General features: G+C 38.5%; 3 protein-coding genes across 3 annotated transcripts; 2 read left to right on the top strand and 1 right to left on the bottom strand.

Moving 5' to 3' along the window:
• Nucleotides 1-3,446: 3,446 nt before the first annotated feature.
• LOC139711119 (allatostatin-A receptor-like) lies at nucleotides 3,447-4,487 on the top strand. Its single transcript, XM_071623034.1, has one exon. The coding sequence runs from the start codon at nucleotides 3,447-3,449 to the stop codon at nucleotides 4,485-4,487; it is 1,041 nt and encodes a 346-aa protein (XP_071479135.1).
• Nucleotides 4,488-9,444: 4,957 nt separating this feature from the next.
• On the top strand, nucleotides 9,445-44,516 carry LOC139711118 (uncharacterized). Its single transcript, XM_071623033.1, has 17 exons — nucleotides 9,445-9,635; nucleotides 11,635-11,746; nucleotides 12,406-12,468; nucleotides 13,551-13,736; nucleotides 23,876-23,906; nucleotides 24,750-24,890; nucleotides 30,237-30,281; nucleotides 30,787-30,929; nucleotides 31,997-32,030; nucleotides 32,849-32,992; nucleotides 35,313-35,514; nucleotides 39,414-39,439; nucleotides 39,764-39,881; nucleotides 40,625-40,747; nucleotides 41,932-41,985; nucleotides 42,471-42,572; nucleotides 43,474-44,516. Exons 1-17 carry the CDS (start codon nucleotides 9,541-9,543, stop codon nucleotides 43,664-43,666), a joined length of 1,812 nt encoding a protein of 603 aa, XP_071479134.1. The 5' UTR covers nucleotides 9,445-9,540; the 3' UTR covers nucleotides 43,667-44,516.
• A 6,051-nt stretch (nucleotides 44,517-50,567) lies between these two features.
• On the bottom strand, nucleotides 50,568-102,702 carry LOC139711114 (uncharacterized). The gene is made up of 18 exons (XM_071623030.1): nucleotides 102,405-102,702; nucleotides 90,130-90,244; nucleotides 71,696-71,821; nucleotides 70,195-70,259; nucleotides 69,715-69,849; nucleotides 65,028-65,079; nucleotides 63,905-64,059; nucleotides 61,813-61,965; nucleotides 61,178-61,285; nucleotides 58,963-59,130; nucleotides 56,791-57,002; nucleotides 56,113-56,221; nucleotides 54,975-55,854; nucleotides 54,105-54,352; nucleotides 52,941-53,028; nucleotides 52,134-52,422; nucleotides 51,453-51,510; nucleotides 50,568-50,705 (listed from the first exon to the last, which is right to left on the bottom strand). The coding sequence occupies exons 1-18, from the start codon at nucleotides 102,654-102,656 to the stop codon at nucleotides 50,568-50,570; spliced, it is 3,351 nt and encodes a 1,116-aa protein (XP_071479131.1). The 5' UTR covers nucleotides 102,657-102,702.
• Nucleotides 102,703-109,031: the final 6,329 nt, after the last annotated feature.

Raw genomic sequence — 109,031 nt, 5'->3', positions numbered from 1 at the left:
GAACAAAGAAAAGGAAAGGGGAAAAAGAGCAAAGCATTTGAGAACAGCGAGAGAGAGAGAGAGAGAGAGATGACGAATTAAAAAGGAGAGAAAAGCAATAGATGTTTGGTGAAGAGTAGAAAGAAGCAGATGAGAGAAAATATGAAGTGAGGAAAAGGAAAGGAAAAAAGTGCAAGGCACTTTAGAACAGGAAGAGAGAGAGATGAAAAGATAAAAAGGAGATAAAGACAATGAATAGAAAGATGTTTGATAAAGAGGAGGAGAGACCGGAAAAAAAAGGAAGAGAGGAAAAAAGAAAAGGAGAGAAAAAAAGAATAAGACACTTAAGAACAGAAAGAGAAAGATGAAGAGAAAAAGGAGAGAGGTAATAGAAATGTGTTTGGTAAAGAGGAGAAAGAGAGAGGGGGAAAAAAAAGATGAAGTGAGGAACAAAGAAAAAGAAAGGAAAAAAAGACCAAAGCACTTGAGAACAGGAAGAGAGAGAGAGATGATGGGATAAAAAGTAGAGAAAAGCAGTAGAAAGGCATTTGGTAAAGAGGAGGAGGGAGAGAGAGAGAAAAAAAAAGATGAAGTGAGAATCAAAGAAAGGGAGATGAAAAAGGGGCGAGACACTTGAGAACAGAAAGAGAAACATATAAAAAAGGGAGAGGAAAGCCATCGTATGGTGGTCGATAAAGAGGGGGAGAAAAAGAAAGGGATCAAGTGAGGGACAGAGATATGGAGAGGAAAGAGGAGCAAGATAATTGAGTAGGAAAAGAGAGACATAGGAGAAAGAAGAAGAGGAGAGAGAAAGAGAAGGAAGGAATAGCATAGAATTTAAAGGGGATGGCTAGTAACTGATCAGTGGGAATCAGCTGGAATGCTGGGGGATAATTGTTCCAATCCTTGTGGGATTCAATTAAGAGTACATTATATATCTATTGTTGTGTGAAAATTATTTGCTTCAGAATGGTTTCATATTCAAGTAATGTGCAGTTAATCGTTAACCATCGCCCCGTCACTGTACAGGCATGCTAACCTGGAAACATTAAACTGCACATTACTTGAATATGAGACCATTCTGAAGCAAATGATTTTCACACTTCAATAAGATATATAATGTACTCTTAAATGAATCCCACAAGGATTGGAACAATCATCCCCCAGCATTCCCACTGATTCCCACTGATGATCAGTTACTAGCCATCCCCTTTAACAATGACCTAGAGGAGATGAAAGAGAGAGTGAAGAGAGAAAGACACTACTAGGGAGAGAGAGAGATAGAGTTGGACAGAGATAGAAAGGGAGAGGAGTGAGAAACAAAAGAAAAGTGAATGATGAAAAGAAGGTCCAAATGAAAGAGATCAGGAGAGATGGAGTGATCAAAGTAGAATCAGTGATACAGGTCACGTTCATGTATGCAAATTAATAATGCGTCAGTTCTTTTATACATGCAAGCTGTTTCCTTTGGATCTATAGGAACATAATGTGTGCGTGTGAGCGTGTGTGTATTTTTAATCCATTTTTAGCATGGGGTGTAACAAAATACCTCATATTGTGGGTGAAAAGAAAAAATCCCAATGAAATTACGTTGCGCAACAAATATTTTATGAGACAAAAAAATACAACAAAAACAGACACATACATAGATGATGCAAGTTTCCCATTGTATTCAATATTCGTGTGGAAGAGATATTCATAAGACATGAATACACAAAGAGTTTGGGCGAGGATAAGACATCGAGGCCAAAATATCATACAGTATAACTGTTGATATACAGTAAACCTCACGAAAATCAAGAATCCCGTTAGACGACGCAATTATAGATTTACCGTTTTTATGGGAAGTTATGGAAGAAGCTCGTCACCGTGTCCAGATTTACTTGACTGCAAAAAAATAGTCGTGGAATAAATGGAACCATGTTTATTTTCACTAAACTCAGACAAACAAAGATGTTACAACATTTCAGAGTTTTAGGATTATTTTTTGATCGGGTGATGTTCGTTATTCCGACGGTTCATAGGCCTTGTATATCCAAAACTGAAATAAGGTTCGTTTTCCTGAAGGTTTGTAATTAGAAAAATGAAATAAGATTCATTATTCAGCAGGTTCATTAATACGAAAATGAAAAGAATGCACGTTTCAGATTAACTAGGGACTTTAACTTAAACGTCGATTATAATTTTCTTTTTTTTTTCCATTTTCGTATTAACGAACGCGGAATGACAAACCTTCCAAATAATGAAGTGTAACCTTCTTTTTTTTTCAACAAAGCGTGGGTGTTGGACACAATCACGTATATTTGGAGAATATTTATTGACTTCCCGGCCTTATGATTCTGGTATAGGTTTGTATGATATAATACAAGTAGATACTAAAAGCATGTAATATAATGACTTCTCAAGATAATAACTGTACAAGAAATTAATATCTGATCTGCGTTTTCATTTTTCGTTGTCGTTGATCGATGATGTTGCTAATGAACCTGAAACATGTGAAATATAAAAACATCTTTCAAACACGCTACGGCAATGTTATACATTATCGAACGGTGAGGGGAAAATGTCAATATAATGTAAATGTCAATGTAATGTAATGTATTATCAACGCAGGGCTCCCTTGTAAAGCAGGCCTTTGTGGCACTGAATGGGACTACCCTGCTTTTAAAGAAGACTTTATAAATAAAATAAATAAAATCGAACGGTGAGGGGAAAATGTCAATAGGCTATTTTACGTTAAAAGGTATGTCAATTAAAACTCTCATGCAAAAAAAAACAAAACAAAAAACAAAAAACATATTTCATAGTGAAGTGTCCCTTGACATTTAAGTAGACGAAACCGAAGGAAGGCATGAAAGATATTTAGCACAATATTTCACTCGCCGTCCCTCCCCCCTTGGAATAAAAGAATACTTCCAAATTTCAAGCACTTGAACCAAGGACTCACGTTGACCCTGTTTTCCCTCTTTCACTCCCTCTCTCTCCCCCTCTCCCCCTCTCTCTCTCTTTCTCATGTTTAATTCATTCTTTAAGTGCAGTGATTCCAATTCATGCATTCTAATGAACAAAATATGAAAAGTTCTTGTAACATGACGATGATCGAAGACAGGCCACGTGATCGACAGTAATTGAGACTCAAACTGACACTGTAAATTACGTAGCACGATCCACTCGTTTTGCTCTGACAAGCCCAACATTGGACGTTTAATAGTGATGGCAAATCTTTCCCGCCGATAATGAAATTACCATGGTATTCAAAAATTGATTGGCTGTCACTGCTGCGGCAGTGCCGATGCGGATCGCAAGGCAATCTCGGTATCAGTCACTTGTGCAAATATCGTGCCCTTGTCACTCTCACTTCCAAGTTGGCTCGTTCCATATTTCATGCCCGCCCGATAATTACATATTGCACTACATCTTTTTCCACCACATTCAGTTGAAAGACAGTGGTGGTATCTGTGGAAGAGATGGCGACCATCGCCCCTTTTGAACCATCAGCATCACTTCAAAATTCTCTGTATGAATGTTTGGTGCTCCTCCTGAACATCCCTACCATTGTCCTTGCGGCATTCGGTAACGCCCTTGTAATGGTTTCCGTATGCGTCGAGCCTTCCCTTAGGGAGGCGAACTACCGCATCCTCACCAGCCTGTCCCTGGCCGATCTCCTCTTTGCCGTACTTGCTGCCCCGCTCGATCTGTACAGCAAAGTCAGACTGCACCGAGACTCCTGCGCAAATCCCGAAACGTACTTAACCGTCTGGAGTTACGTTTTTGCAGGGGTGTCTTTCCTGCATCTGGCGCTTGTTACGACCGACCGATACCTTGCCATCACCAGGCCCCTGTGCTACATCTCCATGGTAACTCCCGCGAGACAGTTCGTCGTGATGTCCCTGGTGTGGCTGGCAGGGCTGGTCTACGGTATCTCGGCGGGCGTCACTTTGAGCGTGATGAAATATGATAACACAACGTTAGCGTCTCATCAGTGTTTGGAAGGCCTTGTTAACTCCGCTTCCAATCAGGGAGGACAGTTTTTCGTATTCACTGGCTCCTTCATCATCGGGGTTGGCGTTTTCCTGATCGCGTTAAACTGTCACATCCTCCGGGTGGCTGTAATGCAGGCACAGCGCGACATGAGGCGGCGGCTGATGATGAACGAAATTTTAGGCCCCCGGGGGCGGCGGCCTGGCCACCTTGCGCCGAACGCGGATACCAGTACCCGCCACGTGAGGGCAGTTCGAATCATTATTTCCTTGATAGCGGCGTTTTGTCTGAGCTGGTATCCGACTGCCATCCGCTTCTTCGTAAGTTCCCTGGTCGACGTCAAACCCGCGACTGACCAGATCCTACAAGAGGTCAGCTACGTATCGTTGAAGATTAGCCCGCTGGTGAACCCCTTGATTTACTGCTTGAGAGACAGAAACTTCAAAAGCACTTTCTGCAAACTCTTCCCGCCCTTTAAAAGATGTTTCAGGACAACAACGGTTCACGTTCAGCCGGAAGGTGGCTGATATGCATATTTAAGGATACTACAATAATCCCTCTGTTATAGCAACAAAGGCAACGATCCGTTTATTTACCGTGAATCTGACTCAATATCAATCCAGGCTAGCCGTTATTTTGTCCAAAGCAAATGGAGAAAAATTCGTCTGGTGTTACGCAGCAAACTATATCTTTACGTTTTCTTTCATGATATCGATTGCACTTTTATTCTTGAGGTCCTGTTAACATTCGTTTGTTTGTTGGTGTTTTTTTTTTTGAAAAAATAAATCGTATTAAGTGTAACAACATGGTAGGCCTACATTCTTTTCTTCATTTCTTTCCATCAAACGTGCATGAATTAAAACGTGTATTATGTAATAAATATCTTCATTATATACTGTATATGTGAGGATTGCCATGGCTTATCTGAGTCTCTTTTTTTTATACTTGCATTTTTTTTCGTGATTGTGTTGTACGTATTAGGCAAGAGACAAAAAAAAAAAACAACAACGCAAAGTTTTGAGGTACACTGTATTTGCAGTACATTCCTGCTACATATTGTTGGCTTCATGTCATCGTCGGGACCGATCGAGGGATAGTTGATAGCGGATAAATGGAATGGCGCAGAGTGGCTGTTGATAGCCTAAGTTGTGCGTGCAAGTGGGCAGAGAAAATGATGACTGACCAATCTTTTCGCTTCTTCTTGAGAACTATTTAATAACAAGATAGAGATGTTCGTCATGCAACATGTTTCACTAAAGAACTAATTGCTGGACAATCATTAGACAAATTTGAAGCCACTACAACCATAATCACTGCCATCATAGTAGATGATAGTAATATAATAATGATAATAAGGTTTACCCAGGGTAGCCTCTTCAGTGTTGTCACTGCTCTACCCATGGACCTAATACAAGGGCATTCATCGTATCGTTAATTAATTCTTGCACTTGTACATCTCAAAAGCGCCACAAAGACATTTTTAACATGCTTCACTGCTTTGATCCCATCATCGTCACCGCCAGCAAGCCGGGAGAAGAACAAGACGGAGATTCGAGAAATCTAAAACTATATGCGCAGAAAAAAATAACTTACAAAAATCAAGTAAAGTGAATGTGCAGTTGTGGTGTATGTTAGGAAATCATGCCTCAAACAATTTCGCTTGGGAGAAGCAGGCAGTTTTTAAAAGAAAGCTAACATTTTGGCAGAATGATTGTCATTTGTGATCTCAATAATTCACTTTTCCGCAGCTTATTCCAGAGCGAAAACGGATGGTAATGGTAGAGAATAGGTAGGCCTATATCTTGCCACTGGATTAGGCAAGGTCTTGTACATGTGCGTGTGCGAAAATGTGCGAATCAGCAATTACCCATCTTTTGACACAAAATTTGTCATGTTCTCATGTTTTGCTGCTCCTCATCATCTGTATTTATTCAAAGACATTTCCGTCTGAAAAAGGCACATCAGTGAAACGAGACTGAAATGAGGGAAACGATTCTTTTGTTAGTGTCGATACATGATCACATAATCGTCATTGTCCAGACACCTGAATGTACTCACACAGCATTAAGATGCACATAATCAGGTGGCGGTGGTGATGATGAGATCAAAGAAAGACATCCGTTCATATCGTCTATGTCACTGTATGTGTAGTAGGTCCTAGGTCCTAGGTCTACCAGAGGGCCTGCCACTATTTTTACCCTAGCGTTGTCAGGTACCCATTTATACACCTGGGTTGAGAGGGACATGGTGGGTAAAACATCTTGTCCAAGTACGTAAGCGCTGGTGGGGGGGGGGGGGGGGGGATTCGAACTCGGGTCCTCGATCGGGAGTCGAGGTTATCCACTATGCCACAGCGCCCCCAACCGATAAACTTATTTGTCGTCAAGATAATCATTACAAAATGACCGGCACGCCTAATGAGCTGAGCACACGATTTTATATGTGTTTACAAGATGTTCTAAGTTCGAACTAGGTCCTATATACTTCATGTCAATTAATGATCCCAGAGAAAACGAGTTAACTCTTTGAATTATAAGCTGCCAAAGAACTCACACAACACATGACCAAAGATCCAGAGTCAGTGAGCTTATGCAGTTATGATCTTGATATTATGAATATAACAATTTTGTGATATGGAAGTCGTGGTGGAAAGATTACTATAGTATAGTAGAGATTTCGTGTATCATCAATCATGAATGATACTGCTGTCTCATATAAGTAAACCTAGTATGTAAACCTAGTTCATTGTAGTATGCTGATAACAATAGGAAGTGACTACTTTTGAAGAAAAAAATCACGAAATGTGCAAATTATACATAATGTTTATTTACTCGTACGTGTACGTCTAGTTTTGTCTTCAAGCTACTTTTGTCAAATACACAGCATGCGAAATTGTGGCTCTTCTAGTAAATAAAATGGCGTGTGTTCCCTGACGCCATGTTTTATATCAGCAAAGCATTGACCGTATTTTATGGTCTTTAAGCCGACGCAACTTTTCTTATACTTTTATTTCTTATACTTTCTTATACTTTTATTGTCGTTTCTTGTGGGATTCTTCTTATTACAATAAACAACAAAGGAATTCAAGACGAACTAAGATTAAAAGTTAAAAGAATAGAATATGTGCAGACTCGAAGAACTGCCATAATTAGGACCTATGAAAGCATCGCTTAGCACACTCAAAGGACTGCTTTGAACCACGTCAAAGCAGACATATTATACACGCATGATGCATCGACTAAATCGCGTTGACTACTTATACAGATTGATAGATGGATCTGTAGTTTGATACTATCTTTGGGAAGTAATGTATACCTCTGCACACGGACGCAGACCATGCAGGCAAGTTTAATCGTCTATCAACTAGCTTTCAGCAGATAACGTTATTCTGCCTTTTCGTGCTTGTCTGGCGTAGTCAAATTGCCCATAATGTGTTTGACGTACAATTAATACCCTAGGTCAACATTTCACTGCATACACTTTGGGTTGAATCAGCAGTGGGTGCACTTGTGTGACATGACCTATTGTGTAGTCGATCATATCTCTTCAACATAATTTTGTTGAAGTCGCTTCTCCTATTTTTTTCTTTTACTTTTTGGATTTTGGGATATATCAAGTCCTTCAAAAAGCTACATTTGCTGTGATTTGTCCATGTATCTTTTTATCATTACGATTTTACTATAATGTATAATGTTCGTGCAAAGTAGGTTGGTCATACTTTTTTTTTGGGGGGGGGGGTTGTAGATTTACACAAAGAAAACTGTACACGGCGGGATTTTTGGCCACACACTTCAGAACGATGTGTTTGTTTGTTTGTTTTTGTTGTTGTTGTTGTTGTTGATGATGTTCTAAGAGGATTCTATTCTTCAATTCTAAGAGGACCCAGTTTATGTGATGAAAATTGGTTTTGAAATGGCTGAGTGGTCCCAATAAAGGAATACTTTGTTTCGCTTGTTTTGTGGCTATCTCAGACAATGTCAAAGCCAATTTTCACCAAACAAACTTTTAGTTTCTCTTATCCATAGAATTGTATGATCGTGGGTGGTTTCTATAATCATCTAAAAAAAAGTTAAAACCTGAATCCAATCTCAACCAAAACTATACCATCCTTTCAACCCTCTTTGTGCCAATGGCTCAAATGTGCTCAACATTCACACACAAACTTATATGGGCTATAGGTAACATAATGTGGCGCACAGGGAGTTAATGAATCTTACCAGTTCCACATTAATGTAGCATGCCTAGTCTTTCATTAGTTTAGGATTTAGGATATGCAGTAAAATTCAAAGTTGCCAATTTCTTAAGAAAAGTTGATGATCTTTGCATGGGGGGGGGGGGGCAACATGATTCACATCTATACGTTTAAGAAGCGCAAAATATCATATATAGGTCCAATTGAGGTATATATATATATATATATATATATATATATATATACTACAAAAGGACACACGGAGGAACATAAACTTATCATATTTTATTACTAATACATTGCCAGTAAAAGATAAATAGTATTCATATGAAGATCGGTTCGAGAACGTTCTAAAATCAAACACTTTGTGTGTGATAGTATGATTAATTTGTTTATTTTGTCGTTGTATTTTTGTTATATTTTATAACATATATATATGTATATATATATATATATATAAACATTATAATGTAATTAATGTAACACACATGTGATTATATAATTGGATGTATCAGATTCGTCGCTTATAGTGAGGGGTTATTTTTGTCTCTTGTTTTTTACTTTGTCGTTTGTTTTCCTTGTCTTTTCTGATGGATGAAGAACAAAATGAAATGGACCCTCCTCCCCCCCCCAAAAAAAAAGGAGGCAATACAATTGATTGTTGAGATAGAAAATGGGCTTATAGCTGCATGCTGTACCCTATAATATCGAGATCTACAGTATATTGCAATTTGTGTGCTAAGAAAGTAATTCTTTCATAGTATATTCTTTCAGAGATACCAGATTCTTTTGACTTATTCCATGACTTTCGATACTAGAGAATCTATAGTCCTATAAGGCCTACAGGAACACAATGCAATATAAGGGAAAACAAACAACATTGAAGAAGCGCAGAAGCAGGCTTAAAACACAGCTTCAAAGCTTGTGTGTGTGTGTTTGTTTTTGGGGTTTTTGTTTGTTTTTTTTTTGGGTGGGGTGGGGTCTTGCTTAATTTGGTTTACTTTTGGCTTGACTTCGCCACAAACCCAAGCCCTTGATTAACAATAGACGTATGACATGATTTTTCCTTAGTTTTTAACGTCTTAATTAATGTTTTAACCATTTCTCGGAGCTGGAGCTGTCATGGTTATTTTTAGAACAAGGTCGTAGGTACTACTACATGTGTATGTGATGATCGTGTGTGATCGTGTATTCAGTCTTTTGTATCTCTCGTGCAGTACAGTCGTGGTCGGTGGGTGTACGGTACGCGACGGTACATTTACGTACTCGATCGACTCAGATCCCTCATCAGTGCAGTAGTTGTTGTGGAGTGGAATTTAACGCGAAAGCGTAGACGGGAATTGTGAAGATCACGTTTTTGCATCATATTTTGACTTCGCATTTGAAATATGGCAACGCTTCAAGCTGGCGGTGCACCTCCATGGGCTTCTATGCCAATGCCAGCAGGCTGGGAGGCTAAATATGATCCCAACCTTGGTAGATAGTAAGTATAAACATCTGCGGAGATCGAGAGAGGTGTGGTCTACTTTTGATATTGTAGTCCCATACCATTGATTTACTGTTTGTTTATTAACACTTAACTGTTAGCTGTGGATATTCAAAAGAAATGGATGTTGATGAACTAACATGCAAATAACACTTATCAAGATATAAGAAAACAAATAACACATATTGTATACCATAGAATAAGATAAATTGTTGTATGATTTCTTCAAGTAGCAGCAATATTGGGCAGTTTTATTCTCACATGGATCTAACCAGCTACCAGTGGCGTATATTTATAAAAGAGAGTCTGGACAAGTGCTAAATTGGACGCCAAGTTGTTTCCCTGCGTATTACGCGATGGAGGGTTGGCATGAAGGATAGTAGAGGAAGATAGGAAGGCACGTGATGATAATGGAAACAAAACAAAATGGCTACCCTACATGACAATGCAAAAGAGAGCTAAGTACAAACTCAGTACACCTAGAAACATTCATTTCCAAAGGTAGTGATATTTTTATTATCTTAAAAACATTTAAAAATTATAGTCGTAGCTTTTTTTTGATAAAGGGGATTATTTTGAAGAACAAGATTGTAAAGTAAGGATTAAATTTTATTTCGTGGAGGTAAAAATTTGGCAACAACATGATCTAAAAACAAAGACGCTTGATAAACAACAACTTCAAAGACAGCGCGTCTCAGGTGATGTGCGTGATACGCTCGAGGACCACGCGCTGTCCATTTGTTTCGTCCAGGATTAGTGTGCACTGTCCTGTCTTTTCACTTAAGCATCTTTCGTTAGCGTGTACACTTGGACGTGATTATGAAAGCAAGCAAAATATGGGGTAGTGAACGATGGGCACTGCGTATGAGCACACTTTGGTAATGACATGGCTCCACGAAGTTCACGGGACCAGTTTTAACCAATCGCAGGCTTCAAAACTCATAACCTCATATTAAAGCTGAAAACCGAGATGGCCAGACTCTCTTTATATGGCACTGGATCAGTAGTCATGATAGTGATTCTAGACTGTCTAGAGTCTAGTAGAATAGGTCTAAAATAGATCTCCAGGTTTATAATTCACTGTCTTTAGAATTACTCAATACAAGGGTAAATTTTATCCTCCTTTACTCGTCTACCCCAATGGGCCAAACTGTATAGTATGCCTACTGTACTAATAGATCTAAATTCATTAAATTACTGTAAAACGAGAAAATTTCGCGTGCATTTTAATTTCGCGAATTTCGCGAGCGCCAAAATTCGCGAAATTAAAATGCACGCGAAAGTTTTTGTCTACACTACATGCATTGAATGCCAGTGGCAATTCGCGAAAATTTCATGCCGCGAAAAAGGCTGTCAGCTCCAATTTGCGAAAATTTCATGCCGCGAATATATCATGTTTTACAGTAATACAAAAGGTATGCAAAAGAAAGTAGCAACTAGTGTTAGGAAAGGGAGACAAATCTCAATCTCATGTTCAGTTTGTTGTCTGTTTTTTTTTTTTCAGAATGGGGGACACTGATGTGAAGAATGCCACACAATGAAAGTAATCTCCATTAATGTGAAGTGATGCACCCAACATAGAACACTATCCATGAATTAGCTACTGATAAGAATATTGAAAAAAAAAATGTGTATTTTATCTAACTGTATAGAGTAAAATACCCAATATGCGGCAGGGTGCCTATTTCTGGCAGGGGCACCTTCATTCATGAATCAATAAAACAGCTAATGAAAATCATGTGTGCGTAGTCCCACTTTAGAACACAAGCAGGAGTTTCTCGCAAGTGTGTGGTAAGTGACACCTGATTGGGCCTTTTCATCAATGAATGAAATGGCCCTTGCCGCAGATAGGCACCCTGCACAAAGCCTGCCACAAACATGGTATTTTACCCAGTAGTGAAGGACTAAACTGAGTATGTTAGTACTGCATACTTACATGTTGCTTCATCCTTAACCTTATAACATGATGTGATATCTTGTATTATTGCCTCTGTAGCTTTTACATCAATCATTACACAAGAAGTACTCAATGGACAGATCCTCGTCAGCAAGTGTACCAAGCCCAGCAAGCATCGCCAAGAATGCAGCCATCACCCAGAATGCCACGTGTAATTATAGTTCCTTCATCAAAGCCGTACAATTCTACATCTGTCTACTAATTCCTCCTCAGTAACAATCATAACAAAAAGATAGAAATTTCCACCGTCTCAAATCTTCCAATGACTTCATGATTGTGGTCTCTTACACTTGATATGTTCTAAGAGGCTGAGCATGACATTACGAGCAAAAAACAACAACAACAAACAAACAAACAAACAAACTGAATTTTGAAATTTGTATTGAGGTTTGAACTTGATAAAAATTCATGTGCAGATGTAAAAATAGGTAATCAGTGAAAAGAATTTTTTACCTTCCAAAAGAAAATATAGTGGACCACCACACAAATCTCCTGCCATAAATATGGGATTTAAAAAGCAGAGTATAATTTAGAAATTGAGAGGGATAGCCTTAGGAAGGAGAGAATTTTTGAATGTTGCCATTGTTGTTTTTCATTACTTGCACTTTAGGCTCAAAAGAGTGCTATTCTAAATGATTGTCACATACAGTAGTGATGGTTCCATTAATATGCCTGTTACCAACTGATGTTTTTGCATATTCTTGAATTCTTTTTATCTTTGTTCCATTAGACATCAAGCAGAAGTATTTATTTATTTCAAAGTGCATAATTGATAGTATATTTGTGTGACTTTTTTTTTCATTTTTCAAGGCGGAGCAGATTCCCATGCAGCCAATCATCAAGCCCAAGTGCAAAGTGTGCAAATCAATTGATGTAAGTGGTCATCATCTCGTATGATAGTAATTTATTATTATGACATTGACTTCTATGAGGGTTTCTATACAGTTTTAGTAATTTGCGTATAGTAGCAGATTGGCAAATATTTTTCCAGATATGGCCCAAGTATGTTTATCTTTTGCTAATTGAACTGCGAAAATAAATGTTGAAATCAGTAATGTGTTTAGATGTGGAAGTATAAAACTTGTTTAACAGTTGTTTTGTTTTTAAAAGACAAAGAGAACCAATTGAAAGTGAGCAAATATTTTGACATACGTAAATTGTAGGTGCCACTAAATTCCCATTACATTTTCTGATTCAAGTGATACTTCGTAACATCAACCGTAATTCATGTGATCCTGTCACAGTGGAAAAGCACATATATGCAAGCCATACATAGAGCTCTAAGTGAATTACCATGGAAACCTAGAAGAACAAACTGGAGTAGACTGTTTAGTATGAAGACTGAAATCAAATATCAACATTATTTGTCAACTGAGGAGCGGCAAGATGAGAATACAACTGCTGTTAAAGATATTGACGGAGCCGACATGGCTGAGCGGTTAAGACCATGTACCTTGATAAGATGATGGGCTTCAATCCACAGTATGAGGTTTGAGTTCCAGCCTGGTGGTAGTGCCCTTTGACAGGGCTGCAGACTAACCCATTTTTTTCAACTGGTCCGACCTGTCTGTCGGACCAAAAAGTACCCAGTTTATCCATGTTTTTCTGGTCTATTCCCGAAAAAGTTACTGGTCCGACAATGATTTTTACTGGTCAAGAACTGTCAGCCCAGTGCTAGTGTGCCGCATTGCCTTTGGCAAGACACTTTAATGCTCTTGTGTACTAGCTGTGCATGTAAACGAACTCACTTATTTCTCTCATAAAGAGCGGGATGAATTTACGGTGCAGTAGTCTAACACTAACAAAACTGACTGATATCTACAATAATCTGAGGACGCAGATTACCCTCAAAGATGATTAATTGGGAAGTTTAGAGGATATTTGCCTGAATAGTTGTGTAAATTATAAGTACACGAACACCCCGTCACCTGACCTGAAAACATCTCGTTCGACAGGTGCCATCATCAGGCCAAACCTGTCCGTCATGCAAGGTGGCCCAGCAGCAGCGGGAGGCAGCCGTCGCGCGGGCGAGGGAGGAGATGGAGGAGGAGAAACGTAGGCAGGAGCAGCAGGCCAAGCTGGAGAAGGAGCGGGAGCGTCGCCGCGTCCAGTCTGCCAAGCGGAGGGAGGAACAGACGCAGGTAAAACAGCCTCCTTCCCTAGTCCTTGTGATTTATTTTCATAGTAGCAGCCTCCTTACCTCAGGCTTTTCCCACTTGTCATGAAGCGACATCATAAGGTGTCGTTATCCTTTTAGAAAAGATGTGATTACAGCAAAAATATTGCTTCCCTTTTTCTCTTGTTTTTTTTTTTCTCTCATTGTCTTGTGTCAGTAGGTATGCCAAAGTGTTTGTTGAAGTGGTTTCTGTTAGAAATGATTTTCATAAGCTTGCAGTACCAGTATTTCACTTCTTGATCTAACTGGTTTCTAAATTGTTCAAAGTAAATATCAAACTGGGAATTTCACATGTACACACACAAATATGATTCCAAATCTGTATATACATGTAAAAGATTTGTGTGCTTATGTATTTTTAAATATGTACATTTATACCCAAGATATTATTGTCTTGTAATAGAGTTCCCTTATCCTTTCAAACATTTGAGTTAGTCGTGCCTATTCATTCGTTTTCATTACTGTTAATTACTTTTCTAGTACAAAAGGGTAAGAGCATAGATGTCTATTGCATGTGTGCCATGGAGTTATTTTTCAAACAATGAGTGCTGAATGTGATGTCACTACAGCTCTGTTATGCAGCATGCATGGTTGTCATAAGAAATAGTGTTTGTGGGTTCAGATTTAATTAGCACTGTAACATGGTTTCAGTGCTTTCCTATCAAATTCCCTAGGGCTAACGCAGTACTTACTAATTGACATTGATGATATGTTGTGTCGTAAAATGTCAGTTGATTAAGAAATTAGTGTGTTTAACTTGTTAAATTGCTATTAAAAGTATCCAAGATTCAGAGCAATTTGATGGTGTTCTGTGTAGTTGTGGAGTTTGATTCTAATTGCACTGTTGAAGCTCTTGTTGGTAAACGAAGTCTTCACTGTAGCTTTAACAGGACGCACATTGTAAATGTGATTTGTTATTATTATCATTATTACTACTACTACTACTGCTAGCAGTATTTCTGTCATTATTATTGTTACTACTGTCATTGTCATTATCATCATTATTGAAAGTGCAAGTGTATAGTAAAAACACATATCCAGTCATTCTATGAAGAATGTCGTTAAGTTTTCTCCACAATATGCTAGTTGAGATTATGTAGAAAACTGCTGCAGACTTGTGTTGTACCTGTACAGATGCTTTGAAATGCAAAATCTTGTATGCGCAGAAATGTTTGTAAAATGGAAGTTTGCCTACTGTGTTGAAAGTGACCTTCCATTAACGCATTTGAAAAAATGTTCAATATTATCATTATGTAGTAAAACTAGTTTATGATAAAAATGTCTCCTTGTTAGGCTGCTGATCATTAAGTCATAGCAAAGCATTTGACATCATGTTATATCACCAAGAGTTTCTTTGTTTACCTTTCCCATAGAATGCATCTGGTACAATGTCGATGCAGGCGAAACTAGAGTGTAAGTGAATTCTTGATGGGATGTTAACCCTTTGACCCCTTGTGATGTCCCCATCATCCTTGTCCCATCCGATCCCATTCTAGTGGTCAGTGGTCTTGTTGCCAACCTTGAGAACTCCATCCGTGTCCCCTTGCATGCAATGTGCCGTTGAAGGAGCTAGTGCTTCAATCAGCAGCCTTGCAAATGAGTGCATGTGTCGCTTAAAGCTGAAAGATATATGTGTATGGTCTAGGCTGCAAAAAAACCAACAACAAACAAACAAATGAAAAAAAAACACTGTTTCAGATTAAAGCTGTATTACATCTAACAGGGAGACTTCCTTCTGAGAAGTGGCTAATTCTTCTTTTTTTTTTTTGGGGGGGGGGACCCCATGACCTTTTGTCTGCATGTTAGCTTTCTGCAATGAGTCAGATTGTATACTTTATGTATTTTTTTATTTAATATTGTTTGGTGTATCTTGTAGAACCCAACATTCACAAGCATTGGATGGCTGCTATGTCATTATCATGTTAAAGTGGCAAAGTGTAGAAACAGATGAATATCAGATGCTTTTACTGCAGCATATTCCAAGACCCCAGATTTTATAAAACCTTGTGATGCATGAGACAGTTATTTGCTTTTTCTTTGTTTGAACGTACCATAGATAACTAAGAGCAGATGTACATTCAAGAGGTACAAAGAAATGCAATCATGAATATGCCTTAAAATATGGGACTCTGAGAATGTGTAACTCTGCACTAATGATGCAGCTTGTGAAAAGGTTGTTATGATGTATGGTGCATGTGTGCATCAGTATCTTTATAGTTTGCATGGCTTTCCCTCTGAATGATGACAGATTCAATATAAGCCAGTTTGTAATTAGCTCATGTGTACGTTGGCTATAAAGTACAGTTGACCTTTCTTTTTTCTGAGTTGGTTTGGCACTTCACTCATTTTCAAAGCGACATACACATGTAATGAGTAAACTTGCCCGACGTAACAATTCTTGGAATTCATGTTGACACAAAGAATGATCTTGCATAGACAAGGTGACTAGAATGGTCCATTGATCAACCCTCAGAAAGCAACAATTTCATTGTTGCATTGAATACATTAACAAACTTTCTTTGTGTGTTTGTTAATATTGCCAAATACCAGGCTTCTGTAAAGGTGAATGTGCTGGCAAGCACCATTTATATATAAGAATTGCATGGATATTCATTTTAAGACAGATGCTTATCTCAGTAAATTTGATAACCAACATGCCTGTTGGTACACATGTACAAATGACATTTTTTTTTTTTTTTTCTGTTCATATGCAAAGTAGAACTACAAACTTGCTTATTGTCTCCCATGTAAGTTTCATTGTAAACCAAGTGTTGATAATACCATGTACATGTAAGCTGTGGGGAAAATAATAGAATGTACTGTGGTACATTTTGTGTTACAGGACTCTGGAAAGAATACAAATAAACACAGAGGTGTTTTGCAACTTTGAGTTATGATATTTTATATGGTCAATTCCTCACGTGCTACACGTTTTTCAAATTGCCTTACATGACATCAATATGATTTTAGATGTTATCTAAAAATTTGCAGCTTACTTTTTCTGAAAGATTTCAACATTTTCTTAGCTCAGTAATTGATCTCATGGTTCATTTATTTCACTTAAATAAACTGTAATTTCCAACATAAATTCAGTATGTTGTTTCTTAGGAGTTGTAGCAAAACTACAATCTCTTTTCTTTTCCCCCCTTTTTTTGGCATATATAAATTATGTTGCTTCTTTCTTCATTGAGTGAGTATTTCATCATGGATTGTGTATGCAGACATGACCTAATTTCACAAAGAAATATTCAAGAAAAACTGCTCATTGTAATGATAAATGAATGAATCATATCATTTCACCAGATGAATATTCATTTCCGATGGAAATCAAACTTATGAGAAAACCCCGCCAAAAAACAAAACAAAAAACACCAAACCAACAGCAAACAAATGGAAGACTGTGTGCTTACTTTGACTACACTTCTTTGTCACTACCTTTGTTAAAACATTTTTCATTAAAAAAAACAACAAAAGTGAAGAGGGACATGGTTGCAATGTTTCCCGACACGGAGCTCACCCTCATCGAGATGCTGCTCGAGTCATGCCAGTGGGACAAGGAGACAACGAAGGAGGCGCTGCTCGCCCTGGGAGAGACCATGATTGTACTGTTCGAGAAGGTAAGCAGTACAGGTACCCCAGGTATTCGCTGCATGCATTCGTTGTCCTGTCGGGTCACACAGCACGGAGATCTGCAGAGGTTTACGTTTGCTGGTGCGGGAGAGGCAACTGGCTCTTGGGTGTCGGATGCAAATTCAGCACACGTAGCCTGCCTCTGCATGTCCTGGGCATAGAAAGTTCTTTTGATAGCAACTCTTGCTGGAAATAAATGTCCAGTGTCATGGTAATGACAAAAATCATGCTTCCTGACAGGCTTTTGCTACAAGTACAAATGTAGTTGCTATTCTAGTAAAGAGTCGTTATCCCAACTATCTTTTATGAAATGTGTCCCAGGTGTTGACTGTACATGTCTGATGTTACATTTTTGGGGTAACTGCATGGTTATTAATAGTAAAGCTAGACTGATAGTCTTTTGTTGTCCCTCATAATGTGTAACTTTGATTTATTACTATAACTTTATAACAATAAAGTTGGAAAGTCTAGTACAAGATTTTATGTAAATGTGGATTGTATTGTGTCTGAATTCATGTACATGTGTGTATATGTTCGTGTAGTGTATGCAATAGACTTTGACTGTAAACAGTAAAAAAAAAGTTGTCAGTAAACAATATTTTTTATGCCTCCGCAACGAAGTGGCCGGAGGCATTATGTTTTCGGGTCGTCCGTCCGTCCGTCCGTACGTCCGTCCGTACGTCCGTCTGTACGTCCGTCCGTCCGTCCGTCCCGTTTTGTTTTTGTCGATATCTCAAGAACCGTGTGGTGGTTTTACATCAAACTTGGTATGAGGGTATATCCTTGGGGGATAATACTTTGTGTGGATTTTAGGGTCACAGGGTCAAAGGTCAAAGGTCACAGGTTATTTTGTGAAAAAAATTTTGAAATTTCATGTTTTTCTCCATATCTCGCAAATGGTTCAAGGTATCTTCATGGAACTTGGTATATATGCTTGTACCGATGGGCAGTGATTATCTAGAGAAGTTGGGGGTCATGGGTCAAAGGTCAGGGGGTCAAAGGTCAAGGTCAACTTCTCAAAATATCACTACTTTCCTTATATTTATGCAATGAATGAAGGTTTTTTTTTTTAACTTGATGTATATATGTATTACCCAATATATATTCTGTGGGAGGTTTCTTGCCAAAAGGTCAAAGGTCAAAAGGTCAAAGGTCAAGTGAAAGTGCAGAATTGCACTTTTTCCTCCATATCTCAAAAGTAACTCAAGGTATCATCATGAAACTTACATATTTATGCATGTTCAACCTAACAGTGATTCTCTTTGGAACTGTGAGGTCAAAGGTCAAAGGCCAGGTTTAGATAATGCTATTTTCCCATTTGATACTGAAATTATACTTTTTCTCAATACCTTGAAAAATTACTCAATGCATAGACTTATAAAAGGGTCAGAAGTCAAGTAAAAATCATCAGTTCCCCAAATACCTGCACTCTGACATTTTAATCATTCATCCAATTGAACCTAGTTCTAGGAAAGTGAACATTCAGCACATTTGTGTCAAACCTGTCATTTTAATATTTTGCCAATTGTTTGAAACTGTCATCACACATTGTCAAGACATTGTACTACAGACCTATTAGGAGAACCATGCATTATGGCGGAGGCATATCAGTCGCCGTAGCGATATATCTAGTTATCATTTTCACCTGGGTTCGTCAATACTGATGAAATGGTTTGTGGAATTCAATATGCATTTCATAATTTTGAAATCAGTAGCCGTGATTTGTGTGTCATGGTATTGGAGAAGAGTAGGGCCAGCTTCAATAGCTTCTTATTAATGTAAAGTTGTTAAGACATGGTCAATAGCACAATCAGGGTATGCAATTGTGTAACAGGGCAAAAATGAAAAAACTTGGTGAAAATGCTTTTTTTGTTGTTTGTTGTAGCTGAGTGTTCAAATTTTCATTTCATGTAAAGAAAGAGTCAAAATTTTGCATTAAACTGCGCATAAATTAGTATTTAAATTAGGGGTTTCGAATTACATTGAAATGACTAATATATTGGAAAAATTCATTTAAAAAAAGGAGAATGTTTTTTTCATCTGATATTGCTGTTAGATATTCCTGATAAATATCCCTTTCATTCACCACCAGCACATAGCCATGACATATCACAAAATATGAATGAATTTCATATTTTCACTTCTCGAAATGGATGATCAATTTTGTAGGCATTATTTTGAATTCAAATAAAACCACTTTTACATATTTTATCATATTTCACTTTTGCCAAAGAGTGAAGAGGCGAAACTTTCAGGAATAGGTAACAGACATATAGTGGCCATTATTACAAATTTTTATGAAATTAGGGCTGGTACTTTGGAAGATATTATATTTTTCATCAAAAAATTATCTGTACAGTTTGACCTTGAATGTGCGCACAGTGTTTGGATCAATTCTCATATTTGTAAACACAGATAGAAGAATGAATGTGAGATTTATGATGACATGAGTTGATATCCAAGCTGTGACACTCAAACAATGACATATTAAGCCAAAATACTATGTTTTTGCTTATGATATCTGTAGAAATTGAACAAGCATTGAAATATGAACACTGAACACTTATCATATGACCTTCATGCAGTATAACATGGGCGTGTATCGCACTTTTTTATGCTCAGCAATTTGTAAAAATATAAAAAAATAAGTTTCTATTGCTCAAATTTGCTAAAATTTTCACACAATAGATTTCTACATATGTACAATTCATGGTTAAAAAAACAAGGATATTCAATAAGGGGAAAAGATTCTTTAAAGTAGTCAAATTAGGATATACCTCACTGAAAATACTGAAAAACGGCTGCACTTATTTTACTCAGCATTTGAAAATGGCTCAAAACTCAAAACTGGCTGAACATTTATTGGCAAACAGCGCACCATATTGTAGTGTGTCTTCAGTACTTTCAGGAAAAGCAGAAAAATAAGCTGTTTCTCCATGTATAGCTGTACAGCATGGGTTAAAAGGTCACAATGTCACAAAAATAAGCCAGCATTACACTCCTACCAGGATGGGACTTCAGACCTTATAACTTTCTCCAGCTGAAAGAACCACTGTTTTTTATTGCATGCAAGCAATGTCAGGAAAAAATCCATTAATTTGATACCAAACACATAGGGGTAGACTTAAAATATGGACCTCAAATCTCGATTTTACGTAAGTTGTAAAACGCTTTTTTTGACGCATTACGTGGGTTTTGGGGGACTTTTTGGTAATTAATCTGTAATAATTAACAGTAAATGAGAAGAAATTAGCTATTGTCTTACCACATGTGATTACTGATGTCTTAGCATGCTGCATGTGAATTTTTAAGTCAGTTGGTGCATTCTTTTAGAAGTTACAATTTTTTAAAGTGAGAAAGTCATGATTGCATACCCTGATTGTGCTTATCACCACATGTGTATTAGATGTCGTCAGAGAAGAATACTTGTGTGAGGAATGTCATATGATTTTGGCTGAATGGACAATAAATATCGTTCACTGCTAACCCTGTTGCAAAACTATTAATCCCTACACTGCTTTTGCCACTCAGAATTCAGTTACACATTATTACCCACGCCGATGAAAATCGGCAGGGGGTTATGTAAAGGGTTCCGTATGTTTGTTTGTTTGTTTGTTTGTTTGTTTGTTTGTTTTTTTGTTTGTTTGTTTGTTTGTTTGTTTGTTTGTTTGTTTGTTTGTGTACAAGATAACAAGAGAACGGGTAAACGGATTTGCACGAAATGTTCAGGGGATGTTTGGATAATGGCAGGAAAGAATCGATTAGATTTTGGTGACAATCGGTTGACCCTTGCAAATTCTGTGTGACCTTGAAGTTTTGACCCTATGGTATAGTGACCACTCCGAAAATTTCCCGTTTCTCACTTTGCGATTTTCCGCTACCATACGAAAACCTAAACTCCCAAACGATCCGACTTCGCTGCTCAAATGTTCGTAAGAATTCCGAAATTTACGTTTAGGCCTGTTTGAGGGACTATGTCCTTCTAGATTTATGAAAGTTCGTTCTCCGTCGTCATAAACTGGCCCGTATTTTGATGATTTTTCAAATTAACATTGATTATTTTTTTCGTTGGAGGAGCATTTGCTCGGTCGCAGTCACACTGCACGATATGCGCGCTCAATGTCAATGCGTGTGCAAGGCCGCTGAAAATGCATCGCGCTCTACACTGTTGGTGCAAAATTGCATCGGGGACGTTGCGGCGCTCGTTGGTGACCGCATACTGGTGCAGTAGACATTTGCATTCAACCCATGCATTGAATAATTCCCGTAGACACTAATCATAGGGGTAATTGCCTAGGGGGTACGTAAATTTTGTTTTTCTTTTGCACTTTTGTGGATACCATCAAAGATCGTACACTCATACGACCTTTGATATCATCACACTCTCGGCTTGCTATAATCAAAATATCAGAAAACGGCGTATTTCTCGATTTTTACCGTTTTTCGGCGACCCGTCGCGTAGACAATACTCTTAAAACTGGACTTAATTCGCGCGCGCTTGAAAAGTTCCGATTCTGCACTTGACGGTGGAATTTGGGATTTTCGATGGATTTTGGGAGGAGACTAAAGGACTTTTCTGTTGTGAATGAGTGTTACCGTATGTGAAATGATGTGATTTGCGTGTGATGTGACTGTAGAACCAAAGATCGTACACTGAAGTGTACGATCTTTGGTAGAACTCACTGGCTGGTGATAAAGCACACTGGCAATTAAGTGACCGAATTCTGGTAGATGACCGAATGCACATTATGTTTACCCCGACTGTGTACTTAAGGCGTGGGTCTGCCGCCTTTGACGGCCCCTATCTAGTTTTCTTCTGTGTCTATAAGTTCAGTGCATGCAAGTTATATCATTGTATGAAAATCAGCAGAGTGTTATAGGTGTCCTTGGAGTTTACGAGGTACAGTTGTATCATAGGGTACTTATCAAATTAATGCTCATGACTTGTGTGCTTCGAGTATGATTTTGCTAGTTGTCTTTAGTTGGGTTGAACATTATGAGCTTAATTCAACAGTCTGAAGTTTGCTTGTTCGTATGATGCTGGAACTTATTTTTGTATTCATGTTGATTATATTTCTTAACTATGTACAATAATTTTAATGATTAGTTTAACTGTGTTTTATTGTTTGATTAATGATTCCTGATACATCAATACTTAATTACATTGTACACTGGTGATGAAAAAATATACTAAAATGAAAAGAAATGTGATTTTTGGGGTGTGTGGAAACTATGTTTTTGATTTTCCTTTCATTGTGAAGCAGCGTTCGTACTGAGCCTGTGCTGTAATATCACTTTTATTTCTTTCTGTAAGTATGTGTATTCAAGTGAGGGACCATTGCTGTTATAATCTGATATGTATACTGTATGTGTATATCTTTTCTGTGTGATACTCGCATTATGCACTATGTATGCATTTGGTCATACCACTTTGCGCACCTTGGCATATTTACTTTGCACTGTGGTGCTGCAGATGGGTTTTACAAATAAATGTTTAGGCCCATGTGTGATAACCAAACTGCATACAGAGCAGCCACTGGCATCATTAGTAGTGCGATATGAAGAAGATGAAAATAATAGTGCGTACTTGAGAAATCATATGCAATAATAATGTCATCTATTTCTTTCTTTTATGAAAATTTGTAATATCTATTGTATGATCATACTTATTATTTTAAAGTATATATATTGCAGGTTGTTCAGCTCACTTTTATTTCTGCTTTCCATAGTCAGTACAATATATCAAAATTCAACAAACTGTCAGCATAATTAGAGGCAAAATCAATACATTTTATGTATTATGTACACTATTTTTACCTTTAAGAAAAAGTTGAAGGTAAAGATATAAAGCAGGCAGGGCAGAAAATTCGAGGTAAATGTAAATGGGTGTAAAGCAGACAGAAATGAAAATAACACAAAAAGGACCACTCTTTAGAAGACTCTGTTTCCCAATACATTGTTCTATTTTTCTCTCAAAAAACAGTACAGGTCCCTTTTTGGCTCTGATTTCTGTGAAATTAACATATTATGAGCCTAAAAGGTAAAGTTAAATTTGTCAAGGTCTCCCTAGAACTAGCCCAAGTTGTGCATATGTGTAAGTTAGCAGGCTATATGATTTTTTATGCCGCTGCCACGAAGTGGTGCCGGAGGCATTATTTTTTATAATTTAAAGTCACGTCCTTGTTTGTGTGTATGATAGTATAATAAATTTCTGATAAACTCTGTTTGATACGTAAGCACAGTGCTTGACTTCATCAACTAATTTGGAATGGAGTAATTTGGAAATTTTGAGGAATTAGAAAGAAAATGGGGTGAGGTGGAACAGGTGTAAGAAGCAAGTAATCTTAGATGGATTGACTCTTCTGACTCAGAAGTAACTTGACTGAAATCTTCATGAGTTGTCGTTGATATTTCATAATTTTTGTGCGACGGTTGTTTGAGTGTTTTTGTTCTCTCATTTTTGTTTCTGTCCAGGTTCGCCTGTCAGATTCCAAGAAAGCCCATGGTGAGTTGGGGAGATTTCAGACCAATGTTTGATGAAATAGAAACAAATTACAAAAGGTTGTCATTATTGAGATGTTGAAAAACCAAATGCACATCGTCAGTGTATATATTACTTCTCCTTCCTCATGTAGTCCAGCAGGAAGAGATGAAGTGCTCTATTTGAGAAAATGAAAGACCAAATATTTCCTTTGTGATTCATTTTCTTCCCTCCATATTTTCAACTGGATTGAAGCAATTGCTTACATGGTAATTTTGATCAGTGTTGAAGTGATTTCTGTTTTCTTATAAGTGTTGCCTACTTACAGGGGAATGAAACCCAAATATACATAACTCTGTACATGTACATTGGATTGAGTGAATGCAGTATTGAGTAATGTTACTTGAACAAATCAGTGAAAGTTTGAGGAAAATGGGGCTATCTGTTAAAATGTTACGAATTTTTAAAGTTCTGATGCTGCCATTGCTGGATGAGAAGATTACAACAATTTGTGACATCTGAAATTTCCCCAGTATTTTCTTTATATCATTTTCCATACATGACACCCCGAAGTGTCATCTTTGCATCCAGCATTGGTGGCACTAAAACTTTAAAAACTCATAACTTTTATACAGATTGATGTCTAATTGTCCTCAAACTGTCACTGATGTGTTCCACTAATATTGCTGCATTCATTCAATCCACATGTACAGTATATTTGGGTTTCATTTCCTTTAATGCACACTCATGAATTATCTAGGGTGTGGCCCCTATATCGTGGAATAAGTTTGGTCACACCTGACCTCCCCCCCCCCCATACCTTAAAACAACACAAACAAAAACAAAAGAAATGAATGGTCATTTCAGTTTATGGGAAGGTGAAGAAAGCGGTCCCAGAGGCCACCGATGAGATGCTCTACCAGGCACTCGATGCCACCAATTATGATGAGGCACAATCCGTCGAGATGCTGAAGATGATGGTGATGGGAAAGACTCCGCCCGGAGCTCGTGAGAGATTTCAAATTTTTCTCCCTGCCACAGTCTGCCTCAGTACTGCTGTAGAGCGAGGAAGAGCATGTGTTGCAAATCTTTCAAAGCGTGTAATAGCTGTCTAACTTCTTCATCTTTCAGCTTGCTTGAGGAATACATTATATTCTTGTCAATACCTCAATACGTCCATCCTGTGCTATATAGTGTGTGTAAGCCACACATCTGTGGATTTGGTAAAACTTTATATTTGAGCAAGGTGGCTGGGACTTTCCCTATCTTTATGTGTCCTTCCCTTTGTACAATTGAAAACTTCTTATTGGTTACCTGATTTTCATTTAGCATTTTTGTTCCTTTTTCATACCATAACAAAGCATGTAGTATCATCCTACTTCAGAAACTCTTGCATGCTTCAATAGGAGGGGATGGATAGTAGAAACAAATGCAGTAACATTTATGCCTCTGCCTCTCGGAATACTACATGTGCATTCTGTTGCTGCACACTGGACCCTGGGGTACCGTTATACCAGGGAGGTGTGACAGAGATGGAGTGGCAACTCTTCGTAATTCATGCAAACACATGTTTGAGTTCAAGGCATTACAATGGGATGTCTAGCATTCCACTGCGCTTTGAAGTCATGCTCAGCACCGCTCTAGTTGTAAGACGAAGTTCGGAGACGAAGAACGCATTTTACCTTTCGTTGAATTACAAGCTTTATTTCAGCGTAAAATTCTAAATGAAATACTTGAATTGATTTAGAATAGTTTAGGAAAGAATTCAGTATTATAAACATGTATTTCTAGTTTCTTCGTAATGCGCAAATCGAAATGAAATTAAAATTAGGCCCTCTAAAAAACCTAATATTTTTCTATAATGCGCACATTTCTGCATGTTAGTTTTCTATCGGTTAATCTGGGATATTTTGATCTTTCAAGTAAAGTACTCCGCTAAAGCGTGTTCCGGCGTGCTTTTAAACTATTTGCTGTTAAAATTGTCAGTTTTACACTGCATTTTGATTTGCTGCACCAATTCAAGGTAAACAAATTCGTTGTTGCCATCACATTGAAAGAGAGAGCGAATTGCAGTAGGGGCAAGTATTTTTAGATGTGAGAGCACTAGTCCTGATTATTGATGCTCTCTTTTGTCAAAGCACATGGGTAACACCTGTAGTTGAACGCATAACTTCTCGGCGGTGCCGCGCATGACTTCAAAGGAGAGCAGTAGTTGTCTCTCCTTCTCTAGCACCTCCCTGGTTATTCCACCGGTTATGCCATTTTGTACAGGTGTAGCACCATCTCTTGTTCGTAGGATTTATGGTTCCACAAATTTAGCGATCAGCAATAACTATCCCAGTGCCAATTCAGCACTGCCATGATCATGTATAACGTAATAAGATAATCTATTGCAGTGATGATAATAATACTTTTCATTGAGGGAATACAGGGCCGTCACCAGCTTTTTTCAAGGAGGGGTTCATTTATGCGTATATTTCTGGTTCCACTTCCAGATTTCATCAGCTAACCCCCCCACCAAAAAAAAAAAGATGGGGCCTTCAGCGCAACTTTCTGATTCCACTTCCGGGGTTCTTCAGTTAAGTTACAGGGTTTTGCAAAGGAAGTGCACAAGGGACTGCAGAGGAAGTGCAGAATATTACTGTGTTTAATGAGAAAATTTGACACTTCAAATTCCATTTTTTCCAGAATGAACAGAATCTTATTTCCTCTAGACATTGGGAGATCCATTTCCATGATTGTAAAGTAATTCATAGAGTTTCGCTGACATTTATTGCTGCAAAATTGTGTGTAAACCACTAATGAATTTAATGCTTTTACACATTTTGGGGTAAATATTGATTATTCAACAAAATGGAAGATTTCTATCTTGTACCTCGTGCTACCAAAAACCCTATCATTTATCAATGAAATAGATTGAACAAAATGTGACCAGTGATAAAGGCAATGAGAAACTGAATTCTTATTGTGATGGAATATTAGCACTGGTCCCGGCATCCCTGCCACACAGGAAGTGATTGCATTTTCTCGCTGTATTCTATTTTTACGCAAGAGTGTCCGCTGACATTGAAACAGTAGAGTAGGTAATACTTGAATACAGGTCATCACGTTATGCAGATGATATTGTTGTGTTTCGATTCCGCGTCTTTGTCTGCACGCTCATTGAAGGCATGGCCGGTGGGTCGTCGCCAAGCCGATCGGCGACCAGTAGCCCAGCGCGGCAGCTGGGGGTCTCTTTCCCAGAGACCTCGTTCACGACGACTGTCACCACCTCGGAGACCGACTTGAGCAAGTGTCCCTTTAATCTTTACTACCTGGAGTGTCAACTTTGCATGCTCATTCGTCTTTCATATACTGTAAAAGTGGATGTTTTCGTGCAAGGAATTTTTTGCGCGCAAGGAATTTTTTGCGCTCAGCCGGGTAAGATGGATTTTGTGTGTTTTTAATTCCGCGGAATCCGGACGTTAACTCCTGGAACATATGGCATGCAAAAATATTTGCATGCTTGTATTTTTCGCGCTCGCGTCTGGTTGTGTGAAATGCTCGAAAATTTCCACTTTTACAGTATAACCCAGCAAATTTCACTCCCTCATGCCATTTCCAGTATTAGTTTCATAAGGTCATTTGTTATTGTTTTAATTTTTTTTATGAGAAGAGCTGCAATGCCATCAAATTTGCACAAATGGCGAAGAGATTCCAATTCTTCTACAACACCTCCCTGATAGTATCACTGTGTTGTCAATTAGTGCTGCCTACCTCTCACTCCCCACTCCCTTCCACATCCGTGTGCGTCATGTAATTGTGCAAAGTTTGTCAATTCAGCATATTTTCATGCATTTGGTTGGTTTATCAACTGTATTCAATCTTTATGCGTACTTTCAAGACAAAAGTTGTACGTGTCAGTAAAGAAGCTTTTCTCAAGTCACGCCTCACATAGCAACAACAAATGCATGCGAAGTGCACTCGAAGTACTATCAAACCAGAAATTTTTGCCTGCATGAAATTTTCACCAATTTCACAAGGAACCAAGATTCATGAAATCAAATTGCAGGGGAAAGTTATTGGCTACTGCATCATTGCATAATAAATGCCAGTGGCAATTCACAAAAATTTCATGCTGTGAACAAAAGCCATCAGTTCCAATTCGCAAAAGTTTCATGCCACAAATATTTCTGGTTTTGCAGTATTGAAATGCTTTGAGTATGTAAGGGTCCATGTGAATGGGAGAGCTTGTTGTACTACACTGTAGATCCTTCAAGGAAAATATCTGTAAATTCAAATACAACTGTACAATGTACATCATTAAACTGACCTGTTGAGGTTATGCCGTCCACATCGGAATTCAAACAAAGTTCAAAGCAAGCTCAGCAAGGTCTGTAAAATCCACAAATCTAAGTATTTGATATACCACAGGATGATTTGTAGAAACCCTCACTTAGAATGGATGTGTGTGTGTAAAGTGTGTGTGAGTTTTGTTCTCGCAACTGCATTGTACTTAATATGCACATCCCTACCAAGCAAGCACAACTCTGCGCAGGATCATGACCCAAATTTTGAAATTTGTACAGTGTGAACAGAAGAAGTGAGGCATTATTTTGCAAGATTTGGGTCACAATCCAAATTGCACAGATTGTACATTATTCTGCAAAATGATGCAAAGTTGTGCAGTGTGGATAGCGATCGGGCCTTGCTGTTTTTATTAGCTGTAGTGCACAGCGGTTTATTGCATCAGCACTGTGACGTAGTAAGCATACCTGTATTCATGTACATGTACATGTGCAGGTCAGCTCTTAGCAAATGATCGCAACCCATGTTTCAAAATTGTTTACAGTAAGACCGATAAGTCAAAAAGATGTGACTTTATCACGACCCAAATTTCACAATTTTTACAATGAGAACACAGCTACTGTTGGCAGCCCTGTTTCCAAGTGCAGTTATGCTTTGCTTGCATCAAGGTACATGTATGCTATAGTCACATTCTGCCCAAAACTTGAATTGACTTTGGAAAGAAAAGATGATATTTTAGGGACAAAAAAGGTCTGCCTCTTTAGATTATCTCTCAGATTCCTAGTCACATGTGTTCCAAAGATTTGTGCCATTGTAGACACCACATTTCCATGTGTTTTCATGGACATGAATGCATTTGTGTACAACTAGGTGTCTAAACTTGTACTGAAGTGTACCCACTACTTGCGTAATTTTTTTTTGTCCATTTTTTTTAGCATGACTCTGTGATGTATGGAACTACATGTACATGTACAGTTCACTGTAGTTGTCTGTATTAGGTCCTACATTTTAGCTGACCTGTGTTTCATGACCCTTTCATTTGTGGTTAAGGGTAGAAGACAAAGTCATTCCATCAATGTTCTCATTATTGCGTTGTTTGCCCATTTGAGTAGTATGTAATATTCAATATCAATTGATTGAGTCATTTCATAACATCAGTTGATGGAGATGCATCGTCATGCAGATTGTACTGTCTCACGCAAAAAGATTTGTCGCTCAATTTTGCGCTCAGTATTACATTTGTAACTGATTAAAGAAAACACAAGAATGGGAATGCGTAGATTGTGAATGGCAAAGAAGTAGATTGTTTCTCATACAGTTGCACTTTTGTGTTTTTTTCTCTTAAACCAATCAAGTCCATGGAGAGTTTTGCTTCAACAGTGATCACCATATCCTCAAATTGGCAGCTGTAGATTGTAGTTTGTATTCTACACTGGAAAGAAAGTAGATGGAAGTGTTTGAGTTACTTAATCTGCACAAGCTCAGAAATTTACAAAAATGTGCGCATTTGAGAGATAAACAGCGACTGTGTGTGTTCATTGATATTTTTTTCCAGATATTTTATGTTTGTCATTAACACTTGTCGCCACTGAAGAAATCCCATCTACCTTAAAAGATATTGTCATAAATGCTTTGCTGCTTCCTAAAAATAACCTTGCTGCTTTTAATACCAAAAGTGCTATATGCCACTACAGCTACCCTTTGCTTTTAGTCTGCCTACACTAGCCTACTTTTCTTGGCACCTTTATAACTGCAGATGAGATTAGATAAGAATTAATTTGTCCTTTAATTACTCTGAGTATATGGCTTGCATTTTATTTTCCTGCAGCAACGTTTAATGCTTTGTCTGCAGGTACACATTTTGATTATTGTGAAAACATACAGAAATCTGCTCACTTTCACTGCTGCTACGAGATTTTGCCTGATAAAGTCAGATTGTTTCAAGAACTTGTTTCAAGAAAATGTGGTTGGGGGCATCACAGGTAGAAGTATGAAAAAGTTTTGAATGAATAATCAATCCAGACGCTCAAGACCTGACACTTAACATTTTGTTTGATATTCCATTAGGCCAGGCTGGTGCCTCCTCTATGTCTGCAGCCAACAAGGCAAAAGGTGAGTGAACTTTCCTGTGATAATCACTCTTTTCCCTACTAATTATGCAATCAATTTCTTTTTCTACTGTATAATTTTGTTGATCAATGATCAATAAATTATGAAGAAGGTTGTTTGATATATTTCTGCATAATGATATTCTTTGAGTTGTTCTGAAATATTTTGTGCATGATGTAAAGTACAATCAGATCATTCCTTTTGATGTGGAGAGAAAAACAACAACTTAAAACACAATTGTACAAACTTGCATACATGTACATGCGCTAAATCTGAATTCATCCACATGATTATGTCAAATATATTGGAAACTTCAAGCTTTTATAGACTTTAGATAATCGTTGTCAGCCTATATATTGTAATTCGTTTTGTAACTTTTCATTGATATACTCTGTGCTATTTCATAATCGATTTTTGTAAGGCACATTAATACACTGTTCAATTCTGCAATGCATTGCATAAAAACTTACTATAATTGTGATTATTATCATTCAAACAAAAAAAATAGTGAAGAGTGAGCTGTGCGACATGTTCTCCAAGACGGATCCAGCTCTGGTTGACATGCTCCTAGAAACGTGTCAGTACGACAAGGAGAAGACCAAGCAACTCCTGCTGTCCATGGGGGAGACACTCGCCCCCAAGCAGAAAGGGGTAAGTTCCTTTTCACCTTCCCTCCCTCCCCCCCCCCCCCCCCCCCATTCACAAGTAGCTGTAGCCCCCCAGCACAAAGAGCCAAACCCCATCAAATGTTGAGAAAGGACCACAGCAGTCACAGTTTGTGATAATTCATGGGGATGCAAATGTACTTACAGAGTTTTGCTTTATAGAGGGAACTGGTTAAATCCTTTTTGGGTGGGGTGGTCATGTATGGCTAATGCACTGAATGTCTAATAAGGTGATTTCTTTACTTTTGCACTTACTTATGCTTGTGGTGATGTAACACTACTGACTCTGTTGTGAATATTAGGGAGCTTTAGATTTGTGACGCAGCCGTTTAGATGACGATTGCGTTGGCCATTCTCTCTCCCTGCATCATGTTGCAAAGTAGCCGTAGATTTCGTGAGGACGCAACCTGTAAAAAGTAAAATGGCAACCCCAATATGATCAGTTCATCAAATAGCTCTCTGCATCTATATGAGTTTGAGCGGACGCAAAAATGGCCCAGAACAGAACGTGAAAACTCAGATGACACGAGATTGAGATTTTTTTTTTTCCCCCTCTGAATGTCCGTGTCACAAAAATCTAAAGCTCCCTATTGATTGTGTGGAAATGAGATCATAACTTTGGCTATCATAACTAGCAGACTCATGAAAGAGGAGCATTTTTCTCAGGACTGGCTTTGCTGGTTTTGATGGAAATTTTGAAATTGAAGACATTTGATGTCTTATGTAGGAAAATCATACTGTGAATATAAAAGTCATGTATCAGTAAAAAGGTCTGCATTCTTTTCAGTGGTGGTGTTATGATGTTAAGACTTTAAATGTTGTTACATAAGCCCTCCTTTCTGCCTCACACACACAAACATTCAAACACTTACACGTACTTTGTATGCACACACATACATGCACACACACACACACGCACACACACACACACACACACACACACTTGATATATACTATACAGACATATGCACATGCCAGTTGTTTGAATGAATTGGATAATTTGAGCCATTGATGTATAATGTCTTTGTAATTTCTCTGTTTGCATTTGTTTAGCAATCCAAAATGTCCGAGGCAAAGAAAAAGCAAAGTGAGTATACAAGAATCTTGGAAATGTTTTCATTCCGGCACTAATGCAAAAATTGATTTTAAGACAAGAACAGTAATTTGGGTTGCAGAGTGGCAATATTGGGCAGATGCTGTTCATAGAAAGCTCAGAATTTCAGATGTTCTAGCAACAACAAATTAGCTAATAGAACTGTTTCTTCAGTGTATAAATGTGAGAAATCCAAGAAGCCACATTTCTTTGATATGGTGCTGTATTTTTTTTTTTTTTTTTTACTACTCAGTGTAATATTTCAAGAGGTAGAGTGCAAAAAAAAAATATCTTTTTCATTTCAACCCTTTGGTGTTCACATAGAATTGTTTGTTTCAGTCACAGAATTTTCAAAAACCTACTGATTGCTAAATCTGTAAGAGATTACTTAATTTTTAACATTTAAAAAGGTAAAAGTAGATATTTCTCTAAAATTTGTAGTTGTTTGTGAATCTCTCTCCAGTTTTGTGCGCACTTAATGGATGTAACCAGTTCTGTCACATCTTTCTCCATGGAAAGATATGCTGTAAAAGTTAGAGATGCCAAAATATGTAGTAAGGATGACAGGATGATAAATTCTGAGGCAAATGTTTTCCTGTGGTCCTGCTGGGCAAAGTATCAATTATAACACAGAACATTAGATCAAATAGCAATATGATGAATACAACAGCTTTGTGTCCTCGGTTCTGTCATGTGACCTGTATGTGTATTGGTGCCGATGTTCATCCTCTTTGTTCTCTATCTTCCCCTCTCCTCCTCCTCTTCCTCCTTCCACCCCCCACCCACACCCTCCTCACCACTGACTGTCGCAGTCCGAGACAAGGTCAAGAGAGCAGTGCCCAAAGCCAGTGATGCCATGATCAACCTGGCAGTGGACACCACGTCCTACAACGAGCAGCGTGCCATCGAGGTCCTGAAGATGATGATTGAGTCTGACTCCATGCCAAGCTCATCACGTAAGGGGAAAAAAATGAATACAATCTACATTTTTTTTTATAAGGATTAAGTCACTTGAAAGTCAACTTTAAAAAGTTGTGGTATTATTCTAGATTTTGTATTTTTGTTTTGACATCAAGTTTCATGTAATATTACTTGTGCAATAAAAAAAAAAAAAAAAGAAGCTAGGAATTGATTTTGCCTTGACAGAGCACAGTATAGTCTTGAATGTCCAGACTGCTTTGTCTTGAGACACAAACCTTTGGTTGGCCCAAGCACGTGTTTGTGGAAAAGTGGGTACAGTTTGAGTTTCCGTCAGCCTCTTGCATCTTGTGCATTAATGCATCTTTCTCGCATGTTTTGGGTTTGTATTTCTCTCTTAAACTGCCTATTTTAATTTCTTTTCCTTCTTTTAAATTTTCAATATGACTACCTTGTTTAATTCTTTTTCCTGATACCACGTTGTGACAAATTGCCAGACCTGAGAGTTATTGCATAGTTGAAATGCTTCAGGTGCTCATACATTGTAGGAAGTATCTGCAATCTAGTGGTAAGAGATATTGATGGTAATGGATGAAACCTTGAGAATTAGATACCCATATTTAATTACATTGGATCGTGTAGACTGACTGGAACAATCTATTCAGCTCTACTCAGCCTACTTTTATCTGCAATTTGTTTCACACACACACACACACACACACACATACACACACACACATTAGAATGTTTTGAAACAAATGGGCACTAGCCCTGCTGGTTCTCTTTCTTCAAAGACCAGTCGGATCTTACACAAACCTCCATAATACCCCCATTCCACAGAGATTTTTCTCATCGGTCGCTTGTCGGAAGCAAAATTTGTTGCTTCCAGCCACCCACCGAAGTGTATAGGATGGCAGCCTGACAAAATCGACTTGTGTTGGTCGACTATCAGATCAGTGACAGAGATTTCGCATGTGAGCCTCATCAGACAATCCTACCTCATCGAAACATCGCTCGACATGTCTGCCACTGACTGAACTTATAGTCGACCATCACATGTTCGATTTGTCAGACTGCAATCCGATACACTTCAGTTGGTGGCCGGAAGCAAAGAACTTTGCTTCTGACGAGTGACCAATGAGAAAAAATCTCTGTGGAATAGGGGTATTACAAGGACTTTTCCTGACGATTGAATGAATTGTTTGTCTGGCATGGTTTACCCACAGAGGCATGCCATGAATATGTTCACATTGTATGTTTAATAGTGATAATTGGCCTTGTACCAAGTTGTAGCACAGGATATTACTGCAATTTGCTTCGTCCAAACTTCCTGAGTTCACTCTGGTTGAAGCGACTGGAAAGGCTCGACAGAAATCCAAAACACTTTCTTTTAGATTTGACCATTAACAAGGAATTAGAAGTGCGAGATGAACTGCACAGGTACTAGCTTGAATAATGTACCATAAACACATGAGCCTTCTTATGTGGGAATTTTTCTCTCAACATGTGGATTATGGCCTTCCTGCTTGGGCATTTGTGGCTCTTTGATAGTATCAGATATTCATTTGTCATGGCATTCATGTGGGATTGCATTTATTCAGAGGGTTATAAAGCACTGCCTTAACCATGGACTTTGTAAATCTTTGCAAGGTCATAAATGCAAAGAGGATGTGGTTGAAAATCGTACCACAATGGAATAGTTTGATGAATGTACAATTGATTATATGTATTGATATCACTGATAATTGATGCATCAGCCAAAACCTTTTTGACATTGATAGTGCATTCGCCCTGCTGCCAATGCGTTGGTTGAATGACATTGTTGATGCAGTTCATAGTAATGCCCAATAGTCCCCTGCAAAATAGATATTTACTTTCCAAATATGTGGAAGGATTTATTTCTTTATTAATGATTTGTCAGTATACCATCACAGGATTGTGTGTAGAGTTATCTTTTACAAACAATTGGCTAACTTTGACAAACTTTGGGCTGTGATGTCATTTTCCAGAAAGAAATTCTGCCTTGCCCTAAAATCAATTCTAAGACATGATCTAATATGAGATTGGGTTGAATTACTGACAGTGCTCTACTTGGAATTTCACCATACATTAAAAGAGCATTTATGATATACAATAACATAGAGATTAGTTCTTTGCTGTAGTGATGTTCAACTCTTTGAGATGTTTTCTTCAACCTGGTACTCATTTTTTGGAGGGGGTAGGGGATGGGTTGTTTTTCGATACTTAGTCTTATCTTTGCCTTTCTTTTGAAATTATGGTATCATACAAGGGGTCTATGAGTTGATGACTTTACATTGTCATGTCAATGTTTTGACCGCGCAATCTCTCATTGGTCAGTTGCCCAAGCGGAGACCAGCACCTCTGGAAGGCAGATGGAGGTCACTTTCCCGGAGACCTCCTTCACTTCATCGGTCACCACGTCTGTCGCAAGCAAGTCCCTCCATGATTTGATTTCCTCAGTAGTGTGGAGGAGTAAAACCTCACAAGCTTGCTCATTTCAGCCTTTATGTGCTTGCCAATTTCATTCCTCATCTATCTAGCTGTCCTTGTTTCACTTCCGTGTTCAAATTGTTATCGTTTGTGCTCCCTGTCTAAAAAAGAGAAATCACGTTATTTGCTCTATCTTGCACATTTTTTTAAAAGATTAATTAGCAATTTTGTAAAAGTGTGTTGTTTTATCTTCTTAATTATTCTATTTGTAGTTTTGCAGTGAAAAGAAATTTTAGCATCTGGAAATTATTACCACTATCCCCTGCATCTGTTTTATGTCAGTCGTTTGTAGCTTCACACATTTTTTCCTGTTTCTGTGTGTTTGTTTTAGTTTTTACTTTGTCTGTGTTTGTTTCCGCCATTTTTGTTTTTGTGTTTTTCAGTGAATAGATATCATTCTTTACATTTTAGAGTCAGATGACACCCAAATTCTCCCTACCAGCTTCTCTACAATCAGTGTGTGCTTGAAGACTTCATATTTTGAATTGAGCCTATGTATTGATAAAATTAAAGGTTTTGTCATGCCGCTTTCATGAATAATCTACTGATAAATCCCGTAACTCATGTTTTGGGCAGGGGGAGTTGCCATAGGTCTATTTGAAATCATATAGAATGCTCACAGCAAAGTTTGCAATTGAAGCACCTTGCCAGTACTCAGCGAGCATGCTTGCATAGTTATTACTATTATTATATTATAGGCCTAATGCAATTGTAATAGCTTCCTTTGAAACGGTGGAAAAAATATCAACCACTCTGCTATAATGCCAGATGAGGAAACCATTTCCCTCAAGAAAACTAAAAATATTTATTAGTTTCAGTACCGTGCAGTCTTTATGTCAAGAACTATGTAGGTGACATCTGATTTTATTGTCTCGCCCACCGGAGGTGAAGGCGAGACTAAGGGATCCAAATGGCGTCCGTCCGTCGTCCGTCCGTCGTCCGTCACAAATGTTAAAGTTTACCTGCAAGACTCTCTTATGATGCATAACTTGGCAACTGTTACAGCAATGGCAGCCACACTTGGGTGATAGAAGCACTAGGGGTATCTTCATGTTATGGTGTTGTCAGAGGTCATGTGATGAGGTCAAAGGTCATTTGACGTCATATATTAAAGGGTATGTGCAAGACCCTCTTTTCTATGTTAAAGTTTACCTGCAAGACTCTCTTTTGACAAATAACTTCACATAAGTTGCTTGGATTACAACCTAACTTGGGTCATAGATGCACTAGGGGTACCTTCATGTTGTGGTGCTGTTGGAGGTCACAGGATAAGGTCAAAGGTCATTTGAGGTCATACGTTAAAGTTTACTTGCAAGACTCTCTTATCACTCGTAACTCGACACATGTTGCTACAATAGCAATCAAACTTGGGTGATGGATGCACTGGGGGTACCTTCATGTTATGGTGCCGTAAGAGGTCACATGATAAGGTCAAAGGTCATTTGAGGTCATACGTTAAAGCTTACTTGCAAGACTCTTATCACACATAACTCAGCACATGTTGCTACAATGGCAATCAAACTTGGGTGATGGTAGATGTCTCTTAGGAAGTTGAAGGTAACCACAAGGTCAAAGGTTACAGACAGGGGTCAACGAACTTTTAGGGCCCAATGTTAAGTTTTTAGGGTGCATTTCGATTATGGCTCACAACTTTTGATCCCTTTGTCCGTTTGTGACCAAACTTGGATGGAACATGTCCCTTGGGGAGGTGAAGGTCGTCACAAGGTCAAAGGTCACAGACAGGGGTCAACAAACTTTTAGGGCCCAATGTTATGTTTTTAGGGCGCGTTTTGATTGTGGCTCATAACTTTTGATCCCTATGTCCGTTTGTGACCAAACTTGGACGGTAGATGTCCCTTGGGGAGTTAAAGGTCATCACAAGGTCAAAGGTCACAGAAAGGGGTCAACAAATTTTTAGGGCCCAATGTTAATTTTTTATGACGCGTTTCGATTATGGCTCATTACTTTTGATCCCTTTGTCCGTTTGTGACCAAACTTGGATGGTAGATGTCCCTTAGGGTATTGAAGGTCACCACAAGGTCAAAGGTCATAAGCAGGTCAATTAACTTCTGGGAGTTATAAAAAATATTAATTCCTTGTACGTGAATGGGCGAGACACAATTTGGCGATTGCCTTGTGTTATCCAGTGAGTGGCCGCCATGGTAACAAGATTTAGAAGTTGCAATTGTCAGGTATTAAATGTCATGGGGTTATGCAGTTGGTGACATGTGAAATGAATTCATGCATGCAGGAACTACGTCAAGAACTAAAAATGATGACAGATTATGTTATTCAGCTGCTGCTATTGTAACCATTGTAATTGTCATGATGCATCATGCATATATGAGGTGAATTTATGCATGCAGATGCCCTGGCACATGAAGAATGTACATATTATGTGGCATTTACAATGTAGTCATCATTTACTCCCTTAAATCTGCATTTGTCATCAGTGTTAAGTTCTTTTCCTGGTGTTGTTGTTGTTGTTGTTTTTTTTGCATGTGTATATGTTTGCATCCAGCCTTCAAAAAAAAGCAAAAAAAAAAAAAAATATGGGACTTTATTTACCCTGAATATTAATGTGAATTCAGTGAACAGAGTAATGTTAGAAGAGCACATTAGTAAAGTTGAAGGAACAATCTGTTCCAAAGGTATGGATTTTTACAATTTTTGTCTAATCATTTTGCCATTCACTGCTGGATATAAGGCAGGACAATTTGTGATCTCAGAGCAGTCGAGTGATTTATAGAAAATATAAAGTTAATTCCACATGCATTAATTTTTTCTAGGGAAATGAAAGAGCATGTCACTTCCTCCTTTCTAAAGGATTGGAAAATATTATTATCCTTATCAATAAGTCAGTAACAACTCAAAGTAATGTGTATTATTCATTAAAGGAATTAAATCTAGTGGAATTTTCCTAATGTGGATTTATCAAAAACTACAAATTCACATGGCTTGTCCAGTCTTCCTCGAACTTCACTGAATTGTTGTGATTGTTTCTGCACTTACTGAATTCACAGAAAATACTTTGGGTAAATTCCCCTTAAAGTATTGCTTACCTTGCACAATATGTCCCTCACCCATGTATTTTGCATCTTGTTTTCATTAGTGCAGTAGTAGTAAAATCATTTTTTCAAAGTTAGTAATAATTAAAGAAAAATACTGGCATGTAAATTCTAGATCTGCATGTGATTTTTATCGATTGAATTGGTCATGATTCAGTGTTTTGCTGTGTTTTTGAAATGCCATTTTTGTATATGCATTTCTTGTCATTGTGTAAGTACTGAGGGGGAGATGAACTCCCTCTGATGCTTGCAGTGGACCACTTTGTACTTGTATACCCTTCTCCAATTTGACCTCATATTCTTTCAATAGACACCTTCATTTATTTCCAGACTGTTGTTTTTCTGCAGTCGTTGTTCATTGCACGATTAGGAATATTGTTTCATGTAGGATGCATGCTTTAAATCGCTTTAAAAGCCATATTGTCTTTATCAGCATAGAAATTTGTTTGTTCAAATTGTTCCCCTTGTGCATTATTCCTTTGTTTTAGAACAGTCTTGACTATGCATGCAAACATTTTGTAGCTGTTCCAGTTGTTTCAATTCATTTGAAAACTTGTCAGTTTTTAAGCAGTATGGTGGTTAAAGGATGGTAATTTACATTGTGTCAGTAATGATGTGAAAGATGGTGGAAGGGGGGGGGGGGCATACAGTTGTATTTTATGCCCTGAGATTTCCCCTGAACAAGTTCAATTGAGAGTGAAGATGATAAAGAACCTGTTATAAAAGCTGCTCACTGTGATGAAATTCTTGCAAGGAAAGGAAGGAAAAGACAAAACTTTCATAGAAGAGGAAGAAAGTACCTGATGTAAAAAAGTCACTATGAAAAAGGTGTCAATCTAGAGGGAAAAATCTGATGGTTGACCTGTCCTTTGTGCCACAGTTGCACTGCTGCACTCAAGGGAGGGTGTGATAAATTTAGTAGACGATGCAGTTTTCTGTCTTAAATGTTTACAGTCTACAATGTATGTGATATATTCCATAACTGTTCACTGGTACTGCATACCTGCCAAATGTCCATGACAATCTCACAGAACTCAATCTTCATCTGTTGGCAACTTTGCTACAAATCAAACAAATAAGTGACGTATAAAACACAACGAGAGTGAGCAGATATAGGTACATGTAATTCAGACTGGACACTACTCATAATTTAAGAAAAAAGATAACCACCAGTTTCATCATCGAGATTTGATTGACGTATATTTCAATGTTCTCTCATCCGTTCACCAGCCAAGAGCATTGAGGTCACTTTCCCGTCGTCGGGGACGACGAATACGACCACGACATCTGCAGCTGGGACCAGCGCCTCAACCGTGTACTCCGCTGTAGGGATCAAGATGTCCACTGCGTAAGTTTCTCACGACAGGAGAACTACTTGTAGCAGAAGTGAAATTTGAAACCCAAATAAATCATGTACAACTAATACTGTAAAGCTCGAAATTGTCATGTGTATGAGACTTTCGCGAAATTTGCAAGGAGCCAAGATTCGCAAAAGTAGAATGCACACAAAAGTGTTTTGTCTATACATTGCATTGAATGCCAGTGGGGATTTACAAAGGCTTCATGCAGCGAAAGAGGTCATCGGCTTCAATTTGTGAAAGTTTCATGCCATGAATTTTTCTGGTTTTGCAGTATACCGGAAGAGTTGAGATTTTTTGTCTTCTCCCGGCAGGAGACAATTGTAGTGCATGCACAGTGCTTACCAGAAATACGTAGGTATTTCATGAATAAGAATGGTATGAAATGAATTGCCGCAATATCTATTATCATGATATTTCCCCAATGAGAATGTACAGTGATAACTAATACTGTAAAATTGGCGTGTTGAAATTTTTGCGCAACCGGAAACTAGCGCAAATATAAAAGCACACGAATATTTTTGCTTGCCATATGTTCCAGTAGATGATGATTCCATGGAATCAAAAACCCGCGAAACTCTTCTTACCCGGCCAAGCGCGAAAAATTAGTCATGCGAAAATATCCAGTTTTACAGTACCATGGTAATTAAAATGTGAATGCACGTAAAGATACAATCCACCTGTCGGGAGTTCGTGTTATCTCATACAACCTTTGACCTTTTATCTCTTGCAGGGATAAGAAGAAAGGAGGCAAGAAGGCACCCAAGGCCCAGAAGGAGCTGGATTCCCCCTTGAAGAATCTGATGCAGAATGCCTACGGACCCAAGGGCCCCGTCATTGCCAAGCGGACCACAAGGTGAGGCCCGTGGCCATGGTGTCCCCATTGAGGACCCAGAGGGCAGTCGGTCATTCATTGGACTGTTGACATTTAAAGTAGTTGAAGGGAGCCCTCACTTGACAAGAATATTGAAGGCAATGGAAAGCAACCTTTAAATATCATTGTAGCCAAAAAGTTATAAATAAGCACCTTGAGCAACTCATAAGAAGTATATAAAGATATATATATCATAATTTGGGGGCCTAAATTTTTACTTCGTTGGAATAAAATTTTGTTGTAACTGTGTTTGTTGTAACGGGAGCACACTGCATTACCCACATGTTGACATTTGTGTGTGTGTGAATGAAAGATGTATGTGTGTAGGGCCTACACGGGAAATTAATTGTAAGCATCAAGCAATGAAATTCTCTGCAGGCGTTGTTGTGGTCGTCATAGTCCCAGTCAGTTTGCACCGCTGTGAGGGAGAGATGATAATGCAAAAATCTTCAGTTTCCTACAAAGTTACTTTGCATCGGGATTTCATGTTTTACATGCCAGTGGTGCTCAAGATGACAAATGTTTTAATTTTTCAGTATTTCCAAACACAAAGGTTACATCATGATTCTAACATCATGACAGCATTTGAAAGATAGATGAGATGAAATGGGAAGAGGAATAGTGTTTATGCCGAGTTGGGAAGTAATGCTTGATGAGTAGGAAGTAGAATCCTTCAATAATTGATAGGTATCTCAGAAGGAGATTTTATTGCTGCCGCTGAGCTTATCAGAAGAGCATAGATTAATGAGGGTCCCAAGTCCACTGAGAGATTTTGATAAGACCCCATGAAAACGTGCTGTTTCGCTTTTGAGCAGGCCAACAGAGCTTTCAACAGTGACTGCTGCAGCTCAAGCAGAACAGTGCATGTGAAGCAAATCACATTCTTCGATTGCCCAATTTGATAATTATGATTTTGACTCCTCCCTCTAGCTGCGACATGTGATTAATTTGGTGCATGCTGCCCTCTCATCTTCTGGAGGTAATCTTGGCTCATGTACATTGTACGTCTTGCAGAGTCCCATGTTTTCTTTGTGATGTGAGCAGGAACAGCCAGCAGAAAACACATATAAGGTTTTGTCTTGTCTGGAACGATAAGAGCCTGTGCAAGAATGATAAGGCATCTGGCTGTTGTGTGATGGTTTCTCTGCTTTGTGAATCTGTTTCAGAGCCCAACCAGAGATGAAATCTCCAAACAAGAAATCTCCAAGGAAACAGCCAAGGTAAGTAGGGACACACTCTCCCCTCCCCTTCCCCCCCCCCCCTCCCACATATCCTGTCCTCTCTTTGTGCTGCTTAACTTCTCTGTCCATACTGTAGTGGACATTCAGTAGCGTGCCGGAATACATGAATATATTTGCAAACATCAAATTAGATATTGATGTTGTAGTTTAATTATGCCATCAAAAAATATGCCAGAAAATTGTTGGCTGGATATTGCCAGGAAAATGGATGACATGACATGTGTGCTGTAAGTAATGACAACAACAAAAAATCAAGCAAAAACAGCAATTGCAAAAATAAGTTAAAGATAAGTTTCCACCTACCATAGGTTTCATAATAGCCCTAAATTCAATGCGTCAACAGCCAACGTCTTGAAAATGTCAGAAGGATCTTAAACTCTATTATTCTATCCTGCATTGTATTTCTAATGCATTATTTTGCATGTTTTCTCTTGACCCCTAAATCTGGTCCCCCTCATAACCAGGAGTGGAGGAGTTCTTGTGACCCCACCCTCCTACTCCTCCAGCACAGGGGCTGTGGGACCTGACCCAACACTCCCCAAGGGGGCTAGCCTGGACAACCTCCTGTAAGTCAACTTCCAAGAATTCACTGAATCTTGTTTGTTTGTTTGTTTGTTTGGTTGGTTGGTTGGTTTTTGTTGTTTTAAATATGATCATCACTATTTGCATGCTGAAAGTAACTCTGCCCATTGCAAACTTGAGCTGCAACAAATAATTAGTATCCTCACTTAACACACTTGGTGCTCAATGCACAATAGTACCTTTTACTTTTTACACATGACATTGTCAATGTTGTGTTTCCAGTCAAAGTCTTGTTATCTGGTATCAGTCTTGGTATTTCAATCAGCCAAACCAGATGTTGTGTTTCTCTGGTGAAAGAATTCTGTTTTTGATTAGTTTCAGGCGTGGATTAAACCCACGTATCATATAATAGCATACAGAATATCTGTAGTTGAGTTCATAAAGAGCTTTCCTGTGTCGTAAGTCTGAGTAAAAAATCAAAATTTGTGTGGTCAATCCTGTGACATACAGATGATAAGTGTATTATTGATTTGATAACTTAAAGGTCCTGTTTACCTTTGGGAGCAGTGATTTAAAAAATGTTCAAGATATCACTTTTGATGCGTGTATGTGTAGGTCAGTTGTATCACAAAACATCCTACCATGTAAAATTTTGCAATAAAGCCTAAAATGTAAGGAGATATATCACTATTTTTCTCCTTAAACCATAACTGTAGATGATTTAGCCTGGAAACATTTTTATTATAACTATTGTTCATATTTTGTTTATTTAAAAATACTTAACATCGATTATACTCGTTCAAATTTTTACTTTGGTTGTTTCTATTACTAACTAACATTGTAGAACTATTTTGAAGCACTAATGTTGAGTTTTTGTTTCATCTGCACTAATGGTAAATTATGCCTTTAACCAAAATGTATTAATTGATTTCAACATTGACCCAGGGATAATTATGTGGCTGAGACGGGACCAAACACTGAGCTATCCCAGGGTCCCGACCAGGACAACGTGAGCGGGCCTGTGGAGGAAACTGGGCGCGATCCTTCCCTGACGGCGGGACCAGATCCAGATAACCGCACAGGACCAGAGTACGGTCTGGCCAAGGGCTCGATGTACTCAGCGTCAAGACAGTGCTAGTTTGAATGTGGGTCATTCGTAATGTTTTAGATGTATATTGTATCTTTCCTGTGGCCTGATTTTTAAAAAACCTATTTATGGGAATTTAGAGCGTTAGAAGTGTCCATGTTCTCAGCTTCTATGTTGATTGACAGATTTAATGCATGCGTGCAACTTGTGAGTCATGTGACAGGACTATTTTCACTGTTTGAGAGCTCAGATTACATTTTCAGTGAGGAGTGAAGGGTGATAATAGTTTTCAACTTGTGAAAACTGCTCTCATCTGAAGTTTACATTGTGTAGATACATATATGTATGTTGTATCTGTATATACAAAATTTATGTGTATGTTTATGTCTTATTTGTGTATGTCTTTGTACAGTTTCATCTAGCAGCTTTCATACTGGAGCATATTCCTGACTGCAAAATCAACCATCTGCTTGTCGTGTTTGGTCACCTGATCATTGCAGTGTGTAGTAGCTCATTCACTGACTTTACTCCAACAAAGTGACTTCAGAAACTGGTCATTATAAGGTAGATGCATCAATGAATTTGTCCCCTCCAAACACATCTTGTATTTTAATCTCATGCACTTTTGTGTATGCTGACTTGCCTTATTCCATAATAGCATCTTTTTTTTTTCTTCTTTTTTTTAGATATTTCTGAAGTAAAGATGTCCAAAACCTGCTGCATCCGAAAATTATTATTTTTGACTACCTTGTGTATTATCATAAAATGGAGTAATTTCTTTTGTGGCGGCCATCATGTGTAAATCATTCCATTCTAAGTTGTGTCTTCCTTACATTTTCAGCCCTACCTCTCTGTCTCTTCATCTCTTCCATCTAATCTTTGTATTTGTCTTTCTGCCCGTCTGTCCGTCTGTCCATCTATACGTCTGTCTGTCCATCTATACGTCTGTCTGTATGTTATGGCTATACCTGTCTGCTTATCTCCCTTTTTCTATTTGTATCTCTCTGCGCTTGTTTTTATGTCCCGTCTGTTTGTCTAGCTGTCTAGCTGTCTGTACATCTTGTCTGTGTGTTTCTTTCTTTCTCTCTTTCTCTCTATCTCTGTCCGTGCTTGTCATTCTGTATGTCTGTTTGTCTGTCTATCCAGCTGTCTTTCTATCTTTCTGTCTAGTTCTTTTTCTCTCTGTGTATCCATGAATGAATATTCATACGTTCATGCTTCATGTTGTCAGCCTATTCTTTCCTGTTTGCATGATTCTCTGATTGTTTGTTCGTTTTTGTGACATGGAGTTTTGTGTAATCATATCTTATGATTTCAGTATCTTATCTTACATTGTTCTTGGTTGTATTGTGTATACTCAGTCAAGTGTTATTCTGAAATTAGGGCGAGGAAGGAAAAACAGCAACCAACACAGACTGTTAAACATGAAGCAGTTGACGATAGCATTAATGATTATAATACATATAATTATAGTCCGTTCAGGTCCTTGTACATGATAATGAAATAATAAGCAATATCTTTTTGTGCTGCAGTAGAGATGTGTAGCTGACCATTGCTAATATATTGTATACCATTTGCTTGAATTATTGTAGTTGTATATACAGTGTAGAGTTCTTGCAAGTTTTGATGTGTACATACAATGTAACATATCCATAAATCTGCTACTGTTTCTTGCTGTTTTGGATGAGGAACACCGTCATGGACTTTCATTCGAGTGTGAGATATTATTGAATGGTTCTCTCAGTGTTGCGTGCTGTACACTACCTGCTGTGGTGTATGTGCTAGACTGATAACTTGTGATAACTTTGTCTCTGTCAACATAGCAAGTGTTCATTTGTATGTTGACATAAAAGTAATTATCTGGATGGTTAATGTAGATAAGCTGTGACAGATTGTATAGTGTGTATGTAAGAGGTCTGATATTGCTTTTTTGTTTATATTTATATGCTCAAAGTCAATTCGTAATGTGACATGAATGTTCCTAGGAACCTTAGAATCATATCAGATGATATATAAAGATTTTTACAAAAATATTTCAGTATGCCTCTTTAGAAGATGTTTGCTTGAAAAGAAAGAAGAGCTGTTCTGTGAGAGAAAATGTTGTGGTGATGTAACTTCATGGGCTCATGGTTAATTCATGTCATCTAAAACTGGAAGAAATTAGTAATTTGTGCATCTTGTTAATATTTTTTTAGGTGCATCGTGTCCAGAGTGTTAATTTACACAGTCAGTCTTGGAGAGGAGTTATTAGCAGCGTAGTCTTGGTATGAGGGAATATGGAGGTCTAAAATGAAGGAAATCACTTAAATTGACCCTTGTACTTGTCTGTAAACTGGTGCATATATACAATGTTATGTTCTTTTTTTTTTAGCAGAATGGAGCCTTCAGAGTTTTTGTAGTGAATTCATAGTGAATACAAATGCTTTGCATGATATCAAGAATAATAATCAATGCTGAATCTTTCATGGCAGTGTTCTTGTAATTTCCAGAAAAAACCCCAAATAAAACTTCTGCTATTTAAGGTGACATCACATGCCCACATTGGCTCAGTGGCTTGTAGTCATATTTTGGAAGTTACCTTTCATCAATAGAAACTACAACTTTGTCAAGTCTCAAGATATTGCAATGACTTTACCACAGGGAACCATCCTTATATCTCTAATTGTGACATATTTTACCCTTAGCGGAGGTTTCAAATGCAGGAAAAGCAGTCCGTGGTATTGAAAAGACAAGTATGTTGAACGGTGGGATGTAGATGGAATCCAAAGTTAATCATATGTGTGAACTGGTCACGTGGTCAAGTGTGTCTGGTATCCATGCATTGAGCAGAAAAAGAGCTGTAAAGACTTGATCTTTGAAGATGCCAAGAATCAATTATAATGGTTCAGCAAATTGAAGTGCAATAGAATTCACAAAGACCCTTCTTTGCAATAAAATTTATGTCACACCCGGTACACTCTTGGAAATCATGGTGTATAGTTCCGTGACATAGTTTTGTCCACAAAATCTGCATAAAGAGGGAAATGACTAATTTTTTCTTTGAGGGAAGTGCCTTAAGACAGCACAAATATCTGGGATGGTATAATGGTTTTCCACATAAAAAACAAACATAGTTACTTCAAAAGTATGGTCTCTGATACCGTTAACAGTGACAAAAAAAAAAAAAAAAAAAAAATGTTGCACAAGCACATTGATTGATGTTAGATTACAACTAAGTGAGGTTTTTACCTACTTTTTTTTTTTCCATTACCCAGAGTGGTAAGGTTATGTTCCTACATTATACAGACATACACTGTGGTAATTGATGACTTCCCCTTTTTCATTGGAACTATTTGCGGTGTTTTGCGATGGATTGTCAAACTTTTACCCAGTTTAGAGAGTAAATGAGTCTTTCATGCAAGTTTCTTTTTTTTTAAATGAATATATTATGTATTTCATGCATGCAAATACAATTGTATCCACATTGTAGTTTTAATGGTCTCTTATTCACATGATGCTTATCAGCATTGCTCAGGTTTGCTCGTGACATGCAATGTATCAATATTGTATTATGATGCACATATATGCATCACTTTTAAGCCCGTGGCAATGTGAAAAGATGTGGCATTTAATGGAACCAATGTGTTACATCTAACAAAGAGAGTGTGTTGGAGCTTTCACTCCCTCTGTCTCTGTATCTGTATCTCAGAAAAGTCAAGCACTTCTCCCGTGTGGTGAATATTAAATGTTTGATGTTATAATCCTGAAATGCTGTGTCATTTCTTACTTGTTATTTCTGTTCAGTCATTTAAATACTTGTGTGCATAGAACATAACTTGGAGGGACACAAGCCGAGTGTAATTCCTCCCTGATCCCCCCTCTAAATGTTGGTACATTCCTGTACGGTCATGAATTGACTAGAAAAGACACAAAATAAAAATAAGGTAACTTCACAGCAGGAGATACTTCGGGGTCAGATAATGTTCATTTAATTCACAAAATGTACAAAATATACAAAGGGCATTAAATACAGGGAATACATGAGCGAACCATCACTAAAATTCCGAAATTTATCAATGACATATTTGCACTGGTCATGAATACTTACAGCAACATCAGAAAAGTATGAAATTGATTCCTCAATTAAAAAATATCAATTTCACAACAATGGAATGCATAGGAAGACATCGTTAACATCGTTCAGTTTTGCAAAATATGTTAACTTTGAAGTTGCAAAGCTCCTTGATCTTGAACTTACATTTTCTTTGTCAAGTTAATTGTCAAGTTAAAATTTTTGGTCATCATTAATACAGGTGACTGGGTACATTGATAGGCATAAAAATTGCTTGGATTGTATGGGAAGTGTGCACAAATTTACATTCAGCAAGAATACTCCATGGTGTAAAGGTAGTTGTTAGAAGGAGCTCATTACACAAACGTGCAAGCCCTGTTCTTGTATAGACTTCTCAGACACAGTAGTAAATTGAAAGAATTGAATTCAACAGCAAACATTTTATGTAGGTTATTCAGTGCAAAAGACATGTGAGTACTTCTGTTCAATTTTGCATACAAGTATTGGTCTCGTGTCCCAAGCTCTATGTGAGTTCTTGAAGCTATTTCAGATCAAAAGGATAATCGTCTAAAAGTGGAGAAAATGGCTGGATTTTCTCTAGGTGCCGCTTAACTAGGTAAATTTATTGTGCCTTAGCAGAACAAAATCAAGTTTGACGTTATCTGGGTGGATAAAGATTAACAGTGTTTGTTTTTCTTTTTTTTTTTTCCCAGTTAAAAAATTCTGAACCGTATGAATCATGATTTCGAGAAATGCTACCAAATAAAGGAAAGTATATTCTGTCTGTGGCAATTCAAGTGGTGTCACACTGGGGGTTTAATACAGTTTCCACTTTCACCATATTATTGTTTCTGAGTAATACATCATTAGTACTGTCATGCATAGTCAATATTTCCTATAAAGTGCTTTAAGGTAGGGCCTATACATATCGTTTTAAAGAACACATTTTTATGGGGGGGGGGGGGGAGAGTCCGATAAGGTTGGAGAAATTAGTGTTAACAACTGTAAAACACGCCAATCTGACCTAATTTTGAGACAGAATTTGCAATGAGTAAATTATATGAACATCATGAACCTACATTTGCAAACAGAAACATAAAAAATTTCTCCTTGGTTTATAGAAGCACAAAAGTAGGATCCTTTATTGCTTTATAACATTGGAACTGTGCAGGGAAGTAAAACAATTTTGCAGGAAAACAGTTTCAAGTGTAATAAATAAAATGAGGAAATCACTTGCATATAGGCAACATGTCATCAGTTTCACTACACAAACTACATGTATGTTGCACAGGAGAGTACAAAAAAAAAAAAGAAAGCTAAGTGATAAGATGAGATGTACAAAAGTAAGAAATACACATATTTCAGTTCTCAAGCCATAGATACCAAAAAGAAGATCGCTCCGCAAGCAGTGCCTCAAAGTACAATCAATAGAAAAATGGCATTATATATAAATAGGCTTTGTCAATAAATACAGTATCAGATGTACACATCAAATAGAAATTCACAAACTGGCAGTAAGAGAGAGCATTAATGTGCCGAGCCCTACAGCCTGAGACAATTGGGGGAAAAGATTTTTTTTTTTTTTAAAGCTACTAAATATAGTGAGGATTATAAATACACAGTTGTTTCACAGATGACATGATTTCACTCAAAAGAAAGGGTGAGATCTTTGACAAAAACCACAGTAAGACAAAAGTTTCTGTCTTCCATTTCAAGGACAGATTTACTTTGACAAATACCTGAATATTCATGCAAATAGATTTAACAGCATGTTATCTTGAGGGAACTTATTTCATACGATGTTCTCAGTTAGTTTGTTGCTTATTTTGTTCTTGTTTTGCTTGAACTGATTTCACACGTGCATACTTAGATTTACAGTTACATTTATGATTTTCATCATTTGAAGCAATTTTAGAATAAGTGCTTGCAAAGGGCATTCTCCCTGCTCAAACTACATCAGGGGCTTAAAGGATTGATTGACAGAGCAGACAACAGAACTGCGACTGATCGAGGTACAGATATAGGTCACAATCTTCAGATTATCAGCTCCTAACAGTTGTGACCCATATACCTCAATCAGTCATACATTACTGTAGTTCTGTTCTGTTCAAAGCAGTGTGTGAATGCCACTCTTTGCTTCACCCAACACAAAAACATTAATACATTAACCTTTGACCCAGGGATCAAAACAGCTGAGGTGAGTGCATTCAGTGCTCAACAGAACTCTACAGTTAAGGAAGAATGAAAGGAAGATGTTTTTGAGTCTTTAAATCCCATTCACAATCACATGACAAGTTGAAGAAGCGAAGAATGAGAATCGACAGCCACTCGAGCACACAAGTCAAATCTGACAGAGCCAAGATCCTACGACACGCAAGGTTCAGCCTTGTCCACATGACCCTATAACTCGTTGGAACGACGCTTTTTCACCAATGACACACACACACACACACACACACACACACACAAACAGATCCCACTTTGCATCCGATGTCTGGCAACAGAGGGCCTACGAGTGGGAACGGGGCAAGCGAGCAAGCATGACCACACAATCTCTCCACAGGCAATCCTCTCTAAGCAAAATGTCTTGTCGTTCATAACCAATACACTGCAAATTATTGCTACAAGTAAGAGCATCCCACGTGACATGTGGACCTTAATACACTTTGATTGTTTGCAGAAACTTTATGTAACTCTGACCTTTGACCTACGACCTTACAAGACACAGACATGACACAATATGTCATCACAATCAAGCTAGGCAAAGGAAAATTCATGACATTGTTCACGTTCACAAAACATTACTACAAACTCTTATACAATGTATGAAAGCACTTGACCAGTGGAAGTACACTCTCTCGGCAACGGTAGCCCTGGATGTTCGTTGCCACGGCAATGACCTCAAATCATGATCTGTGCCTCCTGCATGATGCGTAACCTGGGTCCGATGGGAATGCCGATCGTCTCCAGCTTCTCCTCGCTGACATATGGCATCTCCATCATGGTGATGCCGGCTTTCTCAAACTTGGGCAAGTATTTCTGGAGCAACAAGCAGATTATCAGTGAATCAGATCGAGCTCAAAGTCGAGTCAAATCGAAATAATCAGGTCATATGTCAATCATGCTGTCCTCATTTATTCAATATATCTTTGTTTCTAAATCTCACTCACTTCTTAGCTTCTTTTGCTTGCTCTTCTTGACTTACAATGCTTACAATTTCATACATAAAACTTTGGTAGAAGCATTTCTGTTGAGAGAAGTAAGTCCTCATTCTTAATTGACATATTTTCCGATCTCATTCTCACCCAACCCTTCTTGTGAGATATCCAAAAACAAGGTGAAACAAAGATATCCTAATAAAGTTGTGGCATGTCGCCTTTTATTATTAGCACTTTTTTGGATATCTCAGCCATTTAAAAACCAATTTTCATCAAATAAACATTGAATCCTTCTTAAAATTACATGCTCTTTCATATTTCATAAGAGACTTTTCATTATCTCACTTAGGTATGTTCAAAACATGAATCCCTACCTCAACCAGTACAGTACAGTCCCTTTAAACACTTTGAGGATTCAGTTGTAATAGAAAAAAAAACTTGCAAATGTTTAACTACAGTAAGTTGTTGGGAAACATCTTTTTGGCTCATTCCAAATGTCTCCTAACATTGTTTTGTTTTGTTCTTTCTTCCACGAGGCATTAATGATCCATATAAAAGAATTTTCATATCCTAATGAAATCAACAACTTAAGAAAAATTAGACAGAAGTAAGTTTCTTTTTCCCTCACCTCATATCCAAGGTCTTCGAGGAACAATGAGAGTAGTGGTGGCTCTTCTCCAAAGAACCTACAAATCACAAAAAAAAAACAAGAACCGGACATCATTACAAATCTTACCACATACACAAAAAGCAGCCCACCAACTGTAAATACTTAATTCATGCCACATAACTATCAATTCCCTTTTGTGATTTAATCATATTAACAATGACACAAAAGAGACACCTGCAAGGTAACAAACTCGTATTTCCCATAAATGAATGAAGATTTTCATTGAAAGCCAATTTTCAGGTTGGTTGGTCATCACTGCCTTTCAGACTTGACCCCATCTTAATGATGCAATATCTTCATGAGGCCCTTTTGCACAAACTGATTGTGATGAGAGCATGGAGAAGTAATGAATGGGGTTAGCATTTCATCACAAATGTATACCTAAAGAAATAAAGTTGAAGTGAGAAAAAAAAACCTGTCAGAAAGTCATCTTATTTGCTATATGTCTTCCACATCAACAGGCTAATTTTCACAGCAGCGGAAAGAACTATTCTCGTGTAACTTCAACCTCTCCTACTCCTCCTCCCCATCCCCCTCCTCCTCCCCCTCCCTCCCCCCCACCATTCTCCTCCTTCTCCTCCTCTTCCTCTTCTTCCTCCTCTTTCCCATCCTCTTCCTCCTCTTCCTCCTGCTCCTCACCTGGTCAGCTTCTTGATCTTCTGTGGATTTGCACACTGGGGGACAAAAGGTCGAGCGAGGCTACGCGTCGATGCAGACAGCTCGTGGCTTAGGTACGCAATGTCCTTGAGTTGATTGACCTCCAGCCTCAGCGACTCGATCTCCCGAATGAGGGCGTTCTGCGACCTCAGCTCTGAGGAAAGGTGAGCCACGCTGCGTGCCAGGGTGACCACATGGGACTCCACCCTGGAGAAGCGCTTGTTGACCGTCTTGATGTCGCGCTCTCTTTGTTTGGAGGAGGCTTTGGAATCTAGGTAGAGAATGCAAAAATAAGTTTTACATGGATGCATCTAGATACACATATATGCAATTTTGCTGTCAACAATTGGAGAAAAGTTATGTAAAACTGAAAAGAAACAGAGTAACTAATTATTTAATTGAAAAAGTAACCTGGCATTGACAAAATGTGAGGGGAAAAAATCATATGAGAATACAAAGTGCACTGAAGTATAAAAAAACACTGCATCAAATTCTCTTCATCAAAAATACACTCATCAAACATTACAATACAAAATCAAATCATTATGAATTCACACAGCAATTAAAAGCCAAGATTGGCAATTTGTGCTCTTTTAGCTACTGGACATTAATACAGACACCAATGAAAATTTGTGCTGTGGCATACGAACCTTTATAATAGATTTGCACCCAAGGAGAGATCTCGCATAATTCGACTGAAACAGCGCCTTATCAGGAGTGCATGAATCTCAGTCATATTCCATCATATATTATGAGACAAAAACAAAATACAGCAAGTGAGTGACTCACGTCTTGGTTTGCTGAGGGCACCGGTTGGGACTGCGACCTTGGGGATATGTCTGGGGCTCTCCTTTGCCACTTTGTTCGATCCAATCACCTGTGAGAAGGAATATTTAAGAACAGCAACAGGTGGTGATACGGTCGTGAGGTGATCTGCATGAAGATGCAAATCAAGTAAATAATTGCTGGGACCAAACAGCAAGGTGTATGATATATCTAAAGGTCACCAGAATTTGCCGCTTTTGAAAGCAATTGTCATCCAAACTGGCTCCCCAACTCTGAATGTGTCCATCTGACTTGCTGATGCCTAACTTTCGCCATGGCAGCTGATAAATTTTCATTTCCCTGTGCCTCTTACAGAGGAAAAGCCACACATGAGAAATTTCAGTTTTTATTTGCGGGCAAACTGTGGTAAAAGTAATGATATACACACACAATAACACATTACATCTATTCACCACAAGTATCAATAAACATTTCCCCAAATTAAGACATGAAAACATTGGCACAGAAATCAAGACACCACATTTCACAAATAAACAAAGTAGGGTATTGGTGGATATCAGAAATTGCCCTAACATATGAAAACTGCAAGAGCTGAAAACACTTGTTCAACTACATTTGCAATGTAATGGAAATCTAAAATATTTCTCAACACTCTGTTCAACCACCGGATTTGCATACATTGTTTGCACCACTACCATTCTGCCCATAGCATGACAATTTTGAAGCCTAAGAAAAAGAGAGATGCAACATACATTCACTTTGCATTCTCTTAGGATATCCTCCTCAGTACATCGCTACCAGTGAGATATAAAAAATGAAGAGAAGATAAATTTTGCTTGAATAGATAAAAAGAATTGCTTAAGTCTGTAACTAGCAATATAACAACCTCATGGCAATTTGCTGAGCATGCATATTCATCTGGATTCAGAGTCAGTTGTTCATAAGCTATTGAAAAGGCTAAGCACGCATCAAAAAAAAACAACAAAAAAAAAACAACCTGTCACAAGTCATCAGTTTGGTGCCTTTTTATAGCATGTGTGGTGAGCCCTCAAAATCAGAATCTTTTCATGAGCATCTAGTGAATGGATGAACTTGTTGCTGGAATGGACACACACTGGGCAAACAAATGGCACATGAAGTCAAGACCCTTCAAGGACTGGGGCTAACCTGTAGGATATCCTTGTACATGTTCTCCAGTGCCATCAGCTGACCCCGGATGGCATCCACGTTCTGGGAGTCCCTCCCACCTGTCGTCGACGGCGACCGTGACCTCGACCGCGTCCCTCTGGGCGACTCCTCGTCCCGCTCGTCGTCAGCGGCAACTGCATCGCGGGGCGTGCGGTCATCTGCCACTGCCTCACTGTCTGATGCCTCTGTCTGTTCCTCTAGTTGTTTCAGTGGAAGGGATGGTAAAGCTGTAGGAACAAATATAAATCAGAAATCATTTCCCTTTTCCTCTGTGTTATTCTCATTTGATGGCATGAAGAACAGGGGTTTTTAAGTGGATGTTATCCACACAGGGTCAGTTTTTCTCATTATAAAGCTCCAGAGAAGGTACACATTAGTGACAGCCACTTGGTATCATCCTCCATTTGTGCAGCCAACCCAATCATCTCAACACTAGACATGTGTCACAAGAAGTTCATGTGTTGTACATACCCCCATGGAATGTTATTCTGAAGCCCTTCATAATTATTAAGCCTCAACAGAATACATTTATCAGTATATATGAATGTCTTGAACAAAGCCTGCTCATTATTGCATGATATGTTGATTAATCTATTCATCTAATGATGATTGATCCCCAAAATTGCAATGTTACAATTACCAACAAATATTATCATTTCCATCCCATAGTCTTAAATTGTCTATGACGCTGGAGCACTATAAGCTCAATGCCACGATTTGAAATGATCTGCACTCATCACTTGAGACTTTCATGCAAAAAGCCATTAGAGGACGGTATTAGAAATTGGAGAGGATATTGAGCCTCTTCAAAATGAGGGCTCCAATTACTATCCCTGGACCCTGTCATACCTCTGTCTCTGCTAGCCCCACTTGACCTCCTGCTCTCCTTGCCCGACACGCTGCTCGCCCTGCTGCTATTCCTGGATCCATGCTTCATCTTCCGCCGCCCCTTGCCACCACTTTTCCTGAGAGGTGAGCGGGAGTCACCCAGCTTGTAGTTGGCACTGTGGCTGCGATTGACCTGACCCTTGCGAGGCTTCCCCAGCAAGTCTCCCCTGTTCCTCTGGCTGCCGAGAGGTGACATGTGGTTATTGGTGACCCAGATGCTGGAGGATCTGTTCTTCTTGAGCACAATGGGGGACTCGGGTGGGGTCTCCGGAGGGGTGATGTCTGGCGAGAGAGGAGGGAGGGGCGGCGTGTGGGAACGGGACGAACTCTCACTGTAGGGCAAATTGTAGTCGTATTCATCCGGATATCGGGGCTGTCCCAGCTGCAACGCAAAGAGAGATTTCTCGCTGGGTGTGCTGGCGGGCGGCATCATTTGATACAGGGGGTTGTTGGAGGCACGGATCGGCACAAAGGCAGTGTTCTGACCGGGCCGGCCGTGAAACTGTGGCCGCGATCTCGTCGGATCGTCCAGCGGCTGCGGGAGACTCTGTGACATGAAGGCCTGGGACCTGTCCCCCGGACTGCCGTACTCTTCGTGAAACCCGGCGTCGGGAGCGAACTGGACGCGCGGCTGCTGGGGGAAGTAGCGCTGGAAGCCCTGTGTGCGAGGCATGGTCTTGGGGGAGCTGTGTCCTCGCGACTCGTACCCGCTCGTCGGCGGGCTCTGGCCCTGCATCTGGATTTTCCTGTACATGGGTGGTGAGTGTCGCTGAATGTGGTCCTGGTACGTGGGCAGGTGGCGCTCTCTCTGTCCATCTGCTGCAGACCGGTATGGAGGAGACTGAAGAAAGCAATGAGAACAAAAATATGCAAGAAGACATTCTACTCAGAAAGGCTCCTGTACCAAGGTAGGGGAAAATTTGATACTCTGAAGACATCTATGAGGTCAGAGCTTGATATTAAGTTTGATATTGTTCAAACATCCTCATCATGGGACTCATCACAAAGCACAGTGAAAACTGAAAACTGAAAAGAGGAATTATAGTATAATAATATAATATGTTTCACAGATTGTTGCTTATTTGCATTTCCCACTCACCCATGTGTGTGAAAGATTTGCCTGGGAGCCGGTTGGCTCTTCACCATAGACGACCCCTGACATGTTGCCATAGCTCTCTGGCAGCTTCTTGCTGATTGGTTGAGGTCTTCTGCTGGAACCAAAACAAATCATAAATTAAAAAGTCACTTAAAAGGATCTCTACCATCATATAGAGCTCAACTCAAATAAAAATAAAAACAAGAAGCAGTCAAAGTTTACCAACATATCGATCTAATCAAATGAAGAAGAAGAAAAAAAAAGAAAGCATACAAAAAAGTTCTAAAGTTTATGAAACATTACACACATCAAGAAACACCATGAAAATTAAAACCGACTGACAAATTGCAATTCAATGTAGATAAATCAGTTACAATAAAATCAACTGTCAATCAGATGAAATTTTAAAAAAAGATGACACAAGAATATCTAATTTGAATAAACCAAAATAATCATTTCCTACAATTTTTCACTGAGTGTGTAGGAGCTAGAAGAAAGTAATACAAGTCTTAATTACAGTCATATCCATCAATATCATGAAAAAAACAAAGAATCAAAGAAACAAATAAATGAAATATCGTAGATTAAGCCTGGAATATCTGCTCAATTAGATAACTGCAGTGGAAAAATTTTATTTGAATTTGCAGCTGGAACAATACAAATGTGGAATGTTTTTCATACTCGTTTGTGAAGCTGGGCATGTCTTGCGTAGTCTGAGTTGTGACCAGAGCGGGACCCATGTGGTGCGAGGACGGACCGTGAAAGAACGGGGCAGGACGGTTCATGATGGACGAAGGGGCGGAGCTGCCAGGAGGGGGTGTGGTCTCGGTGGGCGGTCTGTCCAACAGAGCCTGGGCGCGAGGACCCTCTTTCTTCTCCGCTGTATTGGACGGCTGGAAGAGAAGGTAGAATGATTCTTGATAATGATTATAAAAATAACAATACAGGATACTTATAATGCATCAATTCCACATGACTAATGTGCTCAAGGCGCAGTGAAAAAAAGTGAATTACATGTATGAAATAGAAAAAATATTACACACACATGTATATGAAAGTAAATGGAACAATAACAATGAAAAATAAGAAATACATATGTAATTAATTCTACTGGAAAGCAGTTCTAAACAAATCGAGTCTTGAGGGCAACTTTAAAGCAATCAACACTTGATACGGAACGGATAGATTCCACAGGTAAGGTCCAGCATGTGCAAATGATTGACCCCACCTCCCCCCCCCCCTTCGTTTCTTCGTTTTTTGGAACATGCAATCTACAATCGGATGATCTTAAACATCTGGGAGGATTATGAAGCGATGTCATGTGATGTGTGCCCTCACCCATGTCTAGAGCTCCATGCTTCATTGCATGCGTGAGTGCTGTGGTGCATGTTTGCAACCCATAAATCTGCATCATCCGAGTCTGTTTTTTGGTGCTTCATTGCACATGGGAGTATATTTGCGCACAAGAAACTACAGTAAGACCTTGTAAGGTGCACTCATGTGGAGCACATACCACTTTATGACAGTGCCAAACATGATAATAAATAAAAGTTACTATCCAAACTGTTTTTATCAGTTAGATTCTCCTTCTCTCTCTCTCCCTTTACTCTCTATTTTTCTTTCTCTCTCTGTAACTCACAACTACAGCACGTAGAGCTGAGCATGACCTTTGCTTGACCTTACCAGTTGATGACAGACAACCAACAGGCATAATGAATTGCACAACATGCGCAATGTGCTTCATGTATCAAAATTATCTGTGACCCGTGTTAAGTAAGGTGTTTATGTTCTCAGCATTCCTTACTGCCTGCGTTAGGCAGCTTGTAAATTTCACTTGATTTATTCCAGGTATTTTTCACTTTTCCTGAGTGAATTCTGCACTTTTTCCTGCATATGTTTGCATATCAGTCATAAGATGTCTGTGCATGTGCATGTGTATGTATACGTCACTATTTGTCTTTCGGTATTTGTTTGAGTCTATGTCTAGGATACTAAAGTGCAGGTTTACACATGTGTGTTTGCTTGTAATTGTCGGCACCTGTGAGTATTTTTTTCACGAGTGTTTAGTGTACGTCATCCCCACACAGGTGTATCTTCCTTGGTGTATGTGTCTGCACCTGTGAGTGTTTTTTTATCAGTGTTTGGAGTACATTATCATTTCAAATGTGTATATCTTCCTTTTGTATCTGTATATGAGTCTATGACTCTGCTTATGTCTGCCCCTGTGAGTGTTTTTCATAAGTGTTTGGTGTATGTTATCTTTGGCCCATGTGTATCACCCTCGGCATATTTGTACATGTGTCTGGTTCTGTGTCTTCCCATCAGTGTTTGGTGTAGGTTATCCCTGCATGTGTGTATCTTTCTCAGTGTATCTATGTCATATGTCTCTGACTCTGCTCGTGCCTCCAGTGTTTGTGACCCTCTAGAGGAATGAGATACCAAGGAGCTCACCACATATCCCGAGATGTATCTGTCCCAGTCCTTGGGGTAGTCAAACTTGTCCAGGTCCTTCAGGCTATGTTGGATGACTCAGACAAGTTTAACTGAATTATACTCTGTCTGTGACTGTGTCTATGCTATGTGTCTCTGACTCTGTTCGTATCTGCCTCAGTGTTTGCAACATTCTACAGAAATGAGACATCAAGGAGCTCACCACATATCCCGAGATGTATCTGCCCCAGTCCTTGGGGTAGTCAAACTTGTCTGGGTCCTTTAGGCTATGTTGGATGACTCAGACAAGTTTAACTGAATTTTAATCTGTGACTGTGTATCTATACAATGTATCTCTGACTCTGTTCATGTCTGCCTCAGTTTTTGCAACATTCTAGAGAAATGAGACACCAAGGAGCTCACCACGTATCCCGAGATGTATCTGTCCCAGTCCTTGGGGTAGTCAAACTTGTCCGGGTCCTCCAGCATGGCCTGTAGGTTGGCCTCCTCCTCTCCGTTCTCGTCCTCATCCGTCACGTCGCGGAAGTTCGGTGGAGGCAGCTCCAGCAGCTCTCCGTCGTCGAATTTCGTCTGTTGGATGGAAAAAAAATTAGGATTGATAACTTATCCACTCGAGTACCAAATGAGTCCATGACAAGTACTACGTGTACAACTGTTTTCAATATGCCAGTTTTTAATGTTCATAATTCAAACACATTCTAAAGGATGGGTATTTTGATTTTTTTATACCTATTTATTTAAGCAATTTCATGACAAACGTAATATACAAATACATTTTTCTTCTGTACAAATCATAGGATATTTGAAGAAGAATTGAAAAACTTGATGAATACAAAATATTAACAAATCACACGGTACATTAATGATAAAGAAAAATAATGTAAAGGTACAATCTAAGGGGAGCAATTGCAGAAAAAGGCTGTATCCTATAAGCTTGCGCTTGAGAGCGTATTACTGTGACACCAAAGGTGTACCACATTAATCAGTACAAATGAATAACAACTTTCCTTCAAAGTCTTTATGATGCATGACTCACCTGCTAAAGGAATTAACATGTTTATTTCTCAACAGTACAAACAAACTTTTTTTTTAAGCAACTGTAAAAACAACAGCTAGAGAACTCTGAATATACAATTGACAGCTGGGTGAGTGTGTATAAACAAGGATCACAAATTTGTCTGGATACTAAGCAATTTCTCTTTTTACCGGACCTCTTTTTTGAATCCCGCTTATTCATGCCAATGCTATTGCACAATGCATTCCTTGCATGACTGGGCAGTTAGTCCCATAAACTTTTGTTGATGTTAAGTAGATTTTATCGGCCCAACAAAGGACTGATCCTCCGGCTGCGGATGGGATTTGATAATGATATCTAATGCCACAGCTCTGAACACAGGGCCAGAGGTTGGCGCAGGTGTTAAGAGAGTTTACGCAGGGGTCGCAATGTGAAAATTCTATCATAACATGACGAGCTGAATTAAAGCTAAGCACACCTAGAATGAATGTAGAAATCTCTTTGTCAGTAAAATCTTTGAAGGTTCCCATGGTTGTAGAACATTGAGCGGAAGAAGGCTTCACAGTGCACCACATATTCTTTCTGGGGTATGTATGTGGCCTTGAGAAGGGCCTACCCATTTCTTGAAAACGGCAAGAACATGCCTGACAAATGTCAGGAGTGGGTTGGTCCTTTTCAGAGCCACATACATATCTGTCAAAGAATACATGGTGCACTGTGAAGCCTTCTACCACTTAATCTTTGTTTATTATTCACATCATTTTGATTCTACATATGCACAAAGTATTCTTTACCGTGTGAACACTGGATGAAGCTGTTTATTCATCTTTTTTTTTTCTCTCTCTCTCTCTTTAGGAAGTGAATTTTAGTAGTAAAAGTCTATGTATCAAGCATTTTTCAGCACACCACAGTGAACAGAAAGCACTCCTGTTTGCTTGTTTTTCTTTTGCTTTTATCAAACATAGATACTAATGAAGTATTTAAACACTTAGGAGTGAGCAACTAAAGGACCGATGGCTGTAGGTCCCCTCTGCAGGACTTGGCAATAAGGATAATATGCTTTGCCTAAGGGTACACCTGCTGCTGCTGCTGCTGCTGCTGCTACCAGGGGACTTGAACCATTGACCTAACATTTGAGAGCCCTTGGTCTTAACCACTGAGCCACAACGGCTCCTCCCATTATCAAATCAACTTCCAAATGATACACACCAGTACATTAACAAACAATGCCATATGGCTGCTACAAAGTGCATGTGAGAGTTGTACAAAAATAGTGTGTAAAGGACCTGGAACAATGAAAGTTGAATGCAGGAGGTCCCTTTTTTATGATCACCCTTGAACACACAACATTGGGAACAGCAACTGAGGTCATATCAATTGTAAGGCAGTACGGGGCACTGCCATATCAAAACCTTTCTCACCCATAGGCTTGTGTAATACAGCGAGACACTCGCAATGGTGAGAATGCATCTCAGGGACTCTAAATCACATGATCACATCAAAATGGTTGACACAGAAGGGTAGATTTATTACTTGTGGTCGGTTTGTTTGTTAGTGTGTCACGTGTGTGTGTGTGTGAAAGGATCAGGGGGCAAAGCCTACCTCTTGGTGTCCGTTCACCAGGCCGCCCGGTGTGGGGGAGTCAAGGAGACTCTGAAGCTTTTCCTCCACCGTCATCGACAGAGTGTCCCTCAGTGGAGATTTGGAATTCTGGAATGATAACACAAAAAATTAAATTGAAGTAAAGCAAAGGGGAATGGGTACCTCAATCAATAGACTCTAGGAACATATATGTTGGCCCTTAGAATTGGTTGAGCATTATAAGGTACAGAGCTAAACACGTGCAGTATTAAGATTGATATGCACTCATAAGAAAACAAAATATCTAAATACAGGACACCACCACAAATTGAGATACAGCACTGTACCACCTACCCCCCACCCAAAAGGAAGCATATCAAAGCTAACATATGTAAATTATGATATAGTCTTCACAGTACGTCTTCATCATCATCATCATTCTTAATATTCTCTTCTGAATGTACCAAGCAACAACATCTCATCTTTGCATGCATGGCTTACTTTAACTTATTGATGTCTTCATGTTCCTAAGAGCCCTTGTCACACCCGAGAGATGAGAGACATGTCTACCAAATTGCATCTATCTAATATCTTGGTGTGAAATGGGCCAAAGAGATGGGGGTTTGACTGGCGGTCAGGACATAGAGCACACTTACAGCTAGAGGGTTGCCGTTCCCCCAGGCATCTCCCGTGGCCCTGACAGGCTGGGGGCGAATGGCCCCACGTGGGCTCTTTTCCTTTGATTGCTGCGTCCGCCGCACATCCACACCATGTTGCAGCACACCCTTTGACCCCATTTCTGTCATGCTCTGCCAATGGAAACAAAAATTGAATAAATGATTTGTAAAAAGGCGAGTTTAAGGCACTTCTAGTCTAGTCAGAAGCCCTACATATTCAATATTAGACTAGAGGAATTCTTCTTCTTTTTTTTTCAAGATACATGTATGATAAACATGAATGCATGTGTTAAAAAAACAAAAACATTGATTTATGGTACAAATAAAGAAAAAGAAAAATTGTGCAATCATACTTTGTTACTTAGTCACATTACACACTGAAACATGTACATGTATTGTTTGGAAACAGAGAAATAAAAGCAAACCTAATAATCTAACAAAATATGGCACATACATGCCACATACTTCTCAACTGATCATGACTGAAAACTGACTGTTTGCATTGCACTACATGCTGAAGTGATTTTGTACTCTGCCTGACACATGTACTTCTTCACCCACTCAACTTCAACTATCAAATAGGACAGCCAATATCACTTTGACAGCAAAGAGGTATGTGTTTTAAATATTGCCCAACTTGACTGGACAAGCCTACCAGCATTCATATATCTCTGCAAATGTGTCCTTTCAGAGATTATTAGATCAGTAAAATTTTGTGCAAGACTACATAGATTTTTAATGCATATTACATCAATGCTACAAAATTGAATTGAACTAAGTACAAAGTGGCACTTAAGTTGACTGTTAGTTGACTGACTGACAAACAACACCATATCTAATGTGTTTGAAAAGAACAAAAACAATACCGCAAACCAATAAAAGGAAGAAATTCATCTTGTTTTATACTATGGCATATTGCACACTTGATCGCGCAGAAAGATTTACGACAATGAACTCTATAACCCTTCAAGTACATACATTGTACTACTTCAACTCTACAAAAGAACTTCTTGAAGGGGAAGTGAAAATTTTGATTGCAATGCAATGTACACCGAAGCAAGAAATGAGCTCTCCTCATAGGACTTTGCACCGGCAAGCTAAAACTGTCAACAAAGGCGACAACGTTCATATCATGGGGAATATTTCTCCCAAAGTTTACCCTGCCAACATGAGTTATGTCTGTACAAATATGCCACCCAAACAGGTCAACTCGTCTCCTCTCTAAGAAGCCAGTCACTCTGGCTAACACTACTACCATCTTGGCACTGTCCATATTAGTTTCAATACGATCACACGACTTGACAGGTATGTACACAGACTGCCTGTCAATGCCAAACTTTCTCACTCCTTTAATTTAGGAGTTTCTTATGAAGTCACAATCACGTAAACATAGCTCCAACTTTCATTGGGGTTTTTTTCTCTCTCTCTAACATACAGTATGTTCACTTCTTGTTTGACTATGATGCTTGCAGATCGTAAAGTCATACCTGGTACTCCATAACATAGCAAAATGCCTCATCATTACACATGACTACAGGTAGGTGAGGTTCAATGAAAGGTAACTGTGCTGCTACTCATGTGCATATGTGTATCCCTCTCTCCCTATAGCTGTCTTCCTTTCTATCTATATTTCCATTTATATATCTATTTATCCATTCTTTCATAAATACAAGGAATGAAAAACCACACACATATAAGTATAATACACAAAGTAAAAAAATCAAGAACGAGAAAGAAAAAAAGTTTATGAAATATAACTTTGATATACATATATATATATATTTTTTTTTTGGGGGGGGGTTCTTTTTATTTACATACACTGTACACAATTTCAAGTATACAGTGCATACTATGAAAGTGGATATGGAAGAATATGTTTCACAAGAAAGTAAGACAGTTCATCAAATCATACATAACAAGGAACACTATTTACTTACATGACACAAAGTGGATTAAGAATTGAGGGCTGCACATTCTACTAACATTAGGGTCTAGAAAAGGAGACTATCTAGGAACAAAGAAAACCTATAAAGTCACGCAAAAAGGGATACATTGAGGACGTGTGGTTTACCATGATGACTTGGTCTTTGGCTGGCTTGACCGACTGGTCATCCTCCTGGGTCAGTGCGCCCATGAGGCCTGGCAGGGAGGGCTCTGGGTGGCCATTGAGGAGGGGGTGGGGTATGGCTGACCCTTGACCCTCAATCTTACTATCCATTCCATTCACTGCAGGAAAACATCAGTTAATCCTTATCACTGTTAGGTATCTCAAATATCACTTATTCACTGTAGACCAATACTCTTCAAACCAGAAGAAATTCCATGAAAACCAGATGAATACCTAGTCAGATTATATCTTCATCTCACAAAATGAGATCATAACAGAAAATAATCATTTTTGACAAGATGCACCATTGGAAAATACTACACTGGACTTTCTCCAATGAACAAAAAAGATGTGTTCTAAGGTTATTAGCCAAGATTCATAAAACTTCTGAAGACTGTGACATAGCATAACTTTTCCATCATTGGTATTTGACTTCATCTGCGTACTGGAACTGAAAATGAGTAACCAAATATTTGGAAACACAGATATTTTAACACATACTATTTAACAAAATCACTAGACCATAATAGGATGGTAATAAATGTGTAATGATTACATGTTTAGAAATTGATGATACATGAAAGACTGATTTGATATACTAACACTAAGAAAACTCATCTTATCATCAGATTGAACCAGATTATCTCCCCCCCCCCCTCCCACACACACACGCACACACATGCCTGCACACACAATACCACACACACAAATCCACGCACACAATAAAACTTGCATGGAGATTTACTACGATGAAATCAAGGATTGATGTCTACTGTATTATACTCTAGATCCATAATGTATATTCACATGATTGTATTTGAACAATATATATTTTTCATTGTGCACCAGTGAAAAAAAAAAACTGTTTTCATGAATGAACACACAATACTCATGTCATATCATATCATATCATATCATATCATATCATATCATATCATATCATATCATATCATATCATATCATATCATATCACATCATATCATGTTTATTCATGTACCATTATTTTAGAAGTGTTATTCTACAAAACACAAATCAGCCAGACAACACTGACTTGACTGAAAGAAGCTATCATCCCTTTTCTTCTTACCTGTGTATTCTCCGCTTCTCCTTCCCGCACTGGTGTCTGACATGCCCGATAACTGCAGGAGGATATATGCATCACCAGAAAAACGATGTTATCTTTCAGTATTTCTGGTGTGACATAGAAGACATGCACCATTGGCCTGGATTCATTCCCATGGTGTCAATACAAACCAAGAAGAGCAATTCACCTTGTATCTATCTACCTATCAAATTATGTAGTTTGCAGTCTACAATGATGTATCTATACACAAATCTTGCTTGTATATTTGTAATATATGAAGAATTTTAATGCAAAAGGAGTTAACTCCATTCTTGTAAATTTGAGATATTTACGATTAAACCTGCTGAAATACAGAGAAAATGATAAGAAAATATGGGATATCTTTTATCATAACTTCAAAAAATATACCTCATTATGCAAAAAAAAAAATGAGTTATCATTGTGAAAGTCTAATTTTGCTCTATCTGATTATGGACTTTAAATGTAAAAAAAAAAATGGTGCTTACCCCATTTTTGCAATCAAACTTTTCATATCATCCATCTAAAATCTAATATCTGTTTTTTTTTCTATCAAGTTATTCATTCTTGATAAGTCCAGGGAAGTCACATCTCCCTTTGTAGACATCTATATGCATTTTCAATCTGCAGGGTAACTCGTTTGTTGCTAAGGCAACGGCAGAACCAAGTGACCATCTCAAAATTCAAGCAATTACAGCAGATGACTCATATGTTTGTAAATCACATTAATACCGCATGATCTATCTCACAAATGAAACCATCCAAACCATATACTTCTTTGTGCCCAATTATATATTTTAGGGTCCTTCCATAAATAAGACATTATCTACAGTTGATGTGGGTATGGACAATGCTGAATTATGACTTCTACGGGTACATGATTGTTATCAATGAGATGTAGTACATCTTTGACTGGGAGTTAAAGACACCCAGTCGCGAGGATACATGGACATATTTCAGCCGCGGGCGGCAGCACGTAAACTCGCTTCCGAAGTTGCTACGAAGCGAAATGTGTGTGTGCGCAAGACATCCCTAAAGCAATGTATCGCGCTATAGTATCTCGATTGCTCGCGATCGCTTGCTGAGCGCGGGACAGTACGTTTTGTGTAATGTGAGTGATGTTCGCATGAGCTAGTAGCTAGCTGCGTATACTTCGTACGACTACGCATTCTCTTCATCGCATCGTCGATCGTCGTCACTCGTCAACTATACTGTAATCATCAGATCAGATCAGATTAGTGAGTGCAGACCACATTATAATAAATAGGGTGGCCATCATGGACGATGACACATCGTCATGGGTAGCGGATATTACCGCCGAGTTGTCTATTCTGAACGCGGACGATTGGGTCGGAGACCCTGCCTGTATCATGTACTTGCCCTGGCGTGTGTACATAAATTCAGGACGGGGAAGCGACTGTGCCCGTGCAGGGCCAACGGCCAACGGCCACAGTTGCACTGCACATTTATGCAGTATTTTTGCACTCTTCATTGTTTTACTAACTAATATGAAGAAGGTGAGCGTTGTATCACCTGCCTGGAATATACTATATGTAAGAAGCAATGTCGAAACCCTTTCATTTGACTAGGTAAACTCACAGTTATAGCTCTGTCAGCTTAGCCTGGTGTGAATAATCTTTAAAAAAAAGACACACACACACACTCAAAGTGAACATTAAAACTCATAGATAAGTACATGACAAATAAGATGTAATGCCTTCTTCAGACAGGAGCATAAAGAAATTATTGTCTATCTCCCTCTTACACAAACAAACAGAACACTATTGTCTCAACAATACAGTGTGAAGGATAACCATTATAAATAAACCTATCACAGGTATCAGTATTTGAGGTTATGTGAGAAAAATGCCCTACAAATTAATGAAAATCGCGGACAGTAGACCTTTGTCCATAGTCAACTCAGTGTAACATCGCAAAGCCATTGTAATGGGTTAGCTTTCTACCAAACACTGATTAAAATACCAATCAGAGGCGTACCTTTGATCAACAAATAAGGGATGTGCCACGGATACCAATTAATCGTACTTGATGAAGCTCATACCTGTACATATTAGCATGTTACAAACTGATAGGTTCATATTGCCCCTTGACCTATGACCAATATCTGTATTAGAATTAAAACAATGGATTCTTATGAACTGTTGTTCATCAACAACTTCCACACCAATCAACATCCCTATTAGACACTCCTATATGAAGATGTGAAGGTAAATAAAACTGTAACTTTCACGTACAAGGGTATTGTACGTACACTACTGTAACTCTGTAGTTACTACCACTGACCTGACACTGTCGGTGTAACCAAACTTTAACGAATTTCAACTGTAAAGGATCAATTTTTTTTCTTCAGAATTTACATTTCAACATACTTGTAGAAATTCACATGAAAAGATGTACACTTCACTGGATCACTTGAATTTGGTTTCAAATTATTGGACCAAATGCATTGGAAGTTTGACTATAAATGCAACATAGATGCCTGAAACTTTTGCCAAGCTTATGAAAATTACAATCTTTATCAAAATTCCTTAACCAAACTTAAAATGTAGGGCCCCTAAATATGATGAAAGAGGAGACTTTGCTATACAGTTAAATCAATGGGGACAAACAGTATTTGAATCACAGCCATGAAATCTGGCTATGCAAATTTAACCTGGATTGTTGACGCTAGCTGCTCAGGAAAGTGACCTCTCTGTATCTATCTAGATTCTACATTTGCACATGAAATACTTTAAATTCTCAATACTGTGATGACAAAAAACTTACCACTACTTGTGATTCCCTGACTAATGACATTTGCTGCCTACTGCTGGGTCAGTTTTTAAGAAGCGATAAACTGACCCAGCAAATGTCATTTCGATGACGGCGTTATCATAATTTGACATAAATGAGAACTTAGAGAAGTTTTTCGCGGAATTATACATAGAAAAATAGGCCTACTTGTCGATGAAACGCAAAGGCCCTAGCAGTTAAAGATAGATTAGAAAAAGTCATTCCACTTCAATCATTGATTCATGTAATAGACTTCTAACGTTACTTACACATCATCTGGATCTGGATTCCTTGAAGTTGTTGACTTGGTCAGCTGGGGTTGCTTGATTGGCGTAAGCCGTGGCATTACAATTCCACCGTGCATGCCGTAACACGAATTTGCACATTCTAAATTCCTGCAAAACTGTTCATGCAACTCCAGCAAGTGGAAAGCAAATTTTTCATCGGCACGCTGACGCTGAAGCTTCCCCCTCTGCCACTGGTCTCTTACTTGTCCTAAGCAGGGAGGTGAGAGGAAACCTCCCTGTCCTAAGCATGCTAAGAACACGTCTCTCTGCGTTCTCCACTCGTCGATAGCGTCAAACAAGTAGATACGTTTTACTCGAGTTGGACGGCTGTTTTGATCTCCATTGTGAGGTTTCATTACTAAACCAAAGCCAAGGCTAATCCGAAACAGTACACGCATACCACACACATTATTGATATTGACATACCGGTACCGACGACTTTATACCAACTTTGTTATGTTCCGATCCGGCCCAACATACTGTAACACAGCTGACGCAGCAGACAATTGCCAATGAGATCAAAACAACCCGCCATATGGCCATGAGCATTGCAACTTGCTATACATGAAGTTTAGAGCTTTAATATTTCTTCATCAAAGCATATTTATAAATACCAAATATTAAACAACGTAATATATGAATGATTTAAAATATTGTTATATAATATTTTCAGACATTTAAAAATATTATTGCTTAGATTGCTGAAATTGGCACCATAGTGCAAATAAACAGAGACTGCAGCCAGATACGTACGTACGTACACCACACAGCTCTACTGTTGTGTCGCGACGGGGACCCGTAGGAGAGATTTTCATGCACATGGCTGTTGTGCGGTTTTGTGCGTGCACCCATTCGGCCCCATTCGGTAGGTATTCGGGCGTCCATGTTGAAATTACAGTGGACGGCTCGCACGGCTCTCGTGCCCCATCTGGTTTTCGCTGGTGCGCTGCGTAGCGTCGTGTTCGGCATTCGGTACGTACGGGGGTACAATAACGGCAGGAGCAGCTTGTCGTGCTTTTCTACTGAGCTGCGAATCGCCTGCGACGACCGATTGCCTTTAAAGGATTGTAGATCCTGGGCTCACTGATGCTGTTGTATCAAGACTCAAATAAATATTGACCATCGAATAATTCATGTTAGACACTGATTCATGGATAGTACATTATATACTTTGACTTCCATGACTATTGGTGTTGGAACGGTAAAGGCTGGATTACGATTTCATCACGATTGAACTGGGCATAGTACACGTATGTCTTACACTGATACTATACAGGACTTATGATGATGGGATAACACGGAGTGGAATATAACTTTGCAGTTGCCAATGTTTGGTTGGTATATGCCGGACTGTGACTTAGATGACTATACTTATCCATTGTGAGAAAGTACATGTTGATACATGGCTCACAAGACCATTGATGCTGCAATAGTTAATATGTTGGACTATAACCTGCATGGGTATTGATGGTGGATTACTATTTATGCTGAACCTATAGTCTTAAATGATGATCGATCATGGCATAGTGCATGTTGAACTTTGACCTGAATGACTATTCATCATGGGATAGTAATGTTCTGCCGTGACTTACATGACTATTGATGCTTGGTTCCCTGCCCTGCAGTGAGACTCTCTCCTCTGTCTGTGAGAGGCTGTCGGGAAGCGGGGTTCTCGGCGTTGGGGGCGCACTCTGCTGATTCTGACTCCCACTGCTTGTCGTTGAATTCTGAATGCACAAATCGTATCGCGATGCCATTGATTAGCAATGAAATGAGAATTGCTTCCACGGGGTCATAAGGTCATTTGATCTAGGAATGAACTGGGCATCATGTTAAATAAACTCCTCGGATGCTTTTATTTTCTTCCACGTGACAGCCATAACAAAATAAACAGGAAAAAAGCTCCTGAAATGTGAGCTTTTAAAGAATATTCTTGTACAGAACATCTTTTGAGAAGATCATTAAATAACTATGTATGGACTGCTTGAATACTCCTAGAGCATCACTGGAATATCTAAGAGAACAATTCTACAACATCTGGCTGTATGCGAGTGTCACGATAACTCCCTCACCTCAAATCGTCTTCTCAACGTGTTGATGAGGGCAAGAGTAGATCTGAGATTCCCGTCAGTGATTTCTGGAAATCAAATCAGAGTGCAGTGAGTCATCAGAAATAACATCAATCATACATGTCATCAAACTCCTGGAAAAGCACACATAACAAAGTGTATTCAAGCATTATACACGAAAAACAAATTTTCTAAAAAGGTCTTGGAATATCCAATATAAAAAACAACAACTTGACATCGTGATATATTACCGTACAATGCTCCTGAGGAATAGCCCATGTGATATGAGGATGGCAGGTTGTAAGAGTTATATGGGTGCCAGTTGTTGCACGACATCACACCCATTACTGCATACATGTATTACCGACATATTCAAATTTACCCAATCTTCCTTTTAATCTTTTACATGGCCCATAACTCATCTCCTCTCAGTACCCATAAAAAGCCAAAATGACTACAGGGTTTCAAACGAAGTATGGTGTGTCAACGAAGACTATTTTTCTTTTTTCATAAAGTAAACTGCATACTGCAGAGTGGACTTCTCATGCAATTTGTCTCCTCTGTAGCAAAACTCCTCATCATTTGCACAGGGGGGGAGTTGTCTTCTGTTGTCATGGCAACGAGGCAGGAAAGACAATCCTTGGAAGACAGGTGACGACTCGCTGCACTCGAAAGTGATTGCGTTTACGGGCGAATGCACATTTCGCTTCTTGACGGAACGGCCACTATCGTGGCCCCGTCTGCCCCGTGCGCGTCGCCGTTATCTATTTGCCTTGGCTGCTGAAGCGGAGGAAGTGATGAGCCCACAATTTCAATGGAGCGAAACAAATATTCCTCTCAAGCCAAGATGACTATGAATGACCTTCCCCCCCCCCCCCCCCCCCCCCCCCCACCAACTCTGGTTGTGCTACAAAGCCAACCCAGCTCTCAGATTACTATATTGCTTACAGAGAGACAGAGACAGGAAAAAAAAAATCCAAGACGTTCTATTCTCATCTTCCCTGCCAGGTGTTCGATGGGGGACCACTTTTCTCTCAGATACCATGGCAACCGGGATGAGGAGATTGGAAATGGGAGAGATAGCTGATGTGCTCCCCTCACAGCTTAATCAAACAGAGAGCGAGGGAGAGAGTGAGCAAACACCTGGTCTTTGCCAAACAAGAGGTCTGATGACCCAGCTCTGATAATCATTAAATCTTCCATCTCTTTACTTGAACTTGCTGGTCACACAGTGTAAGGTTAATGAAATCTAGAGAATGCAGTAGATGACCGGCACACTTTAATTAGGAGACCTAGTCAGCTGAATTATGAAAAACCTACACTTCTTGCTGAAATCTCTCCCCAAATTTAACACAAGATTTAGCTTTATTAAGAGCTACTCATCAAAAAATATTAATAAAGAGTAACTAATGCATTGTTTAAACTGGTGCCACTGAAATCAAATGCACACTGTACTTTACCACCAATGCATCAGAAGGAGGTGAAAATATAAAGACTATCGTACCTTCAGCATTAACCCCCCTGGTGTCGAACCCTTTTGTTTGCAGGAATCGCAGGCACAGGTGGATGTTCTCGATCCTCTGGGCACGAATGATGGGACGTGTCTGGATGCCCTGGATCTTCTCATTGACTGAAATAAAAAACAACAACAATAAAGAAAATTTTAGTCTTCATGATTATTCTTTCTTTCCACAAATTAATCTACCACAGATGTGGATGGAGAATGAGATAATGAAGTAACATGAGTGTCCCAGATCCATAGATGTGATTTGCAGGGAAATCATCTCCAGGATTTTTTTGTAAGCTTCATAATAGAAGCCAATACAACTGCCACATGCACACAATTGAACAAATGTACTGATACATCGCAATATTAAGAATAAAGACATCAGTTAGCACTGAACGCATAATACTTCAATAGCATCTCATAATTTTACCCCCCAAAAAAGACAACAGATTGAAAGCTGCACAATATACAGTTATTTTCTGTCAAAAGTAGGGCTGGAAGAGATTTTATCTTTTAAAGGTAACTTGAAAATCATCAACAAGAAATGAAAGAGACAGCTTTTTTTTTTCTTAATACAGTGCTAAGAATCATCTGATGACAATTCACTCTTATCTTGTAGTAGAAGGCAATAATAAAGAAGAATATTGACCTTTTGTTCTCTACCACACTTTTTCACTTCATTGCAAGTCAGTTATTCAAATAGCTAGCCATGGGGGTAATGATTTACGTTCTTGGCAACTCTCATATATATGTATATTTGAATCCAGTAATGCCAAGTAACACTGACACAAAAATTTTCTGAAATATAAAAAAATATATATATACCAAAGCTGTAAAGATATATTCTCAACACTCCACACAACTTCAATATTATAAACCTCAAAATAGGAGAATAAAACAGGACCATACTGCAACGAGAAGTTTGTTGAATCATCCCTGCTGTGAAGAACTCTTTTTCTACCTCGCAGTACATAACTGAACATGCCCTATCACTATCTGAATTACTTTTCCATGGACTATGTGTACACATTCACACTCCAGTGGTACTGGCAATAGGTGAATCTGTGTGACTTGACGACAAAAGATGTATAAAAGATGACATTCTGGATGATTAGTCACCCTTAGCTGGACAAACAGAAACCTATTAACCCCCCACACTGCCGTGACTTAGCCGAACCCACATCAAAAGAGGGCCATAATTCTAACTGTGTGAGTGGGTGGGGCACTACAAAGATATAAACGTGAACATCCAGAATAGAATTATCATTTTCTTATTATATCCACCATTCAAACAAACACACACACAAACACACCAACACAAAAACACACACACATACACACACTATCTCTTAAACTGAAGATTTTCCAGCCTCGACACTCCTAACTATAGACTCTGATCATCATGGGAAAATGTGGACAAAGTACAATTCACTAGTGCTATAAAGTTCCTTGCAATCCGCGTCCATCTCTTTGAGTTATACAAGAAGATATGCTCTCTGGTGCTATCTTCTTAGTCTTGTTTTGGATCATACAAAATGTATGACAAAACTAAATTGATCTAGGTACATATACTGTATATTCCAGTGGCAATAAAAGATCAAGAATACATCTATTTGGTTTGAATTTAGTTAAAAGTTTGTGAGAGGTATTTGGGTATGAGAAAGCTCTATTTCAAGCAGGAAAAAGCTATTTTTGCTTAATCAAACTATGAAGCAGGAGAAATTAAAACTCACAAGGGAGATTTTGCGAATATATGGCCTAAAAGCGGGAGATCTCCTTCTGGAAGTGGGAAAGATGGAGTCTCGATACACATTCAGTATTTGCATTGATATCCCCACATTACTGATCACTCATAATGGGGAAAAATACAAGAGATACAATTTGATTTTAAACCCACAAGCTTTACCTCATCTTTTAAACTAACAGTCTTGAAATAGCATTTTGCCCCAGCTCATATGCTACCCCACATCATTCAGCCAAAAGGAAGTACGTCCCGGCCCCCACCCCACCGCCCATCCCATTTTAGCATTGTTCCATACAGTTTTCCTGAGAAATCGCAGAGATTCCAGGATTACCTAGACCCAATTCACCCCCATAAAGGCCCAACAAACAACTTTTGTCAAGCCATGACAGAAGGTGACATATTCGACAGGTTTGCCCCGGCAAGCGATCTGCTGCCAATTGCTGGCTCAACATCTTACACCAGAGAGAGAAACAGCTTCATTTGCTGGGCTTCTGTTTACTGAAGACAAGGTCCGTCCTCCTTTGATACACACAACACTCAAAACTAGGAGGCTGTGGAAACGAGATATACCGGTAAAGCTTTTGGTGCACTGCTCGCAGAACAGTTTCAAAGTTAGACCTTATTCAGTACCTTAACACCACAACTTCAGAAGTATATTGAGGAAAAAATATCTGGTATTTAATTCTGCCACAAGCAACGATGCTGAGATATTGTATGACAATAACTATACAAGCACGGTGTGGTGAGCTGACATGTGTGAAACACAATAGCCAACAAATAGGCAACAAATTTGTGAAACTTGTCACCACGCTTTATTGAGCTGTGACACAAATGAGTGTGACGCGTAAACAGAACCCAACCGCCCAAAAGCTTTGTGCATTATGGAAAGCGGTGGGAAAAGTTAGGGTAGCGGAACAAAATTCTTACAGTCAGCTCAATGTCAGGCATGATGGTACTTCTCTTATCACACAATCTTATCATGCAAATTAAGTGGTTGTAACACATACAAATCGTGTGACAAAACTGTCATTATAATGTCAATTCACACTTGAGGCATGCTTGCTTGACTAATAACCTACAAACCGTGGATAAATGTGCCAAAACAGATGAGGGGGTATTGAGGCCATTTAGCTCCCCACCCTGAAACATATGGTAAAACTTTTGAGACCTACAATTGTACACTCAACAGATGGTCAAATGCTAAACCCTCAAGACTTTTGTTGGGTTTTTTTCTTCTACCATCACTCCGAACCACACAAAATAAAACTATCATGGGGCTGGAGACATGAAACTTAGATATGATGGAAGCATCATAACCAAATGTATAATATGTGTTGAGAGGGAAATGTCCCACCAGAAAATTAATGAAGACACAGTTTGACTGAAAGTGGCATCTCTTTCCACCTCCCTGCTATAAAGACAAGTGAATAATGCAGTGCCATTAGACAGAAAGTACATGGGGTGAAATGTTCATATAGTTGTTTTGGTAGTATTAGAGCATTTAACAAAGCTATCCCGGTCACATGATCATAAGTCATAACCTTTTTTATTTATTACAGAATATGATTTTTACAGATTTTGTAAGGAGGATACCTTCTCTGTTGTGGCAGTATGTAAGAATATGAATGTCAAATTTTTGTTTACAGTGTAAGACCATTTTTTCCCTAAAATTATTCAAGTATGTACATGTGTACAGAATGTTATATTCATCAACAAAAGAGAGGTTTCTAGCAGGTGACATATAATCCTGGGATTAAATGGTTGTTCTAAAATGCCCACAAAATGCCATGATACAAGACATAAATGGAATATAATTATACTCAATTGTCTGCTAATCTTTGTTTCTTCTTTTTTTTCCAATCTTCTACTTATATTCAAATTTACATTCTCCTGGGATTGCATGTTGCCATGACAACAGTATTGATTTTACAGAGTTGAGAATCTACTCCACACTTACATATAAAGTACACCATATATCCAAACAAGACTTCCAACTCAATCAGCTCCACAATCAGTTGATATCACTGTACCTGTGTTTGAAACATCCATACAGCTAACAATCTATCTCTTCCAATTTGTATACTGGTACTACAAAGACTCTACCTAACACTTGTGGTGTTAATACATAATAAACTTAATGACACATTTTTATCATTGCTTATTTAAAGCCTGAAAATACAAATAAATCATAAAATAGGCATCTGCTGGACTAATGCACTTTATCATCTGTATCAGTAACTACACATAATTCATTAACAGAAACCCTCATTTTCCTGGCTCAGTCTAGTTTCCTGAAGCTTCACAGAAGAAGATTTACCCTATCATTGTATCTGTGTACACGAACTGAAGACAATTTCTCTAAAAATGACTTTTACACTGATTTGACAAAAACTCCACCCTACAGGCTATAGGAAAAATTGACAGGTAAGACAAACACAAGTCATACAGTGTAGCTCACATACATATTTAACAGGGAAGTGTATACTACATTGTATCATAGTATATGAATCACTAAGGCTTGGCTGTAGCCTTATAGCTAGTGACTTTGTTTGACATTATAGGTCTCCTATGCCTTCATTATTGGGATGCTATGTTGTTGTGAATGGGCTGTTCAGAATTAATCTATAGTGAAGCCTCCGTGACGACTTCACAAGCAGAAACTAGTCTTGTGAACGATGTTATGAATCATGTTGAGTTATTGCCCCTCTAGAAATCAAAGTCGCAACCTGGTCCATACCCCACTCACAGCAAAATAAGCTATGCAAGGCCCTTTGCCTCATCTTGTGTATTCAGCTTAATATAGAGCTTCGCCTCTTTTGTTGCTCGGCAGGCGCAAATGTTCTGTAACTTGTATAACGTTCAAGTTGAGTGCTTCCATGAATGTGGTTACAACTGGTTACATCCTCAAAAGAAGACAACACAAAGAAGAATACATATGTTGGCTGTAATTGTGACGATTTTACGTTGTGCGGCATTCTATTAAAAGACATGCTGTGTATGGGGCATGCACTGTACACTTTTGTGCCAGGCTGACACCAAAGAAACTGGAAACCCTTTCATAGCGCAACAATAGGTTCCCATGTGTAAATAGACCGTCATGTACTACCGTATATACAGTGTATATTCCACATGCCATTAACTTCACCTTTCTTTTGGACATTTTTTTTTTCACACACAATGTAGGCAGATGTATATGGATGAAAATCTGGTTTTCCGAAGTATGCCATGGGAGTAAAGGGCAAACAGAGGCACCCCCCCCCATGGTCATTTGATAGTGCTTTCAATTTGAATATGATTTCAATACTATGAAAACTAATACAGTGGCATTTACAATGAAACATATGCAAGATACAGAGGCCTGGATTTACAGTCTTACAAAGCAAGTACAGGTGTACAATGAAAACAGGATCAAGTTTGGCAAATCATTTTTCTTCTTCAACGGACAGAGTTAACACTGTTACGCATTGAAGATGATAAGGGCTTTACGTAAAAATACATGAACATAATTATACAGCTAGAGCAATATTCTGAAGGCAGGTATGCAGTTAGCCACTAATACCAAAAAGGTAGTAGGCGAGTACCGCCTAGCTTATGCACATTTTACAATGGTGGTATTGGTTGGCTTCTCTTGTGCCTTACATACTGGCTTTTTTTCTTTCTTTCTTTTTCAGGAGGTAGCCCAGCTTGGCTCAGTTTGCAAAGGGCTTGTGAATCACCATTGTCTCTTGCCTGTCTTCCAGCTTTGCTCAAATGGACAATGCCCTGGTAGGTTAACCCAAGGTTATGTTTGTCTAGTTCTTTCAAGTCGTTCATTCAAAGTTTGATCCAAAGAGGCTGCAGGTGCTAACACCAGGGATAATACTGCCTCGCCCCTATATAATAGAATATTACCAGATGCACAGCTTGAGCTCACTCAGTGTGTGCATCTTTAGTTTGAATATGTACAAACACAACTTGCACTTCATTAAGTGCAAATATACATATATTTACAGTTTGGATTACTGGTATATGAAAGGTATTTTGTGTAGAATCAAACATGTAGATTCCCCCAAATCAAAATCAGGGATACATTCACAATTCTTTGCAAATTTTAATTTTCTGATATTACTGGTTTGCCTATGCTTCAGTCAGTGAGCTTGAATAAACAAGTGTATACTTCCACTTGATACATTCTATTGACTACATAACATGGATGACACAATATATTTCACATTAGGCAGTGATCTGTTTGTGTCATCACAATGATTTCACAATTACATCTTTACTTAATATCTATATCTGCAGAGTCTAGATGGAAATGTCTGTTACTTTTTACCATGCATCCAGCTTTCAAATATTCAGTTATTAGCAAAAAACTTTAACAGAATATAAAAAGCCACTACTACTGGCAGTGTCTGCAAGGAGGAACAACTCCCATCTCTCCAAAGTCAACAAAACCCACTTCGTTGAAAGTCCGCACAGTAGTTAAAGAATGCGTTCACCCGACAACCGTGCCATTTCATTTGTGGAATCTTGAGCTGAATTCCTCTTTCCTATAAACTTTCAACCTCCCAGTCAGAGCAGTTTACCCAAGATATCGGGTTCTGTCCCGATGCAAAGCCGCCGACCTCCGAGACAAATCCCCTCCGAAATCTCTCACCGTGGCATATAGGACGCCATGGCAACCGCGTCACACATTCCATGCCACTCACCAGCCAATGGTCACAGTCACCTCAACCCCTTCTGCCATAACGCTGCACAAGCAAAACAATCAACGTTAGTGGATGGAGTCGGACAGGGCCCTGGCACACAGTATGTGATATGATGACGACAGTGAATGGGCCAGCGTGTCCGTGCTGTGGTACAGGCGTTCTTTAAATGAGAAATAATATTTTGATAGCTCCTTAAGTGTCTGCCTTCTGTTCAATGTCCACTGCTAGGAACCATGGTCTTCCCCAAGGCAGTCTTCTTGCAATGCCTGAATATCTATTATGGCACCACAGAAGGAAGGAAGACTATCAAACTTTGTTTCTATTCTGAGTCTGTTTTTTTGTTGATTTACACAATTCTTTGTGTGTTTGTTATGGCTATACAGCATCCATCATAGTTCTTAAATTTTTTTTTTTTTAAATCCAAGAAGTCTTCATATCACTACCACGACTCTCCAGAGCTTCATTAAATTATACAACTACCATTTGAAATGGTCCAACAGGGTCTGGAGTAAGTTTCACCAAGGCTATAGGATGAAATCGGAGGAAGAAATATGAAACCCTGCACTAGATGATGTTCACGTCTCTCTGTTCTCTCCGTAGCTGATGACCCCTGACCTTGGACTTGGTGTTGCACTGTGAGTTAAACTGGACCCCTTTATTCTTTCAGCGCCAACGATAGGCTGGCTCATGAAACTAAACCAGGCACTGTGTTGACGGCCTCTCTGGTGACATAATAAATCAGAGGCAACTGTTATCGCAGTGAATCTTCCAGTATCACTTTTTAAGTGTTAGGAAGAACAGAGATCACTGCAGGGAAAAAAAAGTGCCATGTATATGAGACAGAGTTAATTACAAATGCTGGAATTTGGGACAACCGAGAATAGAATATCAACACTCTCCCCACGGATATGAAAAGGAATAGAATTTCTAACCCAGCAGATGATGACATGAAACGGTGGAGTCTAGTAGTTGCAGAGGATATCAGTTTACATGTCATATATTGTTCATCACTTGAATACGGCACATTGTGGGTTGTACACCTTTTATGTTCAGTAGTATCCTGGAAAGATCGTGCATGTAATCTATTAAATTGAGCCAATCAGCATTCATTCTGTGAAAAGCATGTCACAAACTGCATACAAGAAATGCCTCTACACCCATGTCACTTTCAATCTCAAGGAATCAATAAACAATCTTTGGCGGCAGTTGCATTCTTTCAATTTCCCATCTTATTGTCCCAAAAGTGCACATTGTATGTATGCAAAAGAAAAACACTTCCTACAAACACCTGTTGCCTTGCTGGCTTGCTCAGGAAAGTTTGCATAATTAATCATCTTTTTTGAAAACATAGCAAATCATACAAGAACAATATTGATAGATGGAGAGGGGGGTAGAAAAGAGCTTAATCTCCCAACACCTCTTTGGAGCCATGCATCTTCCTCAGAATCGTTATCTTGACACCTACATCTTTTCTTGTCACTGGGCGGGACATTCAACTCCTAATTCCATCCGCCACAAAATATCTTGTTTGCAAAACCGATCACAAATCAATGAGTTTCAAGTCATGTAGCCCCTATTAAGATTGAGGTCTACCTGCACTCACTCTTTTTGGCTCTAACATACAGCTCATCATCAATCATTCCTAATATCATCTGATAACTTAGAAGTCAGTTTTTCACTGTTTGTGCAACATGGAGGTCTGAAATAGGTAGACTAATACCCTCTGGGGACATCTTGCGGATAACCCTGCATAGACATGGTATCTGTGAAGGAGCTTGGGGGATGAGGAATCATCAGTTGGAGTAATTGCAGTATATCCCATCATTGTTGGTGAGGAGTAAACGGTCATTGAAGCCGAGACAACAATAATCGATATCCAGCAGGGGGAAGAAATCAATATTGACCAGAAAAGGCCGGTCCGGCAAGCGTTGCAGTGGTCACGGAGTGGTGTGTGTATTTTTTTTTTCAACCGCTGCTTTTGACTCCGCGAAAGGTCATTCCACTGAATGGGGGCCCAGGGTGAGCCCCCACGAGTGGGCCTGGTTTTGATTCCTGTGCAAGGTCTTGATGGGTGTCCAGATAATTGAATCTTTCATTGACAGAATTGCTTTGCAATGCTGCGACCATAAGGTGTCTGTTGGCCTAGACTACACCAGGGCAAAAAAAGTTTACAGCAATATGATAACCTTGCACTGTACACTAGCTCCACAGAGTGGTCACTTTTTGTGCCAAAGCAAAATTTAAAAGACAGAAAGATAGGGAGCTATTCAAATGTTAAATGAAAAGAAAAGAAATGGTGAATGGTAGTTTTGTATGAATGCTGTTATCTTTTATCTCAATGTCTGAAATGACTTAAATGTATGTATGCATATACTATATTCATCTATCTCTCAGATGATAAGCACACTTCTGTGTAATTAACAACACAATTGAAAACAAAATTGACAATGACTACAAATCTAACTACATTTTACCTTGGAGCAAACAAAATAATACAATAAAAGGCATGCATAATAAAGAAGATTTCATCATTGAATGCACCTAGCCTACAAGTCTAGTCTAGTTTGCAACTGGTCTAAATCAAGATTTATTGCTACCTGTCTTCCACAATGTATTAAGAAATGTTAACTGAACATAAAATTTTGCATCTCTATCGAAACATTCAAAGCGGCTTAATGAGCCAAACATTGGTTGTTAGCACTGCGTCACCAACACAAAACGTGAAAGGTGGATATGAATGCAGCATTACTGCATCTTGCTGCTCTGTATGCACAATGTGCACAATGAAAAAAAATTGAAATCAATACTATGAAAGAACCCCACCACCCCACTCATTAATCTCATCTCTCTAAAAAAGGAGAAGTCTGACGCTTCCATTGTTTCCACGGAGACAAGTCACTGCAGAGAATATTTACGCTTTTGTTGTGTCACGCGGGAACAGCATACATTATTCAGGAGCATCAATAGAGCTGGCGGTATCACATAACAGCCAAGCACTTAGCGAGGACGCCTAATACAAAGCAACTTGATCGATACCGGTATCGTTTCTTTCATCACTACGCTTTGTCTTCGCTGAACCGCGAATCATTTTGACACTGCCAAACAAAAGGACAAACTTAAAACATTGCAGGACTGAAATAGACCCCCGTGAATTTGCCACAAAACATGAAACGAGGGATGAATATTTTCCTGAGCAGAGGTCAATCGTTCTCAAAAATCTTTACCCAAATCAAGAAAATATGATCTTCTTTTAAAGCGATAACGTGGTGGCGAATTGTATGGCACACCATTCACCGTTTATCTATGTCAATACTGGTCATTGTAGATTCGCATCACAATCAAACGTTTTCACACCCAAGGACAATCCATTCAGCAACGCTGATCAATATCTTAATTATTCAGTTCACTCCAGATCTTTAGAGCAGCGAGGCTACTTGCTTGTTGTGACATGGCCCAAGCATAGATTGTTGATGTTCTGGGGCTGGAATAACATTCTGTTCAATGAAACTGTATCTGTGTATGAAGGCAACCCATTAGCTGGATTATGCCACATGTGACATGGCATTGAAAACCAACTTTACACTACTGTATCTTGCCTGTCCCGTGTCTGCCATCTTGATTTTCTAATAGCTTCTCAAACACTTCATGCACTTTGCATAAGGGACTCATTCAAAGTAATTGCATTTAACAAAAACTAATTTTTCATGAAGCATAAATATTTACAAAGTCTCCAGGCTCTACTCAACGATGATAATCACTCACAATTAGTGCTAAGACCCTATTACTGAGCCGTACATCACACTACGGGAGTATCAAATAGATGGATTAATAACCAGTGCCCACGCAACACAAGCCATCAAGACACGTGTTCAATGTGCAGCGTGGTCTTTCACAGTTTACACAAGCAATTTCATTCTCCCCTTTTATTACAACCATCTCGATGATCAAAAGCCTAAATTAGTTCCAAGCTCAACTGAATTAGCATAAAGAGATTACCAACATGCAAGGAATGCCATCGAGGCTTACACTAAACCGTTTTCATCTCTGCAGTCTGCACATTCACATGAATTCATGTGCACATAATTCAGCTGCTCATAAAAATGCGCTTTACATGGGTGCCTCAGTCAAATCCGAATATGATATTCATATCATTGGTAATTTAGCAAGCTGAACTCAAGGTGCTTGCACCTGGTTAAAACTAGTGTATAAAGTGGCAAAACCCAAAGAATATAGAATGATTAATAGCAGATTTGCAAGTTCTGATTGATGATAGTCACGTCTTTGTTTGACTTCTTCATGTCTTTATGTGGGGAAAAATTTTGATCGGCCATGATACACCACTGTGGTGAAGCTTCTTACAAATAGAAAGGTTTATCCTGTTGTTGGTTCCTATAGCAACACTCACTGCTTTTGAAATAAATGCTACCATTCCTGACCTTCACTGTATATCTTTGAAAATCTCTGCAAAAACCAAAATGCAGTAACCCCAAATGTGTTGACATGAAAATAGTTTTGCCCCTTCCCACAAATGCAACATTATCCAGACATCTCTAAATTATAAAACTTTGAATATTTCGCTAAATCCCTAGTTGGGAGTGGAAAGCTTTACGAGAAGTTTCATGGGAAATTTGCGGTCACACTGGCAAAACTTTGAGATCTTCAAAGATAACAAAACATCTCAATCTTTTGCCAGTATGACCACAGCTTCGTGAAAGGAACTGATGTGGCGAGGAGTGTCGCTTGTTTATTCGTTGCAGCTCCTGGTAAGAACACTTACCCTCACTGGCTCTATTGTTTATCATAATCCTAACTTTGGAAGTTCCTATGCAATAAACTTATGAAAGTTATAAATGTTTTCTCATTTATTTCACATTTATAAATGTTGTTTGATATCATAAAACAAACAACATGAAAAAGAGACAACTCATTTGATAATGACTCTATTATTGGCCTCTAGCTAAACCAAGATACATTCACAGTAATAGCCATCTCACATCAATTCTGCAGTGAGACCACCTCCTCTAAGGGATAAGTGAAGATGGGACTGATGCCGAAGGCAACCATGTACCATCTTCAAATTGAGATGGAACACAAGTGTCTGAGATGCTGACAGCCATACCTGCCGCGAAAAGTCGCACATCAGCTTTGCAACGTTTGGCCAATGTGAATATGGAATGAAATGCCTGGTAGGGCAGTCAAGCAGCTAATCTGATAATTGCTTTTCCCCACAGAGACAATCTCTTAAGATGAAGAAAAAGAAATATTCTGTGGGATCACCTAACACCCAGCTGTCATCATACCACTTAATAAAAGAAAAGCAAGATGGCACCCATATAGAAACAGGTACATTACAGAGGCCCCTTAATTCGCCACAAATCACTGCAGCTGTATGAGCACACACACACAAAAGGTAAAGGTTGAGGTTTACCTTCAGAAAAAAAAAGTAGCAAAAGGGTGAAGACTTGTTAACAAAACGTCTATCAGACCATCCACTGGAACATTGGTATGGCTAAAAAAAAAACAACTTGGTAATCTTTAAGAGCATGGTTATTCATGGAGAAAATCACTTGTTGAATACAAGTCTCTGGTTTTCTTCAATCCAGACAAATTTCAGCAGCACTGAGCTAATCCCTAGCAATAAATGCAACTGCAGTCAAGCCACAGCAAAAGAAAACACAATATCATGCTCACTGATTTAATTTTCATAGACAAAAATCACCTTTCCAGCATAATTTTCATAAGATTTATAGAGATTCATTAGTCTATCCACAAGATTACAGAATATACATATTCCTTTAAACTGGTAACTACACATCCATGATAAGTCATAATCAATGGATATAAAGAATGAGACAGTAACATGTTTTCAATTTGTAAATTTCTCATGATTCATCATCAGAGCTTTGAATGTGCAGTGTTACAAAACTGATATGGCTATCTTACAGCATCTTCATGAGAATTTAACAGTCAGCTAGTCACAAACAACAACAACAAAAAACAAATATTAAAAAATATTTTGCCTATCATTTGATTTTAGAATACATTATTCCAATTTAAAAAGGAGCTACTCAAATGGAGAAGCCATTTTTCACTGATGCAGCATGATAAAATTTGTGTCAAACTCCCCAAGATGTAATTCTATTTTTCTTGTGTTAACTCTCATGTTAGGCTTCCAGCACATTAATACATGACCTACGAAGAAGTTCTGTGAAAAAAAAAAAAATCATCTATCTTTTTAGATACAAGTTTCTGTTTTTATATCCACATTCTTATCAGTCATATGACAACTACTGTATGGTTTCCACTTCAAATTGGCATAATGCATCTTGAAAGCTCTGTCATTCAGGAGGAGAGTGCTGTACACCACATCTCTTCAAATTTTGTGCGTGGTTGTGAGCTGGTATCCAGATTCATACCAGATGTGGTTTTGTAAATCTGAGATTCTAATGTTCCTCAGAGGAAAAAAATTACAACAAAAACACAGCTTGTTTACTTTACAAACTGTCCCCCTGCACAAGTAATCAAAAAACATGACAAGCAGAAAATGAGAAACATGCTAAAAAGAAAGCAAATCCTCTCCAGAGAAGGAAAGAAAAAACCCCAGATCATTTTCAAACCAGCCCAGTTTTAGCATGACAAACAAGGGCCTACTAATCTGGGCTGAGTGAGGGGTACATTGGTGTGTAGGAGCTGAGACGTTTTAAAGCTTTCTTCTTCCACTTCACCTGTATAGTGTGTATCATTCAGTTAATTGTCACCAGGGTTGTTTGTCAGTCTTAAAGAGGGGATTGCCACAGCATCAAGCAGGCAAGTATCTCACCAAGTATCTCTCACAATTACGAGGGCAGCTAGGCCGTCCAATAAAACACATCATAGAAAGACTTTCTGCCTCTATGATGTAGATAGAAAAACACCTGAATAGAATTAATGACCCATACACACAGCCTTTAATGGCAAACTGCAAAAATGAACTGTGAAAAAAATAATTGTGTGTTATCAAAACTTACAGAAATTTCCCATCCAATGTCTCCATCTCTCTATTCATCCCCATCTACCACCCCCCCCCCCCAAAAAAAAAAAAAAAAACAAGTCAAGCAGCAAGAGTACACTGCACTTATGGACGAGTACATCACTTGTTCAAAGCTGTATACTTTATTGACCCAAAATGCAGTTATTATTCCCTCTTCAATGAGTGATTTCGAAAATGGGTGGGGACAAAGACACAACAAGACATCCCCTTTCCATTAAAGGCCTATCGAGAGTCAAGTGCAGGCAACAATACCCCCCTCCTCAGCACCACTCTCCACAAGTCTGCTATCACACCCTACTTGGTTCTTACCCCTCCCCTCCTCTTGGAAAGTATTGATTGGAGCTAACGATTTGGCTTTCTCCTCATCAAGGGGGCTAATCCAGAAGGGCCAGTTAGCTATTGAGAGTCAACTGCTCATCATTATGGGGGTTTTCAAGCCATGCATTAGTACTTTAGTGGCCAGCGATCAAAAGGGCTTTACTGCAGGTCATTAGTTCAAATTGGAGATGACAGCATTCTTCAAGGCGATGGCATCCCAATCACCCTCTGGCAGTTTACAACATCGGAAATATTATCTACCGTGCATCATCTTTTCTTATGTTAAACATCATGTGAATACCTACGCGCAATAGGCAAAACCAAAGCATAACTTGGTGAATATCTGAAGATGATGTCTTTGAATCTGTGAGATATTGTCTTGAAACTACAAGTAAAGTTCCTGACTGTCGTACCCATCACATGTATGTCCTCCATCATATACAATGCAGCTGTCTGAGCATGCATGAAGGCATGCGTACACCATCTACAAATATAATACAAATGTAGCTCCTTTTGAGTTTTTGTTCTTGGCGTATCTGTTTTTGTGGTTTGATTGTTTGTTCTTTTTTTATCATTTGACAAGTAACCCTTTCATATGTCCATATGAATGGGGTGACATGCTCATTCATTTGGACTTTCAGCCTCTAATTTTTAGATTGGTCTATTCCCAAAGCTGGCATTACAGGAATCATATGTTGTTTTCTGGTCTGAAGAACTCACTATTAAAACCATTTTACTTTTACCAAGAAATGTCTTTCATGCAGTGTTTCCTTTCACAACTTTAACTTCACTCATGCGAATCTTGGGCAAAAATTCAAAGATGCAGACTCCAAAATAGGATATTAAACACAATTTCAAATCAATACACATAACTTAGTCTAAAGAAGATGCCAAATCAAGTCACACTGCTTTTGAGTCCCACACTGAAGCATACACTAGTGTAATACAATGTTGTAGGAATACTGAGCCTACATCTGTAAGTTACATGCTGTAAAAGAGTTTGGTGTCTGTCCATGTTATACTAGGGTTTACTATATAACTCTTAACTCTCATTCACATGTAGAGGTGGAGCTATACAATAACTCATTTTCTTTCTTGCCATCACCAATCCATATCATAACATAAATATTTGAATGAGGTGAAAGCATTCTCTGCAACACAAATAAAAAACACTTTTGCTTTATTCATCCATATAAATGGGGCTTTGAACTGTGTGTAAGTGTAAGACTTTATTCCACACAGAATGTTGATGCAGACACTGATCTGTTTTTATGTAAACGCATTCATTTTTTATTCCAGTTTCAAGATCATCAGCTATTTTCCATGCTTTGCCTCTAATTGTTCCCAATTCTCTTGACTGCACGATGCTTGCTGATCAGTAGTTATTGTGAGCAGAGCTAATGACAACGTAAAATAATTTGTTTTGCAGACTGTGTCCTTTGCTTTGTTTTGTTTTTCTCCTGTCACTACTTGACAGATTGATGCTCTAAAAAAAAAAAAAAAAAAAAAAAAAAAAAAAAAAAAAAAAACTTTTGATCTCTGCGCACCTTGCCTTTGGTGTTGTTTGTTCTCACCACCAAGGAATCACACCTGAATAATTAATGTTTTATCTTGCAGCAAGTGCAGTCATTACACGTTTGTACAAAGAAAGCATGATGTTACGAGTTCAATACTACAATGTGTCCATCTTTCACTTCTCTCTCTTTCCAGTGTATCTAGAGTTTGTTCAACTTATCTATCCATACAGTGAGTTTGATATCGTCAATAGGTTCAACAGTTTTAGTGTCACTCGTGTAGTCATCAACTTAAGCATCACAACAAACTACACTGAACGTGATCTCCGAGGACTGCATCACTTTGATAAAATAATTAGAACCATGTACATAATTAATGACTACAGTATGACTCAAGATTCCACTTCCAAGATTAAAAAAAAAAAGGAGAGTAGGGGTGGGGGGGGGGGGGGGGGAGAGAAAAGTTTGAGGTATTGATCACGTCACCTCGAAAGAAGCCATGCAAGACGGACTGCCAGCACGGTCGGCTGGCGGGGGACAGTGTATCCCCGCTTATTACCCCAGGCAGCTGAATGGGGATCCCGAGAAATGGAGGGATATCATGACGGGGCTGCTGACGTTATTCCTGTTTAGACCAAGAAGGTGGTCAATTGTTGTGCTGGGGTTTCATTTCAATGGAGGAGGGGTGAGTGAGAGGGACTGGGGCGAAGAGAAAAACAAAAGGGAGGGAGACAAAACCGGAGACTCCTGAAATAACAAACATTTAGCAGCCCCCACTGCGCAGGCATGTGTGTTAATCTTTTCAACGCAGTCAAGCGCCTTCGCAAGGGAAGATCATTACATGCTGAGTGGAGTTACAAGGCGCTGGCGTGGGTAGCCTTCCCTGAAAATTAGAGCTGGTGTGATTTCTCGAAATTGTGCACTCTACAGTGGTTCATTGAATCAATTTTCTGTTCAATTCAGTCAATATTGAATTGTGGGAAGGATCGAAGTTGAAATAAGGTTCTACCATCCCTGAATATATGCTCAGACAAATATAATATTCTTTTACTCATGAATTACTTGACAGCCACAGACAAGCATCAGTCAGAAATTGTCACAATTCTTACAAATCAAAAAACAACATCCTTTGAAGTGCATTAATTGATTTGATTGATTTGATGTCCTTACAGTGATTCTACATTTATACTCTGCTGGTCAACTTGTACTAACTCGATTTTTCTTGTCATCAGTAGCATGACACAGGATATGTTCAGTCTCAATTTATTACTATATATTTCACTTTTTACACCCAGCATGGGCATCAAGTCTGGCAACACTTTCCATCATATTTCGTTAATCGAATATTGAATATCTACATAGAAAATACAAACAAATTAAAGACTGCTTGTATGTAGCATTTCTGACCAGAGTAAACAGGAAAAAAAAAAATCCATTCATAACTATTCAGGTATGATGTTATTTTTTAAAAAGAAGTTTTTGAATAAAACAAACATACTGGTAGATTCCATGAATAGTTCTCACCTGTCATTTGACAACCCCTATATAATACAACTCTTGATATCTCATTTAGATTACAAACATCCTAAGCTGTACGGAGGATGATTTTACGAGAGAATGTGTTGATATAAGACAGGTGGATGGGGATTCATAGACATTTAAGACTCACTGTAAATACAGCCCATTCAGAGAGTGATCAATTCCACGAATTGGAGAAACTGACGGGTGAATGGGACGATTGATTTGACGTAATGAGGGGTAAGCGCTTGCCACACAAGAGACGTTACGCAGGCTTGCACGAAGCAAACAAAAGTCATTGGATTCATAAAATTTTGAATGCAGACACCACAACTGAATATCGGGATGGCTTGCATTTCAGCACGCACCAAAATTTCACAGTCTGCCCACGGATCAATACCAAAAGTCATTTTCAGCGAGTAGTCAGTGACATGGTAAGGTGCTAGTGTTTTGGACATTCCATGAAGTTAAGCTCTGAATTCGGAAACAATGAAATGTAGCGGTAATTAATCCATTTAATCTATAAAGTGAGAATTATCACTCACAATGTGAAAGGATAATTGGTATTGATGCTGCACAAGACAACAAAGTAGGGACATTAGCAAAGATCAGTAGCTACAGATTGGCGGGTGATAAAGGAATTTTGAGGGAGTTGCTGTCAATTTCCGTCACAAAGACCACCTTTTTTCTCCTCTTTAGACCCCCACCCTACTCTGACAAAGGAAACCATTGGTAGCATTAGTCTCTACATGTCTTTTGTGTTTTTTCGTCTCTTAACTCCATGGGTCAATACCGGGCATTCATGATTGGCCCATGTTGCTCTTAAGAGGCACTTTAAGACCAATTTATTAGCCGAATTGAGTGGTTGTCTGAAGTATGTACATACCATTCTCTCCTGCAGGTAGAACTGCACATTGTACAGCTTACAAGCTACAGTCCGTACACAGTGCAACTATGAATTAAGAGTCCTGTATTCTGAGTGCTGCAAAACTTCTGTATGATCATGTTTTGGATGATTATACATGTATTTGCACATTGGGAAAACTATCATTGAATATTAAACTGCAGACACCAGCTTTACTAAGTAAGTGTAAACCCTACGGTTTTGAAGAAAAGCAGACAGAAAAATAAAAGAGTATCCCACAATATCCCACAACATGCTATCGTTGGTTACTATCATCTCAAACCATTTATTCTAGGACTAAGGCAAAGCAAACCCAAATGTCATGGAATGGATGGTTTAAAACTATGTGTGTTATCAAAATAGATTGTCATCTAAAAATTCAGTTGACTGACACCAGAATAAGGAAGTTTTTGATCAAAACCATAGTTTCATCAAGTAAACACACCAAAGGTAAAGACACTTCTGTATTACATGTTTCAAATGAACACACACACACACACGCACACACACACACACACACACACACACACACACACACACACACACACACACACACACACACACACACACACACAAAGCACATACATGTATCACATGGTGAAACATTCAGGGTATACTGAATGCATTGATCACTGTCAATTTTGGCTGCAGGGCACAGAGCAGAGACAGGAAAATTGAAATCCAACTTAATCTGTCTCAAGTCAGTACTTACAGAGGATCTCCAACACGCTGACGAGTGTGAGGCCATCGGATACACTCTTCCGAAAATCCGTCAGTGGTCTGTGCTTCTTCTTCTTCAGGACATTATTCAGCCAGGTCAGATGTTCCTATGACAAAAGCAAAAAGAAAATATGACTACTGCAAGTGTCACAAGTCTACACGTATGTAGCAAAAATAATGTGCTAATCAATCCCACCTGCCCTTGTACATTTGTCTAGCAAGCATGTACAAATTGTAGTGTTGGCAGTGTAACTTTCTGAAATCTTAAACTTGATGATGATGGAATAACATTGGGTGTGATCGTAACTGTTGCTCAAATCAATGCAAATGATGCCATCGGATAAAGAAATCACAAGCAGGTAGTTTACAAGTACAGTAATATATGAGCACTGTTGTATCTACACTTTACCAAACTCTGCATATCAGAAAAAACAAGATCGAGCACAAAATACACGTTACACACTCTTGCATTAAATAGTCAAGACATATTAAACCTGAATAGAATACATGTACACGGTGTATTTCCATTCTAAATGCCACTTTACTCAGTTCAGATTGCTTGAATACATTACATTCCAGCAAGGTCAACTAATTGTTCTTAAAAAAAAAGAACAAATAAATGCGATAGTCAATCCATTCACAGGGACTAGTATAAACTAGATAAGGCAATATCAGAGACTCCAACTCTCCCGTTTTCGACGGGAGATCTCCCGCCGAAAACCAATTTTTGCAAAATCTCCCGTTCTCCCGCTTGAGATGTAATTTCTCCCGCCCTGGCTCTGTGTCTCCTGTTGGAAAGGATTTCTTACTTATTGCTTTTGTATATGTTGAAAAAAAAAGCCTTTGATAGCACCAGAGAGCATCAAGAACCCTAGGAACTTCGCGCTTCGCACACATCAACTTTGAGTCTCCCGTTTGCTAGGGGTTTCAGGCGGGAGAATCTCCAGATCAGAAGGTGCTTTGGGTTGGAGTCTCTGCAATATGACTCCGGTATGCCAGTGATTTACTGTACAACTACATACAAACACACCTTCTCCTCCGTACCGAGACTGGAATCTCTGCGAAGCCGCAATGAAAATGACCCTGGCCGCTTCTGCCTCTGAAATGGCTTGACCGAAGTGGCCATCACGTGGCAAAATCAGTGGATGTGATGTATCTCTCTTTTTTTCTTCAGACAACTTCAAAGTTTGACGGCGAAACACAAACTTTGGTAGTCCAGGAACCATTAACGAACCTCCATTTCCCTCAGGACAAAGTACACCAAATTCAACACGGAGTTTCAGCACGGGGCATGCTATACTGCCACACACATTAGCTGCTACCCCCTTCTTGCTACAGCTATCTTTCCCGTTCAACAGCGTCGTATCTCGATGGTAACACTACCTTTGGGCCATCGATTGTAACGATAAGGGCTGTACAGTGTACCCACTTTATTGGTTGATTTCCGAGTTGAGGCTCCGCAGAGCTTGTGTACACACAATTGGTCTGAAGTGCGTTGGTCAACAAATCGGCCAATGGCCAACCTAAACAAACAAACGACACCTATCGCCTTCAATTTGTTCGTTTGTAATCAGTCAAGATGTGTCCCCTTCGGTTTCATTCACATTAAATGTGCTACAAATAGAGCAAGTCATACCAGTACAGGACAACCAAACTATTAAACAGCTTATCATATAAAGAGATTTCTTAAGATTAAAGATTCATGGACATGTCATGAATGCAGAACATTGGCCTTTTGAATGGAGAGAGATTCTTTGGGATACCAAAAAAATCTAACATAATCTCTCAAAGAGTAACTGCTCTGCCTTGCATCATGTACAATTTGATGTACATTATGTGTACATGAATGCTTGCATAAGACATGATCTTTCAAAAAGTTAACTGTTCTACCTTTTAGATGTTTTCGTATTGATGTATATTAATGGGAAAGTTGGAAAAAAAAACCCTATGGAATCATGAAAGCTCCATTCTCAGATGAATACATGTAATAATCCTCAGAACCATGATGCCTTTTTTAGGTGTCATATCAGTCTCAGCTGGAAAAAAAAAAATCATGAAATATAGCATTTTGTATTATGACAACAATAAAAAGCACAGTTTGCTCACTGTAATGCAAACATATATCTCAGTAGCTCTGTGATATTCACGCTGTCGGGAGTTATCCCTTAAAATTCATTTGCACCATATCTCTCAGCCTGAGCCCTCCACTGTGTATTTATACAGTCAAGCAACACGCTTGAAGCGTAACCAATAAATTATGTGGCCTAACTGCATGTTATTGATCACCTGTCATTCTCATGCCATCTTGACATATAATGTATCCCAAAAGATGGACCTGGTTGTTGTCATTTCCTTTTTTTTCTCTCTCTCTCTCTCTTTGGCTGCTGGCATGGTTCCGAATATTGAATTTCACATTATTAGAATTTATTTGCTGCCGTGCCTGCATTCGTGAACATTTTGTCTTCAATCATGATTTGGAACAATAGCTCAAAACATGATATTGAATGTGGACATGTCCAGCTGAAATAAATTCAATGTTTATTGCACAACCAGCATTGCCACAGTAATTCAAAGAACCCTCCATCCATGAAAATTGAAGTTTAGAATCACCATATATCGAAGTTTGCATGTCGGAGCTGCGAGAGCTCAACAAACAAGAAAAGGAAGGGAAAAAAGTTTATTCATATCAACCATGAAGCTGGTTTTGTGGTTCTACTGCCCATGCATGGGGCAAGGTACTTTGCAGGAATTTCTCCTTATGTCAGTTGTAAATCTATGCCACAAGTTAGATCCCTGTCAATGACAGCAGACAATATCCCCATTCATCAATGGCAATAGCTTCATCTTCAGATTCAAGGAGATTATTGAAGTGTTCACAGCTAAATCCTCTACACTCTTTTCTTCCTTTCTCTCAAGAGTAGGCATCGGCCCAGTCTACAGCTTCAAGTACAGAATTAACAACTGATGCATCTCTGAATTCCTTTCTTTCCTCAGTGGCAGCCATAGAAAAGAGATTCTTCTTTGACTTTTAGAGCATCCCCAGTTACTATGGCACTTCAAACACTGAAAACTGCAGTTGTATCTGCTGGAAACTTTTATCTGCTGAAAGGTACGGCACAGTAATCAGACCTCTAGCAGGAAGTCTGCAGCAACCACACCTCCCTATCCGATGAAATTGATGAAGTCATTGACAGTATTCCCCTTCTTTTGATGTGCTAAGTACTTCAATCAAACACAATACAAGCAGCTCCCTTTTTCACTTCACTGAAAGGAACTACTTCCTAATACATTAAATGAGATCAGGTTTCACTGATGCTATACACTTTGTAGGGATCGTACAGTTTTGGTCGAGACCTAATTTCAGGTTTCTAACACTTTTTGGTGAGATAATGAGAAACCTCTAATGAAATATGAAAGAGCATGTAATTCTTTGAGGAATTCAACGTTTATTTCATGAAAATTGGTTTTGAAATGGCTGAGATATCCAAAAAAGAGCAATTCTAATCAAGTGTGGGACCCACACTTTATTACGATCGCTTTGTTTTACTTTGTTTTTGGGTGTTTCAGTCATTCCAAACCCGATTTTTATCAAATAAACTTTGAATTCCTCTTAAAATGGTATGCTCTGTACTATATCATTTAAATAAGTGCTTTCTTGGTATCTCGCAAAAAGTTAAAAAGCCCAATTCTCATCTCCACCAATACTGTATCATCCCTTTAAACTTTCATCCGATTCTGTATACAGTTCATGCTTTCTAATCCTACCTTTCATTGAAATATGAAAATATCAAAGCGTCCAAAAGAAACCCTAATACACCCCCCCCCCCCCCCCCCAACCAAAGAAAATCCATTTTGGTTTTTTTTTTCCAAAAACAAGTACTGGATAGGGTGTGATAAAAAAATGCTATTCAAGACGACATCACCTAATTAATGACAATTGCCGTCAAATTTGTCAAACATAAATCATGCCATAGATGTTCCTCTTGTTGTTTACACTGTATACTCTCTTTACATAAGATTGCATACTATCTGTACTTAAATAAATTCCACATATGCAATATGCAAGAACAAGCCTTTTTCACATGGTGTATCATCAGTAATTACAGATCAAGCTTGCTATCTTACTTTAATACAAATGTATCTGTGCATAGAGTAACAGCAAAAGGAACATATAATTGTATGTCTGTATAACTTCACACTCTCTCTCTCAGAAAAACAAATTGTCTTCACAAATCATGCTGTAAGGGGGGAGCAATATGGCGGCGGGTAGAGCGACACGTGCTGTGACAGTGCTCTGAGGAAATTTCATATCATGCCCTGATTTACGCCATTTCAAGTAATTAACATATAATCATATAGTCAGACTATCATTTAGGATCCTCTTGGTTCAAACATGGACTCTGGTTCAGTCTCCAACAGCCCAGTGAAGAAAAAGTTGAAAACTGACAGTGGAAATATGGTCGGCGTGGCCGAAGGTACGGAAATCGACAATGACGCTCCCCGGTGGTTTAAGGCGTACGAGGCTAGGCAAATCGCCCGTTTTGAGCAACTTACTGCTCAGTGCGCGGATACTCATGGCGTGCTGCAACACAACATAGACGAAGTAAGTGCCAAAGTTGATAGTCTGTCGGTGGCTTTAGCCAAGGCTGAGGACCGAATTGACGATCTAGAAAATAGATCTAGGAGAAATAACATTGTGATTTACAACCTACCCGAAGGGGATAAGGAGGAGAATAACACCACGCAAGTAGTGAAGCAGTTTCTTCAGATCGCCAAAGTTGATGTCGACATTGATAGATGCACTTCAAGAGTACACCGAACGCCCACCTATCGTAGCAACAGGCATGATGCACATCAGAGACCCAGGCCAGTGCATGTTGGATTCAACCACTACAGGGATAAAGAAAGAGTGAAAAGGGAGTTGATCCGCTTCGTGTCGAGCAAAGAAGAAAGGGAGAGGAAGATCTTCATCAGTGATGATCTGTCAAAGCGTGTTTTGGAGCGAAGAAAAGCTCAGATGTCATCCTTCAAAGCGCTCAGGGAAAAGGGTCTGAAACCCTTTTTCATTTTTCCCGCTATACTGAAAGCCAAGGACTCTAGTGGACGGATCATAACACCATCAGACCCACCAGCTGTTGCAGATCAGAAGCAATCAAAATAAGATACCAACAAGAATCCTCGTTGGATTTCAAATAGCGGTGAAGAATCAAGAGTACATCATGGTTTTATTTTGTGTCCGTGATAGTGATTTTTAACAGATCATTGGATATAAATGTAAAGAAATCTGTCATCCAAATATGAACGGGATCAAACAAGAGGATCATATTGTCACAGCTTTGTACAATATTTTGGATCGTGTTATAAAATGTTATGACTATTCCATGTTTGCTTTTAAGTTTGTTTGTTTTCATAAGTATGTTTGTTTTTAAATATGCTTGTTTTAATGTCTGACTATAGTAACTGGATAAAGGGCATGAAAAAGATGTTGCCCACAAACACCAAGCCAGAGAAGTGTGCATTGTGCAGGTCCGTGGTTTGATTTGAGGCCTGCATTTTTCATCTTGCACCACATTTTGCTCAGTTTGTTCTTTCATGATTACACCAATGCTCGGTTTTAGTTCTTTTTTCTTTTATTGTTTTTTACTTAATTTTTTTCTTTTTGTTTGGCAGACATTGCATAATCTATTTTCAAGGCAACCTAGGAATGTATTATATATTATATATATTTTGTTTGGCTTTGAGTATTGTACTCTTTCCTTCATGGGCTCGGCCCTTTTGTTTTGCCATATATGTTTTAATGGTATTATTAATAGATGTTTTTTAATGTATATAAAATTACATTCGTTCAATTGTCGAGGGTTGCAGAACTATGTGAAAAGGAGAAAGATTTTTCATTACTTTCGCTCTCTTAATTGTGATATTTTGTTTCTCCAAGAAACGCATTGCAGTAGAGAGGATGAAAAATTGTGGCACTCTCAATGGGGTGAACATGCCTTTTTTGCTTCATTTACCTCCAATAGCCGTGGGGTAGCAATCCTTATTAGGAATTCAATAAATCTTAAGGTGAAATCCATTTTTAGAGATCCCAATGGTAGATTTTTAATTTTGAACTCCACTCTCAATGAATTCCCCCTAACTCTTGTAAATGTATATGCTCCTAACAATGACGATTCTGAGTTTTTACTTCATTTGTTTGCTGAAATTAATAAACTTGATGTTTTTTCCCTGTTAGTAGCTGGTGATTTTAATACTGTTCTTGGCCCTCTTGATTACCAAGGTTCTAGGAATAAACATTCTAATATAAAAGCAAGTGAAATGCTTTCTGCATTGATGGACGAATTTGGTTTGTGTGATATCTGGAGACTTTTTAATCCTAATTTGAAAAAATATACAAGACACCAAAAAACACCTCAAGTCTTATCTAGGTTGGATTTTATTTTAGTCTCAGATAACTTTGTAAATAACTGTAAAGAAACTAAAATTTTGCCTGGAATTAATTCTGATCATTCAACTGTTTCTGTTTGTTTCAATGATAATCAGCCTCCCAGAGGCAGAGGATATTGGAAACTGAATACGTATTATTTATATCATGATACAGATTTTATTAATTTAATAAAGGAAAAAATTAAGGACTTTAAGATCATTCATAAAGACTCCCAATGTGATTCTAATATATTGTGGGATTCTTTAAAATGTTTCATCACTGGGGTCGCTATTGAATATTCTGCACGAAAAAAAAGGGATAGAAATAAAGAGAAAAATGAATTATTAGAAAGCATTGACAAGATTAAATCAAAACTGTCAAACAACTCTGTTTTACCTGACGACCCTTTGTACTCACAACTTGAAGAATTGGAAGATAAATTGGATAAAATTTTTGATTTTGAAACAAAAGGACTAATAATAAGATCAAGGGTGAGATGGTTAGAAGAAGGTGAAAAAAGTAACAAATATTTTTGTAACTTGGAAAATAGATCTTGGCAAAAGAAAAATATAAATAAATTGAAAGATAATGATAATAATGTGATTACAGATTCCAAAGATATTCTGAATAATATTTATGAATTTTACAGTAAGTTATATTCAGTTCCTAATACTGATTTTGATAATGAAGCATGTGAAACATATTTGAATAATATTTCCATACCTCTCTTACATGAGGATGACAAACAGTTATTGGAGGCTCCCCTTACCAAAAATGAAATATTTAATGTGGTCAAGTCCATGAAAAAGAATAAAACCCCGGGGTTAGATGGATTGCCTATTGAGTTTTACATTGTTTTTTGGAGTGATATTGGTGATATGCTTGTAAATTCCTTTAATTTCTCTCTGCAAAATGGTTTAATGTCAGCCTCCCAAAGGAATGGTATAATAACCCTTCTTCCCAAAAAAGATAAAGACCCCCTGTTAGTAAAAAATTACAGACCTATTACTCTTTTGACCACTGATTATAAAATTCTAGCCAAATGCATAGCCAACCGATTGAAACGTTGTCTGGATTATCTCATTCATGTGGACCAATCTGGTTTCTTGCAAGGGAGAAATATTGGGCACAACATCCGTTTTATTTTAGATATTATTGAATATGCTGAAGCTTATGACATTCCTGGTTCAATTATTTTGCTTGATATTGAGAAGGCATTTGATAGTGTTTCTCATGATTTCTTATTTAAAATCCTTGAAAAATTCAATTTTGGTCATAAATTTATTGATTCTATTAAAACCTTGTATTCAGCTCGTCAAAGTTATGTAATAAATAATGGGTTTTTATCCAGTCGTATTTTTATGAAGAGAGGAATTTTTCAAGGGTGCCCAATTTCACCTTATCTCTTTCTTTTCGTAATTGAGATTATGGCACTGTCCGTACGACAAAATGACCTAATAAGAGGTATCTCATTTGTAGATGAAGAAGCCAAAATTTCTCTTTTTGCAGATGACTCTGTCTGTTTTATTGATGGGTCTAATATTTCTTTTTCTCAGTTATTTGAAACTCTATCCAATTTTGGTCAGTACTCTGGATGTAAACTTAATTTTAGTAAAACGGAGGCTATATGGATTGGCGCAAAAAAAGGATGTTTGGATTTTCCATTCACCAGTCATGGTGTATCCTGGCAAAAGTCAGAATTTAATTGTTTGGGTGTTAGATTTTCTTTGAATGTTCACCGTATGTTTGATTTAAATTTTAATAGTAAATTGAACAGAATTGAGCAAACATTAAACTGTTGGCGAATGAGGAATCTTTCTCTAATAGGTAAAGTGTGTGTTGTTAAAACTTTGGTATTACCACAATTGATATTTCTATTTTCTGTGCTTTGTATTAGAATCCCTCGTTCCTTTTTCCAAAAGTTAAATTCAATCTTTTTTAGATTCATCTGGAATGGAGGCAAGGACAGAGTCCAGAGACAGATTGTGTGTAATAATTATGCTGAAGGTGGTTTAAAAATGATCGATCCTTTATCTTTTGCCAATGCCCAAAAGTTGGTTTGGGTAAAACACCTCCTTGATGTAAATTTTGTTGCCCCTTGGAAATCTATTGAATTATCCTTTTTGCAAAAATTTAATGCTGAAATTTCATTTTTGTGGAATTCCTTTGCTCCAGAAAATATTCTTAATTCACTTGGCAGTACACAACTTGCAGAATCTCTCCGTGCATGGTATATATATCGAGAAGTAGCTACTGTAGAGTTTTATGGCCATAAATTTTCAGATTTAAGTGCATGTCAGTGTCTTTGGTTTAACCGGCTTATTCGTTCAAAATCTAAATCGTGTTTATTTTATGAATCCTGGTTCGATAATAATATTCTTACCATGTCGGATTTATTCAACCCTCCTTTAACAGGTCATAAATTATTCGAAGAATTAGTTTTAGATTTTGGCATTCCTTTGAGTGATAGAAGAAAATTTAATTTCTTGATAAAAAATATACCTGAAAAATGGATTAGGAATTTTGACAAAGATATTTTTGGAGTTCATGAAACTATAGTTCAAAAGCTTTTAAGCACAAAGAAAGTTCCAAAGAATGCATATGATATTTTAATAGGCTCCCATGTTCCAGATAAGAGATATCAGTATTGGGGTGATAAAATACCCGTGCCTGTTAACTTAGACTGGGAGAAAATACATATTTCTAATTATTTTTGTACCATTGACACAAAATTGAGATCATTTTATTTTAAAATCTTCCATAAGGCAATTGCTTTGAATCAATTTCTTTATAAAATTAATAGAAGAGATTCTCCAAAATGTTCATTGTGTGATACTGGGGACGAAACAATGATTCATTTATTTTGTGAATGTGATAAAGTCATTTTAATCTGGCAAGGGGTTTTGGATGTAATCTCACAGAAATGTGAGAATGTTTGCAATGTAACCAATTTTGAAAAATTATTTGGCATTTGTAGTGATAAATTTGTTACGTATTTGTTTTTGCTTGTAAAATACTACATTTATACTTGCAAGTTTAATAACAGTCTCCCCAATTTTACTGCATTTAAATGCTTTGTTAGGAAACAGAAAGAAGTTGAATATTTTTCTGCTAAAAAAAGAAACAAATTGCCCGTGCACTTTAAGAAATGGCGATTTGATTTATAATTTTCCCTCACTTTTTCTTTCTTTCTATCTCATCAAATTTGTATATGCGAGCCATATTTATTTTGGATGATGGGTTTTGATATATTTTACTTTGTTGTTTATTTTGAGTGATGCGATGTACATGTATGCATTACACTTTATATTGTAGTTCAATGCCTGCTCCTTTTGCTCATTTATATTCATCCCTACACTTGTACTAAATGATTTATTGCCTGTGCTGATATACTTCTGCAACCCTCGACAAAAGTGGTGCACACTGCCACTCTTCCTTTATTTTTTTCCTTGTTAAGATCTTGTTTATGCTATGTACCTGTAATACCATAATTATAAAGTATAAGTACAATGCTCAGTGTTATACTGCATATTCACATACTATAGTACCTTTAATTCATTTATACTTCCAAGGGCGAGCTCCCCGATTAATTAAGACATCTTGACTCACAAGGCCTTTGCGAGCAAATAACAATCTGCTTTTAAAATGTCCTTTGAATTCTTAACCTTCCAATGGAATAATACATCTATATACGATTGTACATGTACGTATTTTGGGATATTTGGATGGGGGAGATCGGGTGGCGGAGCGATTCCCTTTATAACAGTGATTTCGAGTGTTGTTTCGGGATGCAATGGAGGTTGAATATACATGTATGTTAAATGTGCATGGGGGTGAGAGAGAGAGGAGGGGAGAGAGAAGGGGAAGGGGGAGAGAGTTTGTTTCAGGTGGCTGCGTTAGCTAAGAAAAGTTGATCTGGTGGTGTAAACTCTATTATGTAGATCGCTCCGCTAGTCGACCTTCAGACTCCAATCGCCTTCAGTACATCAAAGGAATGCCAGCTGGTTGCGCACATCAAAGGATGTTTTGTAATTTATTGGGGTCAAATGAAGTGCAGGGCCAAAATACCAAACTGGAAGTTAAACACAAGACATAATGTGAATACCTTAGCTTCTCTTCCTGTGTTTCGGAGCTCAGCTCTTGAATAATACATGCATTTTATCTTTGTTCTGCCCTTTATTATTATTATTATTGTTATTATTTCTTCTTTTATTTTTGTGATTTGTATGCTAATCTTGTAAAATCATTTGTAAATGTGATTTTTCATTGATTTTTTGAATAAAAACAAAATTATAAAAAAAAAATCATGCTGTAAGTCTCGAGAGCATAAAGTCACCCATCCCTTGAAGTCCAAGGAAGTACTCTAAGTCCCAGAGTGTACTCTGAGAGTGACCGCCTTCCGCAGAGACGCCACTCAAGAGCTGGCACCAGCATCCGATGAGTGCTTTCGAGAGCAAACCATCGTCAAAAAATTCCAGCCCTTCCCACTCTGCAGCCTCTTGATTCGAGGCCACCTACCACAAATGATGTTTGCTCTGCACTGGACAACAATACACAGACTCTTTCCGGGCTCGTTCCATGGGACAAAAGTAGCGCACATGGTCTTTGGCAAACCTCTCTGACATTAGAATGCCATTTTGCAGCATAAATGATGCTACTTCATCCACTTATAATGATGTTATTCTACCCACTTGCTATTGTGGAGTCCTCAATGTCACCCATGTAATAAATACATAGAGCTCGAGATGTTTGCAAACAACCGGGATAACAAGAATAACATAATGATGGCTCCATGTATACATGTATTTATTTCAGGAAGACTTTCCAACTAGCATAAAAGTGTTTTCATTGGAGCAGTTACTGTTTCCTGAGCCATTAAAAAATGCCTAATCACCTGTTATATGTTTTCTTAAAGGCAAGGCAAAAAAAAAAAGGCATTTGATTGGTAGGTTGTACATCAACAACCACAATATTGTAAAGGATGTCTGGATGTCCCGGGTAAAATTTGAGTCAGACTGCCATTAAACTTGCGTCCTCAGCAAATCACTTCATCCATACAGCTCTTCCGTACCAACATGTTTGAAGGAGTGCTCAGTAGGAAGGTGAATGTGTGTGTGTGTTCATACGTCTTCAAAAACAACTTCAATCGGGGATATTGTAGTGTTTCACACCAGGCAACCAGGGATACATTTCACACCACGCATGTGCCCATTTGTTCAGAGTATCTAAAACAAATGGAAAAGCACGTGCCCATTCTGCATAACGTAGGACCTCTACATTGTAGGCAAATTGTTTTCACACTATTCAAATGGGGAAATTTCAAAATGTTTACATGTATCCTCGACTATTATACGTACGTATGCACCCACACACTACATGAAGTCATATTTTTTCGCTTACTAAACTGAATCTAAGTATTATTTTTTAAGAGTTTCAATTTCAATTATTCAATTTATTGGAAATATTTTTTTTTCAGAAACAAACAACAGAAATGTGCCTGGTTACCGTGAGAAAACTTTCATATCCCTATTTGAAGCATCTTCCGAGAGAGAGAGAGAGAGAGAGAGAGAGATTGTGTGTGTGTGCACATGGATATGAAACAAAAAAAAAACCCCAAAAATCAGATTGAGTACACTTTATCTGAGACTGAATTTGGTTTGTGTCTGTAGAAAAGAGTTCAAACTTGAACTAATGCTCCTGAAGATGCAAAGTAGAAAGTAGTAGAGAGTAGATAGTAGAAAGGCTGTTCATAAGCTAAAAATAAAACAAACATTAAACAACAAATGGCATAATTCCTATTACAGCATTGATATCATTCTCAGTTTTCTGCTTTATGGTCCTACCTCACACTCTTGAAGTTCCCATTCTCCCCGAACCGTGTACTTGACCGGAAGGGGGTTTTTCGTCTTTGGGTACAGCCCGCGCTGGGACGGCACGAATCCGTTCTCCCGCGACTTCTCGTACGCCTTCTCCGATTTGGCCGTCCAGGACTTGATCGGCTGCGGCTTCAGGGGTCGCGGTCCCGAGGAGGGCGCTGACCCCAGGTGTCCCTTGATGACCATCATGGCAGCTGGCTTGCGGGACTGCACTCTCATGGATATGGGACGGTCGGTGTTATCATCGTTTGGAATGCCAACAAGGGCTACATCGATTCATCCAAGAGCCGTGAGGGGATATAACGGTGGTAAGCAAGACCACTACTTGTAGAAGTCACTACAACCTATTGCTTTCCCAAACAATCTCAATCTGTTGTTGTTGTTTTTCAATACTTCTTTCACACACAGTCCCCGGCAAAATGATGAATGACAGAGAACAGCTGAATCAATTATGGTACTCGGCCGAAGTAAAAGAGAATTGCATTATCTTGTCTCTGCTACTGATGCAGTAGCTCATCGTTTTCAATATATCATCCACACGACGACTCCTCTAAAACATTTTTCTGTCTGGTTTATTTCCCAAGAAGACTCCAAGAACTTTGGACACCTGTGATGACATTGGGCTTCATTCTTGTGATTATTTCAGTGCCAGGTCCTGGTAAAACTCCACAAACCTGGATGCACAGAGGGAGAGAAAAAAAAAACCAGAATGAGATTATCAATTTCCAACATTTCTAACATCACACACTGGAATATGTTATCATTGTGCCATTCTATTGTAGAGACTTATTTTGAACTATCACTGCATAGCAATGCACATGGTGTATTTCCTTTAGTGAAATACAAATTTGTCATTACAATGTACTGGCATGAATTCTGTATTGCACCAATAGTAATCTCCACTTCCATTGTAGAAGAAATGGGAGAATTTGCTGCAGTGAGCTAAGACATAATGTGACTGAATCTGCTTCACACCATACTGTACATTCCACTGGGCATTAACACATAAAAAATACTCCACATGATCTACTGTCATGCAGTAACTGTAGCTTTGTGTGATGCACGGTTCAGTGAAATCTAGATGTTGCAATAGATCAAAGACTGATCCCCCCCCCCTCCCATTCACGCATGCATCTTTCAAAAATACCTAAATGGTAATAAAAACACCCATTTCCCTTGTCACTTCAATATATAAAGGATTGCAATTACACATGTACAGATAGAAGAATTTGTGATCAAATGGGGTTTTTCTTTTCTTTTTTTCTTTTTTTTTTTTTTTTTTGCAGTGTGACCTGCCGAACAGACAACCTAAATGCACATTCATCAGCACTTGGGCAGAAAAGGTCTGTCTCGTGTTCAAAAAAGGGCACTGAAGCACATCTACAAACGTGTACAGGCGTACTACGATCAGCATGGCTTATAACCAGCGGCCATGGAAGCCAATGAAAAACAGGTTCTATTCATAGTTATCTGGCACGGTCTGAATGCCTATTTACAGTTATAAAGCCCAGTTTTTAAGTGTTATTTCATACCAAGTGAGCTTAGCCTGTACAATGTTGGTGCTATAAAAAACTAAGTCCGCATTCATTCCAAAAGAACTTTGTACATGTATTTCACATGTGCGCTGGCCACAAGACAGTTGCTGTATTGCATCACTAACATTCCAGGAATGTTTTAAAAATATTAGTGTGTACTTTCACTGGCATATATCCACATGCAGTACTGTAAATGCCCAACATGCACATACAGTGTATACTCATCTAAAAAGTTTGTTTGGTACGAGACAGGTACAATGTATACACATACAGTTTTGTACATGTACAACCCAACAATGTACAATAGTACCTTGCCTTTATAGTTAAATATAAAATGAAAAAGGGTAAAAAATAATAACTGCAACTCATCATTACCGGTAGTTTGATTACGCATTGTTTCAAAGAGTGATAGAACATGGTTTTAAAAGTTCAATTGCAGCACACCTGTACTGTACACCTTTTGTACAATGCACACATGTACAGTGTATCTGAAATTGGTGTAGACGTTACACTGCTTTACTGCAACAATAGATATCATTTTATATACCTGTAACTCATGACAATATAAAAAACATCAAATTTGCCTTCTTGTTGATGGATTAAAAAAGAGACAGGTTATTAAATGGTTGGGAGATAAATATTTTGAATACATATGATAAAAGACCACACTGTAGCTGCCATATGGCCCAGTAGATAGAACCACAGACTATTTATTCTCAGGTCCCTGGTTCAAGTCCCCTGTTCAAGTCCACTAGAGCCAGCACAGATGTGCCTTTAGGCCAGCCACTGTATTCTCATTGCCTACAAATCTTCAAAGGCAATTTCAAGCTGCCTGTATCAGTTCAGTGGTATCATCCATTGCCTCCCAAGCAACCATGTTTACAAAACTAATCATACCTGCCATTATATTGCACAAAGCTTTGATGTGTTATGGTACATTTAAAAGTTTGTTGCCATTTGTACATACAGTGACTGCTATTTGACTGCACTTCTTTAAACAATTATTTAATGAACAAAAGACAGTTCATCTGTGTGGCTCATTCGATGTATCTTTTATGTATGACAGAGATACTGTTAAATGCAAAATATGATAGTATTCAACCATTTCAAAAACACACAGACAGAAACATGCATATATATATATGAAATGTTTCTATTATAAATGTATGTTGATTAACTCCCCCCCCCCCCTTCTCTGTGAAAAGGGACGATTGCAAGTTTGTGTCTCTCCCATTTGGGGACAATGTGGAATGCATTGTAGTTTGTACACAATGGATGAATGGAACAACATTGTACAGTAGTAGGAAGTGGAAGTGTGAAAAAAAATATCAGTGGTGAATTGTTCAATTCAGAGAAGAGGAATGATGGCACAATTTTCTGTGACAAAATCATATTCATTAAAGATGACAAATGAGAATTGACAATGAATGAAGTTTGACACAATGACAGACTACCTAGAGTCATCACATGGATAACTAGCAAATGTAAATTCCTGACACAAGTTGGTCACACTTGGACTAAGTACTTAACGGTTGCAGAATTATTCGTTACAAATGGGCATTGCATAATGTATCAAGTTGTGTAATCCTCTACTCAATGGTTGCCAAACAGACTACACCTGATCACTCTACATGTAAATCTGCACACATCCTGCAGATATTCATCATCAAACTGTACAAATACAATAATTGTAAGTGGCCATCATTTACAGCCAGTACTTCTTCAGCAGTTACAAGGCCAGCCCATGCCTTCAATTACACCATTTCTACATAACAGAAGTAAAATCAAGTGACCAAAATGCAACTTTACTTGAATGTGATTTTTAAAATCTTCTATGGCATATATGTATGCAATTCATTCAAAGAAAAAACACAAATGACACAGGGGCTCTTTGACCACAGAATGACATCATGCAATCCATCCTGTCTTGTCCTTTGCCAAGCTTATCATTAGGTTTAAAAGATGCAGAGCCACACACAACACCGGTCCCTCCCTCCATTCTTCAAGGCAGACTCACACAAAATACCTAAAACCAACAGTATTGATCTGCTGTCCCCAAAATAATCCAAAGTCTAAATAGTATCACCACTCTGCCAAAAAGGCATGTGCACACAGCCCCAGAGCAAACACACCTTCCTCGAGTTCCCGTTTTCCCCCCTAAGAAATTTGTTTTGGAAACAAAGAGCTTCTAGAGGGCTACCACCATCAATGCAGCAGCAAGAAAGAAAAAAGTAACAATTATGGCACAGAAAAGGCATTTATTGTCGGAAGGAGCTATACACATGTACTTGTCTCAGACAGAACTTTTCAATCAGTGTATACTATATCACCTTGTTTGAATTGGGGTTTGTCAAAATGGAACTACTCAATTCAAAAATATTCAGGGACATGTTTTAACAGTAATTAGAGAGAAAAAATGTGTGGACATGCAAACCTCTTTGCTCTATCAAAACATGAGGGTTCTTGAAATTCTTTAGGAGTATGCATGGCCACTGGACATAAAGAATTAAGACAGAGAAATGGCAAATATATCCTTGTAACCTTTTCTAGTTTGATGCTTTCCAGTATTTAAAAGGGAAAGAAAAAAACTAATCTCAGTCCAAATTGCAAAATAATACTGATGTGCTATTTTGCTGTACAACAAAAACAGAAACAGTAAAATTTGATGTATCAACTGTAGGATGTTCATCTAGTTGAAAGCACTGACATTCAGAACGAAGAATTACTGATTTTTCCCTTCTTTCTCTTTTAATCCTTTCCATTTACAGCTCTACAATTCAAATGATAACCTGCCATGCATCCAGATAAAATTACAAACAGTAAATCTGTGCAGTTTTGCTTTGCATTACATATTGTATATGGAAATTATGTTAATCCTTTAATGAGCTTCCAATGACAGGGAAGTGTTGTGCATACAGGGGGGCGTTTCATCAACGAGTTCGTCGCAGTTTTCACCGACGAATTTGCTATCAGCCAATCAGACGCAAGGATTTATACTGACAACTGTCAAAAGCTAATGAAATCCTTGGTCTGATTGGCTGATAGCAAATTTGTCGGTGAAAACTCCGACGAACTCGTTGATGAAACGCCCCCCTGGTGTCAGTATTCTAAACTTTACATTGTAGCCACTGGACAAAGAAATCATAATAAAGTCATATCAAGCTTTAAAAAGTGACTTATCACTCACAGTCCTGGTGACAAAATCTTGATAACAGCACCTCAGCTTATCACATGACTCTTTTTTACCTTCTTCTGGTCCCCTCCCCATCTTTGATTTGAACCCTCATTTTGAAGCTTCTGTTTAATTTTGGACAGTCCCAGTTAAATGAACAAGACCAATTTTGCTACTATTTTGCTACTCTGGTAAATAAACGCTGTACATCAATATTTTTGGTGCAATTTAACTTTACACATTGTGCTGATGTTTCGATTGCACCTACACTGTACACTAACCCTGGGGTGCTCCTTCACACAGTTGAACGCTTGACTTTCTGGCTGGTCGCAGTTAATTGTACACATACTGTGTATATGTACATTGCAGTATTTGCAAGCTGTAGAGTATACAGTCTTTCTTTCTGTTGAAATGAATTTCATCTAGTTTTTCAAATAATTTTTTTTTTCAAATGACTTGATCCTACTGTCCCTAATCAACAACATGATTTAGCAAAAAATTCATAACACAATCTATGAATAACTTTAATATAATTGTAAATGTTACCACTTGTGGAGTTATGGAGTGGATAGTAATTGAAAATAAACATTTCTGAAATATATGTCTATAAAGCAAACAGGCATAATGTTGACGTTATTATTTTACTAAAACACAAGCCAGTGTAAACGTACCTCCACACAGTATGCATGACAAAGTTTTATCCTCGGTATGAAAAAATAGTATGATAGGTAATCTTCTAGACCCTATTTGCTATGGCTCATTCTTCTCTTCTGGAGTAGCTACAACACTGCTTGATTAATATTTCAATAGGTTCTATTATTATCCAAGTCCATTGATTGTGTGTCAGAATGTTGTAACGTTAGATATCTGTTTTAGTTTTACACAGAGCGTCTTCGACGAAGTGAATTCCAGAGTTGCAGTATCCCTGCAGCTTTGTTCTTCTGACTTTCAATGACGAGTAGAAACTATAATCTTACAAGAGATCAAATATCAAAATTATGTGTAAACCACTCGTGACGAAAGATACCATGACATGAGTATGACCCACTACTACAGCTAGGCCACGCCACCACGCCACCAGCAGTCAACACTCACCTGACCGGGAGAGTTACGGCCGCTATCCTGCCACTGGACGCCTGTAGTCCCTCGGATAAACCGGTGAACAGCTAACGTTAGATTCTCCTAAGCAGTTACAGTAGTTTCACTTTCATAGTCCACTTTCACAATCCGTGCTACGCATCTGCCGCAATACGCATGTTTTCAAACAAATAATTTACTCACTTTTTATGAGGTCACCGTAAGAACCCTTTAAATTCCGCACAGACGCTTGTGCTTCGACGACGTTTACGGAGAATGATTCACACTTTCAGCACGCACTTGACGCAGTATGTCCACTCATAGACATGTTGTACGCATGTAATAGGGTCAGTGGCTGGTGGTCGCGTCGGCAATTCATTCCAGTTACAAACCCTGTCGATTCTTCTTACTTTACTTTACCTTCGGACGTCCGCGAACAGGGGACGCCTCGGTCGTCAGCTTGGGCATTTACTTTGACAACACGACAATCAATGGTCCTCATTGGCTGCCTGCTGCAATAGGAGAAAGCATGGAACTGCTGTATTGTACGTGCGAGTGCCAAACAGTGCGACGTGACTGAATACCACTTTTCAAAACACGCTTTCATTGGAGCGAGCCCTTCTGAGCTGGCGCTCTGCGACTTCGTCCCTCTGGCCACCTTGCCTCTTCAAATGCACTCGAAACAGCACACTACGAGTACATGTACAACTGAACAGTTTGGTGACGGTGGCGCCACTTGCTGTCCATGGCGCCTCCCACTTGCTGTCCGTGGCGCCTCGATCAAGACGGCAGAAAAAGGCGCCTTGAAGG

The sequence above is a fragment of the Diadema antillarum genome, unplaced genomic scaffold, assembly GCF_040938485.1.
Source record: "Diadema antillarum isolate AM-2024a unplaced genomic scaffold, OU_Dant_1.0 seq00001612_RagTag, whole genome shotgun sequence".
NCBI lineage: Eukaryota > Metazoa > Echinodermata > Echinoidea > Diadematoida > Diadematidae > Diadema > Diadema antillarum.
Note: the sequence above shows the minus strand (reverse complement) of the source record. Positions and strands in the feature narration are given on the sequence as shown.

Coding starts and splice junctions, on each gene's coding strand:
- LOC139711119 (XM_071623034.1), top strand. CDS start 3,447: ATGGCGACCATCGCCCCTTTTGAACCATCAGCATCACTTCAAAATTCT.
- LOC139711118 (XM_071623033.1), top strand. CDS start 9,541: ATGGCAACGCTTCAAGCTGGCGGTGCACCTCCATGGGCTTCTATGCCA. Junction 13,737..23,875: donor GGAGGGAGGAACAGACGCAG/GTAAAACAGCCT, acceptor GTTTCTGTCCAG/GTTCGCCTGTCAGATTCCAA. Junction 39,440..39,763: donor TGCTGCACTCAAGGGAGGGT/GTGATAAATTTA, acceptor TCCGTTCACCAG/CCAAGAGCATTGAGGTCACT.
- LOC139711114 (XM_071623030.1), bottom strand. CDS start 102,656: ATGAGAGTGCAGTCCCGCAAGCCAGCTGCCATGATGGTCATCAAGGGA. Junction 61,286..61,812: donor GGAACGGCAACCCTCTAGCT/GTAAGTGTGCTC, acceptor TTATCATTCCAG/AATTCCAAATCTCCACTGAG. Junction 55,855..56,112: donor CAAATCTTTCACACACATGG/GTGAGTGGGAAA, acceptor TGCTTTCTTCAG/TCTCCTCCATACCGGTCTGC.